This window comes from Onychostruthus taczanowskii, unplaced genomic scaffold (assembly GCF_017590055.1).
Source record: "Onychostruthus taczanowskii isolate IOZ18803 unplaced genomic scaffold, ASM1759005v1 scaffold74, whole genome shotgun sequence".
In the NCBI taxonomy this organism is placed as follows: Eukaryota; Metazoa; Chordata; class Aves; order Passeriformes; family Passeridae; genus Onychostruthus; species Onychostruthus taczanowskii.
Window position 1 is genome coordinate 3,803,665 of NW_024505229.1, and position 140,120 is coordinate 3,943,784.

At 50.3% G+C, this 140,120-nt stretch overlaps 6 protein-coding genes across 17 annotated transcripts in view; 3 read left to right on the plus strand and 3 right to left on the minus strand.

Annotated features, from left to right (window-relative positions):
- The first annotated feature begins 5,799 nt into the window (after positions 1-5,799).
- On the plus strand, positions 5,800-32,606 carry ADORA1 (adenosine A1 receptor). Of its 2 annotated transcripts, none has more exons than XM_041422666.1 (3): positions 5,800-6,217; positions 6,607-6,989; positions 31,638-32,606. In XM_041422666.1, exons 2-3 carry the CDS (start codon positions 6,649-6,651, stop codon positions 32,272-32,274), a joined length of 978 nt encoding a protein of 325 aa, XP_041278600.1. In that variant the 5' UTR covers positions 5,800-6,217; positions 6,607-6,648; the 3' UTR covers positions 32,275-32,606. The 2 variants fall into 2 exon arrangements, with proteins under 2 accessions (XP_041278600.1, XP_041278601.1); XM_041422667.1 differs by lacking the exon at positions 5,800-6,217 and adding an exon at positions 6,255-6,450.
- Positions 32,607-35,883: 3,277 nt separating this feature from the next.
- On the minus strand, positions 35,884-46,705 carry MYBPH (myosin binding protein H). Of its 2 annotated transcripts, none has more exons than XM_041422651.1 (11): positions 46,109-46,705; positions 45,754-45,888; positions 43,782-43,949; positions 41,489-41,577; positions 40,355-40,550; positions 39,883-40,022; positions 39,580-39,739; positions 38,695-38,831; positions 38,085-38,271; positions 36,410-36,452; positions 35,884-36,086 (listed from the first exon to the last, which is right to left on the minus strand). In XM_041422651.1, the coding sequence occupies exons 1-10, from the start codon at positions 46,470-46,472 to the stop codon at positions 36,442-36,444; spliced, it is 1,587 nt and encodes a 528-aa protein (XP_041278585.1). In that variant the 5' UTR covers positions 46,473-46,705; the 3' UTR covers positions 35,884-36,086; positions 36,410-36,441. The 2 variants fall into 2 exon arrangements, with proteins under 2 accessions (XP_041278585.1, XP_041278583.1); XM_041422649.1 differs by having other exon boundaries at positions 35,884-36,112.
- Positions 46,706-60,559: 13,854 nt separating this feature from the next.
- DENND2D (DENN domain containing 2D) lies at positions 60,560-73,459 on the plus strand. The gene is given in 14 exon segments (XM_041422648.1): positions 60,560-60,673; positions 60,675-60,759; positions 60,762-60,854; positions 63,862-64,046; positions 64,578-64,690; positions 64,821-64,890; positions 66,285-66,362; positions 66,453-66,593; positions 68,549-68,697; positions 68,831-69,008; positions 69,473-69,514; positions 70,144-70,234; positions 70,646-70,885; positions 72,163-73,459. Coding segments are annotated over 14 exon segments (1,641 nt in total). The 3' UTR covers positions 72,225-73,459.
- Positions 73,460-78,179: 4,720 nt separating this feature from the next.
- On the minus strand, positions 78,180-110,388 carry CEPT1 (choline/ethanolamine phosphotransferase 1). 5 transcript variants are annotated; one of them, XM_041422660.1, is made up of 10 exons: positions 109,786-110,248; positions 109,514-109,617; positions 108,461-108,861; positions 105,068-105,215; positions 103,860-104,001; positions 96,239-96,323; positions 82,820-82,951; positions 82,006-82,164; positions 80,690-80,815; positions 78,180-78,989 (listed from the first exon to the last, which is right to left on the minus strand). In XM_041422660.1, the coding sequence occupies exons 3-10, from the start codon at positions 108,797-108,799 to the stop codon at positions 78,870-78,872; spliced, it is 1,251 nt and encodes a 416-aa protein (XP_041278594.1). In that variant the 5' UTR covers positions 108,800-108,861; positions 109,514-109,617; positions 109,786-110,248; the 3' UTR covers positions 78,180-78,869. The 5 variants fall into 5 exon arrangements, with proteins under 5 accessions (XP_041278594.1, XP_041278595.1, XP_041278593.1 ...); XM_041422661.1 differs by lacking the exons at positions 96,239-96,323; positions 109,514-109,617; positions 109,786-110,248 and adding exons at positions 87,716-87,800; positions 110,335-110,388; XM_041422659.1 differs by lacking the exons at positions 109,514-109,617; positions 109,786-110,248 and adding an exon at positions 110,335-110,365.
- A 5-nt stretch (positions 110,389-110,393) lies between these two features.
- DRAM2 (DNA damage regulated autophagy modulator 2) lies at positions 110,394-127,732 on the plus strand. 2 transcript variants are annotated; one of them, XM_041422669.1, is made up of 9 exons: positions 110,394-110,458; positions 114,857-114,948; positions 118,330-118,487; positions 119,660-119,727; positions 120,274-120,413; positions 122,590-122,767; positions 126,060-126,142; positions 126,834-126,926; positions 127,412-127,732. In XM_041422669.1, exons 3-9 carry the CDS (start codon positions 118,357-118,359, stop codon positions 127,517-127,519), a joined length of 801 nt encoding a protein of 266 aa, XP_041278603.1. In that variant the 5' UTR covers positions 110,394-110,458; positions 114,857-114,948; positions 118,330-118,356; the 3' UTR covers positions 127,520-127,732. The 2 variants fall into 2 exon arrangements, with proteins under 2 accessions (XP_041278603.1, XP_041278602.1); XM_041422668.1 differs by having other exon boundaries at positions 110,396-110,466.
- An 8,688-nt stretch (positions 127,733-136,420) lies between these two features.
- Positions 136,421-140,120, minus strand: part of LRIF1 (ligand dependent nuclear receptor interacting factor 1) — an 11,543-nt gene continuing 7,843 nt past the window's right edge. For all 5 annotated transcript variants that reach the window (XM_041422642.1, XM_041422644.1, XM_041422643.1 and 2 more), the window contains 2 exons: positions 139,203-139,490; positions 136,421-137,983 (listed from right to left, as the gene is read on the minus strand). In XM_041422642.1, the coding sequence (XP_041278576.1) occupies positions 137,510-137,983; positions 139,203-139,490 (762 nt within the window). In that variant the 3' untranslated portion in view covers positions 136,421-137,509. The remainder of the gene's footprint in view (positions 137,984-139,202; positions 139,491-140,120) is intronic.

A 140,120-nucleotide genomic window follows, 5' to 3' on the forward strand; every position in this document is an offset into this window, starting at 1 on the left:
GGAGCCCCTTAGCCACCGGAGTTCACGCTGGTCCCTGCCCCTTCAAGAGCATTTATTTAGGGATGTGAAACTGGGAGCCCCAGTTGCCCTGGGGATGGGAAGGTCCCTTGTCCCCAGGAGGGGACCCTGGGCTTCTTTCCCAATTTCCCAGTTTTTTCCAGTGCCTGGGTACCTTTTAATCCCAGGGGATCCCTAGACGTGCAACATCCCAGCTCCCCCCTCCCCGTAATGTTTTGGGAAGGGTGAGCTGGTGTGGGTGTCATGGGCACACATCGGGAGGCTCCTTCCCTGCTCCTTCCCTGCTCCATCCCCACCTGCCCGACCTGCGTGGAGGAGACAGACATGGATGGCAAACACTGCTCCAGCCAAGGCTTTTCCTGGAAAGGGCTGCTTCTGAGATAAGGAGAGGAAATTTGGTGTTACCCCCTTCACAACGCCTGTCTGGGGTCTCTGCCTTTCAACCTGGTGCTTTTCCCAGCATTTCCCAGCAAGGGAGATGCGGTGCCTGCATTCCCCCCTGCCCCATCCTCTGCTCCCCCAGAGCTCGGGGAGAATCTGGGGGATGTCAGTCCCCCAAAACTGCAGCCGCCCAGCTGACACCCCTTGCCCTGGCAGCACTGATGGACCCCCCTTTTCCCTCCCCTCCAGCCCCGGAGCCGTTCGTACCGCTGTGGCAGCAGCTCCGGGGCACCACCGAGCGACCTCCCGGGCACAAATGCCTGCGGGGCTCCGCAGTGCGAGGCTGGGTGACCCCGGCCGTGCCCCCGGCTCCCCCAGGCCTGGCGAGGAGGGGCTGCACAGGCAGCAGAAGCCTCCGCGCCCCGCCGAGCCCATGCATTCCCAGCTCGTGGCCGGGACTTCTGGCCCCGCGTTCCCGGGGAAGGCGCCAGCTGTGGGAACGTCTCCCCGATCGTCCCGGCTGCTGGGACACTGCGGAATGTCACAGGTCCCGCTTGCTGGGACACTGCGGAATGTCACAGGTCCCGCTGCAGCGTCACCGAGCCGCACGAGCCGTTCCCCGGGGATCGGCCGGGACGCTGCTTTGGCCGGCGCTCGGACTGCTCCGGCGGTGTTTGTGCTGCTCTGGGACCGCGGGGGAAACGATTACAGAGGGAAGAAGAGAAGTGGAACAGGGCAGGAGGCGGATCCCCCGCGCTGATAAGAAATTGTCCACGTCTTCCATAGGAATCTGCAGGTTTAGGCGTGTGGGAAGGGTTTGAACAGCTTTTCCTACAACACGGAGAACCTACTCAGTGAATCGCTGTCCTGAATTAATTTCTGGATACAAAAGAATTCGCCTTAAATTGGTTGGAAGGCAATAATTTGGGCAGCAGCAGGGTGCAGGGCTCAGAGGCTGCAGGGGCTGGGTGGAAGAAGAGCTTTCCTCTTGGAGGGTGGTGAGATGGTTACAGTCTGTGAGAGCCTCAGTGGGGGGAAGAGCTCCGTTACCAAACCCGAGAGCTGTAAGTGACAGCTGGAAGCTAAAAGCAGGGAATTTAAAAATAGAAATATGGGACAAAATGCTAAAGTGAGAGATATGGGCTTAGGGAGCAGCAACCATGGTTTCTTTTTTGCCACCTCTCCCTCCTCACTCAGAGCCACCAACCCAGCTCAGCCCAGTCCTCCTTGGACATTTCCCACTGTGGCTGTCACCGCTTCATCCCGGTTTTCTCCTTCACCCCAAATCCTCATTTCCAACCACCCCTGTGGTGTCCCCAGTCCATCACAGGCCCAGGTCTGGCGGTGGCCCTGGGCTCTTCCAGCCACAACACACGCTCAGCTCTTCATCCCCTCCCCAATATTTCCCCAAAGATCAATCAGGAAATTATTTTACCATCTCTGAGATCCATCAAGGGAAGTGGTTCCCCTCATTCAGCCCTTGTAGCAAACCAGAACTCACATTTTTCCTTTTACATTTTTGTCCCTCACAGCCTTTTCTTTCCCCATCTTGAGCAGTCACTGTTTCACGCCAGTCTTTGCCCCAGAAGGATCTGTCATCACTGCTGGGTGTTCCAGAGCCCTCACAGCACCCAGCTGCCCCCTCCCTCCCCACAGCACCGTCCTGCCCTTCCACAGGCTACTGCAACTGAAACCAGAGGCCAAACAGCGCTGGGTTTGTTCCAGGGGTGGCCCTGGAGAGGGGGCAAAGGGTTTGAACCGTCCTCGAAACTGCTTGACAGGATTGGAAAGGTTTAACCCCTTCCTGCCCCACAGAGACAGCAGGAAGCGGTGGCAGGAATAGCTCCTGGCCCTCAGCCTGGCTCGATAACACTCCCGGGGCTCCCTGGGGAATAAAGTAACTCCGGTGTGGCGAGGAACAGGCAACAGTGTTGAGGCAAAGGGCCCGGATTGGGGTGTGGGGGCGGGCCTCGGGACAGACCTCTGCCCTACCCCACTGCCCTGCCAGGGACGGCGCTGCCAGAGCTCGCTGGGCTCCGATCCGTTTTCTCTGCCACGCAGTGATGTCTCAGCAGTTCCTCCCTGACAGGGCAGCACAAAAGCCTGGCAATATCCTGTTGTGCCAAGGCATCCGGCACAGTGACCCGTCTGCCTGTGGGCAGCATCTGGCTGGCACCTGGCAGGGATCCGAGTGGGGCCTGACCCATTTGGCTGCTGTGGGAATCTGCAGCATCATGGATGTGGCATGTCCCCAGGCTAGAGGGAACTGGCGCATCCTTATGCCAGCATGGGGCTGATGGATCACAGGCACTTTCGGGACTCAGTTTCTCCCTCGATGCACTGGTAGCACTGCCAGCCCCCTTCCCCACCTGCTCTGAGTGACCGGCACATCCTTATGCCAGCACGGGGCTGATGGATCACAGGCACTTCTCGGGACTCAGTTTCTCCCTCGGTGCACTGGTAGCACTGCCAGCCCCCTTCCCCACCTGCTCTGAGTGACCGGGGCGGGATGTGCTCAGTGGGAATGGGCAGTCCACAGGGAAACAGCCTTTCCTTTATCCACTCTCTGGGATTTGCCCATTTAAGTTACCTTCTGGGATATTTTCTGTGCTGTGTCATTGCTGCTGAGCATCTCCTGCCAAGTCCAGATAGGGATGCGCCACCCTGCAGAAGTCTGGGGCTCCTTGCTCCCCAGATGGCTTCCCAGGGCCGTGTGTCCCATTAAATGGGAGAGAAACTGAGCACAAGTCATAGACCAGCCGTGTCCTGAGTGAGGTCCCCAGGGCTCTGTGTCACTGGCACACACAGAATGGTGGCCCCAACAGTATAGGGTGACCATCACTCCAAAACATCTCAACACAGTGGAGGCCTTCTTGGAAAAGCTCCAGGGTTTCCCTTTGTTTGATGCTTCTCTTTGCCTTGTGCCATCCTGTGTGGACCCACCAGACCGTGGCACTCAGGGGATCACTCATCCTAATTAATGTCTCTCAGAGCCATCAGCCCTCCAAGTGCACATCCCTGTGCTGCTGGCACCAGTCACACTCCTAATTAACTTTCCTAGATAAGAGGCCCCTTTCCATGACCAGAAGTGCTGTGGGATGGTCACCATGATGGAAGAGGTGGAGAAATCCTCAACTTCTCCTGCCCTGATTGCCCAGAATGGCACCATGCAGCTGCTGTTTGTGCAGGTAAACTAAGGCAGGAGGGGGAAGCTCACACCCCTGAGAAAAGCTGAAGAAAGATGGGCAGAAATAACTCCCCATGCCCTGACTTGTCTCCCTGGGAAAGCATTTCTTGCCAGGCCCTGGGGGTTCAGTCAGGGTTTGGTCTCATGAACTGGCCCCAACACGCCACAGCCTCGGGTGCATCCCACTAGCACCAAGCCAGACATCAACCATCCCCTCCTGCCACGGCCACAGGCTGCTCCTGTCCCCAGCTCACAGGAGCTGGTGCAGGAAGCCACACCATGCCCCTTGTTTGTCCCACTTCATCCCACCCCTCCCTCTGTGCCACGGGTATTTATCTGTAGCAGCATCATCCAACACCTTGTGGTCTTCACAACCCATTGCAGGACGTTTTCTCCTTAAAACCCCCAGAAAGAGCCTGGCAGACCTGAATAACTTTTCCAGAAAATTATTTTTCATGGGTTTTTAAGGAATCCCTGACACTCTTCAGACACATCCCCAGCTTGGTGTCAGGAGAATGAACTGATGATCCCTCTCTATCAGGAATGGGCTCTGTATGAATTTGGTCATCCAACCCTTGCAGTCTTTGCCCATGCCCTGGGACACTTTGCTTGGGCTGGTGAGAGAGCTCAGAAACCCTCTGGCAGGTTCACAGCCAGCAGATAACATAACAGGGGGTGTTATGTTTGGCATAACATGGGGGGCTTTAGGGGTGCTGCTAAAATTGAGCATTCAAGGAAACAAATCCAGGGAGGGAGAACAAACTGCAAATCCACAAAGGAAAAGGAGTGGTTTTAATCTCTGTTTGGGCCATTTGCATACAATTAGGCCGGGCCCTGCCTGCGTTTGCTTCCGCATTGCACTCCCGTGAGGAACCTGCTGGTTTTCCTGCCCTGCTCCCAGCCAGAGGTTGATTGCAAGGACACTCCCCCTGGGAAGGTGGTGGGCGAGGGGTTTCGGGCTCTCTGGGAATGCCCTTTTCACTCTCAGTAGCCCATCCTGAGCACCCCCATCCCACCCCTACCTCTGGATTTATGCTCAGCCATAGGGGGCATCACTTTTCCCTGCAGTGGAGGAGGTGTGAGGAGATGCTGCAGGATGCCAACGCTCCATAAATAGTGCTGTTTACAGGAGCTTGTGAGACTCGGTTTATTTTTCTCTCTGCACAGCAAACAAATCATTCAGACCAATCTAAGCTCAGCTCGCCCTGCTGCTGGCACAGCCCAGTGCCCAGAGGTGGCACAATGCCACAGTTCCCAGACAGTCCTAGGAGGCTGGGACCCCCAGCTCTTTGCTGGCCACTTGCCCAAGGAGGAGAGCAGGCACCCCATGGGACAGCAGCTGATGGAAAATCAGCCCTGGATTGGGATGGTCCCACAGCTGATTCCATCCCTGCTGTGGGGTGTGCAGTCTCTGATGAAGAGAGGGATGAGGGGCAGCCCCAAGGGGCAGATCCAAGGGTTGGGACATCTCTCACAAAGCAGAGCAGAACAGGGAACAACTCCAGTCCCGGGTCTCTCTAAAGGAGGGAGAAAGGACTGGGAGAGGTGCAGATGGGGGTTGGGAGAGACCCCTTGCCCCATGTCTGAGGTCTATTCCTTGCAGCATTTGGATAAACCAGCCACACTCCTGGGAAGTGATTTATGTAAGATGAGCTTTGCAGGTGCCTGGCGCACATCCGGAGGTCCCTGGAGGGAGTGGGGGGTTCAACTCCATCAGTGAGATCGAGCCCGCAGACCCATTCTCGCTGTACTGCCTGGCTCGGAGAGGGGAACTGGAAGTTGACCATATTCCCCCAAACTTCTCCTAGAACCTTAAAGAGTGTCTGGTCCAGTCTCAGCAGCAGTTCGGGGCCGCCTTGTGTGGACAGACCCTTCCCCTGCCGCAGGGACACAGCCCCTCCCCAGCCCGGCGGGTGCAGTTCGGAGGATGCAGAGCGCTTTCGGGGTCTCGCTCCCCGCCCACCCCAGCAGTGATTTTGAGTGAGGCAGTGCCAGCCAGAGCCCAGGTGAGCACCAGAGCTTCTTGAGGCCGTTCGGGTCTGACTTGCGGTCCCGACGCCGTCCTGGAGCACAGCCCCGAGCGGCGCTGCCCGTGCCGGGGACGGGCCGGGCCGTCGCCCACCCCAGCTCAGGCTCTGCCTCCGCCCTTCCCCTCCCGTCCCGATCCTCTGCTCACACCCGACCTCAAAAACCGGTTTTGGCGTTAAATCCGGAGCCCGACTGGTGGCGGCAGCGTTGGGGCTGGGTCTGGCTCCGCTGCTCCCCCCGCTGCCGCCTCTCCCCGCTCCACCCGGTCCGGCCGCCTCCGCCCGGCCCCCTCGCACCCCCTCCCCCGGTCCTTCCCGGTGCCGGCGAGCCCCGAATCGGGTCAGTCGCTCTTTAAAGGCTGGAAGGCGGCACCATGTGATGCTTCGGCTCCGGCGGGGAGGGGGCAGCGCCTGCGGGAGCCGAGCGGTGTCGGGCACCGGGGACCGAGCGCAGCCCCGGCGGCCGCGGCCAGCCCGGTCCCCGGCGGCCGCAGGGTCCCCCCGGCCGCCCCCGGCATGAGCCCCGCCTTGCCCTGGGGGGAGACAGCGCTGGCTCTCTGGGGGTGAGAGCACCCCGAAACGAGCCCTGTGTTTGCAGGACAAGGTGAGAGGGGTCGGGGCCGGGCGGCGGCTGCCGGGACTCGGGACTCGGGTGACTGCAGGAAACAGCGGAGAGCAGGGAGGGGATCCAGCGAGGGGACAGAGGGAGCCCCGAAAGGCTCCGACAGAGGGCCCCGGGGCGGCCCGGGGGGCGGGGGGCTCTGCCGCTCTCCCAGGACTGACCGGCGGCTCCCGCTCCCTCTTCAGCGCCGGGAGCGGTCGCGCTGCGGGACGGAGGTGGGTGCAGGATGAGCTCGGGGGGCGGGGGGCCCGGAGCCCCGGCGGATGGCACAGACGGGAGAGGGGTTTTTCCCACCCCCTCGCACAGGCTCCATCCCGCTCGCAGCTCAGTCAGCGATGCCATTCTCTCACCGCCTCCCTGTGCGTTTGCAGGTGACCGAGGACCCCCACGGGAGCAGGGCGGACCGGAGCATCATGGCACACCCCATCTCAGCCTTCCAGGCTGCCTACATCTCCATCGAAGTGCTCATCGCTTTGGTGTCCGTGCCGGGCAATATCCTGGTCATCTGGGCTGTGAAGATGAACCAGGCACTGCGGGATGCCACCTTTTGCTTCATCGTCTCGCTGGCCGTGGCCGACGTAGCCGTGGGGGCTCTGGTCATCCCCCTGGCCATTATCATCAACATCGGACCCCAGACGGAGTTTTACACCTGCCTCATGGTGGCCTGTCCCGTCCTTATCCTCACAGAGAGCTCCATCCTGGCACTTCTGGCCATCGCCGTGGATCGGTACCTGCGGGTGAAGATCCCTGTCAGGTAGGAAAAGGCGTCAGAACCGGCTCTGCTGTGGATGTTATAAGGGAGTGAGGAAACCCCAAATTCTTGGAGAAACACTGGGAGAAAAGACTTTCCTCCACGCTGCCATCCCAGATACATCTGGCTGCAGCAGCAACCAGGGCAGGCTGGGCAGGGGGGTGTCCTGGAGCCTCCAGCAGCTTCTTTTGGGGGCTCAGGGGGTGCTGGGTGTGCAGGCAGAGATCACATTGTGGCAGCTAGCTGGCAGTGAGGGACAGCCACGGGATGCTCATGGCAAGGACAAAGTGTGTCCCCACACACAGGACAGTCCCAGCTGGGTGCTCCAGGAGGAAAGCAGATGACAGGTTTGCCTTTCACCCCAGCTTTTTCCTTGCCATGGCGAGCACAGGGTTGGCTTGCTATGGGACACAGATTTGGCAGTTTGAGGAACCAGAGATGACAGCCTGGCACATTTCATGGGGTAGCTTCACCCAGGACAGACCTCTGCTATGGGGTGCCCCACAAATAACTCCTTTCCCCGTTTTGCCCCTTCTGTATCTGTTGCCATTCCAAGCCCAGGGCAAGTGCCTCATGGCGTAAAGGAGAGGGACACTTTATTTGAGCACTTTATTCGAACTCTGCCGCTCCAGGAGGAGATAGTTAACCCTTTATGACCCACTCCCTTCCCACCGGGGCCGTGCTGGTTTGGGGAAGCATTTCTGGGGTGCCATGGTGGTACCGGGGGCTGTGAGTGGGACTAGAAGGGGACACGACACCTGATCCCAGTGTCCCCAAGCAGAGCCAGGCTCAGCCCCTCGCTGTGAGTGCCCCTCGCTCTGTGAGGATGCCTTTGCCAGGCTCTGCAAGGGTCTGGATGTGGGAGTATTGCTGGAAAACAGCCCAACCCAGCTGAGCATTCGTGTCACCCCATTACCCCTTAGCAGTAGAGGCAGTTTGCTGGAGGGGTCCCAGACCCTTCATCAGCACAAACACCCCAGAAAGGCACCAACCCCCTTGTGCTGGTTGTGTTCTACATCCCAGCAGGTGTAGAACCCTTCCTGGGGCAGGAATTGCCTTCCCATACAGGGAGACAGGGACAGAAGGCACCCCAGGAGTGTTGGGGATCACCTGACTGCTCTAGAGTGCTTGGTGTTCCCAGATCCATGGGATCAGGCCCGAGATTGTTCCTTTGGGCTTTTGCCGCAGCCACCACCAGCAGAGGTGGAGAGGAGAAGGAGTGTAAGACAGAGGAGGGGGCCCAGGATAAATCCACAATCCCTGCCCACCTCCTCCTTGCCACACATGATCTTCACAGACTGTTCCCGACTTCCTCCCTAGGTGTGATTTTCCCAATCCCTGTCTCCCAGCCCGCCGGTGTCACCAGAGTGATTCCCACCCTGTCACTGCTCTTGGAGCTTTTTTGGGCTTCGCACATCCCCTGCGTGTGGGGAAGGCTCTGGTGTGGGAGTTCTGCGGCTCCACAAGAGCAGCACAGCCTGTCAGGCATTTTCCTAACAAACCAGTCCATTTTTAACTCCTTGTCTGCCTCTGAGCATCAGATGGGCCTTTCAGGGGAGATTCCTGTCCTGATCCCAGGAGCTTTCCTGGAAGCAATATTAATATTAATATGATGCTGTACATAGTTTGGGTGGTTTTTTCTTATGCAATTTCCACCCTGAATTTTGTGATCCCATTGTGTCCCCAAGCACTCAGCAGCAGGAGATTTTCCTCTGTCTTTTCAAAGCCTATATTAATATTGAAAAGCTTTGTAACCTCATCAACGTAATAGATGCACTCAAGTATCTGAGAGGTCTTTCCCAGCCTTAGAGATCCTCCAACTTCATGAATTCCTGGCAGTTGGTACACGTGGAGATTTTAGGAGATGTAGTGCCCTGTATATAGCACAAAGGACAGGAAACACCGCTAAGGAATATTTCCTGAATCTGAAATGCCTCAGTTTCTCCCAGTCTGTTGCAGGATGCTAAGGATGAGAGTGACAGCATTTTTGCAGTGCTCATGGCTCTTGTGGTGTCGTTCCTGAGCATGACACTGAACCCAGTGATGGCAAAGTGGGTGATGAGCCTGGAGCACCTGGCAGGACTCAGGGCCCTGGGGAAACATGTGTGGCCACTGTGCTGGGAGAGCTCTGGGAGAGCTCCAAGCATCCCTGGAGGGCCACAGGCAATGATGGCAGCCAGACCTGAGCAGAGATTTGCAGGCAGGTGGGGAGGCACGTGGGGAATATCTGCCTCAGGCTCATCCCTAGGGCAGCCAGGACACTGAGCAGGGCAGCCCCTGCAGCACAGGCATGGACAGTGTGCTCACTGCAGCCCATTCCTGTGCCAACAAGATTCCTCAGATGAGCCTGGCACAGGGTGGATCCTCACCAGTGTGACCCACATGAGGCTGGGGGGGGATCTTGTGGGCATCCCCAACATTCCAGCCCTGCCCCCCACCCACAGGCAGCCCTGGTGCTGCTGAGGCTCAGGGAGAGGGAAATGCATTTCACAGAATCACAGAATCCCTGAAAGGTTTGTGTGTGAAGGGACCTTACCCTGCCACAGGCTGGAACACCTTCCACTGTCCCAGGTTGCTCCAAGCCCCTTCCAGCCTGGCCTTGGACTCCTTCAGGGATGGGGCAGCCACAGCTTCTCTGGGCAACCTGTGCCTTCCTCACAGGGAAGAATGGCAGGGAATGGGGAACATGGTGCATGGCAGCCTGGTTCCAGCTCCAGGCTCCCCATGGACACCCTGCCCTTGGGCTGCGAGTTTGGGAACTTGGTATCCCCAGGAGTGGATTTTTCCTGGAAAAAATGGTGCCCTGAGACATTTAGGATGTCTCTACATGGCAGTGGGAGATGCCAAAGCAGCATCCAATGCTGCATTGCTCCAGTGGCAACTTCCCATGGACACAGAAGCACAGAGGGATGTGGGCCACCCCTGCAAGGTGAAGGCAGATATTTTCAGATGAAGAGGGGTCTTGCTTGGATTTGAGTTGGCACCTCCTGTTCTTCCTTCTTCACCCAGCATGGTCAAGGGACTGGGATATCCCACCAAACCCTCTCCATTTGCTCCAACCCCTGGGTAAGATCCCTCCTGGCTGCTGGGCCCTGAGTGATGCTGCCTCCCCCACAAGCGGCCTTGCCTTGATTTTGGAGGGATGAAGGAGTATCGCTTGGGCTGAGCAGGCTAGAGCAGAGGGTCCCCCACTTCCCAGCCCCCACAGGAACAGCTGGAAACCACCTAAAATAGATTTGCTGGTGGAAAACTCCCCCTCCCCTCTCACATCCTTCCTCTCTGCCCGGCAGCCAGGCAGGACCCCCAGCCTGTGTCCCCCCCATCCGGGCACAGCGGGGTCCCTCAGCCCAGCCCAAACTTCCCTCTCACAGCCGTGCTTGGGGAACATGAAACGAGTTCAAAGGGAGGGGAAGCAGCCAGCTGGGGGTGTCTGGCAGGAACCGGCCCCTCAGCATCCCGGTGGAGTCAGGATGCTGGAGGAGATGGACCTGGAGGGATGTTTGGTGACATGCAGCTTCTTCAGCACCAGCCTCTGCTGCCTCAGGGGCCCTGTATCTGCTCTCAGACGTGTTTTGGACCTTTTGGAAAGGGCCATAGCAAAAGGAGTTGCTGTCCTTGGGATGTGCCAAACCACTCCTTGGCTGGGGATGCTGAACGTGTGGATGCAGCCCAAGCCTATCTTGGAATGTCCCTGGGGGTCCTCACTTTGTGACCTCGCCCCAAACACTTTGAAACGTGCCGGGAAGGGAAAATCTGCAGGAATCTGATGTTTGCAGGAGCCCTCGTGTTGGAGTCTCTCTGTCCGCAGGCAGGACCTCCACCCTCTGTGCCTGGGCCTAAGCACTGGGGTATCCTCCCAGCCCTGCCCTTCCCACCCTGCAGCATCCCAAGGAGCATCCCGCCAGGGAGAGCTGCCTTTGGTGTTGCTGAAGGTTTGAACTGCACACCTGTGAGGCTGCAGAGCCATGAAAGTTAGATCAGAATGGTTGGAACTCTCCAGGAAATGGGGGTCAGGAGGCTGGAGGGCAGCAGGAGGAGAGCCCAGGTAAAAGAAGCAGTGTCAGGGGGTGGCTCTGTAGACAGTGCTGGCCTTGTCTGGTGGTTCAAGAGTGCCCTGTCTGGAATGAGATAAACAGCTCAGGGATGGCAGGAACATCCCTCAGCCCTGGACTGCAGTGCCTGCAAGGCAGGAAGTGAGGGGGATGTGCAGGGGACCTGTGAGCTCCTGGATGGACATGGACAAGGAGGGGGAAGGGGGAAGCTTCTCCCCTGGACTCCCTGTTTTCCAGGCTCCTGCCTGAGCTCAGGCTCTTCCTGGGATTGTAGTGCTCTTTCCCCTTCTCTCCAGTCCTGCCAAGGGCCACAGGCATGGGGCCAGCTAGGACTAGGTCATGGTAGGCCTGGGAAGTCTTTTTGCCCTCAGCCAGCTGGGTGCTGGAGCAGGACACATCTGAGGTGGCTTTTCCCCATTCCAGGTGTCCCAGAGAAGCTGTGGTTGCACCATCCCTGGAAGTGTCCAAGGCCAGGTTGGACAGGGCTTGGAGCAGCCTGGGATAGTGAAAGGTGTCCCTGCCCATGAGTGGAATGAGGTGGACTTCTAAGTCTCTTCCAACCAAACCATTCCAAGACTCCTCCACCAAGAGTTCATGGAGGGGAGCGATGGGCACCCGCTGCCATGGGATGGGCGAGGAGGAGAACGTTGGGATGATTAGGTACAAATTCCCAGCTCCCAAAACATCTAAGGGCCCATGGGTCATCTTTCCAGCACTCTCAACACTTAGTGCCAGGAAACCTTCCTGTCCGGCCAGGCCGGAGAACAAGCCAAACCACAGCTCTTCCAAGGCCTGTTTTACATTTGGAGGAATTGCAAAAGCATCCAGGTGACTCGGAGCTCTCAGCCTGGAGCTCATCTATTTTCTTTTGACCTCCACTAGTCAGTGAAAAGATGCCATCCATCCATACAGGCCCAGTCCCTGAGAAAGCACATTTCCTTTCCAAGGAGAATACATTCATTTTCCCTAACCTGGAGGAATTTCAGGGACTGGTAGGTCTTTGCAGCCACCTCTTTTGTTTCTTCCCTCGCTGCCATCCTCAAGGTATATTTTTGGCAAGTAAGAGTGATCTGTGGAGACTTTAATTCTATGGAACGGGCAGTTCTGAACCAAGGATGGAGATTAAAATGCAGGAATTACAGTCCAGGGAGGTTTCTGCAGACTTGAGGCTGTTTCCAAGACACAGTTTCCAGCACACTGCACCAGCTCAGCATGTGGGTGCTACATCAGAGCCAGCATTTCCTACCAAGCTCTGCTCCAGCCAGATCCGGCTGCACGGATGAGCTGTGCCAGTGCAGCACCAGGAGATCAATTCCAGTATCACCAAAATCCCTAAGCCCTTGAGATAGGCAGGGATTTACCAGCAGGTTATGTTGGTTTGAGATCCTGCTAAAGACCTGTAAATACTCAGGTGAGCTGGTTTTCAGCCCTACTCTCTGACCCACAGAATAATTTTCAGCCATAACAGGCTAAGTCAGGGATCAAAGCCACGAGGGCTCTTTCCTCAGTGAGGGGATGTCTGGATTAGGCTCACTGAGAGCTCACACAGCTGCTGCAGCAGTGCCACGAGATCTTCGCTGGCAGACGCAAAATCAGGTCACTCCCAAAAGCTCCAGACACTGCCGTGCGGCTGCAGGAAGGCAAGTGGGGCTGCCTGCAGCATTCCCAGCTCCTGGAATGGCAGGAAAAATCCTGGGGCTTGGGGGTGTGCACTTGGGATGCAGTGAGGGGCTGAGTGTGGGATGCTCCATTCCCAGTAGAGGAGAGGGAGGGGGAGGAGAGCCCTGAATCCTGTGTGGGGATGCTCGGAGCCTGATATTCAGAGTTATTCACAAATTCTCTGAATTGAAAGGGCAAGAGGAAGTGAATGGCCTCAAAAGACCCTGTATGGGCTTCCCGAGCAGCAGGACCCTGTCCCCTCCCGGTCCTTGCGTGTCCCAGTAGGGTGAGGTGTGGTCCCTGTGCCGGGTAATCGCTCTGACCCCAGTAGAGTGTCACATCTGTCCCTTAACAGAGCTCACGTCTGCCAGGGCTGTGCTGCAGGGCCGTGAATGAAAACCTACTCCTTCCTGCTGCTGCGCCCCAAACCCCTGCTCTGGGAATGTTTTTATTGGGCTTTTTACCTATTTCTATTGTTTTTCAGGGTAAGGAATTGGCAATGTCTCACCAGTAAATTTGAGGGCATGTTCCCAGCAAGGGCACATCTGCCTGTGGGGAAACTGAGGCACTAAGCTGCACCATAGCTGACTCAGGGTGATCTCACAGGTGAGGGATGGAGGCTGGGAACAGGGAAGGTGTGGAAGCTGAGATTTGCTGGGACAACATGGCCTCTCTGTTCCTGCACTGGAGTCCTGCCATGATGGTGCCCAGGGCTCTGGAGCCAGGCTCCTCCAGGATCCAGTCCCAGCCCTGCTGATTGCTGCAGGAGTAATCCCATGAAATTAAATTGGTTCTCTTTCACAGCCCAGGGAGCACCACAGCATGGGTTTGTAGCCATTTGTAGTATTAAAATAGACTGAATGTGTCTTCAATGGGCCAGGTTGGCTCAGCTGTAGGACAGGACAAGGAGCAATGGGATCAAACTGAAAAAACAGAAATTTATGTTCAATACTGGGAAGGAATTCTTCCCTGTCAGGGTGATGAGGCCCTGGCACAGGCTGCCCAGAGCAGCTGTGGCTGCCCCATGCCTGGAAGTGTCCATGGCCAGGTTGGACAGGGCTTGGAGCAATCAGGGATAGTGGAAGGTGTCCCTGCCCATGGCAGGGGGTGGGATGGGATGAGCTTTAAGGTCTCTTCCCACCCAAAGCACTCTGGGATTCTGTGATTCTATGGCTCTCCATGAACTCGTCCTACAGGGAGCAGACACCAAGCCAGGTGGGGATGTGTGGATGGAACCTAGGAAGGCTCTGCTACCTCCATGACCATGGTTCAGGTGTGGTACCATCAATTCAAGAGGATCTACTCTGCCAAGCTGGGGGGACACAGCCGGACTGTGTTCCCTCATCCAATGGCAGCAGAGAGGGTCCATGAGGTCCCCATCAAGTGGAAGGTGAGGAGCACCCACATCCAAGATCACCCAAGCAAGGTGGGACAGACAGCAGGGCTCTCACTGGAGCTGAGAGATGCTCCTGTGTCCAGGGTACAGACCTGTGGATGAGCTGCAGGGCTCCAGAAGTGCCTGGGAACACCCAGACACGCTGTCACACTTCCAGGACACAGTTTTCCTTTCCTGGAGTGACTGGGCTGTGCCCCAGGGCACTGGCTTGGTGGAGGTGGCAGTGATGTCCCCCTGGGCTGCGAGTCTGAGGGCCCTGTACAGCTGCTGGCACGGAGACAAGGCAAACACCCCAGGAAGGAGGCTCTGCCAAAGCAAGAGCTGCTGATTCAGCTGCCCTGGCCCGCGCCAGCCCCGCCCGGCCCTGCAGGCTGGGTGCTGGGCTGAGTCAGGCCCAGCTCACCGTGCTCTGTGCTGAGCTGGCTCAGGGCATGCAGGAGCCCTTTGATGGGGTCCCAGGTCTTCCCCCACGCCCGAGATGTAGGAATGTGACTCCATCCAGGGGAGGTGCCATCATCACCTGACCTTTACCAAGCCAGTCCCACCTCTGGTCTTACCTTCACGTCAGCCAGAGCAGGTGGCAGAGCAGGAATAAGTGACTCACAGGGAGAAGCTCAGACACCACTCTGGGATGCAGGCTGGGGGTGCAGAGGGGCTCAGATGCTCCTCTTGGCCTGGAGCCTTTCCCCCTGACCGGCTCTGGGGTCTGGGCTGGTCTCCGTGCCCTTGCCCAGCCCTTGGCACAGGCATGTGGCCTTGTCTTGCTATTGTTGGATATGTCCCATGTGGCCACCAACAGCCAAAGCACCCTCAGCTCCTCTCACACCCCCAGGTCAATCACACCAGGGTTTTTTAGTCCATTTGTGGTGTCAGAATAAGTTTAACTGTGTCATAAAAGGGCCAGATTGGCTCTATTGGCCAGGAAGGGGATTTTGGCCATGAGATCAGGTGGGAGACATCTGGGACAAAGCTCAGCAGCCTCCACTTCCAAACTTGGATCTGGAGGGACCCCTGTGAGGCCAGACCCAGTGAAATCTCCTGTCTGGCACAGCTCAGAGCAGCTTGTACCCAACACCAGCGACTGTTAGCCATGGGGATCTGCTCTGAGGGGACCTGTCTGGGTGGCCTGGGACATGCAGATCCATGGGTCTCCAAGGCAGAACAGGCAGGGATGGACAAAGGATCAGGGATGGGGACAGTGGAGCTCCTGCATCCAAATGACTGTGCTTGAAATCAGCCTGACAGCAGGGAATGGCTCTTCCAAGGGGGCATAGTAGTGCATTGGCAGGTCTGTGTCCTGGGGTGGAGAGAAAGGTCACAGCAACACAAAGAAGGATGGAAAAAGGAAAATGTGTGGGAGGTACCACAGTGAAAGAACCTGGGAGGTGAGTTTCATTGTGACACACACTGGAGTCATTTCAGACTGGACAGGAACTGATGGGCTGGAAGAAAATCTCTGTCTGGAAGGACAGGGAAAAGCCCTGAAGGATCTTGCCCACAGGGGTGTGAGGAAAGCCCAGACACAGCTCAGGGAGAGTTGTGGTCTCTGCAAGACAGCAGGACATGAAGCATGGAGGAGACCACAGGAGCAAGAGACTCCTGGGAGGGATAGGGACAGCTTGAGAGGCTCATGCCCTTGGGGACAACAGTACTGTCTCAGCCTGGGGAAATGACAGCCAGCACAGCTGAGCTGAGCTGATAGGAACAGCATTAGATTATTTTTCACAGTGATCCTGCCAAAGCAGCAGGGTGGGCACAGCAGCAGAGCCCACCTCTGGGGCTGCCAGTGGGTTGGGAGGAGTGTCCCAAGGGAGTGTCCCTCCTTTTGGGACACCTCTCACCCAGGGTGACCCAAACTCTCAAGGCCATGGAATGGGAAAGGTGCTGTCCCAGAGGCTGCCTGGGCTCCTAGCAGGGAGTTCCTGCTCTGGAAGTGCAGCCACCCAGCTGCTGGGGCTGGCTCCTGCCTGGGGTGCCCAGTGGCAAGAAAGAACAATTGATGCTCTCTAAGGCAGGCACAAAAAGCCCACAGAGCCAGCGGGCTGGCTTGCAGAATAGCAATGAGCTGAGCACTCCCACAGCACCCCTGGCCCTGCATGGAGGTGCCATTCCCAAGGGTGGCTGGATGGGCAGGGCAGGTGGAAGGGGAGACATCACTGGTGTTGCCACCAGTGAGATAGGATGAAATAACCCTGAAAGATGAAATCCTCCTCCTCACAGAGTCCTGTGGGCTGGTGGGCAATGGGGACAAATAGGGGAGGAAGGCCCGCATTTGGTGATGTAGGGAGGTGCAGAGCAGGATCAGATACTGGAAAGATTTGGGGCATCTGGGTTTGCCCTTCTCTGCAGTTTGGGACCCAATGCCTCCCCTCTGCACCCTCACCCTCCCTCTCACTGCATTTCCCATTGTTCCCTCATCCCTTCCTTGCTTGGGCTGTGCCCCCCAGAACTGAGCAGGCAACTATGACCAGCAGCTGTCTCTGTCTTGGGTGGTTTGGTTGGGTTTTTTTCAGGTACCAAAGCCTCTGATCACAAAAAAGAGCTGGAGGAGGACAAGAGATTTCTTCCCCAGCCTCTTTCCTGCGTGTCCCTTGCCAGCTTCCCTCTGTGCTGTCCCTGGCACCAGCCCTGGTCCTCTTGCACACAGATCCCAGGTGCCAGCCCAGCAGGACTCTGGGGACACAGAAATGACATCCCCCGTCCCACCCCCTGCCTGGGATGGCAGTATCACCTCTCCATCACTCCTCTAAGGAAGGCACAGGTCAGGACATTGCTGCCACAACAGTTTATCTACCCTCTCCAGGCCATTTCTCTGCCTGCAACCAGAGATGGGGATGATTTTCTTTGGCTTCTTTCAAAGAAGGGAAGTGTCAGCTCCTGGCACCAGGGATGTTTTCTCATTCAGACTGGTCCATCTTGGCAGATCACAGCTCCCCTCTGCAACTCAGCCTCCCCATCTGTTCACACAGGGAGTGATGCTCTTTCTGACAACAGCAAGGGGCCGATGCTGAGAAATGCTGTCTCAGACGTGCCAGAATTACCACAGTCCTACAGATTAAATTATTCCTCTTTTTTTTTTTTTTCTGCTCTGGTAACAACACTCAGTGACTTCACCTGTGGAATACACAAATGAAACACTCATATCTCTCGGTGTGAAGGTTCCATTCTCCACTGAGTGCTCCCGACTGGGAGAGCCAAGGGCTCAGCCTGCCTCCAGATGGACCTGGCAAAGCCTGAGCAGAGCCAGCATGGGTGCAGCTCAGATGGGTGTAATTTCAGGGAGCTCATTCCCCACATTCAGCACTGCTGGGACACAGGTTCTTTATGGGCTCAATGAGGTTTTTCTGCTCTGAGGAGCTGAAAGTGCTCCAATAGCAGAAAACCTGGAATCCCAGAATCCAGGAGATGCTGTGGTCAAATTTTCTTGGGTTGAGGATGGAACAGTCACTGACACCCCTTTTGTCCAGGAGATCATGGAATCCTAGAATGGTTTGGATTGGAAGGGTCCTTAAAGATCATTCCACCCTCTGTGTGATCCATACATGAGGGGGTCTTGTGGGGATCTTCCACATTCCAGCTCTGCTCCCCACCCACAGGCAGCCCTGGCTCTGCTGAGTCTCAGGGAGAGGGAAATGCATTTCATAGAGTGCCAGAACCCAAGACACATTTGGGTGGGAAGGGACCTCAAAGCTCACCCAGTCCCCCCCCCTGCCATGACACCTTCCACTATCCCAGGCTGCTCCAAGTCCCATCCAGCCTCTGTCCTGGACACTTAGAGGCATGGGGCAGCCACAGCTTCTCTGGGCAACCTGTGTCAGGGCCTCCCCACCCTCACAGGGAAAAATTCTTTCCCAGTATCCAATCTAAACCTGCCCTCTGGCAGTAAAAAGCCATTCACCCTTCACCCCGCCATATCCTGTCCTTCCACCCCTTGTCCCAAGTCCCTCTTCAGTTCTCTTAGGGCCCCTTCAGGCACTGGAAGGGGCTCTGAGATCTCCCCAGAGCCTTCTCTTCTCTAGGTGAACACCTCCAGCTTTCCCAGCCTGGCCCCAGAGCAGAGGAGCTCCAGCCCTTGGAGCACATCCATGACCTCCATCCTGCCTGGTCCATGTGTCCCTCATCTCCGTGGCCTGAGCCAGCCAGGCTGCCTTGGCAGCCTCTGGCTGTGTCTGCCCATTGTTCCTTGCTGGAATTAAGACCAGAGTAATTAGGAACATGCACAGGCTGTAATTTAGGCCCAGCTGAGGCATTTCACTGCAATACCTGATCTTGGGTCTCAGATCTCTCCACCATCCTGATGGAAATGCTGAGCTGCTTCCTCCCAGGGAGCAAGGCCCCTCAGTTCTCTTCCAAGGAAATAAATAATCTTTTAATCTAAATGAGAAAACAGAGTGCAAATAAACTTCAGGTTTGCTTTGCATTTGCACTTTTTATTTGTTTTCCTGGTGACAGATTCTCAGAGGTGAGGGAACATTTAATTGTGGTGTTAAATGGAGCCTTCAGTTCCAAATTGGTATTTCATTTGACTGACTGAGATATGGATTCACTGTTCAGTCTCCTTCCAAGATAAACAACTCAATGGCTTTAGACACATGCCCTCTGATCATTACTTCTTCCATCTTCATGGTGTGTGGAGGGGGTAATTACACAGGTTTTGCTTAAACTTTGTGGGGAGTTGTGTTTGGACAGAAGTTGGAAGCCAACTATAGCCCAAATTGGTACCTCCAAAATGATTTCCACCAGTTGAAACTACAAATAACCAACTCATTAAAGAACCTTAAATGAATCCAGCTGCTTTTGCATTTGAAATTGATCTCTTAATCAGGGGAAATATGCATTGGACAGAAGGTGCTGGACTGGTTGTTTTGGGTTACTGTGTCCTCTGAGGTTTAGAAACAGTAGATCTCATCAGCACTGCTAATTCTCCTCTAGGCATTGGGTGGAGAAAACAACCTCCCTCGTTTTGGGAACCTCCAGCCAATTTTTCAGTCTTGAATGTCCTAATCTTCGAACTGGGTTAAGTGCAAGAAAGGAAATGTTCCCTTTGCAGTGACAAATTGTGCTATGAGGATCCTGATCCAATAACAAGTTGCAGCCTAAGGAAATGAGGAGTTTAGTTGTTGACTGCAAAATCAGGAGTCAGGTTAGCAAGAGAAGTGTAAAACTCAAGAAATTAAAAGGCAGCCAATACCAATCTCTTGTTCCAACTGTAATTTAGGATATCTCGTTTTTTATGATGCGTCCTTCTGCATTGGAGAGATAAAGACCCACCTCAGCCCTGCTCTGAGGCTTTCTTGGTGCTTCTTAATCAAGATTCTATCTCCAGTTTCCTGCCTCCCATGTATCTGGGGAGCAGATCTCAATGTCCTCTTGAATGCAAATACAACAACAACAGCAGCACCCAAGACCCCCCTCACTTCCCTTCTCCTTGGGGTCCCTGATGTGCTCCTACCTTTTAATGGCTTTTGATGCTTTCCAGACCCCCCTGGCTGGGGCTATCCCCTGGAGACCCAGCTGGCCTTTGCGTAGCAGTGTGGTGGTGACAGGCAGGGAAGGGTGGTGGCACCGGGCACTTCCTCGGCTGGCACCTCCCTCCCAGCACAGCTGTTTTCCCTCTGCAGCTCAGTGTTTTGTGGGATGGACTCAGAGCCACAGAGGCTTTGGGAGTCCAGTCATATCAGGTACTTTATATCTGCTGTCCCATTTCCTTTTCTCAGAGCCACATTTGTCGCATTTGGCATTTAAAGTGGGGTTTAGAGCTACTTTCTTTCTTTGTCCTCCCCTCTTTCCCCTCCCTTCTAAATGTTGAGGGCTGACTTTCAGAGGCCTCATTTCAAAGAGGTTCTTTTGCATAAAGAGCCAAAATATTCAGTGCATAGAAAAATCAAATGCAATACAAGCAATAATTAAAAACCCACTGCTTTTATCCAGCCAAGCCCTGGATTTGCACTGAAGATTTGCAAAAACCACCTTTCATCCCTTCTCCTTTGTGCTCAGGGAATACCTCACCCTCGCTTGTCCAATCACACAGATACTCTGCTGAATTGGGTCTGGACAATCAGCTCCTGGCTAATTGCTATGGCAGGGGCAGGGCTGTTGTGTGGCACCCCTGGAAGTGGCCAGGTCCACAGGGTGATGGCCCAGCATGGAAGGGAAGATGACCTGAGACTCCTGGCCAAGCAGGTTGATATCCTACCACAGCTCTGGGTGAGAAACCATCCAGCACTGTCAAAGAATCATGGAATGGTTTAGGTGGGAAGGGGCCAAAAAGCTCATGCTGTTCCATCCCCTGCCATGGGCAGGGTCACCTCCCCTAGACCAGGTTGCTCCAAGCCCCATCCAGCCTCACCAGAGAGATGCACATGGGGTTGAGTGGCTCCACCTGAAATTGTCTTCTGCTGGAGGTGGGGTTGCTCCCATAGCAGAGGGGGCTCATCCCTGTGGTGCAGTTGTGTGGGAGCCACACTCCAAGGCTCACACAACAAATCCCTATTTTTGACAAAAAGCTGTTCAGACACTGAAAATGTCCAGGAAATATATTGCACAGGAGCAGCACCAGAGACAAGTCCATGGTGCTCATCACACTGTCCAGCAGCTTTCACAACCTTACCCCCATCTCTTGGGGACCAAGCTGTCCTTCTCTGTGTGTCCTCATTCCCAAATTCCTGGGTCTATAAAAGAATCTCAGCTTCTGCTTCTTCTTCTTCTTTTTTTTTTTTTTTTTTAAAGCACCATTTCTCACACTTTGCTTTGCTCTAAATGTTGTTGCCTGAAAGCAGCAGCCAAAAGACAAGAACATCACATTTTTTTCAGAGAACATCACCAGCTCTGAGATTCTGCAGGTCGTTTCATGATTTTGCAGCCATTGCCAATAGTGTTAAATCACTTCCCTCCTACCTACCTCAGGGTCCTGGATGAAGAAGCCAGAAATTCAGGAAAATTCAGGGGTCCTGGAGGGCCCTGACCACACATGGTAGAGCTGGGAGGGAGCCCCAGAGCTGCCTGGGTGCAAAATTATGGCTCAGTGGGACTTGTGCCCCACTGACCAGGGCCATGGGGTGCACCCTCACACTGTCACACGGCAGCAGGAGGGTGATAGGGCCAGAGCAGGGTCACCCACTCAGCACCCTTGGAAGGACTTGGTGCTGCCCCTGGCACCAGGGGTCTCATGGATCTTTTTTTGGGCATGAAGGGTCTGTCTGGGATTGGAGGGTAGTGCTCACTCATAGACACAAACTCAATTGTCATTTCCCTCAGGCATTGGATGGCCTGGGCATCCCAGCTCCCTGCTTAACCTCCACAAACACATTTGGGATGAGGGGCTGAGCACGGGGTGAGTGGTCCTTGCTGAGAATCTGCTTGTGCAGTGACAGAGTCCACATCAGGGTGCAGCCTCAGGCTGAAAACCAAGCTCAGTTTGGAAACAAGATTTGTTTTCTGAGCAGAAAGTATTGGTATTTGCTGTTGGGGTGAGGGGTGCTGCTGGAGGATGTAGGAAAATCCTCTCTGAGCAGAGTGGGTGACTCGCACTCCTTCACCTTCCTTGGACAGCAGACGCATCTCCTCCACACCAGGGCAGGACCTGAAGGAAGGATGCTTCAGTGTGAGCTCTCTGTGCTTTCCATCCTCCCTCGCAGAGATTTTCAGCCATCCCGTGCTCCCCCTTCCCCTGCAGCACGTGGTCACGGTGGGAGCCGCTGGGATACCCCAGGGGAGCTGTCGGAGCTGGTCTGGCTGGGACCGCTGTGGTTACTCACCCCGCACCTCTGAGCTGAGGACAGCTGGGCAAGGGATCTGAAAGAAGCTCTGCAGTTACTGGAAGCCTGTGGTTTGTTCCCAAAGGCTGTGACTCACTGCCAGAGCCGGGGCAGTGCAGCGGCACAAACACCCAGAGGGAGGTGTGGATCCCAGCAAGGCCGGGAGCTGTCCCAGGAGGGGGTGTGGGGAGCTCAGCCAGCCTGGTGGGATGTTGTGGCTGCTCCCAGCTCCCAGGGACCAGGGGTGTGATAGGGTAAGTGTCCTTGGCTCTGCAGGAAAAGATGTAATCCTGTCACTGGAACCTGAAATATGGCAGGTTTAGCTCAGAACCAACTGGGCACTCTGGGGATGTGTGGGGGTATGGGGGAGCAGGGAAGCCTCCTGAGGCTCTGGGTGATGCCCACACAGGAGGTGCCAAGCTCAGGGTGGGCTGATCTCTGGGGTGTGCTGTGCTTGGAGTTTTGGTCCTACTGAGACTGGTGGTATCAGGGGAGTGGCAGAGTTGGGGGGATGTGGCTCTGTATTGATATGAGCACTGCTGGAGCTGGGGAGGTCCCCTTTTCCCACACCCCTGACCACCATCTGGATGGACATCCCCGATGGACCTTCCTTTTGGTACTGCCAGTCTGGGCTGAAGATAACCTGGCATGGCCAGGCTGCCCCATGGAGTCATCATTCCCACTTCCAACCATTTCAGCACATAAAGCTCTTTCCTACCTTATTTCCTCAGCTTCTTGTGGGGATGTTTGTGTCCCTTGGACTGATTTTGGATGTGCCCACATCCTTCTGCAGTCCTCAAGGATTCCAGGATGCCTCCAAGGTCCTGAGAGATGTGTCAGGGCAGGCTGGGCCCACATCAAGGCTGAACCCACACCAAGGCAGCAGCATTTCCCCAGTCACTGTTTGGAGCCCAGGACATCTACAAATGTTCCAGGTCTCTCCACAACCTTCTCTGACAAAGCTCAAAGCACAAAATCCCCTTTTTGTGCTGTTCTCTTGCCATTTGCTGGAACTGTGACCAGCTCCAGCTTCTCCCACCACTGAATGAAGCCCTCACCAAAGACCTGGGGACTCCACGTTTTGGTGTGTGGGGACCAGTCAATTTTGGCAGCATGAATTTGTTCTCCTTGCCCACATCCATTAGAGAATTACTGGATATTAGAGGTGATTGCAAACATCCAGAGATCTTGCTAGACGCTTTGCCCAGCCGGAGTTGTTTGTGCTTTGCAGGCACTTGTTGCAGAATGATTCCTACACCTTTTTGGGATGGTAAAACCAAACCCTGAACACAGACAGAGCAGGATGGTCAGCAGTGGGATGCACACATCCACCCTTTCCCATGCTTTTGGGGTTTCTCCTGGTGGCTTTGGGGGAGGTTTGCATCAAGAAGCCTCCTGGTGTGGAACCATCTCCTTGTGCTGCAGTGGAGGACACCCAAAGTGTTTTGGGAGCAGAGATCCTCAAAGGAGACACTTCTCATGCCCAGGTCCTCTCTGGGGAGGCAGGAGTGGCTGCAGCTCCAGTTCACCACATGTGGGCTGAGCTGCCAGTGTAGGAAGGTGCCAGCTGCTCCCAGAGCAGGCCAAGCAGGAAAGACATCATACAGTGAGAAAGTCCTTCCCTGTCTCTCAGTGGGGTGGTCCTAGCTGGGCCTGGGTGCCCTGCAGGGCTGAGTAACAGCCAAGAGTGCTCCAGTGACAGCCACGACCTCTGGAATCACAGCTCAGAGCACACAGGGACAGAGGTGTGGGTGGGAGGACACAGCAGTCATGGGGAACATCCATTCCTGGACTCCTTCTTGCCTTTGGACCTCTTACGCCCTCCTCTCCTTGCAGCACGTGGCCCAGGGAGCACCAGACGCCCATGGCCCCCTGGGCTGTGCCAGTGCCAGCTCCAGACTGGGGCAGCTGGAGGTAATGGGAGCAGGGTAGCCCTGACCTGGGCTCAGTGGTTGCCAGAGAGGTTCCAGGTGGAGGATTGGGATGCAGCCCCATTCCTGTGAGTGGTGGGCAAAAGGTGCCTGTTGCCTGTTGCCATTGGTGCCTCTCCTGCCCTGGGAACCCTCCAAAAGTGACACCTGTAGGAAAGTGATCGTTGTCCTCGTCCAGCTGTCCCTCACCCTGAGCAGACAGACATGGGTGAGGTACCAGGAAGAGATTTTCCTCCTCAACTCCTTTTAAATCAGGTCCCCAAGGCAGAGTCTGAGGCCAGGATTCCGTGTCCTGACCACCTGGCCTGTCCCCTCCCACCGTGTTTCCCACTCCCTCTTGTCCCAGGGATCTGCTGGCACTTCTTAGGTTTCTCCCACAGCTCAAATCTCTTGCAGACCAACCAGCCAGAGATGCTGGGAAGGTACACACACCAGCTCCTCCAGGTCCCTTTGGAGCCCTGGGAAGTGGCTCCACATCCCTAACAACTCCTCCACTGCTGGAGGTAGTGGCCGAGGAATGTGTGGTATTGGTTACAGGAAGAAAGCCAGAGCCTGATAAATCACGTCTCAATTCACTAAATTGGTTTTTATTAGAATCATACAAATTGGGCTGCTTTCGTGCTGCAGATCCCGAATTTGTATTTGTGACACTTCCCAATGAGCTGTTACAGGTTTCACACCATATCCTTGCCCACAGGGATACAGCTGGAAAACTCTCAGCTCTAAGCTGTGATCTTGACATGCTGTTTTCCCCCCCAGCAGCAAATGAGACAGGCTTCAAGGCCTCTAAGTGGTCTGTCTGTGTCTCTACAGAAGCTTTCCTGAGCTCTGCCGCCTCCACCCCATGCATCTTTCTGGGCAGAGCCATCCTGGCCCTGCTCGACCCCTGCCTGCTGCCTGTGTCCGCCCCCTGCCCGCTGCCCGCAGGCAAAGACAAATCCAAAGCCCCCCACCAGCTGTAACCGGAGGCTGGGGAACCAAAAGCAGCGAAAACCCTGGAAGAGGCCTGGGGGAGGAATCTATATGAAAAGAATTCTCAGAACTGCAAAGCAATCTGCGTGCCTGAGCCCGATCCAAGGGGGTGACTTCCCGGGAAGGGGAAACTGTGGCAGGGGTGACTTTCACGGCCCCTCGGCCAGGCAGAGCGGATCCAGAGCCCCCCTCGGCAGTCCCCACCGCAGGCACAACTTCAGAACAAAATGCGACCGCAGCTTGTTTGGAAGAGGATCAGGGCACAGAAACAGCAGCTCCCGTTTTGCAAAGCCTCCCCAGACTCTCATCTCCCGGACCCACTTGACTCCCAACTTCTTCAGAACACGACCCTTGACCCTCCAAATTCTCAGAACACAACGAAAATCCCCAGTGCTTTCCTGGGAAATCCGGGGGTGGATGATTCCAGGGAGGAATGGGAGGATGCCCGGTTGTGGCACCAGCGATGCAGGGAATCCCAGAAGAAACAGAGGACGCGAACGAAGCTGGAAGCGGATCTGATTGCCCCTTCCTGGGGATCTGGGTGCTGTCCACACTGCCTGGAGAAACCTCAGATATGCCAGGAGAAGGGAAGGAGCCCCGAAAAAAACCCAAGATCTCCCCGGAAGAGGACGAAGACCCAGCACCACTTGAAATTAAAGTCTCAGAACCAGGTGTTCTGTTTTGGTGTTCGAGAAAGTCTCTATTACAATCATTCTGTTTAAAACTCTCCATTAAAGTTCTGGAGACAGGCATTAGTTTGACCAACGTCTCTTCTTTTTTGAGAGAGACTAGTTTATAAATTCTCCAGCTTATCTGGTCCTAAAAATCAAAGGTAAAAGCAGTCTATATTTTGAGTATTTGCTTTTCCCCAGATTATTAGGTTTTTCAGTTCATGTTTTGAGATGTCTGAACATCCTTTATCCTGTAAAATTGTCTCAAGAGGTGAAAAATGTCCTATTCTGTTTTAGATAAATGATTTCCCATACCATTGCCCAGGAGCCCCTAAAGTTGCTACTTATTACTTACAAAGACATTGGCTACAGACAACGAAGGAGATGATCCGAAGGGGATGATCCATTTCTCCTGTTAACAGCCTGGGCCTCCGGCAACTGAATTGTCCATGATCTTCTTTTTTATTTTTCAAGTCTAACAATCTTCCTCACTGAGGAGCACCATTTATCGCCGGCCGGGGGCTATGTACAAATCACAAACGGGACAGGACTGCTAGGAACATGTCTTGAGCTGTTTTATTTTCCAGCATCACTCTCATTACATGGTTATGACAGTGGGAAGATGCCATCAGCTCACATCCCAGGCAGCAGACCAAGAACTTAATGTTACAACTTACTTTATTAAAGTTTTTTGACCAATCACACAAAGCAAAAGCACGTTGACAGTAGTTCTATCCAACCACTATAAGCACACGTACCTTTGGTTAAAACAATGCTTGCTTATTTCAAATACAATACCTGTTTGTAAGCCTTCAAACACAATGCACAGAACTGCATTATTAAGGTTAGAACTTCCTAACATCTCACTAGATAGACTTTTCTGTAGCTTAGGGATTATTCTAGACAAGCGTTAATACACAGACCATTGTTCTATTTGTCCTTACTTTTCTACTTTTTACATAATTTTTCTGCTAACTTATTTTATGGCTACTGCTTAGCTCTAATTGCAGTTCTGCTGTCTCTGATGCCTGCCTTTTGCAGCTTTCCCAAAACCCTCTAATTTTGTGAATTCCCACAACCAACCAGCCAGAGATGCTGGGAAGGGACACACACAGGGTCCTCCAGATCCCTTTGGAGGCCTGGGAAGAGGCTCTGTGGTAGGATAAAGGTGTCAGGCTGGAAATGCTGTGCTAATGGAGACTGCTGGGCTACTATGGTGCAGGACAGGGGCTCCAGCACCAACAAACACCAGTGTCCTTGCTGGATGTGCTCTTCTTGCTTGCCTGAAAGACCAGACCATTTTTTAATGCCTTTACTTGCCAGCTGGGTTTTGACAAGCAATCAGTCTGGGATTTGGGGATCAGGACAGCCCCCCATGTATCCTAAGGGGGTGCTGATAGGACCATTTCTCCATTCCAAGCATTTGTAGGAACAAGCTGTAATGTCCATCCAAATACCAGCTTTGACTAATATTGGTTGACCTCTATGCCTCCCAAGGCCACCACTCACATGGTGACACACCCACCTGTGGCCACAAACCCACATTTGCTACCATTCTGTGATTCTGTGAAGAAGGACCAACCTTTCACTTCCAGGACCATACTGACAAAGGCTCTACGATCAGAGTTCCTGCTGCAGCACTTCCCACTTTGTGTGATTACCCAGGGACCCCCTTGTCCCAGCCCTGAGCTGTGGCTGACCTCACCCTTGCAGAACCCAGACACCACTTTGCATTTCTCAGGCTCTCATTTTGGAGCAGCTTTGAACACCAACAATCTGAGTTTTCCCACCCAGCAGCCTCCGAGACACTGAAAGATCTGAAGGGAAGATATAGCCAGGAGAAAGGAGCAGGAATCCAAATCCTCTGAGACCAAAGCACTTTTGTCTAGAGACTTTCAATTAGATCAGGACATGGTCTGGCAGCTTTTTCTTGTTGTGTTCATCGTGCAGATGAGCTTCATGTCAGCTTGGCCTCCTTTCTCCCTGCCACGTAGGCTCCAGATTCTTTTCATTAGTGATGGTCTGTCTTCATTAGTGAATTAATTTCCCAGGAATTGCACTGCAATAAACTCTCCAGAGCAAAGACCAGCAAAGCTACATCTTGGCACTGGCTGGACAACAGCAAGTGTTTTGTGGACAGAAAAACTAATCACAGAACTGCTAAAAACCTTCACATTTTATTCAAACCAGGCCTAGAGCCTTTGAAGCTCTTTCAAACAAAACAAGAGATGTTTGGTGAGTGTTGTGTTTGGATTGACCTCTGGGTTGGGATATTTGAAATGAGCCCTCATCTCTTTCTTGGGGACAGACCCCAAGGCAAAGGTGAAATTAATGAAAGCAATGAAAGCTCTGTTCTCCAGGTGAATTCTCTGTTCTCCAGGTGAATGCTCTGTTCTCCAGGTGAATGCTCTGTTCTCCATGTCTTTCAGACATGCCCTAATATCTGAAATGGTCACAGAGCCTTTGGCCACCCACGGCTGGGCACCCCCAGAGCAGGGCCTGGGCTGAGCTGGGCTCCCTGGGCTGCAGCAGAGAGGGCTGCAGAGGTCTGGACACATCAAGATGTGGCAGAAGAAGTTGCATTTAGTCTGCAACTAGGGAACTGCATTTGGAATGAGGACCAAAGGGAAAGGAGGGTGGATGGTGTCTTCAGAATGATGGCCAGGGGGCCATTACAAAGTTCTGGAGGGACAGGACAAGGGGGAATGGCTTCCCACTGCTGGAAGTCAGGGTTAGATGGGATATTGGGAAGGAATTGCTCCCTCTGAGGGTGGTGAGACCCTGACACAAGTTGCCCAGAGCAGCTGTGGCTGCTCCATGGCTGGAAGTGTCCAAGGCCAGGCTGGACAGGGCTTGGAGCAATCTGGGCTAGTGGAAGGTGTCCCTGCCCATGGCAGGGGTGGAAGGAGATGGGATTTAAATCCCTTCCCTACCAAAGTATTCTAAGATCCTATGACCTTCATGAGAAGAAGGGCCTCAGTGTCTGCTCCATCCTCAGCCTCTCCTGGAGACAGCATCTTGCCCTGGAGAGCTGCTCCCTTTCTCCTTTTCATCTCTGTGCAGCCCCTGGGGACAATTTGTCAGCCTCCACCTCCACCCATCACCTATTCCCTTCCCCTGGGGAGCAAACAGCTCTGCCAATAATTGCCATTTTACCTCTTGGAGTTATCTTACAAACCCTCAAAAGCAATTTTGTTCCTGCCCATCCCATCTCATTATGAGTCTGGATGGTCATTGGGTCTTTCTCCTAGACTTTGTATCCAGGAGGGCTTGGGTCAATGCCCATCCCTGTGGGGAAGGGATGGTGGAAAAACCACCACTCCGGGAGAGCAAGGGGAACATCTACCAATTATAGTCAGGCTCAAACCCCCATGGGCAGAGGAAACAAACCCAAAGTGGATAAGGATGGCGGTGATGATTACCATGGATGTTTTAGTCACAGCTGTTAATAAAAATAACAGCAGTAATAAAATTGCAATGATGCTGGTAATTGCTCTGGTGCTGATGAGAATCATAAGATTATTTATTAACTATGAGCCATTATCAGCATTTTCTAGTGCTTCTGCCTCCCATACCATCCCAAACTCCAGCCCTATCATATTAATGCAAAATGAGACAAATGAGAAAATATTTTCTTTATGGCATAACCAAGAATAATGCTGGGAACATTATCCCTGTCCCTCTGCTAACTGTCCTCCCACCATGTGGCAGGGGATTGAGAATTAGGTAGGATCTTGCATTTCCACCCTTTACAGACTCACGGAATCAATTAGGTTGGAAAAGGCCTCTGAGGTCATCAATTCCAACCTGTAACCTATCCCCACCTTGTTATCCAGCCCAGAGCACTGAGGGCCACATCCAGGCATTCCTAGGACACCTCCAAGGAAAATAAAGTGTAAAAGGAATTGAAGTTGGGCTTGTGGCCTTTGGACCAGCTGGGACCCATGACAGCTCCATGAGAGCTCCAGTGGATGGATGGGCCTGGTGAGCTGGAGGGAGAGGGAACTTGGAGCAATTTTACAGCTTTTGCCATTCTTCATGTGGGGCTGATGGAGACAGTGGAAACAGGTCCCTGGGAGCACATTTCCTGCAGCTGCCTCTGCCCTTGGCTTGTTGCTTGAAGAAGAAAATGTGGCTGTTTTCTGTGGGTTTTTTGGTTCACCCACTTTTCTGTGACCATGTCACACACAGGCTGGAGGAGGATGTCACGGTTTCCCTTGGCTGCTTCTGCAGGTACAGCCTCAAGCTAAAGTGAAGGCAGGAGCAGGGAGAGCCAGGTCCTGTCCCAAACAGTGTCAGACCAGTCACTGCAGCAAGGGGTAAAGATGGATATGGACCATGGAGAGAGATGGGTGTGCAGTGAGGAAAGATGGACTCTGTGCCTGGGTGGTGGCTGCAAGCCCTGGGATTATGTTTGGGGACCGTGATGACACCGCTGCTCTTCAGCAGCTTTGCCTGTTGGGCATTGGCTCCCACACAGCTCTGCAGGTCAGGGAGTGCCCAGAGTGGGAGCATGTCCAGCAAAAGGCTGCAGAAACCCCCAGGAGTGAGCAGTGGGGCACAGCTTGCAGGGGTTGCAAAGAGGGAAGGAGCTGGGGCAGGGGGATGGTGCTGCTATTTCTGGTGTCACTCCCTGAGCTGTTCAAGCCTGGGAAGGTGGCAGTGGGGTGTCAGAGCTGGAGGGCACATCAGCCCCACCAAGGACCTGCAACCAGACATGGGGTGCAGGGGTCAGCACACAGCCCCATGGGAGCCTCTGGCATCCGTCTGCCACCCCCCGCTCCCTTGGACCCTCCTTGCCATTCCCTTCACTTGACCCCCAGTGTTGCTTCTTTCCCACCACCCCTTGCCCTCCCTGGGACCCAGTTCTCCCTGCCCTGAGCCTTTCTCAGGGTCTCCTGCCCTCTGTCCTCCCCACAAGGAATAAATCACCCTCCAAAGCCAGCCTTGGCTCTCAGCGGAAACAGCTGCCCACACTGTCACCTCTTTCCCACGGGACCTGGCTGCCACCAGGATGTGAAGCTTTTCCCAGAGCACAGGAGGTTCATTCAGGAAAGCTGTCAGGGACCAATGGCTCTGGAGACCCTCTGGACTCATAGGGCCTGATGTCCTCTCCTCCAGCCTGTGACACTCCAAGCACCCACCTTGATTTCTTGCCCATGAGAGGGGTCTTGAGAAGGGAGAGTGGGTTGGGTCCTTGGCTGTATAAAAAAGGCCCAAAATGATCAATTTCCTTCACAGGTAAAGGCTGCAGCCCTGCAATAGGGAGCTCTGAGCAGCAGGACTGGGAAACCAGGTTTGCCAGCCACCTCGACATGGTCCCCATGGTTGGGTTAACACCAGCAGCACTGAGAGACCCAGCAAACAGTCAGGAAAACACTCTTTATTCAATCCCCTTTGGTGGAAAGCAATAACTCTTGGGCTGAGAATCTTCTCAGCCTCCAAAGAAAAGCTTTCTGGAGAGCCAAGGGAAAAATCAATCCAGCAGACTGCACTTCCCGCTTGCAGAGCTCTGGAGAGATGAGCCCAGCCCTGGTGGCTCCCCAGGGGCATCAGAGAGGGAGCAGAGCCTAGCCAGAGCACAGCTCTCCTCCTCCTCCTCCTCCCGCCCCTGGCCTCAGCCCATCAAGAAAGAGGGTTTCGTCAACCCAAGCGCATTAGGAGAGGAACAGGCTGTGCCCAAAGCTTCCCCAGGGGTCCATTAGCACCAGCAGATCCTTCCTCCATCCCAGAACATCCCAGGGGATGCTTTTGCTGGTGATTTTCTCCCCAGGCACAGGGCAGTTGTCTGGGACAGTGAGCTGGTGGGGTTGGTGCATGCCAGGAGGAGAGGGCGACCTGCTGCTCTGGGTGCAGGTGCTTGGATGGGAGCTGGGCTCCAGAGCATATGAACTCCCTCCAAGTCATGAGGGTTGGACACTCAGGCACATTCCAGGTGCTAATGCATTCCCTGGCTTGGCATCATCCCCCGGAGCTCATGGATTGTATCTGGGGTCTGTGCCATCCCAGGACACAGACAGGAAAACCAGTTGTGAACACAATTTTCAGAACAGGCTGTTACCCACTTCCAGGGGAGGGAAGGAGGAACATCCTCCTATCTCAGCACGGGCACTGCCACCCCACCACTGCCACTCCACCTGGAGCTACACAACCCCCAAGCAGAGCATCCCACCCATGTCTAACTCCTTCCTGTGGCTGTTGTCTCTCCCACAGGTATAAGAGCATGGTGACACCACGGCGGGCAGCTGTGGCCATCGCCTGCTGTTGGATAGTCTCTTTTGTGGTGGGACTTACCCCCATGTTTGGGTGGAACAACCTCAACAAGATGCGAAGGACTCAGGAGCTGAACAGCAGCCACACGGAGTTTGTCATCACGTGCCAGTTTGAGACAGTCATCAGCATGGAGTACATGGTGTACTTCAACTTCTTTGTCTGGGTCCTGCCTCCCCTGCTGCTGATGCTGCTCATCTACCTGGAGGTCTTCAACCTCATCCGCAAACAGCTCAACAAGAAGGTGTCCTCCAGCTCCAATGACCCCCAGAAGTACTACGGCAAGGAGCTGAAGATCGCCAAGTCCTTGGCGCTGGTTCTTTTCCTGTTTGCACTCAGCTGGCTGCCTCTGCATGTCCTCAACTGCATCACCCTGTTCTGCCCGTCCTGCCAGACCCCGCACATCCTCACCTACATCGCCATCTTCCTCACCCACGGCAACTCGGCCATGAACCCCATCGTCTACGCCTTCCGCATCAAGAAGTTCCGGACAGCCTTCCTGCAGATCTGGAACCAGTACTTCTGCTGCAAAACCAACAAAAATGCCACCAGCACCACCACAGCTGAGACAGGCAACTAGGAACTGGGAGAGGGGACAGAGGGGCATCTGTGCCCAGCCAGTCCCCACCCGGACACTGTTCCTGCTGTCTCAGGAAGGGGCAGCAAGCACCCGATGGGTTCTGAGTTCAGCAGTCTCCTGCAGTCCCCACAGTCACCCCAGGGGGTTATTTATTCACAAGCATTGTACTGTTTGTATATTATAGCCTGCACTGTTCCTTTCTGGTTTAGGATTTTTTCTCCCTGATTGTTTTTGTTTTTCATTTTTTAAGCATTGCCAAGTATTTAAGGAGAAATTGTACAGACAAATGCGCAGTTTATCTTCCTGCAAATAAAGTCCAGTGATCCAAACCACACAGGAGGTGCCCTGCCATTGATGGAGACCCTCAGCTCCATGGTGTTGGTGGTGCTGGGGGCACCTCATGCTCTGGCCCCTTGTCCGTGGAGCCATGGGGGTACCCCTGCACTGGGACAAAGGGGTGCCCTGTGGGACTGAAGATGCCAAGAACCAGGAGAATCCAGGGCACTGGGATTTCTGAAGAAATTAAGTTTGAAACCCCTTTATTTCCCCTCTGCAACCAGGGAGAGGTGAACTGGGCTGAGACATGGGAAGAGATAGGAAAAGTCTTCCCATGGCATTGCCAGCACCCATAGGGTAGTAAACCCACTACCCTGGAGAGCAAAGGGTCAGTCTCCAGCTCTCAGTACTACCGGAGAGGTAGGCAGAGGTGGGTATTGGTGAAACTCTTGAGTATAATCCCAGAGAACTCTGCAGAAACTGCTTTTGCTCCCCTGATGGCTCCCCATGGGTCCCAGCAGCATCCACTACCCCTGCGAGCTGTACCCAAGGGAGTGCGTCCTCTCCACTTGTTTTCTCTCTCCCTTTACTCTGGTTTTGAGTCATTTTCCCTCCTTCCTCCTGGCTGTTTTCTGTGAAAAGCAGTAGCAAATCTCTCTCAGGCTGCTCATCTCACACCTCCCATGTTGTTCCCTCCCACCCTCTCTGTGCAGCCAAATTCTTTTGACCCAAACATTGTGGGTTAATGCAGCCACCTCCACAGCCCAGGAGGCAGAGAGGAACATGGACCCCTCTGGGAGCAAGTGGGGGACAGCTACAGGCCACCACGTGAGTGCTGATGCTGCCACAGGGCACTTTGCCATCACTAAAGTTCAGCTGTGGATAGATTTGAGGAGGGGTTGGCTGGAGATAGACTATCCTTCATCCAGCTCTGGTCCATCTGGATGCTGGAAGTGCCAGTCCCTCCTCCAGGGCTGAAGCAGTGGTGGAAAAATTTGAGTTGATTTGGATTCTTTTCTTATCAGCATTCCTTGTTCTCCAGGCTCCTGTGGCCCTGCCCTGCCCCAGCAGGGTCGTGCTCCTCAGAGGGGACGTCAGCAATGAGCAAAGTGACTGCAGCAAGTTCCCACAGAGACTGGGGGTGCAGAGAGGAGAAGGACCTTGGATGGCTGAGATTTATGGGTGATTTTTAGCAATGTTGGGAGTGTGCAGCACAGGCATTGGGGCAGCCAGGAGTCCCTTCTCCCACTGCTGCAGCCAGTTCTATTTAGCTCGGAGGGATGAGGAGGGCAGCAAGGAAGAGAGGAGATGAAAGGCTCAGCCACCCATATTTTGCAGGTGCCTTGATGTATTTCCAGGCTCCTGTCTCAGACAGCACTGGGAACAATGGGAGCAGAGCAGAAAAACAATGGCAAGGACAGGAGAAAATCCTTCCCTTAGTCCTCATCACAGTAGAGGGGTCCTGAACACCCTCCCAACCTTCCCATGGTGTAGATGGTGCTGTGCTGGTGCTGAGCCCTTGGGAGCAGCAATTCCCCACAGACTTCAGCCCACACCCCCCTCCCAGGCATCACCAGGTGCCCTGGGGCCAGCGCTGAACCTCTCACATGAGGCTTTGGCTCACCCCATATCAGCCCAACAGCTCCTCTGCCCAGTGCAGTGACTCCCATGCTCCCACTCTGCCATGTCCTGTGCCAGCTCTGGCCAGAGCCAGCATCTCCTGGAAAGAGCAGATGGAAGAGCCTCAGGTCTCATGGAGCACCAATATCAGTGGTACCTGAGGATGCTGCATCCCCAGGTTAGTGAGGACGAGAGAGGACCCCAGGCTGAGGCTGTTGTCCCCTGCCTCCGCAGCACCTTGCCTTCAGATTAGTGCTGCTGTTTGCCCAGCTCTGCCTTCCACTTGCATCTTATTCCTGCTGCTTTTCTGGAACTGACCCTTTGGCCTGATCCTTGCTAAGGTAACCAGGAACCTGGCAACTGGGCTGCTCATAAATTAAAGGGCATGTGGATGGTTTCTTCATTAAAAATAGCATAAAGTGGATTTTTCCACTCTGTGCTCTCCAGACCTGCCCCTCAGGGGGAGCCCTCACTAAAATTGGATGTTGTCACCCACCTCCATCCCCTGTGGGCTTACAAACACAGTCTGTGCTCTGTACGACTGAAATAAGGGCCTGGAAAGGGCACAGCATGCAGCATGACAGAGTCCTGCTGATCAGCTCGCAGCCTGCTTCCCGACCCTGTCCCTGAAGAATCCCACTGGCCAAGGCTACGTGCCCCAGTACCATGGACACCGAGGGAGACAGGACACCCCCAGCAGTGTCTAGGGCTGGGTATGAGCATGCTAGGGAAAGCAAGCTCTGCAGTTGTCAGCTGGGACTGCAACCTCTGCTCTGTGGCATTACCACCAGTTCCAACCACCTCAAAAATCCATCCTGACCAGCAGTGGGATAAAATTAATCCGACAATGCCCTCTGATGGTGGAAACAACCCTGGTGTGGCTGGTGCTGCACCATTACTGCGCCTCATGGGACCAGTAACACTCCCTGGACTTCATCTTGGGATGTAGGTGTCTGGGGACAGATGGGGACAAACCAGAGGGGCTGCAGGAGAGATGGTGCAGAGAGGGGCTTGATTAATCACAGGCACTGCCCAGCTTTGCTCTCTGTGGCACCAAGGGTGGGATGGGCTCCCATGTATGGATGCCAGGCTGGATTTGCATCTACACTGACAATTCCAGGGCCAGCCAGGACACAGGCAGGATGTGGGTCTGGCCCCATGACAGAGCTGCCACGCAGCTGGGAGAGCTCCTACCCTTGTGTCCCCAGCCCTCTGGGCTCTGGTAACACCCAGTGTCTGCCCCGAGCTGGCCCAGAGCTCAAGTGATAACTCACCCTGCACATGAGCCAGCAGCTCACAGGGATGAGCCCTCTCCTCTGGATAAAACATCAACATGTCCTGTACCCACTGTGGGGAGGTGACAGCTCCTGGCTGGATCATTGCCTCACTGGCGTGGATAAAAAAAACTGTGCTTCAATAAAGAAGCATTAAGGTGCTGCAACATTTATGTAGCATTTATTTTTCCCCAGCCAGAATCATTGCCCTGCTCCAGGAGGAGATCTTTCTGCATTCTCTTTCTCCTTGTTGGGCTCCTTCTGGTTCAGTAGTCTCCCTGTGTGTTTCATAAAGTTGGTCCTTCCTTTCCAAGCTCAAAACCCATCTCCTCTACCCTTGGTTGGGTGGGGTCCTGCATGACTCCAACAGCAGCCCTGGCACCCCTCCACATCTCCCCACCCAAGCCAACCCCACAATAAGCAGGACAGAGGCGTTTGGTGTCTTTTATTAGGACCAAAGCCCCTCAGCTGGGTTTGTTTTATTGTCACAGCTAATGACAGGTTCAGAGAGGGCCATGCCATGGCAGGCCGAGGTGCAGCCCCCAAAGCGCTGCCAGGGAGGGGCAGTGCAGCAGGCAGCAGAGACCATGGCCAGGGGCATCAGCACCTGCTCCGCCACCACCTGGCACCTGAAGGATCCACCTGGGAAAAGGAACAAGATCCGAGTCCTGCAAGGGCACCAAGAGAGCCCTGGTCAGGGATGGGTGGGAAACATGTCCCTGCCACAGCTCTAATGCAAGGCAAACCCAGTCACATTTACAGCCCTCCCTCCACCTCACCAAGGGATTGGTTTCCCTCGGGTTCATCATCCCACCCCACTCATGCATCTCCAGCCACAGGACAAGGAAGACCTGAGCTGGAACTCCATCAGCAGGTAACAAGGGCTAATCCAGGACACTCAGCCCACTCCAGCCCCCTGACGTGATCCACCTTCTCTCCATCCTGGTGCCCCAACCCAGACCTACCTTGCTCTTTTGTCTTGTCCTCCAATCTGTCCTCATTTGGGTACTGTAGGAGAGCACAGGAGACAAAAACACCTTTAACTCCCCTTGTGTTACTCCCCTTTTGTCTCCCAAAAGTGCTGTGTGCTCACCCCAATGTGCATCTGCACATCTCAACCCTGCACACCCCATCCCTGCACACACCTACCCCAAGCAATCCCACACTCCACCATCACTGCCTGCTCCTGGCCAGTGTCCCCCGAGGTCCCAGCCTGGGTGACTCCCAGGTGCTCTGTGTCCCCAGCACAATGCCCAGCTCATCCTCCTTGGCCAGTTGGGCAGATCCCCCAGTGTGGGCAGCAGGGGAAGGGGGATTCTTCCCCTCTGCTCCACACAGGTGAGACCCCACCTGCAGAGCTGCCTCCAGCCCTGGGACCCAACAGGAGCAGAAGGACCTGGATCTGCTGAGTGAGCTCAGAGCTGCTCTGAGGGCTGGAGCCCCTCTGCTCTGGAGCCAGGCTGGGAGAGGTGGGGGTGTTCATGTGGAGAAGGGAAGGCTCTGGGGGAGACCTCAGAGCCCCTTCCAGTGCCTAAAAGGGCTCCAGGAGAGCTGGAGAGGGACTTTGGACAAGGCATGGCATGACAGGACAAGGGGAATGGCTTCTCACTACCAGAGGGCAGGGTTAGATGGGGTATGGGGAAAGAATTGCTCCCTGTGAGGGTGGTGAGGCCCTGGCCCAGGTTACCCAGAGAAGCTGTGGCTGCCCCTGGATCCCTGGAAAAGTTCAAGGCCATGTTGGATGATTTGGACGGGGCTTGGAGCAATCTGGGATAGTGGAAGGTGTCCCTGCCCATGGCAGGGCATGGGACTGGGTGAACTTTAAGGTCCCATCCCACCCAGATCTTTGTTCTGTTGAGAGCCCCTGCACAGCTGCGCTGGGGATGTGCCTGTGGGGCACGGGACTGGGGCCAGCTGGGTCAGCACTGCTGCAGGGTCCAGCAGCAGCTCCCACAGAGCTGAGCACTGACCCTGTGCCATGCACCCAGTACCACACCAACAGCCCTGGAGCTTCCAGAGGGACTGGGGTGCTGGGGTCGCCAGACTGGAACCCTGCCTGTGTGGGAAGTGGGGCAGAGTGTGTCTGGGGGCAAGAGTGTGCTTGGAAGCCATGAGAGAGGAAATCTAAGTGTTTAAGGACACCTGGCCAGCACAGGAACACACAGAGGGCAGTGATTCCCCCATGGGCCGAGGAGGGGCTGTGGGGAGCGACACAGGGCAGGTCTGCTCTGGATGCTCTGCTGAGGCAGGGAAATGTGAGTGGGAAATGTGGGCAGGATGCCAAGACATAAATCAGAGCAGCCCAGATGCAGGGGAGGAGGTTCACACACATCCCCCATGCTTGGGACAGGAGCAGGGGCAGCCAGTGCTGGGCCAGGCATCCAGCAGCTCCTCTGGCTCTGCCACTCCTGATTTCCTCCCCTTTTTTTTCCCATGAATAAGGAAAGGTGATTTCAAGATGCTTCAAGACCATAAACCCAAGCAGCCCAAAGGTGCAGCTCCACAGGGCTGCCCAGTGTTCTTGTGATCCCTCACAACCAGGATCAACACAAAATGGGGACAAACCACAGCAGTGGGAAAGTGAGACCGGGAAAAGGCAGGCAAGGGTTCCTGCTCCTCCTTCCCGTGAGCCACTCTCACCTTTCACATCCAGTCTGCAGTCTACTGAGGCCTCCCCCAGGGGGTTCACAGCCTTGCAGGTGTAGACACCCCCATCAAAAGGGCCAGGCTTGCGGATTTCCAGGGAGCACACCCCCTGATCAATCAGTGCTATGTATTTGGGATCTTCCCGGATCTCCATCTGATTTTTCAACCAGATGATTTTGGGCTGAAAGTTTAAAGCAGGGAGAGAAATGAGAAATCTAATTGTCCCCAAAATGCAGCCACCTCTCTCTGCCTTTGCATTGGCCCTGCCTGAAGCTTGTGGCCATGGTGGGATTCACAGTCAGAAGTATTTTGAAGATCCAAATCTCCCACTTGTGGGCCCTAACCACTGCTCCACCCTTCCTCCCCCAGCACAGAGGAAAGAGGACATGGTTTAATTTAAGACCAGTCTCCCATCTCCATGCAGAAACACTTCAAATGTGCCCCAGTTTGACTCAGAGGGCAGCTTCAGCCCCTTAACCTCACCCAACCATAATCCAACAGCACCAACCACTTCCCAGATGGTCTCCCACCTCCAGCCACCTTGCAAAAATCCCCACTGGTCTCCCCAGGCCAAGGTTATACTGTCCATGGAGGAGCCACCGACCTGGGGGAAGCCCCGGACGGAGCAGAAGAGGTGAGTGCTGTAGCCCCGTGTAGTCGTTCGGTCTGTCAGGGGCTGCGTGAACTTTGGAGGCTCCATCATGTCCCGCTGGGGGATCTTCTCTGGCTGGTAAGTGGTTTCTAAGGAAATAATTAATTCTAGCTGAGGCAGACCTCAGGCTCCCAGGCTGACCAACACAGGAGTTCTGCACAAGGTACCCAAACCCACTTCTGTTCCCTCTTGTAAGAAGCCAGATGTCACCTGGCCTGATCCAAGGACCTGGCCCTCAGCTCAGAGCAGCCCTGTTTCCTCATCCAGTCATGACATGTAGTGCCCAGGCCCTGCAAGGAACAGGGGAGATGCCAGCCCCACTGTGACACATCCTGTGTGCAGCAGGTCAGACCCAGGCCAGGCACACTCTGAATCTCCCACTCCATCCCCAAATCTCATCCACAGAAATGAGATGGAGGGAAGCTCTGCAGATGGCAGAGACACTAGGTCACTGTGTGCTACCAGGGAGCAGGACAGAAATAGATGGAAGGAGAGCAGGGCTGGTTGGAGATTTGGCCCTGAGCTGTGGGCACAAAGCTAGGGCTGTTCTGACCCTTCCCAGCTCCTGCTTCCATCTCATCCCAGGGATGTCCATACCTTAGTTCCTCTCAGGGGGCTGAGCATGGCACAAGCTTTCCCCAGAGGAGAAATGATTTGCAGAAAGGGGGCAGGGGACCTCTGGACCTTGGGGGTGCTCAGCCTCACCCCTGCTGGTCTTCTCCTGGGGACCAGCCCAGCAGCATCAACACAACTCCAAGGAAGCCCCACTGGCCTATTGGTCAGGACCACGCTTGGATACCACCCTCCCCAGCCCCTCAGCCAGGGACATGTCCCCACTTGTCTTCTCGATGTAGGCCACCCCAGAGGCCACAGCAGCGCTGTCGCTGAGCCCACAGATGTTCTCGGAGAACACTCGGAAGGAGTAGGTGTTGCCAATGATGAGGTCGGAGATGGTGCAGCTGGTGCGGGTGCAGCGCTCCAGCACCGTGAACCATTTCTGGAAGGAGAAAAGGAGGAAAAAAGAGAGCAGTGAGGAAAGACAGGCTGTGACAAGGATGGAGAAGGTGTAGGGTGGGGCAGGGAGTGGAGCAGTCCCTCTTCCATCAGGGCATCACCAGCAGCAGGAGTGCCCAGGCTCACCCCACTCTTCTTGTCTGACTTCTGCACCCTGTAGCCCTTGATCTCAGAGTTCCCATTGTCCGCAGGGGGGGTCCACTCCAGGGCCACATTAAAGCCCCACACATCCACCAGCTTCAGGTTCTGGGGAGGGCCAGGTGGCTCTGCAAACACAAACACCCTCAGGGTGACATCCACTTTGCCCTCCCCACATTCTGTACCTTGACCATCCCTTGATCTTGCTTTTAATCTTTTCTCACCCTGGTGCAGCACACAAGGGATGAGAAGCTGTGAGGGGCAAGGCTGGCAGAAACTCTGCATCCCCAAACAGAGAAGTTCACATGCATGATCCTGTTGAGGATCTCAATGGAACAGGGACTCCAGAGTCCTTTGCCTTGTTGCTGTCACATCACATCCCACCCAGAACAAGACCTACCCAACCAAGGAGGAGAAATGAGCTCCAGAGTGATCCTGCAGGGTCCTGCCCTCAGCTTACCAACGACCTGAATGTCCAGGGTAGCCTTGTCCTCAGCTCCATTGATCTGCACGGTGAGCTCGTACTTGCCCGAGTCGCCGCGCTGGGCCTGGCGGATGTAGAAGATGGTGTCCCGAGCCGTGTTGCGGACGTTGATGCGGTTGGTGTCCAGGGGCTGCCCTGCCTTGGTCCAGCTCACCTCGGGCTGTGGCTTTCCCTGGAGCAAGAGGCAGGTCAGGAGCCACTCGGGCACATGGTCGCAGCAGGTCCTGCTGGGAAGGACGGCTGGCAGAGCCACCCTGCTGTGTCCAGGCAGCAGCAGCACTAGTGCCACCTCTCCCATCCAGCAGTCCCCGGGAAAGAAGGTACAGCTGATTCCTGTCAGACTCACTAATGGGAAGCCATTGGGCTCCAGGGATGAGGTGGGAACATGCTAGGTCTTCATGGAGCAAGCCCGAGTGTACTTGCCAGGGCACAGCTGTGCTCTCACAGGGCCCAGGTGCTGCGCCCAGGCTCCAGCTTAGCACCAGGGCTTGAACTCGGCATACAGGGAAAATTCATGTCTGGAGCATGGCCAGCACAGAGTCCAAACTGTCTGTGAGACATGACATGAACAAGCCCCTCAGCTCAGGGGCCTCTCACTCCCTGTGCTTGCCCAACATGTTCCAGAGCCAGCTGCCATGGTGGAGATGCTCTGGTGATGTCCCAGACATGATGAAAGAGATAGCTGAGGAGACAACCTCCAGCCTAGCCCATCAGTGTCAGCATTGATCCACCATCACAGCCCTGGGGCATCCCTCCTCCAAAGGCAGCTGGTCCCCTCTAGGGACCCCAATGTTGTGCTGTGGGGTCCCAAGGCATGTGGCCACATCCTGGCCAGGAGCACAAGCTGAACTGGACCTATTGGATGAGACAGCAGCAACAGTCCATGTCCTGATGGGTTTGGGGTTGTCCCACTGCAGCATCATCAGAAAAGATGTAGCAGGGGAAAAATGGGATCTGTGCCCGAAGAGGAGAGAGATTCCCAGCCCATCACCCACCCTTGGCTCATAAGACACAGTGACCAGGCCAAGTCAGAGCACAGTTGGACCCAAAAGCTAACCTGCAGGAGCCAATCTGGAGTGAAATGCCCAGTGGATTAAATTGCCCATGTACCTGAAAGGGGATCATGATGTTCACAGCATCCCCCACACGCCTGATGTAAGTCTCCCGCAGGTGCCGAGGCATGCGGATCTTCGGCAGCTCTAGGGATGGAATTCACATTCTGAGACAAGGAACTCCCCCTCCTCAGCTGCTGACCTTCCCCATACACACCCCTGCTTGGCCAGCAAGAAATCCACCTCAGCATAGCCACCTTCTCCCTCTCATCTCCTGGACAGCTCTGCTCCCCTGCAAGACTGCGCTGGCCTATCCTATTGAATGTACCCCAGAGTGTTAGCTGTCCCTGAGATCCCAAGTCACCATCCCAAGGGCAGCATTCTGATGGATCATTCACCCCTCTTCATTACTGCCCGGCCATGCAGACAGCCTGGCCTCAACCAGAAGAGCCACAACACAACTTATATTGTAACAAGGCAGGGGACAGCATCTCCCAGTTGGGAAATATTTCTCCCCCTGACTTTCTGGAGGCATACAGCCCAACTTTCAGCAAGGACAAGGCTTGACCTCCACCTTCCCTGTGCAGTCCAGGCCTCTGAAACACCAAGGAGGTGCCTGGTCATACCAAGTTGTGAAAGGCTAAGGCTCATGACAAAGGCAAACATCCCCAAGGAAACATAACAAAGACAAGCAAAATCCCCACTGGAAAATGCTCATGGAGCGTGTCCCCTTCCCAGGGCAGAACAGAAGCCGTACAACTCTGCTGGCTCAGTGATACCCAGGGATCCCTCTGGAGCCCCTCGTAAAGGAGCTGGGAGTCTCTGCCCAGGTTAAATGTGCACGAGCTTCACCCTGGGGAGGGGGCCCAGCCAGAATAAACCAGGCCTGAGCCAAACAGCTGTGAGGGCCCTCCCTGACAGCTGAGACTGTCCCTGCTCTGCTCGTGCTGAGATTTCTGCAGGGATCCATCCCCAGTGCTGCCACTTGGGCTCATCAGTCTCTCTCAGGCAGGGAAACCTGACCTCGGGGAGGAATGTTAATTCATGGATGTTTTCCCCAGCTCCCCAGTGCTTCTCTCAGAGGGACTGGGCTGGCCAAGGTCAGTGGCCCCAGTGACAAAGTGCCATGGTGGGAAGGCCTTTTTTCCTGCCTTTGCCCTGCAAAATGTGACTCCCATACTGATCCTCCATCTGGTTTCTCCTTGCCTCTCTCCACCTCCCAAGCCCACTCATCCCACCTGTTGTTAAGCTCCGCGCTGTCCGATTGCTGCTATTTAAAATACCCTGGGGTGCTATAAATGAACTGGTGAGATGTACAAAATGCAGGCCCAGAGAAAATGTAAAGGCCAGGAGGGAAGGGAAGGGAAGGGAAGGGAAGGGAAGGGAAGGGAAGGGAAGGAAAAAGATCTGGTAGATTAAGTTGTGTGGGGGTCTCTCAGCTTTTTGGGTTTTACACCTGTACATATGCCTGGGACAGAGCTCTGACAGCAGGTACAGGGTGTAGAAAGCACGAGCTGTGCCATCTCATGCCAGTCCCTCACACCCCAGTTTCCCCAGTTCTGTGAGGTTTGGTGGGATGGTTTTGAGATTAGAGGTGAACAGGCACAGCCACCACCCCAAAGCCAAATTCACCTCCTCCAAGCACACTGAGAAGATGGACCCTGCAGCACCCTTTCCATGGGCTGATAGTCTTCTCCAAGCCTTTTCCTATGAAAAGCTGGTGGTTCCTGGAATAACTTTTGTTATCATTGCTATTTTTAAGCAGCTGAAAAATCTGATGTGTTGAATAACAAGAAAACTTAAGCATTAATAATTCCTTCTAGAGGGAAAATTACTCTCTATTTGCTCTTTGCTGAGTGCAAACAGGCCCTGCCCTTCTGCATCAGCCTCTGCACATTGGCAGCACCCTGAGAGGAATGCGAGACTTGCTAAGCATGGGAGCAACTCATTCATTAGCGAGTTCAGCATGATTAAAGTTCCCATGCTCCAGACAACCAGCTCTTGACTTCCTTGAGCTAAATAAACAAAGCTGTCCAATGTGTGTGGACAGTGTGCCATGGCATATTCAGGATGTGACACCACCGAGGGGAGGAGACGTGCTCAGAGGGAGGTGGATTCTGAGCTCTTGCCACTAAATGGGAAAATGTGGCTCTGCCTTTTGAGTCCTTCACCCCCAAAATTTCAACATCAGCAAGATTGGAGAGGTCAGGAAACTTCTGCCAAGGGAATTGGACACAGTCACTGAGAATAACATCTGTCAAAGGCTGGATAGGACCCATGAGAGGCTGTTCATGCTGCAGGGATGGACAGAGATTTCACACAGGAATTCTGCCCTCAGGAGCAGTACTCACGGAGGATCTCCCTGATGAGCACTGGCTGCTCCAGCGTGGCCGGGACGCTGGTTCCGCTGGCACTGACAGCCACCACCCGCACATGGATCTTGTCCCCAGAGGTGAGGTTTGGGATTGTGTAGCGGGTGGAAAGAAAAGGCTCCTGGTTCACAGCTTTCCAGTCTGAACCTGCAACAGACCCAGCACAGGACTTTGGATGTGCCGTGAATAGACAGACACACCCTGAGCAGCAGGATCAAGGCCCAGAAGGTGAGACCCAGAGGCAAAGAATCCTTTCATTGGAAATGGGGAAGGATTTGGGGCACCAGCAGAAAAAGGAACTTTGGCGGGGAGGTTGGCCACCCCTGCCAAGGAGTGTGGGGTATGAAGTGCTGGCAGGAGCTCAGCACTGGAACACGAGGACATTTGCAAGCAAGAAAAGGCATCGGGCCAGTGAACACGTCCCTGCTGACCAGGTGCATTTCTGAAACGAAAGATCCTTGGAGCTCCCTGCCAGGCACTCTGCTCCTCTCACTGCCCCAGGACAACACTGGGGCTCACAATGGAAAAACCCCTCCACACTCAGCAAGGTCTGCTCAGGACCTGCCCCTGGCTGGATAGACCTCTCCAAGTGTTCTTCCTGCTTGTAAGGGATGTCTCAAACTCAACCAGAGCCCAGCCCTCCCCCAGACCCAGCTAACCTGGCTTTGCCATGTGCCAAACCTCTCAAGGTGTTTCTCACTTAGAAAATAAACTGTCCCATTCCCCCAGGGAGTGGGTGTCCCAGGTGGGCAATGGGAGTGACCCACATATGCCAGGGTGAGCCAAGCCCTCACGTGCACCTTCAGAACAAGAAGGTTTTCTTGTCAATGCCACTGGAGCAGGCAAATCCCACCAGATCCTCTTTCCCTTCAGCACTGGCATTGCTCGAATCAGCCCTCACTCAAATCTCACCATATTTTAGCCAACCAGAGTCCTATACCAGCCCAAATACAGCAGTCCTGTGGCCCCCGGGTGATGACAGAGGGACTGGAGTTCTCCTGTCCTCCAGCAAACCCAAACCAAGCCAGCAGAGCATCCAGGCTGGGCCCTTTGGGTGGCTGTCAGACACATCCCTCCAGGAATGGCTTCATCTTTCCTTGTCCCATGCACGGACCTCCTCATGCATCCCACCCAGCCATAGTGACCTCTCCACCCACTGCCCAACAATGGAAGCCTCAGCCAAGAATGTGTCCATCATGTGTGCCACAAGCTAAACAGCTGAGGATCAAGTTCCCTGAGGTCCATAGGCCACCTGGGTCTCCCAAACCACTCAGCCCAGCCTCCCCTTGCAGATCCCCCCAGCCACACAGAGCCTTCACTCTCATCCCAAAGCCCAGCAGGGCTTCAAGAGAGTACCCAAAACACAAATCTTATCCACTCACTTTGTTCCACCGCCCAGCAATACAACTGGAGATCCATGGACAATTGCTGGACAACTGCTGCCACCTCCCAGCCCACCTCCATCCACCACGGCCACCCTCCTTCCAGACATAATCAAGTCTGTTGATATATGCCCAGGGCCCTTCCCTTCCTCATCCTCCCATTTTATCCCCATTCCTTCCATGCTTCATTTTGGGCAAACATGGGAGGGTTGAACTTTTTCCTCCTGTTTTCTTGAAATACCATCCCAGCCCCGGGTCTCTGCAGCTCTGGAGTTCATCAGAGACCATCCCCAGAGGTTGTGTTGGTCTCTGCTCCCCTCTAGAGCTGGACATAGCAGTGACTCTAAACCTGCTCCAAGCCCCTGCTAAAGCCATCACTACTGTCTGAAGGCAATGGGATTCCCTGTTCCTTCATGGAAAAGAAATAACCATTAAAAATGGATCCATTTGGGAAAAAAAAGGGAATTGTTGCTGGGGGAAATGCACTGCTGGGTTCCACCCAGCTCCATCCCATCCCACAACCATGCACCATGTCTCCATGCTCATGAGGCAGGAAAGACCAAACCTACTTCCATCTTTGCAGATCTCCACCACATATCCATCCAGGCCTGCCCGGCCCATCTGCTCCGGGGCTTTCCAGGTCAGTATAAATGAGTTTTCACTCACTTCTTCCACAGCCAAGGACAAGGGGCAGCTGGGTGGCTCTGTAACAAACCCACAGTGGTGACAGCAGGGCTCGAGTACTGGGGCTCTTGGAGGGCAATCACTCAACCTCCAGGCCTGTCTTCAGTCCACCTAATCCCCAGCGCCATCCCACTGCAAAAATATCCTTGATGACTTCATCCCCCCCATCCCTTCTCCCTAGCACATGCTCCCTCCAAGCCTTGCTTATGTCCCCTCCCCACTCCAGTGTTCCCCACTCACCTTCCTTTGGTTTCTCCAGTTTAGGTTCAGGGGCTGGGGCTGGGGGTTCATCTGGGGGAGCTGAGGAACCTTCTGCAGGCACTGGAGTCGCTTCTGCTCCAGCTTCTGTGGGGATGGGAGCAGGTTCATCTGTGGGGGCTGGGGGCTGCTGTGGGGGATGCTCGGGGGCTGGGGTCTCTTCAGCAGCTGCTGCTGTGGCTGGTGCTGCTTCTTCCTTTGGGGCTGCTTTTTCCTTTGGGGCTGCTTCTTCTTTTGGGGCTGCTTCTTCCTTTGGGGCTGCTCCTTCCTTCGGGGCTGGCGCTGCCTTTTTCTTGGCTGCTGCTGGAGCCGGTTTTTTGGCTGGAGGTGCAGTTTTGCCGGTCATCGCTGCAAAGCGTAGGGGCTGGGCAAGCGGGTGTTCTGGGGTCTCTGCTCTGGGGTGTCTGCTCTGTTTTGAGGTTCCTGCTCCAGACAAAAGATCTCTCCTCTGGATCTGGGGTCTGGACTCTGAGGTTGGGGTCCTGGCTCAGCACCAGGTGTCTCCACTCTGGACCAATGATCTCTGCTCCAGGACGGCTGTGCTGGGAGGGGGGAACCAGGTCACTGAGCCAGAACAGGGGCTGGGTGACTTTTATAGGCTTTCACTGGCACTTGTCACCTCCCTGCAAACCAATCTGCCTGCGCAGGCGGGACTGCCAGGAATAGCCACCCGGGACCTGCACATTCAGCAGCCCCAGCTGCCCCCTCCTATGGGATGGCAGCACATGGGCCCAGCCCCCCCAGTGGCCCCCTTGGGCTCACTCAGGACTGGAAAGGCCAGGGCCAGGTCACCTTTCTCTGGGGACATGGCTCCTGTCCCCAGCACCAGCACCCCTCTGACTAAGGGCTTCCCCACCCCCACTGCCACCTCCTCAGCCACCCACTGCCTCCCAGTCCCCACAGTCTCTCCTTGCACCCCCCCATCCCCCTTGCCTTCCTTAGCCCCTGCATTAACATCAGACTGACTCCCCCCAGCCCTCCCGGTTAATCCTCCATCGACCCCCCTCCCCAACCCATCTGCTCCCCTCAGATCCTCCCACAGTCCCTGTAACCCCAGACCCCTCTGGTTCCTCTGTCCTTCTTCAGCCTCATCCCCAATCCCACTGGGCTGGAAGAGGTCGGAAGACAACCTTTTGAGTTACCTGGACCAACCCAGCTGCCCATACCCCTAACCCACATTTCTGGGGAAGATAAATCACTCACCAGCCTTTGTTCTGCTCAATCAACCATCCTTGTCCACAGAGACAAGGTGCATCATGTCACCCAGGAACTCATGACCAGCCACCCTGTTGTTGCCCCCAAACTCAGATTCACCCCCCAAATCCTCCCAGTGACCCAGGAAAGCCCCATTAAATTCTATGGGTCATAAACCACTCACCCTCTCCTTGCTCTTCTTCCCTTACTTGCCCTCATGATGTGCATGAGACATTACTAGAAGTGTCTCTGTATCCCTAACCTTCCTGCAATTAGAGTTGAGAGAGTGTTTTTCCCATTTCCAGCTAATTCCTTGTCTCCAGAGATGCTGCTCTGAAGTAGCCAAGCAAGCCTGGCTCTCCTGGGTGATGGTCCACGAGCTCACAGTTTGTGAGCTCACAGTTCTGTCCCCAGGAAACATCTCCAGACATGGACATCAGGGTCAAGAGGCATCTCCGAGACAGCCAAAGCATGAAGCATGTTGTCTGCCAGGGCCAGGTAATCCCAACTTTGCTAACAAGGGGCTGGTTTTCCAGGTGGGGGTAGCTGTGGTCACCCAGGAATGGGAGGGAGAGAAAGAAGAGCAAAACCCCATTGGCCAGGCTGGTCTTTAAATGCATGGTGACATCCCAAAAAAGAGCCTGAGGAGTGCACCTCAGCTGAAGCAGCATGACCCTCCTGCTCCAGGAGGGATATTTTTTGTCTCCTGGTTATTTGGCAGCAGCACAAAGCCAGGATACCCTGAGATAATGTTGGTGCCTCTGGGAGGGTCTGTTTGCCCCAAGCTATGTGATAACCCAGATGTTCCTTGATTATTTCCCCAGTGAGGAGGAATATGAGCAATAAAAATTCTGCATTACCCAAAATTCCCTTGGAATGCCTGAGGGATGAGATCCTTGGGGCAGGAGAGAGTGCCGCACAGACATTTCTGCTGCCTGCATGGGTGGGTACTGGCAGTTCCTTTTCTGCCCAGAACACCTTGGAGTGGCTCAAAATTGCCAAGTTGGTCATGAACCAGAAAATTCCCTGCAGCTGCTCTAGCCAGAGAGAGGACAAGTCCTGCAGCCCAGACGGCAAGGAAGGGCTGGAGAGGATCATCCATCCATCCTGCTCCAGCTGCCTTTGGCTCCTGGGGGCCAATTGGAGAAGCTCTGGTTTCTCCATACCTTGGCCCACCAGGATTTCATTGTGCCTTGGATGACCTTGGCCCCCTCCTTGACTCCTCTGCTTGACCCCCATGGGCCATGCCTTGATGGAGGTGGCCAGTTCCAGACTCCCACAAACATCTGCTCAGGCATCTTCCCTGTGTCTTTCTCAATCACCACATCTAATCTTAACAAAAAAACCCCACTTCACTCAAAACAAAACAAAACAAAACTTGTTTTGATTATATGTTAAGAGAAGCAATTTAAAGGGCTCAGAAAGAAAAATAAATCAACGCCAAAACTCCAGTTCATTGGGAAATGAGCACTCAGATTGCTCTGATTTCAATTTCGGGGAGTAGTGCAGCTGAAAATTAAATACTTTCCCCAGGAAAAATAAAAATATCAATGCAATCATTTCACTTGAAGTTCTCAATTTGAAAGAAACTTGGGTTTGTCAACCTGCTCCATGACGTTTGGATGCTTTTGCTCTGTTGACTCAGCGGGTGACTAATAGGTTATGAGCAGATGAATCAACATGGTTTATCACCCACTCTTATCTGGGCCACGTTACTAGAGTTTATTGGCATCTTGTTTATTCACATGTTGGGCAAGTGCTGGGTGTTGAACCAACCCCAGCAGGGAAACACTGAGGAGCTGCTGCTGTTGATGGCAAAGGCATCACAGGAGGTTCTCCCAATTCCAAGTAAAGGGTTTCCCACAGAGGCGGGAGTTGACCTTTCCTTACCCACCACGATGGCTTCGCTTGTGGATTCACAGTGAGGATGGAGAAACTGCAGCCAGGAGGTGATTTCATCTCAGGACAGGAATGGGCTGTCCCAGGCCCCAGTATTGGGTGAGGAAGCACAAATTAGTCTGGTGATGGAAATCAAAATCACATGGAGGGGGCTGTTCCTGCAGGTAGCTGGGAGGGTTGGATATTAAAATTTAGTGATAATTTAAATATCACCACATTTTTGCCTGAAACTCTAAGTATTTCAGGATTTAGCTGAAATACAGGTTATCCATGTTTTCCAGTGAGAAAAAATATTTTCCTACAAAAACTGGTATTTTTGGTTTTGACCCACATTTCCAGCCCACCGAGTCACTGATACATTTCCTTACTTATTTTCCGAGTGAGCATAGGTCTAAATATAGGAAATATCATTTATGCCAGGAAGTACCAGATCCTCCTCATGCCACTGTTATTCCAAATCCCCCTGATGATGCAGCACAGTGGTCAATCATTTTCCAGCTGTGTTTGTTTGACAGGACCCCACTGCAAAGAGGTGAATTTGTTCCCCCAAAACATCAGACTGGCCCATCCACCCAGACTCCCAATTCAGGAAAGCAGAGACCCTGCCAGCTGGAATGGGGGAAGCCTCGGGAACGCCTTCCCCACCATGACAGCTGATGTGTCGGTGCAGGGAGATAGAAAATGCCTCTGACAGCTGGGGCAAATCATGGAGGCTTCCAGAGATTAGGACCATCCCCTAAGCAGGGCTCCAGGATTAGACAGGAGGTGGTGAGACCTTCCCACTTGCACATCGTAAAGCAAAGAGAAGATACCAAAAGCCTGGAATAAACAAGGAGCTCATCAGGTGGGAAGGGTTCCCTGAAGCTGTCACATCGTCTGTGCTCATCCCCTCCTGTCCCTGTCCCCATGAACAGCTCTGGAGATCCTGGTGTGCTCTTTGCACCCCAGCAAGACTGTGAAAGCAGCAGGTGGATGTCACACCTGGGCCACCACAGGCTCTGGGCATGGTGTCATGGCACAGACACCGTGGGCACAGCCACGGGTTGTCCAGGGCAGAGGACAGAGTGCCAGGGATCAGTGTGGGTGTCAACAAGGAAAGCCATCCACAGCCTGTATCAGGGGATACCTGGGACTGACAGGGTCCCCACTGCCAACCCCAGTGAAGTAAATTCAAAGTCACCCAACAGGACAGAGAAGGAACCATGCCCACCTTCCTTCGGCCACATCCAACCCTGCACACATTGTGTGGACTGTGAGTCCATGGGAGACATCACAGAAGGTCAGGAAAATGCCCAAATCTCCTGAATTTCAGCAGAAAGAAGGTGTCCAAGGCCCTTCAGGGAGGCTATTGCTGGTGGTTACTGGAGCTGATTCCTGTGTGGGTTTGTGCCCTCCTTTCAACTGCTGTTCCTGCCTTTTCCTGTCCCCTTTCCAAGGTTAATTCAGATCTCCAGAAAACTAGGGAGCTCATCTGGAAGGCACACAGTGGTCAACCACAAATGGCAGCAGGTTGTTTAAGTAGGCAGGGTAGTGCCCTACCTGCCACCTCCCAAATCCCACATCCCTGCTCCTGGCTCCAGCTCTGACTCCCAGCAGCATTTCCAGCCTTGCTGTCACCATGATATTCACAGAGCACTGAGTCAAGCAGCCGGGGCCGGCAGCAGGTGGGCTGGGACCAGGCTAGATTTCCATTTGTCTGTCACACACAAGTGGACACTTACTTCATTCCAAAACAATGAATGCAGGCAGGGGCTCCAGTCCTGAAGGGGGACACGGCCCCAGTTCTCCTCCCAAAACCCCCCAGGAAAGGGCCTGTCTAGGTGTCACCCTGGGAAAATAATTTAAAGCAAGTATTGCTTTAAAATATCCTTGTCTGGTCCAGAAACATCAACCAGACAATAAAGAGACATTAACAGGAGCATCTCTCAGGTGCTGAGGGGCATTTCTTTCCTGGCGGACATCCCTTGGTGGGCACTGGTACAGGGTTCTAACAGCTCCAGAGTTATCCCGTGTCTGGGTGCAGCCCAGCTCACCCCAGCAGCACTCAACAGCACCAGTTTGATTCTCTGACTCTCCAGCAACCCTTTCTTCAGGGAAAATGTTGTTCAGCCCTGAGACAAGCTGCCCAGGGCAGTGGTGGAGTCCCCAGCCCTGGAAGGGTTCAAAAGCCATGTGGATGTGGCAGCTGAGGACATGGGTTAGTGGTGGCCTTGGAAGTGCTGGGTTAAGAGTTGGACTCAATGACCTTAAGGGTCTTTTCCAACCTAACTGATTGTCTAATTCCATGATCAGTCAGTGTTCACTCATCTCCTGGCCTCCCAACATCAGCTCACGGAGCAGCAGGGTGGGTGCCCAGACCTGCCCTCTCCCTGCTGGGATCAGGAGCTGCCAGATGCAGGCAGGGGATGAAAACACCCAGGACCAGCTTTTGGGCTGCTATTTTGGGGCTGTAATGGGATCATTCTCCAAGATGGATGAGGTAGAAAAATAGGAAAACCCATGCAGAGATGTCCTGATTTTGCCCTGTGACTTGCTGGGAGCTGAGCCAGGGAGCTCCGTGTTCCCTCCAGCCTGTGACAGCACTGCAGTGGAAAAACCATCAGAGAGGCATCAGCTGCTGCCCACAGCCAAAATGGTTTCCCCAGGACCACCTGTGGGGCCACCACAATTACAGTCACTGTAGGAGGGGACAGCACAGCCTGAGCAGGAGCTGCAGGGCAGGAGCTCCGGGGCAGTGTCCTGCAGCAGCTGCACCAGGGCCAGCTGGGCCTGAGCGTGCTGGGCCAGCAGGAACCCTCACGCACCTTGGCACCACAGCTGTCACCTGCAGTGTTCCAGGAGCAATGCCAGTCCTGGGGCACTGCTCTGCGTGGCGTGGGTTTTTTCCAGCCCTGCCCTACTTCTGGGGCTGCCAGCAGGAGCTCACCTAGCACAGAGAGCCCACAGGGACAAGGCTGTGTCAGCCTCGGCCTCTCCACTCTGCACAGAGTCACCTCTATCAAGGCTTGGGGACGGCAGCTGGAGATGCCAATAAGGCTCTGTCACCACCTGCCCTGGCTGGCCCTGCCCTGTGTCAGGGAGAAGCTGCAATTAGCAGCTCAGGTTTTCCTTCTTCATTAAAACTAGGAGCTCAGGAACGCCTGAATTGTTTCAAAGACCCTTTGCTAGTTTATTCTGAGCATTTGCACCCAGGGACCAGAGCCACACCAGCTGCTTCTCTCCCCTGACCAAGGAACTGAGAGGCTCTGCAGGTGAAAGGGGAGGGAACAGCTCAGCCCCAGGCTCCACCAGCACCAAGGGCGAATTTCAATATGGATTAGGACCAGCAGGGAACTCAGTGTTTGCTCTGCACAAGGACAGGCACCACTTCTCAGAGCCTGCTTTGCTCCTCTCCTCGCTTGCAGTCCCAGGCAGGACCAGGCACTGCCACTCCCCAGGAGGGTGTGCAGCCCTGCCCTAAGGACTTTGAGAGACTGAAATCCCTGCCAGGGTGCACCATGACATTGGCCAGTTACAGCCCAGAGTTAGACACTCATTTGACCTTCAGCATCCCCTTCACCAGGTCCCTGTTCCTCCATCAAGGACCTAAGGCCACCCTGAGTGCCTTCAAGGCCATTGCTCCTACCTAGTCCCTGCTGTAGGATTAACACTGGTGGTTTCACTTCCTCTTCCAGCTCTTCCCATATTTCCTCACATCCAACACCTTCCTTCCTTCCTTTACATGCTTTCACTGGCACCCTCATCTTCCCTGTGCTCTCCCCATCCCCTCCTCCCCCTGCTCCCTTCAACCCACTCCTGGTCCCTGCAGGACTCTGCCAAGCTCCATCCTGGAGCCTTCCTCTTCAGCTGAGAGCAGGTAGGACCAGCGGGATGTCCTGCAGCCAGATCTGCCCCAGCCCTGGGGAAACTGGCGGTACTGGGACCAGCCATGTTTCAGATGGAGCAATGATATCCCAAGGAAGTCCTTGAGGCAGTGTGGTGGTGGCCACAAGGGCTGCCTGCACCTTTCCATGTCCAGGGTGTTTGGGAAGGACTGTCCCTTCCCAGGATTCTTGGAAGAAAATGGGATCTGCTCCCTTGTTGGGACAGCATGTCCTGGCCCATCCCACAACCCTCTCTAACTCAAAGATCTTTATTTGAGAACTTTCCTACTGTTTCCCCCTTCCGGGAAAGTTTGCTGGGTTGGAGGGGCTATGAGAGGGTTTGGAGCATCCCCAAATCCCAGTGACTTCCACCAGGTCCCAGTAAACTGGGAATGCACACCAGTTTGGGTTGCCCAACAGGGCCCAGCTGCATCCTTTCCCTACTGCCACCAGGGAGCATCATGGGGACATTCAATCCAGCTGTCCCTGTGCTGGGTGCTGCCAAAATCCCCCAGCCAAGCTTTGGGAATGCCTGGTCCTTGGAGTCACTGGTGTGCCCAGAGCCAGCTGTGGCCCAGCCCTGTTCTAGATGCAGGGGCTTGCACCCAGAAGCTGCTCCCTGCCCTGTTCAGCACGCTGTGCTGAACATCCCTGGAGGAAGGATTTCCCCAAAACACCTCCAGAGCAGCTGGGCCAAGACATGGTGCTCAGAGAACAGTGGGGGGTTTATCTGTTGATCCAATAACCTGCAAAGAAACAGCCATGGAAGATGCTCCAATCTCATTCTCCTTGTCCATGAGCAAGTCAATGCCAAAAGGACACTTGGATATTTGCAAGGAAAGGCCAAAACCTCCAGCTGGACATGACCAAGGACAGTGAGAGCCAGGGATGAGGCTGGAGGTGGCTTTGGCTCTTACCCATCTCCTGGGGGTTAGGAGGTGACAGACATCCCAAAGGGATCCAGAGACAAGAGGAAGAGATGGGGGGTCTTCTGCCTCCCAAGGGCTGACTCTTAAGAAGGAGGAGAAATTCTCAGTCACACAAAATCTGAGAGCAGCCCTGGGAGAAGGGCTTGGAGTGTTGGTGCTCAATGAGCCCCAGCCGTGTGCACTGGGTCTGAGAATCCTCCCAAGCCAACTGGGCTGATCCCCCAGTGTGGGCAGCAGGGGAAGGGGAATTCTGCCCCTCTGCCCCACTGAGGTGAGACCCCACCTGCAGAGCTGCCTCCAGCCCTGGGGTTCCAGCACAGGAAGGACCTGGAGCTGCTGGAGAGAGCCCAAAGGAAGCCATGGAGATTCTCTGAGGCCTGAAGCCTCTCTGCTCTGGAGCCAGGCTGGGAGAGATGGGGGTGTTCAGCCTGGAGAAAAGAAGCCTAAGGGGCTCCAGGAGAACTGGAGAGGGACTTGGGACAAGGGTCTGGAGGGACAGGACAAGGGGAATGGCTTCCCACTGCCAAAGGGCAGGGATGGATGGGATATTGAGAAGGAACAGGGATTCCACCTGTGAGGGTGGGGACGCCCTTGCCCAGGCTGTCCAAAGAAGCTGTGGCTGCTCCATCCCTGGAAGTGTCCAAGGCCAGGTTCGATGGGGCTTGGAGGAACCTGGGCTGATGGAAGGTGTCCCTGCCCATGGCAGGGGGTGGGAATGGGATGAGCTTTGAGGTCCCTTCCAACGCAAACCAGTCTGGGATTCCGTGGCACAGTGAGCTGGATGCAAGGACACAGCCCTTGCCCTGTGACACAGATGACCTGCACAGGGAGCCCATCCTTTTTGAAGGCTGGAAATGCCCTGGGATCTCACTGGGCAGTGGTGGCTGGAGGCATCATTCCTGCCCAGCACCTGTAAAGCCCTTGGGATCTCTTGGGGTGCTCTAACGTTGCAGGAATGCCAAACGACGTGCAGGGCTGTCACCCGCCCCTGCTGGCACTGAAGGTGAGAAGCTGATTTATGTTCACAACCTGCAAAGCCCTGGGGAGGTGGACATGGTCAGGCTCGGAACAAGGGCTGGCTCTTTTCTGTCCCTGGCACTGAGACTTCAAAGTCAAGCATTAGGGCTCTCCAAAAGTTCACATCTTCCTGCAAGCCAGGCCATGACCCAGTCCGATCCCACCACCTGCACAAAATAAAACACCTTTGCTGCTCTTTCCTTTTTTAATGCTGCTTGTGACTGTGGTTAGCTCTTCTTGTGGGGTGCAGGAGAAGCTGTGCTGTCCTTTTGCACCCCAGCATGGCAACCAGGAGGGATGGGGGGGGACAAAGAGGGAGCTGCCAGGACCAGTTATCTGATCCCAGCAGCTCCAGTGTAAACTTAGCATGGCCTTTTGGAAAGTACTTGCTGTGGCAAAACACGCAGTAAATCTGAGTGCCAACAATATTTTGAGATTAGCAAATCTTAAGGCTCACTTTAGGGTCGTGGGTTGGAGCCCTGCCAGTGTAACTGGGGGGTCTTCCTCACCTCACACCCTCCAGCTCCCAGGGATTGCACCAAGCTGCAAATCCTTGCTTTTTGAAGAAGATGGGATAAAGTCCAGGGTCAGCAGTGGATATGGGGTCCTGCAATCCACACCTGTGAATTCTCACCCTTTGCTCCCAAGGAGCAGGACTGACCCTCTGATTTCTTTGTCTTTTCCTTTCCAGACTACCTTGGAAAATCCCCAATTTCCTCCCTTATTTTATCAAACAAACCCAGCTCCCACCAGCTGCCCCCGACCCTTTCCAGCAGCATCCTGTGTTCCCTGGGACAAGTCACTGTGACCTGCAGCACCATCACCCTCCTCCTCCCTCCCCAGTGTCCCCAGAGCCCCCAGCACCCCAACACTGGGCTTTCCCCAGTGCTTCAGGGTAAGAATGCCCAGGATTTAAAAGCCACCCAGGAGGTGGGACCCTGGTGCTTCCAGACATGCCACAAATTGTCCAAGCTCAGCTGAGGGCTCATGCAGCCTGTGAGACAAAAAGAAGGGAGAAGTCCTTGGAAGTGAGCAGGAAAAGGGGCATCAAGTACCTGGGAGCCCTAACCAGGTGCATTCCAATGGAAAAATCACCATAGGCTCTGCATCCTGCAGGAGATTGACCCTGAAACACCTTCCCAAGGACCAAATATCCTGGAGATGGCATTTTAACACAGGAAAAGTCACTGGGTCATCACAGGAGGTCCTAGGGAAATCCCAGGCTACACCTGAGAGTTCTGTGGCTCGATCCTTCCAGGCCATTTTGTAGTTTTGGATGCAGCTGTCTCTGTTGAGAATGCCACGGAGGGTCAATCCATAGCAGTATTCCATCAAAGTTCTGGAGGGATGTAGGACTGGAACCCCGATTGCTGCTGTTCTTCCATCCATGCTGTTTGAGTGAACACCCTGATTTATTTCAGGCTTAGAGATCCTGTCACTGAGTTCTCAAAAAGATTTGTGTTGGCCACAGGTCATTCCTGTTTGTATCAGGGAGAGCAGAAGAAGTTGCTTGTCAGAAGGACATTGTCAGTGTAGCTGAGCTCCCATTTCTTGTGGAAATATTACTGAATAAAAAGCTGCCAAGGTCAAGTGCAACAGGAACACAGGCTGATATTAAAAATAATGCTCCTGCTTATTGGCATTGTGGGACAGCTACCACCTGTGATGCTGTATGGAACTGTCCTCAGAGTGCAGGGAAAATAATTCAGCAAAAGCAGCGCAGAGCTGTGTCAGGGTAGGTCAGGCTGGATATCAGGAAAGGTTCTTCTCCCAGAGGGAAGGCACTGCCCAGGCTTCCCAGGGAATGGGCACAGCCCCGAGGCTGCCAGAGCTCCAGGAGTGTTTGGACAATGCCCTCAGACACCGGGTGGGATTGTTGGGGTGTCTGTGCAGGGCTGGGGCTGGACTGGATGGTCCCTGAGAGTGCCTCCAAACTCAGGGATTCCTGTGATTCTGTGATCTGTGGTTGCCCATGTGCCAACAGCAATGCCAGCCCAGCTGGAAGCCTGTAAGCTGAGATGTCTCCTGGCCAGAAAACAGCCTTGGAGCACTTGCCCTGCACTGTATTTGCAGAGGGACTGCAGCCCAGCATGAACCTTCCCTGCCCACCCAGCACTGTGCAAGCCCATCTGCCCATCACCACACCCATGAAATCCCAAAAGTGGATTGAAATATTTGGGGTTAAAACCATGAGATGCAAGGAAAAGTGGCCAGATTGTCTTTGTTTTCCAGTGCCTGAGAGCTTTGGAATCTCCACTGCAACTACCATGGAAAAATTGGGCCCAAATCTTTTTCCATGCAAAAATGGGCCATTTTGGGGTGTGTGACTTTGACATGGGGGTCTCTGCACCCCAGCAATTGGAACATGGAGGGCTTTGGGCGGATAAGGCATGTGCCTTACTAAGAAATTGTGATTTTGGTGTACCATGAGGACTGACATCTCTTTTCCTTGCCCAGTCTGGGTCTGCTTTGCTCCTGGTCATGGCTCAAAATGTCCCAGCTGAGCCCCCAGCAGATCCCTCTGCACCCAGAGGGAAGAGGAGCTGGCAGAGGATGTTCCATGGCTCCCTGTTTTGGGGTGCTAGAAGGGACCATGGAGCACAGAACTGGGCAGAGAGCTAAGCATCAGTGGCAGGAACAGTGCAAACAAGAGTGTGCTGAACCCACACATCCTCAGTCTGAGCACAAACATCCTGGGAGCCAGAAAACCAGGTAGAAAAGTCTCTCCATTGAAGGTCCCCCTCTCCCGGAGAGATTTCTTTGCTCTAATGCCGCCATCCAGTGGGAGAAACTCCCTGACATGGGAAAGGCTGGAAAAGAGGGCGTTGGGTCCCCACCATCCTCGGGCTGCCCTCGGTGGCCTCCCTGCCAGGGATGCTGCGGCTGCATCCCACCCTCCGTCTCTGTGCCCCGATCCCAGCCTGGGTGCAAAATGGAAACAGCTCACGGGGCACCCGAGCTCCTCCGGCAGCCAGCGAGGGGATGGGGAAGCAGGGAAGATGCACCGGCTCAGGCGAGGGCTGCAAGCCCAGAGAAGGAGGAGGAAGCTGAGGTGCAAGCAGGGTCCCAGCGATGAGGGCACCCCGGTCCCAGGGCGGCGCGGGGCACACTCCCAACGCTCCCCTCCCGCTCCCGCGGGATATTTGCAGTCTGAGCGCACCGTGCCTGCAGAAAGCCGAATTCCAGCGTGTTTTCAGCAGCACCAGGACTTCAAGGAAGGAAAAGCAGCCAAACACAAAACTCCTCGGGGTTGGTCAGGGAAGCGAAATGACTTTGGCAGCGGCCACAGAGCAGCGCGACGGCGAGCGGGGGAAGAGCGGTGGCCAGCGGCCCCAGGACCCCACAATGCGCCTGATTGTTGTCCCTATGGGCGGCCGGATTCCCGCAGAAAGGAGCTTTCAGTGGGAAAATTCAATAGTTCAACCTCTCTCAGCAACGCAAGGTTTGCCGGATTGTGCAATGGCACAAAGGGACAGTGTTTCCTCAGGAGCGGGAGGGTCTGTGGCTGGAACCGGCTTTTACTCCCGCACAGAAGCCGCCTGAGCGGAATCACGGCGTTATCGAGCCGGGATCGCAGTCAGAGACTTGCCTTAAAGGGAGAAAGCAGGGGAAAAAAAATCTGTTTATGGGTATAAAATCAAAGAATTTCGGGGGTTTTCTTCTGGCTGAAAGCAGCAGCTGTTTTCCTAAGGCGGCGCCAGTTTCCAGGAAGCAGGCGTATTCCTCCAAAATCGAGGGGAAACCCCCTAACTTTTTCTTTTCCCTTTGTGCCAAGAGGAAATTTGTCCTGGGAACAACCCCTCTGCACAAACAAACACACTGTCCTCTCCTCCGAGAAGCACAAATGCTTTCCCACCCACTCAAGATTAGACAGAAAAATTACTCCTGGACCAGCAATTCCTTGATATGCCTGATGAGGAGGCAGCATCCTGGTTGAATCAGAGGCACGTGTCCCGGTGGGGATGAAATTTAGAAGCATCCACCACCTCTGCAAGCTGGCAAAGGCCATTCCTGGCAGCTGCAAACCCCTCCTCAAGCTCCAGCCCACACTCGGGAAAGGGAGAGGAATGGGAGATGTTGCAAAATAAAAGAGAGGAGGACATTTGGTGTAGGGAATCGGCTCTACAGCTGCAAACGGCCTCACGCTGGCACTGGGGCTGAGAACTGTGCACAGCTCATCACACCTGGAGTCTGATAACTGGTAGCTGTGCCCAAGGTCCCTCTGTATGTTTAATTAGGATCATAAAAGATATTCCTTACTTCAACTTTCTGATCAGAAAATTGTTTGGTTTGGAATGGATCTTAGTTACTGCATAAGCACTACCCAAAAACAGCAGAGGAAATACTGGTGGACAGGCTGAGAATGGAAAAGGGGGATTTTTCTTTTAAAGATATCATTGTTTTTTAAGGGACTTTCCCTGTTGGTGTGTGCAGAGCAGTGAAACCACCCGGCAAAGTCGAGCAGCTCCACAGTGTCCCGGCATGCCCAAGACAGGGAAACCCCCGGATCGCAGCAGCAGGACACTGCTCTTCCTTCCTGCAACGAAGGCGGATGGCAACCGGCCTCCAGCCCCAGACCTGGATGAAGCACCTCTCAGTACCTCTGGGAAGGAGGATAAATCTCTGACCGGTGAAGAAACGCCAGCCCGAGGTAAAGCACATCCCAGCCAGCGTGCAGAGCTCACAGCCCACGGCAGGGGAATAAAGCACGGTGGAGTCACCAGAGCGGGTGATGGGCTGACTCTGCACCACGGCACAGAGCGAGAGACACCAAAGCATCTGTACCCTGGAGGGACGGGTCAGCGTCGTCTGCAACCCCGCAGAGGCTGCACGGGGCACTGGTCCTGGCACTGGTGGGGTCTCGGGGAAAAAAGGACTTGGCGGAGGCTGGGAGGCTGAAGCAAGGTTTGGACAACTTTGTAGCACTGGGGAATGAGTGTTCTGTCCCCTGTGATGCAGGGCAAACCTTGTTCCAAGTGTCCATGCCTCGATTCCCACCCTGTGCCCAGTCACGCCCTGTGCCCCAGCCTAGGCCGGATCCCCACTAGGATGCCCAGCCCCGTTTGGGGGGATGCTCAGCTCCCTCTGTGTCGGGTGCTCCGGGTGTCCCCATGCCCATTCTCCTGGATGTCCCATGTCTGGCTCCTGCTGGCATCCTTATAACTTGGGGTGTTCCCAGCTCCCCCATTCCCGCTGCCTCCACGACCATCGTGCCCGCTCAGACTCAGATCCCAGTGCTCCCTGTACCCCCGTGCCCGGTGCTCCTGCTCTTCTGCAACCAGGTCTTCCTGCCTCCCCCTGCTCCCAGGACCCCCGCATCCAGGTTCCGCCCAGGACCTCCGTGCCAGGTGCTCCAGACTCCTCCCCAGTGCTCCCAAGGACTCCCATTCCCAGTTCTTCCCTTACCCCCATATCCTCTACTCCTGGATCCCCCATCCCCAGTTCCTCCCTTATCCCCATGTCCTGTACTCCCGGATCCCTCATCCCCAGTTCCTCCTGGCATCCTCGGCTCCCTGCTTCCCTCATTCCCGATGCTCCCGGGCCCCCCATGCCCGTTTCTCCCGGTTTCCTGGGCTACCCCGTGCCCCAGTGCCCCTCTCCCCGGACGAGTCCCCCGTGCCCGGCCGGTGCCAGGTGTTGCCCGGTTCCCCGCTCCTCCTCCTCTCCGCCCCGTGCCGTCCCTCCTCCCCCGGGAAAGCGAAAGCGCGGCGGGCGGAAGCCGAGCCCTCCCCGCCGGGCCGGGGCCGCACCGGGACCGCGCCGGGGCCACCATGGCTTCCATCGGCAACTTCTTGCGACGGAGCCTGCGGCGCGCCGGCCGCCGAGGTGAGGGGCGGGAGGGGCTCCGGGAGGTGCCGGTGCCGGTGTCAGTTTCGGTGTTTGGACAGGTCCATCCCCGGTGCCGCGGCGGAGCGGGGGCGTTCCCGGGCAGCGCAGCGCGACTGCGCCCGGTGCAACCGGCGGCAGCGGCTCGGTCCCTCCAGCCCTGCCCGTTCGCACCCCACCACAGGGAGCCCAGCCCGAGCCGGCTGCCCCGGGACTCACCACATCTCTTGCTCCCTTCTCGGGTGTTCGGCCCATCCCGAGAGCTGCACTCCCTCTCCAGGGAGCCCACCCCTTCCCAACTGAGCCCACCCCAGCCGCAGGCGCGGCCCCGCAGATCCCGCACATCCCCGCTGGACAAGGCATCGCAGGGCATGCCGGCGCCTGGCATCTGGGACACGCGTGGGGGTATCCATGGGGGTACCCACGAGGGGGACGGTGCCCCTCAGGACAGGTGGGTGTTGCAGAGCCTTCAGAAGGCGCTGCAGAAATTGGTCGTTTGGGGTTTGTGATCTTTTCCGAGATACTGAAAGGATCATCAGAGTTTTCTGGCTGCCGTATCTCAAGGCAGAACAAAGCAGGTTGTAGCAATCTATGGGCTGGGGGGGCTTACTGCGCTCCCCTCCCCGTCTGTTTTGTGCTGGCTCTGGCTCCCGCATGAGCTCGATGTTGCCCGAGGTTTGATGAAGCCAAAGCCATTTCCTCTCCGCTGGGGCAGGTGGGCAGCTGGGCGGCACGGGAAGCCGAGCTCCCCCGCAAACCAGGTCGGGAAACCTTGTCACACCAGAGGTCGGGAGTTTTCCGGGAAGAAAGAAACCGGTTGTGCCACAGGCGGAGCGGAGCTGAGCGCAGCCCTCGGCGATAAGAAAAGCCCGCGGCAGCCTTTGCCCTCTCCGTGCCCGGTGGATGGAAGGGTGAAGATCCACGTCACCACCAGCCACTTTCCATCCGGGAGTTGTGAGAGACCCCTGGCCTCCTTCCCTTCCTCGCAGGGGATGCTCTCACCCACTGCGGGGGGGCTGGGGGTGCTCCCCGAATTTTCCTGACACGGACTATGGGAGAGTCATTGGCTCTTGAGACCCTGGTTATGTTCCCGGGAGAAGAGGCACTGCGAACCCTGCCGGTTTGGGGCAGCGCTGGGATCTCTGATGCCACATTCAGCCTGCCTCACAGTTCACTCCATACATCCCTGGAGCTCATCTTCCAGCCCTGGGATGGGAGTTCTGGTCTTGGAGGGATTTAGGCTCTGCCAGTGAGGGCTTTGCAGCCAGACCTGGCACTGCTGAGGGATCCACACTTCCACGTGTGAGAGGCAGAGCTGTAGCTTGGCAAGGCCAGGATCTCCAGAGCAGCAGGTTTGGCTTGTTTGCTTGTAAACCCCATGGACAAAATGCAAATGCAGTCCTTGCTGCAGAGCAGATCTGTTGTTCTCTGAAATGCATAATGGGACTGGATAGGCAGGATTTAACTGCACTTTCATCTTGCCCTGGTGATGGGAAAACAGCCAATGCCGGTGTCCAGCGTGGCTGGGGGACACCAGCAGCCCTCCCACGACACAGCCTTCTTCCCTGGGGTCCCCCCAACAACAACCCCCTGCCTGGGTCAGAGGTGGGAGCAGACCAAAGCTGTTGCTGGAGCATCCCAAGGAAGAGCAGGAGAAGCAATGACATCTTGTCACCTTTTTCCTGGCCTGGAGCACCTCACTGGGCAGGTCCAGGATGATCCCCAATGAGGATAAGCCAGAGGTATCTTCAGCCAGCTCTCAGCCTTCACCTGCCACAAAGGGTCCTCTTTGGGATGAATTTTGCCTTGCCAAAGAGGAAGGACTTTGTATGTGGAAGTGGGGCAGCCCCAGGATGCACAAAGGTGTGGCTTTGAGCATCCCCCCACTCCAAGCTGGGAAAGGAATTTCTGCTGCCTGGGAAGGAACATTCTGTGATGGGACCATGAGTGTCACCTCCTCCTATGAGCCTTCTGTTCCCACCAGCTCCCAGTGACCTGGAACAAAGGCTGGAGAGGTGTTTCCAGACTAAAGGAGGTAGCTCTGGAGCTGGAGGGACATGTGGGCAGGGTGTCCACCAGCACCGCTTTTGGAGTAGGATGCCATACATGGAGAAGGATAATGGGAATAGCTGATCACAGCCATGCCTTGCCCTAACCAGCCACAACTAGAAGAGCCCAGGGACAAACTCTGGGGTCTGGGGACAAACTGCAAGAGCCAGTAATCTCATCCAGCCACATATTTATTTTCCTTGCCATTCCTAAAAGAGCAGCTCAATTTTTCTGCTCCAGCTCCCCACCATAATCAGAGATGGGACACTTTCAAGAACAAGGTATAAAGGGATACAGAAATGGCCTCTGGGAGAGGGAAGAGCTGTGGCATGGCCTGGCTGCAGTCTCTGTCTGGCATTTAACTCCTTTCCAGTCCTTGGGTCTCACTGTCCCACTGTGGTCTTCCCAGGGCCCTTGGAGATGCTGGATGGGGCTCTTTCCCCTCCTATTCCTGGTTGTTCAGGGTGTGACTGCTGATGCTTCCCAGCTGCCCTCCCCAACCAGCCCAACAAGAACTGGGGTGTAATCTCCAGGAACTGCTTTGCTTTGGTTTAGGGAAAACCCTCGAGTAGCTCATTTGCAATCAGCAGTTCCCAGGACACCTGGCAGGGTTGGGATTCATCTGACTGGAGCTTTAGGAGGTGCTCAAACAAGATCTGGGCTGGTTTGTTGCTGTTTACTTCTCCTAAGAGGATACAATTAACTGCTATAAACGCAGTCACGCACCTCCCTGCAGATGTTTAATGCAGAGCCCATCTGCTCTCCACATTCCATGTGTCCACTTTGCTCTGGGCATCCTTCTGCCCTCACTGGGCTGGGGCAAAGGAAGGCTGGGGGTGTCAGGGCACCAGGACCTGGTTCCCTTCAGCCAGTTCACATGTAACTCTGCAACTCCGCCCTTGCCCTCAGACCTTTCATTGACTCTGATCAGATTTTTTTGGGATCTTTTTGGCTTCAGAAGGAAAAGATGGGGCCTCTGCTGCAGAAAACACCCCCCCACGGGTACCACAGGGGAAGCAGGGAGAGCGAAGCTCAGTCTTCTACTCTGCTGGGCAGTTCTTCTTTGAGTACCTGGTGGTGGTGTCACTGAAGAAGATGCCAGATGGACGTTATGAACCCAAGATAACCTACCAATTCCCAAAGGTATTTAGTCCTGTGTTTTTGATAAGATTAGTTTTCCACATTTAGAGGAGAAAGGGATGTTATTCCTTCCCCATCATTAAAGCTATGGAAGGAGAAAGGTGCCCCATGCTCTTGAGTCACAGTCCCAGACCCCAGGGCTTTGCCTGCCCTGGGTTGGGGTTGCTGGGACCATCTGTCCCTCCCCATGATCCCAGCCAAGGGCCACAAACCTCAGGAGGAAACTCCAGGGGCTGTCCCTGGCCTCCTGACCCAAAAAGGGAGACCACAGTGGGGAAATCACATCTCAGGGAGGTGGCACAGGAAGAGATCGCAGTTTGCAGAGGGTCCCTCTGCTTTGCTTCACTGTCCATGGGGTGAAAGTCAAAATTCGGATTTTTGAGAGGTGCTTGTCCAGACATGTGTAGGCTCCTTCTGCATCATGCAGAGCCAGGAGTTGCTTTGGGACAGACCTCATTCTACTGAATCCCACCCCATTCCTGGTGACAATGGGGACCCTCCATCTCCCTGACTCTTGGCATCGCTTCCATCCAGCGCGAGAACTTGCTGAAGGGCCAGAAGGAGGAGGAGGAACGTCTCCTTCAAGCCATCCCCCTCTTCTGCTTCCCCGACGGCAACAACTGGGCACCTATCACTGAGTTCACCAGGTACCTGCCTCACTGCAGGGTCTGGGCTGGGGTCCCCACTCCTGTTGGACTCCTGAGGGCTGGAAGGACCAGCCCAGCCCAGCCCAGTCCATCCCAGCTCATCCCAGCCCCTTGTTTTCTCTCCTTGCAGCGAAACCTTTTCTTTTGTCCTGACAAATGTGGATGGCAGCAGGAAGATTGGCTACTGCAGGCGGCTGCTGGTGAGCCCTCCCCACCCCACACCCACCGGGGGTGTCACCCCCTCCCCACAGAGGGACATGTCACCTCCTGCCAGGCCCAGAGTTCAGCTCGTGGGGGCGTGCCTCAGAAAGCCACCGGCCCGGCCGCAGTGATGACGAGCAGCAAGAGGGTACCCAAAGGGGGTTTTTAAAGCTCTCTGCTGAGGCACAACTCAGATGTTGGATGGAGGAAACAATGAGTGTTCACAAAGCCTGTGGATGTGGCACATGGGGATACGGTTTAGGGGGTGAATGTCGTGGTGCTGGACTACTCTTGGACTTGGAGATCTTGGGGGGCTTTTCCAAACTTAACAGTTCTATGATTCCCCCCTGGCTTCCCTGGCTCCTTTCCCATGTCTGCAGTAGTCAGGATGGCTGCAAATCCCACTTGGGATCAGGATGGGAATGTCAGTGCAGCCATCCAGGTACCAAGGAGCTAGGAGCCCTCAGCCCCATCCCCAAAAACTGCATCTGAGCAGTGGCTGTTTCTCAACTCATGGGTTTGACCAGCTCAGGGGCGCTGAGATGCAATGGTCTTCCCTGGCTGCTGCTTTAAACAGGGACATAAATCCAGGAGGAAATCCCTGTGCCACAGCCTGGGCAACAGCTGGATCCACCACCCCTTCATCCTGGTGAACCTCCCCATTTCGGCATCCAGGCATGAGCTCAGGCTGTTGGAACTGGATGTCTGGAGGGATGAAAAGAGCAAACAGGATAGTCCAGTTGGAAAGGGAAAAAAAGCCAAAGAACTCATGCCAATGGCCCTGTTGTAGCTGGAGTCAGGATTAACCCCAAGGATGGTGGGGCAGGGTGTCTTGGAGAATGTGTGCCTGGGTGAGAGGAGAGTTTGCAAATATGCCAAAGGACTTTGCACCAAAATAATTAACAGCTCAAATCACCTTCTCTGGGCACCCTCTGCTTTTCCAACATCAGCTGCATCATTGGCCTTGGCCCTAGCTTTGAAAATCTCCCAGGGAGGTGGAGGGCTGAAAAGAGCAAACAGACCCAGGATAGTCCAATTGGAAAGGGAAAAAAGGCCAAAGAACTCATCCCAATGGCCCTGTTGTAGCTGGAGTCAGGATTAACCCCAAGGATGGTGGGGCAGGGTGTCTTGGAGAATGTGTGCCTGGGTGAGAGGAGAGTTTGCAAATATGCCAAAGGACTTTGCACCAAAATAATTAACAGCTCAAATCACCTTCTCTGGGCACCCTCTGCTTTTCCAACATCAGCTGCATCATTGGCCTTGGCCCTAGCTTTGAAAATCTCCCAGTGAGTGACTGGGAATTTGAGGGGAGCAAGTGAGGATCCCTTTGGAGAGTGCGGGGCTGGTGCAGGGGGCTGGGAGATGCTCAAATCCTTTCCCCACACTCTTCCAGCCATCTGGGCGTGGTGTCCGACTCCCTGAGGTTTTCTGCATCATCAGCTGCCTGGGCTGCTTTGGGCTCTTCTCCAAGGTAGGGACATGGTGGCTCTGGCCCAGTGGTGGCCCTGGCAACTGCTCCTTTATCTGCTGGGGATTCCCAACTCTTATCTTTCTCACCCAGATCCTGGACGAGGTGGAGAAGAGGCGCCAGATCTCCATGGCAGTGATCTACCCCTTCATGCAGGGCCTTCGGGAATCACCCTTCCCAGCTCCAGGGAAAACTGTCACCATCAAAAGCTTCATCCCCGAGTCGGGCACAGAGGTTGGTGGGGGACCCGGGGCACCTCCTGGTTGACATCTGGGAGCATCCTCCACCCCTGCAGCACCCAGGGATGCTGACCATAGCAGGGCAGGGTGGGTCAGGCTGCCAGGGGCCTCATTGCTCGGGAATATGGGTGTTATCTCTCTCCTGATCCAGGAGGAGAGCAGTGAGGATGAGGATGGAGCCCATCCCCAGGGCATGCTGCTCCATTTTTGAAACCTCTGCAGCTCCTCCAGCCTGAAGCTGGAACTGGCTGCACAAAAACCTCTCCATACGCTGTGTTGGGACTTGCCCTGCCCTGATGCCAGAGCAGGATGTTGTGCCAGGGGCTGGAAGTAGGATGCTGTGCCAGGGCCCAGGAGGGGCCTGTTGTGCCAGGGGCTGGGAGCTGCTCCTGAGCTAGTGTCTGCTCCTCTGGCAGGCTGGGGAGCACAGTGGTGCAAGGGCTGTTCTGGGCTGCAAATTTCTTGCCAGAAGAGGTGGTCAGGCACTGGCAGCGCCTGTCCAGCACCGTGGTGGAATCACCATCCCTAGAAGTGTTCAAAACACATGTGAATGTGGCACTTGGGGATGGGGGTTTGTGGTGAACATGGAGTTCATGATCTTAGAGGGCTTTTCCAGCCCTGATGATTCCATGATTGCATCATTATATTCTTCTCCATACCACTATACTCAACTCCCAGTCTTGATTCCTGCCTGGTTTAGCCCCCCAGGCAGGTGCAGGTGTGTGACAAGCCCAGTCTTTTCATGTAGAGAAAAGATCTGATCTAGGCATGGATGAGATGATCTCACTGCGCCCACACACAGCCCAGACTCGCACAGGCATAGCTTTTTAATTTGCTTTTTCTTTCGCTTGTGGTAAAGCCAAACTGGAAAAATAGGTAAGATCCACTCTGGCACTGGGAAAAATATCCTCAATGCTGAGCATCCCGTGGATGTGCCAGGGGTGGCCTGAAAGCAGGATCCGTGCTCTCTAGAGCAATTTATCAGCTGGTGATCTAAGCAATTTCTTAATCCAGGGAGCTTGTGCAAGACTTTGCAGGTTGCTCAATGCTCTCTCCCAGGGCCATGGTTGGAAGCACAGCCTGGGGTGCCAGAGGGAGGAGGAATGAGGATGTTCTTCAAAAGAGCTGCACTCTGGGGCTCTGGGAAGGGTCTGGAGCAAGGAGATCACTGAGACCAGGAAAGGAGGGGAAATAAATCCTGGGTACTGCATGGGCTGAGATGGGCATGAGGCAGGATTTGTGCTGGAAAGGGTCTATGGAGCCCAGCCAAGCCTGATGCTGCTGGCTGGGAAAATGCTGCTTTGGTGGAAAAGCACATGGAGAAGGGGATTTTCTTCCTGAAGGATGGGGGGAAGGGCCAGGACTGTGTCCTGAGCTTCATGGTCCTGTTAACCCTTCAGTACTCGCCATGTCTGCCTGCCATGGGGATTGATGGAATTGGGAGACTTGTGGGCAAATGAAGCTGAGTAGCCAGCCCGCCTGCAAATATCTGTTAGATCCCTCACTTTTTCATCTTAGCCAGGAATTGCCAGGCTGACCCTGCCAGAGAGACATTAGAGGAAGGTTTTGTGGCATTTGTAGGAGTCATGCCCTCCCCACTCCTCCCTTTCCTGGCAGCTCACAGCTGACCTCTCAGACACTGAGATGGGACATGTCCCTGCCACCCCTGCCAGGGACTTGGGAGCACTAGAGAAAAGAGGCATTTGGGTTAAAAATCCAGTGCCCAAATAAGGAGCCCCACAGTGCACATCACTGATGGCTTCCCTGAGCTGCACAGGCTGAATCTCCTGGCAGGGTGAAATGGGGTTTGTCCCTTGTACATGGACACAGTACAGATGCTGCAAACGCTGGGTCATTAATTGCTTCCAAATCACCTTCTCAGGAAGCCAGGGCAGGACAGGGGGAGTGTTGCCCCTCCTAAGCTGGGGTTCCATGGCTCTTTCTTGGCAGCTCATCGAGCTCACACGGCCTGTGGATGCCCACCTGGAGCATGTGGAGTTCCAGGCTCTGCTCCAGCGTCTCAGCCCTCACCTCATCCTGCACATTTTCGCCTCTGCCATGTTGGAGCGACGGCTCATTTTCCTGGCTGAGGAGCTGAGGTGAGTCCTGATCTCTTTATTATAAAAATGCCCATAAAAAGTGCCCTTGAAGTGGCACAGGACACAGCAGAGCTTGAGGTGGGCTGTTCCCTCCTCCCCGCCATGGTATCACCGCTGGCTGCCTGTCCCACAGTGTCCTGTCTCAGTGCATCCACGCCGTGGCTGCTCTCCTGTACCCCTTCAGCTGGGCTCACACCTACATCCCCGTGGTCCCCGAGTGCCTGCTGGACACTGTGTGCTGCCCCACACCCTTCATGGTTGGCATCCAGATGCGGCACCTGGAGCGGGTCCTGGAGCAGCCAATGGAGGAGGTATTTCATCCGGAGGGGAGGGCAGCAGGATGGAGCCATCAGTGAATCCGTGTCCCCAGGTTTGGCTTGGCCCTGGGGCCAGAGGCTCTGATTGTGCCCTTTTCCTACCCAGGGAGGCTGGAAATTAGGGTGTCCTCCATGTCCCCTCCTGCTGGCACCTGGGGTGTTACCTCCACATTCCCCTGTGAGCTGCCCTGCCCCTGTGCTCCAGGAGCTGCTGTTGGGCTCATCTGTCTCGAAGCAGAGGAAAGCTGTGTGGGGACAAGCCACCAAACCTGCAGCAAAAATTGTCCTTGTGGGAAATGCCCTGGTCCCCCTGTCCAGGTCCCTCCTGCAGAGAGGGGCTGATCCCTCTCCTGCCACCCTCATGGGCTGGTGACATACCAGTCCCATCCCAAAATGGGTGGGAGGAAGCCCAGGTGCTTTGGCAGGGCTAAACCTGCTCACTCTCTGCTCTCTTTCAGGCTCTGATAGTTGATCTCTGTGAAGGGAAGATCATCCGGGCGGTAGGTCCTCCCTGTGTGGATGTGGGGCTGGGGGTGGCCTGGATAACCCCAGGAAGGGCCTTTTCTCCTTTGGTGTCAGCTACCTGGCAGCTTCCACATTTTTAAATGGCTTCAAACTGCCAGAGGGCAGGGTTAGATGGGATTTTGGGAAGGAATTCTTCCCTGTGAGGGTGGTAAAGCCCTCGCCCAGATTGCCCATGGAAGCTGTGGCTGCCCCTGGATCCCTGAAAGTGTCCAAGGCTAAGCTGGATAGAGCTTGGAGCAACGTAGTCTAGTGGAAAATGTCCCTGCCCATGGCAGGGGGTGGAATGGGATGAGCTTTAAGGTTCTTTCTAACCCAAACCCATCTGGGATTTTGTGGTTCTATGATTTTGGGGGCAGAGCCATCCTCAGTGGCACCAGCCTAGGGGGCACATCCCGTGTGGGGATGTGTGTCTACAGCCACTGCTTCTGGCTTTTGAGCCAGAACAGCAGGGTCTGTGCACTGGATATCCCACACCCACATCTCTGCAGGACATTGTGATGATGATTAATTAATGAGCTTTGAAAGCCCCACTGATGGGCTGCACCAGCCCATGGCCCCCTGAGCTGGATTCTGTCCAGTGCTTCACAGCCCTGTTGCCTTCCAGGTGGGGGATGAGGAGCAGATCCTGCCTGGAAAGCTGCAGAACGAGATGCTGATATCTCTGAACAGGCACAACAACAACAACAACGTGCACAGTAAGGATGTCTTGATGGTAAAAGAGCCCTGATCTGCCCTCTCCACAGCTAGAGACTTCAGCCAAGGGATTTTCCTAAAGTCACCTGGTGTGGGATGTTTCTCCCCATTTGCAGGGGTAATCCCCTGGGTTTTCCTCTGTCCTTTGAAACACGAGAGCAGGAACAGATAATTCTGATGGAAAAATGGATTTTTACTAATATTTAGAACATTAAGATGCTGCCATCGGAAAGCAACACCCTGGAAAGGCAGGGTTCCCTCGGCAAAATTAGTCTGATCCTTGATTAGGAGCAGAGGAAGGCTCTAAGCAAGTAACTCCTTGGGATGCACACACAGACCAGGTTAAAATAAGCCCATCCTGTCTGTGTTCAGAGGTCTCATCCCCACCTCTCGTGCTCCGTGTCCCCTTCCAGCCTCGGAGCAGGTGAACGCCCTGGTGTCAGAAGCCTTCGTGCACTTCTTTGTGCGGCTGGTCGGGCACTACGGCTCCCACATCAAGTGGGGCAGGAGCGGCTCCGGCAGCTTCCAGGAACGAGCCTTCTGCAAGGCCATCGCCTCCAAGAGCTGCCGCAGATTGGTGAAAAAGTTCGTGAAGACAAACATGTTTTCCCTATTTATTGAGGAAGCGGAGAAGAGCAGGATCCCACAGGAAGGTAATGGTCCCATTTCTGGTCCCCTCCCCTGGCGGGTGGGCTCTGTGGAACCCTGGCCTGGTTGGTTTAGGGGCAGAGATGCCTCGTGCCTGGTGAGGGATGGGATGCAGCCCGAGCTGGGGGTGCTCAGGGCACTGAGCAGATCCTGTTTGCTCTCAATGGCCTCATTTCTCCATACATGTCAAGCAACAAAAAAAAATTTTAAAAATCCTCATTTGTGACTCCCCATCCCTGGAAGTGTCTAAGCCCACTTTGGATGGGGCTTGGAGCAAACTGATCTAGTGGAAGGTGTCTCTGCCCAGGGCAGAGTTTGGAACTGGATTAGCTTTAAGGTCCGTTCCAACTCGATCCAGCATGGGATTCTGGACTCTATAATTCATTTTAGATCTTGTCACTCGCCTGGAGCTGGGGCTGGCTCACTGGGAGCTCTGTGTAGAGGCAAACAAGCGGCAGCAGCACAAACATTTGGCTTGGGCACAGCAGCAACTGCCAGAGCCTGACTCAGCTCAGCCCCTAACTCCCTGGCAGCAGAGCTGGTCCTTTCCTCTTCCCGGGGATTTGCAGGGCTGAGCCTTCTCCCAGCCTGGGACACAGACAAATGGGCAGTGCAAGTGGAGGAAACCACACAAAAACTGTATGTCTGGATGGAGACATCCTGGGCTGGGGTCTGCCACCCCACCTGGGGCACTCCTGCTGGCACTGCCTCAGGAGCTGCTTCTCTGCCCTTTTATGTGAGACCTTATAGGGCAAACTTGGGGAGAAAGAGAGGGATGACACAATCCCTGTTTTCTTATTGTATTCCCAGTCTACATCACCATTCTTGCGTTTTGCTAGGTCTATTGCTTTTTCCCTTCCTTGCTGGTGGGAAACACAAAACTGAACAGGAGTGAACACATGGGTTAAAACCTCTGGCTAACCCAGCATAATAAAGCCTATTTTGGGTGAGAGGAATGGGTGGCGTTGTAACCACCCCCATTTCATAGACTTATAGAATCCCAAAATTCCAAAAATTTGGGTTGGAGGGACCTTTAAAGAACATCTCGTTCCACCTCCTGCCATGGGGCAGGGACACCTTCCACAATCCCAGGTTGCTCCAAGCCCCATCCAACCTGCCTTGGACACTTCATTTCCGTATTTCCCCGCATCCTCTGTGGGTGCAGGTGTCCATAACCCAGGAGTGTTTGGGACGCAAACACTTCCCAGAATTCAGGCGGGGCAGCCCTGTATCCCCCATTCCAAACACCAGCACCTCACCCATGACCTTTTTTCCTCCACAGCATATTTCCAGCAGAAAATAATAGAGTACCATGAACAGAAGAAGCACAGAAGGGACTCCTGAAGTCCAGCGTGGGAGAAGGGGAGCAGGACTGGGATTCACACATCCCTGCCAGCAGCACCATACTGGACTCTGTTCCTGCCCACCTGGGACTCCTGAGCTGCCTGAGCAGCACTGAGCAGCATTTCTTTCTCAGGGCATCATTGCACTGGAAAACTCTTTGCACAGAACTAGCACCAGGATGGGATTTCTTTCCCGATCATGGTGGCTCCAGGGACAGACTGTGACTCCCAGTGCTTGGCCCTGCACAGTTTTTGTCCCCCCAACACCTCACACAGACAGAGGGCAGCCAGGGCTGGCTGCAGGACAACAAGGGATTAGAGTAATTATTAGAAGGGAGAAAAAAAAGGGATGAGTAGGAAATAGTGTTACTTCTCATTCAAACAAACCAGGGGTTTGCAAATAAGGAACATCCCATTGCACAGTTCCTGAGGTTTTGTTATTAACAACTGGTTTATACTGTTTACTAAGCCATTGTTGAACACCAGCAGGAGCAGGTGGGGGGTTCTTAGTGGTTTCCTCTCAGCTGCTGCATCACTGGTGCCACATAGAGCCAAGTTTGGCTTTCCAAGGAAACAAAAATACTCATTTCCAGCAGGTTATTTATTTGTGCTGGAGCAAACTGTGAAGGCCACATGGCTGTGGGGTGTCAAGGGGAAACAGCCGATCAACAGCTTCAGGGAGGGAGGAAGGATTTGTTCCATCCCAGAGTGGAACGTGTCACCATCCTCCTTGGGTCTGGTCTTGGTGCCAACTTCTCTTAAAACCTCGCAATTCCTCTCTGAAATGTGAGGCCAGCAGCAGATTAAAGCTAAATGACAGTTCTCCTTTCTGAATACACTCACCCAGAAAATAAATATTGCAGCAGGGAGGCTGGGCTGGGGCTGCAGATCTGACTGGTCCCATCCACAGAAACCCAGCCCAGGTACTTCTCCCAGCAAAGGCTGGAAATGAAGGCAGAGTTTCGTTCTTCTTCTCTCTGGGATGTTACAGCCAGGCTGTCACATCACTTGGTACCCACCAGGCATCAAAATATCAAAAATATCCTGGAATCATGGAATCTCAGACTGTTTTGGGATGGAAGGGATGTTCATGATCACTCGGTTCCACGCCCTGCCATGAGCACACCTTCCACACTTTCCACTGTCCCAGGCTACTCCAAGCCCCATCCAACCTGGCCTTGGACACTTCCAGGAATCCAGGGACAGCCACAGCTGCTCTGGGCAACCTGTGCCAGGGCCTGCTCACCCTCACAGGGAACAATTTCTCCCCAATATCCCATCTAACCCTGCCCTCTGCCTCCACCCTTGTCCTGTCACTCCAGGCCCTTGTCCACAGTCTCTCTCTGTCCTTCTTGTGGTTCCTTCAGGTACTGAAAACACACAGTTAGGTCACCTCAAGGTTCTCTTCTCCAGACTGAACAACACCAATTCTCAGCCTCTCCTCACAGCACAGCTGCTTCATCCCTCTGACCACCTTGATCCTCCTCCCCTGGTTCCAAATCCAGTTTAACACAACTTCTGCAGTGCTACTGGAAGCCCCAGTGGGGGACTTTGTACAAGAACTGAAATCCACCAGGCTGCCAGTTGGCTTTTACTCTCAGAGCTGGGCAACATCCACCCAAATAAGAGAGATAAAGGATATTTGTGTTTGAACCCTTTGTCCAGTCAGGCACAAATGTGACAGAAACATGGCTGGACATAGGGCACAAACAGCAGTGAAAATCTCCAGCCCTGCTGAAAGAAAATTGTCAATTTTTTGTTCAGCCTCCTCATGTGTTTGGAGGGGGAACAGGAATTATTTGTTAGGAAAAATGGGGATTTTTTTGCAGTGGGGGTTTCTTCTCTGGCTCCACAAGTTCCCCCTCATGAGTAGAGAGAGCACAGGGTTAACTACAGGAAATTAAAGGTTAGTGGTATTTTTTGGGGCGGGGGGGTGGGGGAGGGATTTATCATATTTTTCATACTTCAACTGACAGCAGAAAATGGTGTGGAAAATCAAGGGCACATATCATAAACAATCCCTTTGGAATCAGCCACTTGCCTAGCCTTCTGCTTGTTCATTATGTTGTAAGGAGATGTCAAACCTTTTGGTTGTGAAGCCAAACACCATCTCATTGAGAAACTGGGAAGTGGTCGTCGTTTTGGGAGTAGTTCTTTTGGAAACAATTACAAATCACCCAAGGGGCTGGACTATGTGATTGCTTCATTCCTCGTGGAGAAAAAACTGACAGAAATTCCTCAACTGCTGAAAACAGATACACAAAAATGCATTCTTAAATCAAAAAATATATAAGTTTTCAAATGCAGTCAGTGCTCCAGCTGCTGGGCTAGGGTGAACTTCAGCTTCAGAAGGGCAGGAGCTGCCTTGGAATGATCAAGTCCCAGAATGGTTTGAGTTGGAAGAGATGTTAATGATCGCCCAGTCCCACCCCCTGCCATGGCAGGGACATCTTCCACCATCCCAGTTGCTCCAAGCCCATCCAACCTGGCCTTGAACACTGCCAGGGATCCGAGGCCAGCCACAGCTTGTCTGGGCAACCTGTGCTAGGGCCTGCCCAACCTCACAGAGAGGAGTTTCATCCTAACATGCCATCTAAAAATCTCCTATTTTAGTTTAAATCCATTCCTCCTTGTTATATCACTGTTTCCTTGTGTAAAAAGTCACTCTCCTTTTTTTACGGGTATTTGTTGAATTCTGGCTTTAATACCCTCCCTTTAATGCCCAAAGGGTGAACAGACTGTTTGCTGGGGACACACTGGAAGGCTCAGCTAGGGCTGCTGGGAGCAGGGACACTGGGGCTGGGTCACATTGCAGCACATCAGCATAACCCACAGTGTATTTTTAAATCCTTCTTCCTGCTCGAGATTTGCCCAACACTTGATCCAAGCCTACAACAGTAAATAAAACAGCGCCAAGAAATGTTTCCCTGAACTGGAAAGAGCTCATCTATTCTGCTAAAGTGTTAACATAGTTCCCAGCAGAGCACTGGCCAACTCACACCACCCAAATAACTTGGGGCCCGGCCGGCAGGCAGCTCAGCCCCCGCTGCTGATTTGGGACTCACTCCCTGCTATGCAGCTGCTCTGGGGAAGATAATTTCATGCTCTGGCATGTGTCACCCTCTGCCAGTGGCCTCAGTGCCAGCAAACAGTCCTGGGAGGGTTCACCCTACTGGAGCCAGCACAGGGCTGACAGCCCAGTGCTTCCCACTGCTCCAGGGCAGGAACAGCCCCTGCTCCCACCTGGCCATAACCTCTGAACTGCTGTAGTCCTCACCCTCTGGAAATGATTAAATTCTGCTGCAGCTCCGTTCTACACTCACAGCTAGGTCACAGCAGCACTGGAGGTACCTGGGGCAAGCTGGGTAGGATGGGAAGAGGAAAACAGTGCTTTGAAACAAAGCTGGTGCTTTGATGACACAGAAAGAGGCCCTGAGGTGTCCTGACCTGCCCCTTTCCTGTGTTAAACCCCCTATCAGAGCAAGAGAACTCCTTCAGCAGTTTTTACAGAGCCAACACAACACCCAGTGGAAATTTCCAGCTTCTCTTTACAAACTGAGAGGAAGACCTGCAGAGCAGAACTGTATTGTTTTAGCAGGGCGTGCTCTCAGGTGCTGCTGCTGCAGAAGTTCTCCCTCCTGTCTTCTCGACACAACAGAAAGTGAAAGGGCCCCATCATGAGATCAGGCTGAGCCCACAACTCCCCTGTCCTCAATCTAAACCCCACACACACATCTAAGGTGACCCATGGCCACAAACAAGGCAGGTGGAAAGGTCGTTATTCCATTATCTGCCACCATACCCAGAGCCACAGCAGCACTTCAGAGGGCTTGGATTGCCAGCAGTGACTGTTCCCTGATAACACTGAAACTACCTCAGCAGAGAAATGGAATTATTTCTTGGCTGGAGGCACCCAAACTTCCATGGAGTGAAAAGCTCAGAAAAAAAAAAGTGTCCTATTGCATTTCCTGAACAGCAACAGGCTTTAGCTTTGCACACGGAAGTCAGGTCCTGCACAGCCCTTTAAAGGCTTTTGTTCTTCTCCAGTCTCAAATATTAGTAACAAATTATTTGGAGTGACCTAATCTTAAAGCCCTGAGGACAGAGCAGGAATCTCCTTGTTTACATGGGTAAGTGGGCACAGAGGTGTTTGGTCAAAGGTTGGACTTGGTGAACCACCAGACTGATTCTGATTTGAGGAAACCACTCACACTCCAGGGAGGGACTTTCCAAGCAACAGTTCTGCACCCACTTTATGCTGATGAAAGGAAACACATGATTTGTGCAGGGCATGTTCAAACCCTTCCACTCTCTTCCCTTGCAGACTTACCTGCTGCCCTTGAAGGACAGTAGCAGAGGCCACATTGTCCAGATCAACCCTGTCCCCAGCTCACTGCTGTTAAAACTCAGTGAGTTCCCTGAATTCCACTTATATCTAAAAATGCCATTCTAGAGCTGTCATCTCATGCATGGAGATGCTCCTGGCATCAAGGTACTCAGAGCAGAGCTCCAAGACACTTGGGAGCTGCCCCAGGTGTATCAGGATGCAGGAATCAATCCAAGGTACTCAGTGCAGAGCTCCAGGACACTTGAGAGCTGCCCCAGGTGTATCAGGATGCAGGAATCAATCCCCCTCTCTGGCTCCAGCCTGGCAGGGACCCTGACAGGACCCCCAGCACAGGGCCAGGTCCCCAAAGAACTCTCAGCTGCTCTTGCCATAAAACTGCTGCTCACAAGATTCAAAGTGGGAGTGCAAGGGTGGAGTGGGAAAACCTTACAGGAGTCTCCTCCTCATCCCAAGCATGTTCCTGATTCCCCCAGTGCCCCCAGGCTGACACATGACCTCCACCTCACTTGCTGACACGGTGCCACCCCGTGGGAAGGAACCAAGGCTCTTCCAAGCACAGAAGCCACAAGACTGGGCACTTCCCTGTGCCAAGGCTGAGCCGAAGGACTTGGCACATCTGCTCCACCCGCTAGCACAGCCCAGCAGGGCCAGCCTGGTCTCTCCCCACAAACACTGCAACCACTAAACCAGAGCCACCTTCCTGCATGCCCCCTGCAGTCCTGTCCCTGCCAGGACACAAGCAAGCTCAATCTCTCAGTCCACATCAACCAGACACTGAGCACTGCACAGGGAGAGGGCACAAGGGTTTCAAACTTCTCCAAGCCCTGCAGGAATTGAGTTTTCTCTCCACTTCCTGAGCACATTTTCTAATCACTGGGGTATCACAGGAAATCCATGTCAGCGCTTCCAGGAGCTGAGGGAAATTTTGATTTATTCCTACTGAGGTGTGAGGTTTTTTGGTTTTTGGGTTTTTTTTCTGACCATGAGGTGTGTTTAATTCCTTCACAGCCATGTCATTGTCCGCAGGCACTGCCTTGGCCTGGGCTCCCAGCACACAGGATTTCCTTCCCACCTTCAGAGATGCTCCATGGTTCGAGGGCTGGGATCCCAGCATTCCAGCTCTGTTCCCAGCAGCTTCCCCACAGCCAAGGCACATCCTGCTCCAAGTCACTCCCTGCTCAGTACTTCAGCCCCTTTGCTCAGAGCTGAAGTTCCCCTCAGTGCCAGGGCCTGTGGCACCACGTGAACTTCATTAACATGCAATTAAACTCTTCATTAATCTTAGTGTCCCTCATGCAGTTCACAACAGTTAAAATTGCATGAAAATAATGACAGAAAAAAGAAACCCAAACTTACTGCACTATATAGCAAGCAAAGCTCTCAGAGATCTTGGAATGACATGATCCACATAAAAGCACTGGAGAACTACTCTCTAAACCACAGGCAGGTTTGTCATTCACAAGCCTAAGCACAAAAGAGCAACACATACATCTCAAGACAACTGTTGCTCTCAGAATTCTTGTTTATTAAGAGCAGAAATGAAATCTTGCTGAAGTTTTATACATAAAAAAGTAAACAGTAAAATTTTTTTTCTTATAGTCTTTTCCACTGAAGAAAATTGAGAAATAAGTTGTCTTTTTAGATAATGTTTATTTAAAAAAATAAAATTAATTGACAAAGATACCACACTATTTTGCATGCCGGGCACCCCTTGGCTCGCAGGACCCTGTTCAGCATGAAACCGCTTTGTCAGCAATGCACGAGCAAAAACCACCCCAGCCTGGCTCCCACCTGGCAGCTGCTGCAGCCACACAACTTAGTGAGATATCTCTGGGTTTTTACCAGCTCAAGTCTTTAGTAAATAAATTCCAAGTGGACACTAAACAAGTATTTCACTAAGAGATGATGAAATATTAAAATTAAAAGCAAGTCAGATTGCAGCTGTAATTATACTACATTAGAAACTTCAGTTGGTGGGGATCCATTCACCATAGAGAGATTAATTTGTAATCAAGGTAATTACAAAGACAGAGCATTTCCCTCCTGCATGCTTTCCCGGGCTTGGAACCAACAGAGTTGACTACATGGAAAGTTGACTAGGGTGTACTTGGAATTCACTCTCTCAGGCAGGAGACTAGTTAAGGAGTGTTACTGATAACAAAGAAGAAAAGTTATACAACATTGATTATTATAAATTACTTTGTTCTTATCTGCTTTTAGCCTTAGTCTCCTACAAGTCTTCATCCATTCCTGTAGAAACCCAACTCCTTCTCCAATCCCCTGTGGCAGCTCCCATCCCTAGTGGTGGTTCGAGTGCGTGGGGCAGCCCTTGATGCGGAACACGTGGATGTGCAGGTGGGCAGCGATCTGGTTGCACACACTGACACAGTATCGGAGCAGGTCAAACAGGGACAGGATCTGCACAGGAAAAAATCATCCACAGTTACACCCACATGTTCTTCGTGTGCCACACAGGGTGGAACAGCCCTCCATAACCATAGCACTGCGCTCCATTGAGCTGAATCTCCAACTCTGGGAATAACCACGGAATCCCAGACTGGCTTGGGATGGAAGAGACCTTAAAGCTCATTCAGTCCCACCCCTTGCCATGGGCAGAGACACCTTCCACTACACCAGGTTGCTCCAAGCTCTGTCCAACCTGGCCTTGGACACTTCCAGGGATGGGGCATCACACCCTAAAGAGTTTCTTGGAATTGTGGGCTTTCTTCCACCTAAGACAAGACAGACTCTTAATTCTACAAGCAGAAAGTGGAGAAGACTTACAGCAGCTACAGAGATACTGTGAAATGCCCCATTAACTCTGAATGGTGATAACCACACACACAACATCTTTTCCCATCACATCAACACAATTTTACTGAAAGGTTAACACTGTTCCTGTACATTAAACTTGTGCATTTGTTAAGCCCAGATAAGTTGAATTTAGGATGTTTATCCAGATGGGTGCTGCAGTCATGGCAGACATTCCAGAGCTTAAGCCACAGCCAGAGCAACCTGACATTGCCCATCACAGGGACCCTGCTAATGATGCAGCAACACTCATCTGCAAAATACTCTAATATAAGCTTTGAATATCTGCTACAGTGCTTTGAAATTTTAAACTATCACAGTCATCAAGTTTGGAAATGATCTTCAAGACCACTGAGTCCCACCATCACCCCAGAGCCACCATAATCACCCCTAACCCATGTCACCAGGTGCCACATTCAGACACCTCTTGAACACTTCCAGGTATGGTGACACCATCACTGCCCTGGGCAATTTATTCCAATGCCTGATTATTTCTTTCAGCACTTTTTTTTTTTCCAAATATCCAACCTCAACTTCCCTGGCCCAGCTTGAAGCTGTTTCCTCTCGTCCCTGCCCTTGTGCCCTGGCAGCAGAGCCTGACCTCCCCTGGCTGAACCCTCCTGTCAGGGAGTTGTGCAGAGCCAGAACTTTCCTCCAGGCTGAGCCCCTACAGCTCCCTCATCTGCTCCTGGTGCTCCAGCCCCTTCCCCAGCTCTGCTCCCTTCCCTGGACACGCTCCAGCCCCTCAGTGTCTCTTGTCAGGAGGAGCCCAGAGCTGTCCCCAGGACTGGAGCTACCCCAGCAGTGCCAGCACAGGGAACCACGCTGGGCCTTCTGGACACACCACAGCTGTGACAGCCCAGGTGCTGTTGCCTACGGGTGTTCATGTCCAGTCACTGTCACCAGAACTACCAGATCCTTTCCCAGCTTTCCAGCCACTCTTCTCCCAGCCTGATGCATTTCATGGGGGTGTTATGACCCAAGGACAGGACCTGGCACTTGGCCTGGCTGACCCTCCCACAGCTGGCCTCAGCCATGGATCCAGCCTGTCCAGATTCCTCCAGAAGATCTACATCCCACCCAACCTGGTGTCCTCTGCAAACTGACTGGGAGAGCCTCAATCCCCTCACCCAGACCATCCCTAAAGACAGTTCCCAGGACTGTCCTAACACCAAACCAGGGACACTGTGACCCTGCTCAGCTCTGCACCAGCTTCAAACCCACCCCCCCTCCAGGAGATACAGCTGGGCACAGCCAACACAATGAATTAGTGGCAAAGCTAATTAATAAAATGAGCTTGGACTCACCAGGGCAATCCAGAGGACAATATACTCATCAATAAAGCTGTTAAAATACTGGTCAAGGAACAGCAATGCTGGGCCTATGAATGCTGTGTCATACAGATACATCTCACTCTTGGTCATGTGGGCAACCTGCAGTAAAATAAAAAAAAAAAAAGAAGTTTAAGAAATAAACATATGCCAGCCAAAGCAAAGTGATTTCAGAACACGCAAAGCCAAAACCATACAGTTCAAGCCCATTATTGCAAAATACCAAATACTCAAGTGGCAGCAACAATATTGTTTGAACCATGGTGCTCCACAGCTACAGAAATGCAAGGTTTGCAGAGAGGCATCTTTTATTAGAACAGAGAATGTAGCACAGGAAAAAAACTAACAAGTTTTCCAGCTCACCTCTTCCTCCTCCCAGAAACCAAACAATGAAATGGAAGCAGACTGGTAGCTTTTAAAGTTGAGCCTGGAAACAAAAACTCACAGCTGCTAGAGCTTGAAAAGTCAAGGACACTTGATGTTCCACTCTCTCCACCTCTTTTTCTCCCATTCCATAAGGATCATTACCTCTTTCTGGTTACAATTTGATAAACATTTCTGGTGTTCAGGTGTGCCCTTCTCACCTCCCTACGTGCACAGAACCCATCCCACACTCCATCCTCACTGCACAGCACAGCTGGGATGGAATTGAGCACCAAAGTGGGCCTGGTAAGAAAGAAATTCTTTTTCCACTGTGAGCTTAAACTTTTCCTCCACCATGAATTTAAACTCTTTCACTGTGATTTAAGTCCAGCACTGACCTAGCTCACAGTAGCCCAACAGAGGCTTGCAGAACTGGGATGGCCTTTAAAGCAGGATCTGTTTAACCCTCATTCACTGACACCTCTGTCCTTGTATAAACCTGTTAATTATTTTAACCCCTATTTCCCTCCAATTCTTCAAGTTAAACCCTCAGGAAGTGCTCCAAACCTCAGCAGCTCCATCACCTCCCATCCTTCTGCCAAACCTTCCTTCCCTTTGTGTCTGAGGGGGATTCCAGCCCAACTCTTCACACATGCACAAATACATTGCAAATGTGTGAATTAACAGCTGGGGAAGGGAGAGAAATGGCACTGAGCTGTCTGGTGCTGCCTGTGCAACCATCAACTCCACGTTTCCACTGCCCTTCCAAACAGAAGACTCTGCTGCACCTCCAGGCTACTTAAAGCAAAGCATGAGTATCTCTTCAGTGCATAAACAAGTGCAAGTTACTCAGTGGAATAACTAGAGAGCTCCATAATCTACAAAAAGTTCTCCTGCAACAAGACTCAGAAAGGTTCTGGCACACTCACCACCAGTTTATTTGTGATTTTGGCAGACACAAAGCCAAAAGTCAGGATGTAGAGGCAGGGGTGCCTCTCAAAGAGCTGCACAGCAGATTTCTTGTAGATCATTGCAGCCAAGGCGATCACTGAGCCAATATGGAGAAAAGGTGAGAGGACACTTGTTCCCTGTGGTGAGATTAAAGCATGAGGTTAATAAATGTGCACATTGCAAAGAAACCTCAAGGAGCCCCTCATGTGATGTTAAATGAGGGGTTAAAAATAAAATCACATTAGAAACACCTTTCTGAATGCTGGTGGTAAAAGGAACAAAAAGTAGTGAAACTTGAGCACGCAGCAGCTGAGAATGTGGTGGAAACTTTCTGATGCTGGGGAAAAAAAATCAGATTTTAGGCAGCAAGAACACTGCAACAGAAGGTGCTTGTGCAGACACCTCTACTCATTCTTTTACATTGGTAATATAAATAATATAGACCTTTCAGAAGGATCAAACCCAGAATCTTGTTGAAAAATTTCTTTCTGAATGGATTTTTGCAGAGGATTTTTCTATGAACTCTTAAGTGAGGGGTGTATTTGTATAACTCTGTTTATCTCATTAATTCAAAAACAAGTATCAAAGTACAATGAGTACTTTTAATCAAAAATTTTAAAACTTTGGCTCCTAAATCTTACTATTCTTACACACATAATATTAACTTGTTTTTCCTAAGTCAGCAAGAAGCTGAAGGAAAAATATTTTCCATGAAGGAGGGATTATGTTAAATAGAAACTGTGGCTGAAGAGCCTCTGTGCTGAGGAGGAACTGGCAGCCCAAGGTACTCACTGCTATAGTGGATCCATTTTTGCCAACTCCACCCGTGAAGATCACACCAAAGTAATTTGTACAGGAGAATATGGTTCCTGCCACAGTACAAAGAGCTGGGAATATTTTCACCTGAATATTCAGTATTGGAATCTTAATGGAAGAGAGACAAGAAGTTAAAATATGTACAAACTCAAATTTGGGTTAGTATTTCAGGTGCACTCAAACACTCCACTTTTCAACACATTTGCTCTTCTCTCTCTGCTATACAAAGATTGACATTTCTACAGAGAAAAATTTATTTTCCAAAAGCTTCCATGAAGCTTCCCAAAAAGCCAGACTCATGTTCAGTTACAAGAGAAAAGACACCAAAAGCAGAGAAATCCAAGAACTTGCTCTAAATCATCCCAGGGGAGAGAATCATTACCTTTCCTGAAGCTGCAGTCAAGATCAAATTGGGCAGAAGAAGAGCCACTTGGGGATGGTCAGATAAACCCTTTCAAGTATTGGATCCAATCTTTTGTGCAAGGCAAGGCAAGCAAAGAGATCAGACAAGTCAGATCAGAGTCAGTGACCCAGGAGAGGAAGGATGAGGTTGCTAAAGAAGGGGAGAACAAGCACGGGCAGTTTCGAAAGTTTCCTTCGTTTTTTAACAGTCATGTTTCAAGCAGAACAGGAAAAACTAGAAATGAAGAATAGTCCAAAGTAAACCACAGGAAACATATTATGGGAGCAAATGTTTAGAGATAACTACCCAAAACTTTCCAACTGTATCTATTCAACTACTAAAAGCTCTTTATTCAGCAACTGAAGTCATGGCACTCAACTGAATAAATGCTTGGCTCCCCAATGAGTCCAGCCAGGAACAGAAGGCCAAAGGAGGTCAAGTTGCTTCTATTTTTCTTTAATTCCACTCTCAGAGTAGCTTTCAGCAGGTAAATAATGGAATATTATGAGTTGGAAGGGACCCATCAGGAGCATCCAGTCCAACCCCTGCTCCTCCACAGACAGCCCAATAATCCAACCCTGTGCCTGAGAGCTTTGTCCAAACCCTACTAGAGCTTGAAGATAGTTCTGGAAGATCCTAAGTTTTCTATTCCATTCAACAAGTGAATCTCTTCATCTTTCCAGGGCACAATTAAGAGGCAGAGGAGCTTTAACCCTTCATGTCTTGTTCAGCCCACTCCCCAAACCCCGCCCAGTTTCATAACACTCAAATATATTTCTCCCTTGCTAAGGCTACCCTGCTAAGGCAAAGCAAAAAAAAAAAAAAAAAAAAAAAGGCATTTCCTACAAGATTGTAGAGATAAAATAAAGACAAGTAAAGAAAAGGCTTGAATTGCCAGACTGGAGCACTACTTGTAATCATCCATTAATGTCAAGAGGCTCAGGACTCCTCAAGCTCATCTAAAAGCAGGTACCTGCGCTGGCCTCTGCCTCAGAACTTTGGTATTTAAAGAACGGGGGCAGGATTGACTTTTACAAGCAAAAGGAAATAGTAGCAAACTCCACTACAGGAGTCAAAAGACATTAAGGTTGACATTTCCCCAAGGCAAAGGCAATTGGCTGGGAAAAACACCCCGTGAACTCCCAGCTACCACTAGAACACTGGAGAAGGATGCTCAGGGAAGGATAAGATAAGGCCACACTGTTTTAACACCCAGTTTGACCAGTTCTGGGTTCTTAACACCCTCCTTTTGGCCTCCAGAGCAGCTGCATCAGCAGTGCAAAACATGTCTGAATAAAAAAATATTGAGAAAGAGCCACATACAGAAATTTGGCAGGGGAAAGTCAGGAGTGCATTAAGAAATCAGCACCTGCTGAAATTCTCTGTGCACAAAAGGGGATCAACAAAGCCAAAAGTGGGAAGTAGCAAAATCAAGCAAATATCAGATTACTTTTATTTTTTACCTCTGACTGGAGGGAGAGAAGGAAATGCTCCTGAAAAGTGGCATCGCAGCCCCTGAATTTTAACTCAGAGGACACTGGAAGACAGCTGCAAGGCTTCCCTGTCTGGTATTCCATGTATCACTATAGTCCCTGCAATTATTCTGCCCTTCCTGGTGATTCCAGGGGCTTCATCCAAAGCCACATGCAGGCAAAACTTCCCAAAACCATGTCAGCAGTGCAGGGAAGCACCACCAGTCACATCTTTCACAGGCATACGATGTTCTCTTTTCAACCCTCTGAGACTGATCACAGATGGAATTGCCCAGAGAGCTGCAGAATCCAGGTAAACCCTGGAAAAGAAGCATTCCAGGTTGGACAGGGCCTGGAGCAACCTGGTCTAGTGGAAGGTGTCTCTGACCATGGCAAGTGGTGGGACTGAATGAGCTTTAAGGTTCATTCCAAACCAAACCATTCCATGATTCCAGATTTTGTTTGGGAAGAGCCCAGGCATGACAATAACCAAGTGGCAGTAGGCAACAGATGGAGTCGGGAGCGGCTGCCAGAGCCGGCATTAAAGCAAGACTGGAATATTTTGCCAGAAAACTACTGCCAGGATTCCAGAGTACATTTCATCAGTTTTGTACAGAAGGAATAGGGATTGATGAGGAAGTAGGCCAGAGCAGAGCCTAGCTAAGGGCTCATGGAAGCAGCAGGGAGGGAGCACATAAGAGTCCTGCTTCCTCCAGGAACTCCTCCTGTCACCAATCCCACAAATCCCACAGCCAGCTGGGCAACTCGGACCCTGGAGTCCTTCTCACAGGGCTGGATCCCAGCTGGAGTTTGGAGCTGTCCAGATATATTGCAGTCATATCTGCCCAATGAACAACTTCCAGAGGGCTGAATTCCAGCTTCATATTCCCAAAGTGTTTGTGCTTTTTCATATTCCAGGCCCTATGGGAGAAAACTCCAGCAATTGTAGCATTTTTCTTGCTTCAAGCAGGAAAATCAACTCCAAATATACAATCTATTAACAAGTTACCCTAAGCTCCCTTGCTTTACTTGCATGTCCCAAATGATCCAAGCTGAGCCATACTCAGCATCCCACAGGAATTACCCAGCTCGAGGAGCACGGGGAGCAGCATTTAACAGGCTTTGAAGAGAATTTACACTGTGGAAAGGAGGGAGTCAGGACGGGCACACACAGTTACACGGACTAAAAGAAAGGTAATGAAAGCTACAATTTCCAAAATTCACAACTCTGCATTTTGCCTGTTCAGAGTGTTTTGCTTTTCCCATGAAAAGTGGAATGTTTGAGTACACAACCACATCTACTCCATATTTCTCCCAAACAGAAGCAAACAGAAAATACCAAACCACCAATTTTGCAGTCACATCAAGTATTAAAGGATTAGAGAGGGCTGGGTGAGAAGGGGTTGTGTGATTTATTTTGCTCTGCAAGCAGTAAGCTACATTTATCTCTAAATGAACACAAAATCACACTCATTGAATTAAACAGGATTGTCATGGGAGACCTGATTAATGCTGTTCTCTGGAGAAATGCTCTGTTACACCAACCAAAACAGTTAAATATTTTTGGGAGCTGCCTTAGCAAATGCTGCTGCAACCCAGAACTTCTGATAGATTTCAAGATTTTGCTGAAAAGAGTTATTTTAAAGGCCATTTTAGAGTTATTTAAGCTATTTAATAACAAGAGCTCCATTTCTAAGCTCACACAAACATTACTGAATTGTGCCAGAGGTTGCTGTAGCAGCATTTTGTACCCCCCCCCTTTTTTTTTTTTTAAAGGAAACTGAGAACAGGAATTGAGAAATTCTCTTGATAACACAAAATATTAAATTATAGCTGCATGGGGATGTTGGCCACACTAATATTTCTGGAAAATTTGGCACCAATAAGGTGACATGTAGCCTAATTTTTATTTTGTAATCAGACCTACCCACCCCCATTCCGTATATATGGTATTTACTTTGCAGTTTATAGAATTAATTAAAGGCTTTAGGGTTTTAAGCCTGAAAGCATAAGCAGCAAAATTAGGATAGCCACGATTAGCTCATTTGGGATCCTCTCCACATACTGTGGGTTCATTGCTTCCATTACATAGAGCACATTAGAAATTCATCCATTTGGGGTGAAGATTTTCAGGGACTTTTGACCATCTCTTGGTGTTATTGAAATCAAGATTTCTTTCTCCTTAAGAACTGGATTTACCAAATACAGAGAGAAGATCAATAACCAGGAAGGAAAACTAGGAAAACCTTTCCGGAAATCAGTGCTTTGGATTTTATTTCCAGTAAACTTATATATTTTAAATTTATGTATGCACACACATGCTTTTCTGTGGACAATGCCATTTTGATAGCTCAATGTGGCTTCAGTAATATTTCCTATTGTATTCCCATTATTATAATTATCATTATTATTAAACTGTCAGCTGATACGGCCTGGTGAGCCTATATCAACATATCTACAACATATATACATAATTACATATATAGACATAGATATAAATAAGAGATCTGCAGCCAGGCTATGCCAGCAGCTCATTTAATCAGGATCATCTTTTTTAAAAGGAAAAACCTGACAAGTGGGGGTTGTCCCCTTACACAAATCAAAAGTCATCAGCCACATTCAGGCCAAATTATCTGGTGATGGCTCCCAACTGCTCTCTGAGAGTTTCCCCAAATCCTCCTCCCAGTTTAATATTCCTCCACTGTTTGCTGCATGAAATTCATTTAGGTTTTGGCCAGGATTTCACCAAAGGTTTAAATCCATGTTTGATAGCTGTTTACCTGCAGGCACAGGGTATAAAATAACCTTGTTTTAATGACTCTGCTACAGACAGAGTCCACAGTTACTTCCATGAGATCGGAATTCAAAAATCTGTTTCCATTTATAAGAAAAAGTGAAACCTTCCTGCAGAAGTGAAACTGTCTCAAGATGTGCAGGAGTCCTTCAGTGACCACAGGATTATTACAAAGGATAAAATAAGAACACGAGCAAAATTACCAGAGATTGCCAAAAAGGTGGTCCTCCAATCACTGCCAGTAAATGCATGATTATTATGAAGATTTGTACTTCAGTCACATCAATTCTGATTAGGTATAAAAAGCCAAAAAAAAAAAGCAAAATTATTCAAAGCAATTTCAAGTCAGTTATTCGCAAGCTCAGCGGCACAACTCTGTCATGCACAGTATAAAGGCTGAGGAAAAGAGGAAAAACTTGCAAATAATTTAGAAGGCTAAAATGTATTTCGTTTTATTGTTCAAATTAAAAGCAAAGTTGTACTATTATTTTGTTTTACTTCACAGTGCAATAACAGAAATCCATTTTATCAGCCAGAAACATTGGAACTCGTCACTGCCCAGTGGCAGCTGCAGAAATAAACATTCTGTTTTAACCTTGTCCACCAAAAAAAAAAGAATTTAGTACAGATGATAAAATTCTAAAAATTTACTTTAAATCCCTATTATATTCCCTACCCTATCTTAATATGAATATTCTCTGAATAGCATCAAGCTTTGAAAAGAAACACAAATCCCTAAAGGGTTAATGGAAATAGTGCAGTAGCAGCAAGAAGAGAAACCACTTCTGGTTCCAGCAGAGCCAGGATGTGCTGCAGGAAGAAAGGGAGAAAACAGGGAATTTATAGTTTTGTTTTAAGGAGCATGTAAAAGTCTTGGAGGTAGAAAGAGGGGGAAACGGGTCTACAAAGAATGCCAGAAATAGGAGTATATAAAAATACAAGTGAAATGAAGAGGATGGACTTGCTGGTGTGATATATATATATATGGGGTGTATATACAGTATATATGTTATAAATAGGCATACACATTCTATACACCTAAATATATGCATACAGATGTATGTTACATATAACTTACATGCTATAGCCACATAACAGTATCTTGCCCTGAAGTGCTACATCAAAAATAATCCTTCAAGTCAGTTTGAAACATTTCTGGCTTATCCATATTTCCAATTAGATAGTTCTACCTAAAAGACTCCAAATCCCTTCCTGCACACACAGGCTTTGCTGTGACAAAACCCTGCTGATATCACCTGCACAGGGAAGAAGCATTATGGGGTAGGCTTTCCTCTGTCTACCTTAGATGAGCTACAAGACCATGGAATTGATTTTAGTATCAGCTCAGTGTTTCTCCTTAGACTTTGTTTCAGTTTGGGAGTAGAACCTCTCATTTGAGGATCTCCAGTCTGGTCAGCAGCAGAGCCACATGCACAAGGGATAATTCCACGGCTGCACCTAAATCCAATGACAGACATCCCCCGTGGCAGGGGTTGGAATGAGAGGAGTTTTAAGGTCCTCCCCACCCCAATCCATTCCATGATTCTTTGCTTTGCCAATTTGCTTTCCACTACACAAACCTGGAGATGGAACATCCAGGAAATAACCTTCTGAGCCCTCCTATATTCAATTTGCTCAATAACAATCCTGCAAGGCAATCACAACTGGCTGAGGAAAAAACTGACTTTGACTGAGGAAAGAATGTTCTAAAATATCTCTGTTTTCAGTCCTGATACAAACAAATGGAACCACAGAAGTACCTTGCAAGAAAAAAAATAAAAATGCTCAGCTGAGATACACAAACCAACTGATTTAATGCAAATTGCTTCCTCCCAGCCCTTGGAGTCAGCATGGAAATGTGTTCTCAGTGTGTCCAGCCAAAGAAGGATTGGAGCAGTTCCATTCCAGGAGCGAAGGAATGCATTTTAGCCCATTTCACTACTTCTGTCAATCTCCTAAAGAACAGAAAGAAACCTAGAAAGTTCACAGAAACAGTGACTAATAAGTCATGGAGGTAACTCCAATTTACAGCTTTCCTCGGACAGGAAACCAGGTTTCTTTTGGCAGCAGAAATCTTATGCACAATAAAATAATGTCATGTATGGAAACCCAAGTTATTCTGCCAGACAAACCTTTGCACAAGACTGGGAGCCCAACAAATACATGTGCCTGGATTGAGGTTAGGGAAACACAGCCATGGCACAACATTTACTCCCCTGCCCAGGACTCTACCCTTCCAACAAACAGAAACAGCATCAGGCAGCCAAGCATATTTGTTAAAAACTTGCCCCTGACTTAGAGTAAGAATCTCCTACTGTAGAACAAATACGATTATTAACTACAGTTCCACCTTAATATTCTGTATTTTTAATACCAAATGGCTCCTTAAAAGAGAAGACAAAAGCATTAAGACCTATTGAGAAACTAAACACCAAACTAGCACCTAAAGAAAGCATAAATTCCTATCCCAAGGAGGAAAAAGGCCTGGGAACATCCCATGCTCATTGAAACCACTGTCAGATGACTTAAAATGATAAGCTTGATATCAGTAAAGCACATGCCTGATGTTGGAATTATTCAGTGAATTTTTTTGCAGGATGTCAAGTGGCCTCTGGATAGAAATCTAAGAACCCAGAAATCCACAGGCAGCTCCTCAAAGCTGAACCACAAAAGGGAACAACATCTGGAAGCACAAAGTGTGAAAGGGGCACACTGTTCCTCTCTGGGTTTAACTTGAATTCAAGATAACTGCAACCACAGCATGAACCAGATACATCTATGATGCTGCTACTTGGAGCAGTCATCCCAAATTCCTGAAAATCTGACCACTTTCTTCTCCCAAAAACACCTGCTCAGCCCCACTTTCTCTCCCATGCCAACACCATCGCCTGCCATCAGTAGGGTCAGGAGACTGGCTTGGCTAAAACAATCCAACCAAAAAAGAAGAAATTCCTGTCCCAATTCCCAGCCCATCAGCTTTCCTGGTGTTTTTTTTTTTGTGACCTTGGGAATGCTGGGAGCCCTGAGGAGAGGTCAGGGAAATACAACATTGCTCAGCCCCTGGAAGCCACACAATCCAACAATGAGCCAGTGAGACTTGGCAGCCCCAGAGAGTGGAGGAATAAATGGGAATGACAGACAAGGGGATTGCTACCAGCCTTCATAAAAGTCCTAAACAGCCCCTAAAATGAAAAAGAAGAGAAAGAATGCCATTATAAACCAAAGCAACAATGGTTTTGTCAAGACAGATGTGAGCAAAGCAATATCCACACTGCCTAGAAAACATTAACACATCAGGTGATCCAGAGGACATTCTTACACCTAAATGATTAACTTCAATTTATGCATTGTATCCAGGTAAAAAGACCTAGCAATCAAAAAAATCCATAAATTGCCTAGGTCACCATAATTCTTCTAAACTCTGGTAGAGCTGGGAAATACCAAATAAATGGGAAGGCAAAAGCAGGGCAGCAGGAAAGCACTTGCACCACTTGGAGGGATGTTGGAACCCAGGGCACAGGGAGTATTTCTCTGTCTGTCCTGAAACATCCTGCTCCTCAGGAGAACACTGCTTTTAACCTTTGTCATGGAGAAAGCTTCCAAGCCTTCGGGATTAATTGGAATCTATGAGTGTGTGAAATAGATAGTAGTAAAGTTTATCACAGAGTGAAAACCTTAAGAGTTTTGTGGTTTTAGTATGGAGGTAGATAGGAGACAAGATAGAAGATTTTGGGCATTGTCTGATCTCCTTCTTGTTCTTCATCTACTCCATTCTCTACAGTGTCGGGAGCACAGAGTGATTGGTTAAAAAGAACCACAACGCAGATGTTGCATAGACAGAAAAATAATTAGTTATTGGTAGAAAGGTAGAAATAAAGTACATTCTAAGAGTTAATCAGACAAAATAGCTTTAAAAGACCTTGAATCTGTGTGTCTTGTGACTTTTGGTGCCTTCTCTTTGTACGCTAAGTCTGAGATGTAGATGGCACACAGAACTTCCGATAAGAGAAAAATAAACAATAACCTGAAGACCAAAAACCCAAGAGTCCCATCCGTCTCTCATTCCTAGCACCGAACTTTTTAGGGGTCTCCCCATCAGGGGGACCCATGAGGGAGGTTTCTACAGAGGGAGACTGACCAATGCCTTTCTTTTTGAGAGAAAATACATCCAACTTGCCTTAGTGGATGGGGAATTTATTCACAAAGCAGGGTGATAATGTTCCTGCTTAGATAGGACATCATTAGTACTATATTTTATTCTACATCAAGTTCCATTGTATATTCAAGTGTCTCTCCCATGGTACACATAAGGGAAAACACAATTTTGGAGCAATGGATCATATATCAAATTATAGTAAAAAAATAAGGGGAAAAAGCAGAAAATAGGGAAAGGCCTTTGTTCCTGCAGACTGCCTCATTTAATTACTATAATCCCATTTAATTACATATAAGCAGGTACCACACACAGAGCTGTAAGAAAGCAAAACCATTTCAAAGCAAGAAGGGAATCAGCCAGTTCAAAGATTCTATTTTCAACTTGTGTTTGTATTTATTTACTCATTTAAATACTACAGTGGAAATCCTAAGAAAAAAACAAATGGGAAGAGCAAGCAGCATGAATTCTGCAAGAGGTTCTTAAAGCCTCTGAACTGGGATATTTTTATTATGTGGGTTATTTTCAGGCATCACTGGAGCCACACTTCCCCACAACCTGACAGCTTTGCTGCCTGATGTTTCCTGACAACTGAGTCATGTCAGCAGTGCCCAGACACTGACACTGTGTGCATTGTGTGGAAGATCATTAAGCCCCACAAAATGAAAAAAATAAAACAAACCCTTTTCCCAAGACATTCCCACACAACAACAGATGGACGGAAAGTTATTGTACAAGTTCAGTGGACACAAAGAATCAAGTTCCAAAAATCTCTTCTTCAAATAAACCAGGGGCTTTTTCATCTTCTACAAAATAAACAGAAGACCCTGTATTGAGGTTTAAGATCGGCAGGAACATCCAGACGAAGAACAAGAACAAAGAGCTGATGCTGACAGCAGAGCAAAGAGCCCAGACTCAATATGTGACAAACTAAAATGCCCAGACAGAACATCCAGTGGCAAGGTTGGCACTCACAATAATGCTGAGAAGTACTGATTCTGCAGCAAAGAGATGCTAGGGAAGAATAATAACCAGCAGCACTGTAGAAGGCAGGGACAGGGCCAGGCAATGTCAGCACTGCACTGGGGGTGACCACAGCCTGAAAACCAGAACACCCAAGGATTTACCTCAAATGAAGTCAGAGAAGCATAAAAGTTGTGAGTTTCTAAATGCATATTTCAACCCTTACTCCCTATCCGCCTAAATTCACAAGACAGGAGAGTTCCTGCAGTTTCCAGGGGCAGCTGCAATTCTGTGGTGACACTGCCATCCGTGGACTCCCCTGCACACACTGCAGTGTTTTCCTCTATTGATCCTCCTTTCCCTGTTGTGACAAACTGAAATGCAGATTATCTGCCTGTCTTCAAACTTGTACAGTCTTTCCACACAAGAAGATCCAGAGAACCCCAGCATGGTTTAAGTTAGAAGGAACCTCAAAGCTCATCCCATTCCACCCCCTGCCATGGGCAGGGACACCTTCCACAGCATCCCAGGGTGCTCCAAGCTCTGTCCAACCTGGCCTCAGACTTAAGGGATGGAGCAGCCACAACCTCTCTGGGCAACCTGGGCCAGAGCCTTGCCACCCTCATAGGGAGGAATTCCTTCCCACTATCCCATCTATCCTTGCTCTCTGGCACTGGGAAGCCATTCTGCCTTGTCCTGGCACTCCATCCCTTGTCCAAAGTCCCTTTCCAGCTCTTCAGGCACAAGAATAGGCTCTAAGGTCCCCCTGGAATCTTCCCTTTTACAGGTTGAACATCCCCAGCTCTCCCATCCTTTCCTCATACAAGGTTTCCATCCCTCTAATCACTTCTGTGACCAAATATCGTCAGGAATTATTATTTTAACATTTTGTTTTCTATAAAATGCTGAGCAGCCTCCAGACTGAACCATCCTCAAGACCCTTATTTGCAATTCCTCTATATCGTTGTGCTAAACTGTATTAATACAACCCAATTCTGGTCTTTGAAAAATCACCAAGACAAAATGTTCCAAACCAAAGTCACATTCCATCAGTACAAGAACTGCTGGGTGACACTGCAGAACTGCAAGAAGCGGGAAGCAGAGCTGAAACTCTGGCACTTCAAGGGTGAATGTGGGAAATAACAGAGTAAACCTATTTTGATTCCCAAAATATTTTTATTTTCAGCTTTTTAAGCCTTCAGGTTCTTCTAAATAATTTCCCATTGGCTACAGGGATAAGTAAACTTCATTAACAATTTAAGACATTTTCCCCTCCTTGGTGAACATAAAACTTTCCTGCCCAGCAAGTACAAAGTTTAGCTGTGCTGCAAGAATTTGAAGCTACTCACTTCATACTGTCCTAGCTCCTGTATAATTCAAGACAAGGTTATATTATTATATTTTCTCAGTACAAATGTTTGTCACATGAAACAGCCAGAGTATGAATACACATTTTCTGTAGCTTACCCATCTGAGATGTGCAATACTGACCTAAAAATATGTTTTGCCTGAGTGTGTAAATGTCATTGATGCTTGGTGTGTCTGAGTAAACCACTTGGAAGCAGCAGCATCTTTAGCTATGAGTTAAGACTAAAAGTAAAGATGCCAGAAGGCATCTGAAATTACTCATGCAAGAATTTAAATAGATTTAAAAGTCTATCCTGTAACTCAGTGCCTAAAACTGGGTTAAAAGAAGTGTGTGAGGAGACCTGTCACAGGCAACACCTGGGGTTCTGTCTCAGGAGCCAGTTACAAGAGCCTGAGGGACAAGAAAAGGGGGAAGTGCTTTCCCAGTTCCCGAGGGCAGGGACAGATGAGACATTGGGAAGAAGTTCCTCCTTGTGCAGGCGGTGAGGCTCTGGCCCAGGCTGCCCAGAGAAGCTGTGGCTGCCCCATGCCTGGAAGTGTCCAAGGCCATGCTGGACACTGGGGCTTGGAGCAACCTGGGCAAGTGGAAGGTGTCCCCACCCGTGGCAGGGGGTGGGATGGGATGAGCTTTAAGGTCCCTCTAAACCAAACCATCATGGGATTCTGTGAAAATGCCCCACCTGGCCCCTGACACCCTACTCCCCAGCTGGCTGTAGAATCAGTATCACCAGTATCTCCTGGAATGGCAAAGGCCTCCTTTGCTGGGGGGGCTGCAGGTGGACATCTTTGGCAGCTCCAGGTCCTCTGCACCTGCCCTTCCTCTCTCTTCCACTCCATGGCAAATTGTCCTACTCCAGTTCAAACAATTTCCTTTCATCACCCTATCTGAGTTATTTCCACCACACAACCATCACACCAGGGAGTGATTTCAGAACTCTGAGTGTTTCAGAACTATGTGATTTTATCATTTTTTCCGCCCTAAGTGGCTCCTTGGTCAGTTGATATTACAGGCTAAAATCTTGATTTAAGCTCTTCCTTCCTTTGCATTACTGCTTGCTAAATTACTATTTCCTGACACTATTTCCAGCCTTTCATAGATTATGAACAAATTATTTTAAAAATTAAGTCACTCATGTCACCTGACTCCCTTTAGAACCACCCAGCTCCCAAGGTCAGCTGGAGACACATCAGGATTTACCAGATTGCTGATGGTGCTGCATCTAAAGCAGAGCCAGTAACTCATCTTCCTAAATAACCTCCCGAAAGCAGAGATTTTGCTGAGTTGCTACATGAAAAAACAAAAGATCTACTTGAAAATAATTAGCATCAACACAGGTTTAACAAAGGCTATGCAAACCAATCATCAAAAAAACCCCTCACTTTTCTTTAACATCTGATGCAGTTCTAAGAAAGCGATCAAAAAGCTGTTCTTATATCGTGAAATACTTCAAGGAAAAGTCCAGGCTAAAAATTCATCAACAATAATCATAATCTATGATATATTTCAAGGAATCCAATTCATTCACTTTTAATGGTAACATTTTATTGGGAGGGAACCTCACCCACATACAATGTATCAGCAAAAAAAAAAAAAAAAAAAAAAAGAGGTGAAATAAGGAAGAGAAAGTCCTTTTTAAGACAAGCAAACTAGAGGGGAGAAGGACTTATTTAGTACAGACATATGGAAAAGTATTTTAAAAATAAAGACAAGCTGGAAAGGAAGTTACTTCTTCATGAAGCTACAGGCACAGGGATCAAGCTGCACAGCTTAAACCAAACATTTTTAACCAGACTTTTTAAGTTATTACACAAGACACAGCTCCCTGAAAGAGCCAAGAAATTCTCCTTTTTTTGGTGGAAAGGTATTGAAATGGTAGCAACAAAATAAGCTTTTTTAAAAAAAGTAGTTCCAACAACATTATTCTACACCCATACTTAGAGACGATTCCACAGCCCCGCTTGGCTTTTAGGTGAAGCCAAAACTGTGATGAAAAGAAAAGTTTGATTTAAACTTTTGTTGAACAGGCAGGTTTTGCTTTGGTTTCAAATAAAATGAGATGCTTTCAAAAAATTTGTTTCCAGTTAAATCAAATTTTTCCTACTCATTCAAATATTTTTCCTCCTTGTGTTAAATATGAAAACACCTTGTGTCAAATAGAAAAAGAAGCTGCTTTCCACAGAGCAGTGCATGACAAAGGCGCTGCCCTGCGCAGTCCATGGCGCTGCCAAGCAAAGGCTTTACCGTGTAATTCCAGAACGAGGGCCCCAGCGTTCCCGTGAGGAGCTGGATGGCTACTGTGCAGAGCATGGACTCTGTCACATCAAATCTACATGTGAGGGAGAGAAACAGTTCAGAACACTGTCCTGAGCACTCCTCTGAAGGGGAACCTTTAAACATCTTCAGTCAGCCTAAAGGATAAATCCAGGGTCGGGATGATTCAAAGGGCGATTCAGGGTAGGGATTAACAACCACAAAACCCAGGAGTACTAAGGAATTAACAAAACCATTCTAACCCACATAGTATTTTACACATTTAAATCTTCATTCAGAACTTCTGCAATTTACAGTTTTACCGTATGACTCCAACACATGAGAAAAAACAATCATTCGGTGTGTGCATGAGGGAATAAATGAAATTCCTTGGTCTGAGCCATGGTGAATAAAACCCATAAACAAGCACAATCCAGGACTCTCATCTCCCAACCTCATGCTCGTGTCTGCAAACAACACTGAATATATGAATTCTTTAGCTGAAGATGCTCCTGCATGTTTCAGTGGAACAGAAATGCAGACTGTATTTCAGTTTGACACCTCTGAAGGAAAGGAAGAAGTTTCATCTCCCTTCTTATGCAGCTTTTTGGCAAATAATGCTCCAAGAAGTGAGCTCTGGACCCCTGCTCAGGGGTAATCACACTCCATTCTGTATCTATTTATTTCTCACCCCTGACAGAAAGAGATGAAAAAATATACCAGAGCCAACAGAGCCACAGAAACCACCCTTTCTCCTAATACAGTGCCATAAATCTGCATTTTAGCCTAACAAAAGATTTTTAAATGGGATCAAATTTAAAAAAATCAAACCATCTAGTTTAAAAAGAAAATAACTCAGCAGCAGGCTCAGTCAGAATACAGCTCCTGTTTATGGCTGTGCTTATCAGAGTGTGCTGGAACAGACACCCACCATGCCAAGGGATTTAAAATGGGCAGCACAGAAAGGTCATCGTGGCCCCACTGCAGGGCTCAGGTGCAGTGATGATATGCAGACACCAGGCCTGAGGAGAGGGGCCGCTGAAGGTCAGCCTGATAAGCATTTTCAGTTTAATTAGCACAGCACATAACACAGTAAATAGCTGGGAGAGGCAATAGTTGGTATTTTAGGGACTACAACAAGAGAAAGCCCCATGCCCAAACCCCACAGCTACTTTGGTGCTTCACAACAGCTGCAGTTTCTATTCCTTTTTTCCTATGTTATTTTAGGTGATATTTGTAATTCAGAAACGAATCCACCTTTTAAACATCATCTGGGAAGTTTAAGAAGGGGCATTGACCTTGGCATGTGCTTCACTCCACAGAGATGCTGGCACTGACAATCCCTGTGCCTGCTCTGCTGGGAACCCTGTCAGGCTCCTGAGTCTGGAGCCAATTAACACACAGGGGATTAGTGCTGCATCCAGAATATTCCCTTGTCAGTGCTAATTTATTGAGTGTATTCCGTGGGCAATTCTTAAAAGGCCATGTTTGACTAAGCAAATCATTACACAATTCAAGAGCCACCACTGGCTCAGGGCTCAGAGACAGCTGCAGTCAGTCCCTTCCTTGTGCTAACAGGGAACCCAAACTGAATTCAAATAGAGAGATGCCCTGAGAAAACAGGAAACAGACACTTACACTGGAGATGGCCCTGAAATCAAGTCAATCACTAGCAACACAGCTCATCTAATACAGCTTTTTAAGGCTGTGTGAAACTACAGTGGAGGCTTATGCACCATCCTCCTCTTCCCCTCCCAACACACAAAACTACATGAAGAAGTCCCAAATCACAGCAGACAAGAAAAACACTCCTGCCTCAACAGAAAACAGAAGTTATGGAGATGGAAAACTTACAGGGATCCATCTACCAGTTAATGCTCTGGTCTGGAAAATGATGATTCTTCCATCTGTCTTGTCCATATCTACTGAGTGTGCAAGTGGGATTACTAAGGCTGAGCAATGAACTGGGAATCTGAGCAGGAGACAAAGGACTGTTTTCTTAAGGGAACCACAGCAGCAAGAAAAGAATGTTCAACATCAAAACACAAGAGAAAGAAAGACTGAGAGTCACATGCTAAAAGCGCAAACACTTTGTTGATTAGAGTTTTATCCTAACTCATTCCAATCCAGCAGTTTCACTTGGATGCTATGAAATACAATAGTATGAATAAAGCAAACTGTACAGAAAAAATGAGAACAAGAATTAGAATTATTTCCAGCACCAGGAAATTCATGTTAAGGGAAAAATAATATTAAAAATTAAGGGGAAAATAATTAAAAATAAGCCCCCTTCCTTGTTATTACACTCATTCAGTATGTAAATTTTTCCTTCTGCTGCTCACAGAGGTACACAGAAGTTGCACAGGTCAGGCAACAGCCATATGTTTGTTATGTTCACAGAACAGTGAGAACTCCAAGGATATATCAGAACAACAAGGAGCAGCATCTCCACACGTGACCAATGGGATGTTTCAGACCAACAGCATCTGAAAATGCTGTTGGAAGGACCTGTGGGAGGGAAGAGGAGGAGGATGTGGAAACCACCCCCACCTTCTCCACGAGCCCTCATCAGCTGCACAGGTTTCTGTGACGCTGCCAGTGTGACTTGAGGGAGCAGGAGGTGCAGGTTACCAAACTTCACACCCACCACAAAGACACTTCAACACATCCTGCTTGCAAGTACAGAGAACCCAACACCTCCTGACATCAACAGTGGCTCTACTTGGCCTCAGACTCTCTCTGTAAATATCCTTGGTGTAAATGCTCTCCAAGAAGAGTTGGAAAGTTTTAAGCTCTACAATCATGGGAATGATTGCCTTATCTCAGAGTGGAGATCCTGAGGCTGTTCCCAGGAGCAAGAACTCAATGTGCTAAAGTCTGACTTGGAAGGTTTCCATCCCTGTATTTCAGTATTTGGTGTGTGTTGTCTATGCAAGATAGAACATCAACTCCTCCTCTGCTGAGGCTGAAGAAACAGGTTGGCTTAGCTTTCTCAAATCCACCATTTCCTCACCTCTTCTTTGGACCTTAGTGGCAGCAGTGGTGATAGGACTCAGGTGAACAACCTATTATCCCACAGGCTCTTGGGCCTGGATGGCTGCTCCAGAGTCACTGAAAAGGAATGTTTCCCCAAATCCTCCAACTCTCATCAAGAAAGGCTGTTTTGTTCAGCAGCCTGAATTATTTTGCTTTCTCTGGGGATTATTATTCAAATGGCAGTGTAACCATTTTTAACTTTTCAGTTCTAGGAAAGGTGGTAAAAACTGATTCTTTCTCTCCTATTTATGATATTCCTTTGTGAAGTCTCCTTGAAAACTAATTTCTATCTCATTATGTCCATATTTACATACATACATACACAGCTATAATGCCTACCATCACCAACTTATGGTATTTTCACTAAAAAAAGGTTGTAATAAACCAGATAATGCAGTAACTTGTAGGAGAAATGCTGGAGACCATGGTACAACAGCCCCCTCATGTCTCTGGATGGACCCTTGAGCATTCAGCGCCCATTGGGTTTTTTCAATATGATTCAGCACCTCCAGCACTTCCATCATGAGCAAATGCACCAGGACTTTACCTGAGCAGTTTGTGTCTCTCAAGAGAACACCCAGGTTGGACAAGGGGGAATGACTTCCCACTGCCAAAGGGCAGGGTTAGATGGGATACTGAGAAGGAATTCTTCCCTGCGAGGGTGGTGAGGCCCTGGCACAGGTTGCCCAGAGCAGCTGTGGCTGTCCCATCTCTGGAAGTGTCCAAGGCCAGACTGAACAGGGCTTAGAGCAATCTGGGATAGTGGAAGGTGTCCCTGCTCATAGCAGGGGGTGGAACTGGATGAGTTTAATGTCCTTTCCCACTCAAACCAATTCCATGGTTCTGTGATTCTGAGCTGTGCTGCAGAATCCAGCTCTGACAGGGATAGATAGCCCCTGCATGTGGGACAGCCCCTGCAGTCAGGCTGTGCTCTGACCTTGAGCAGCTGGAACATCCTGAGCCTCCACACATGTGCTTCTCCTCCTGCACTTCCTGCAGGGACCAGGACCACTACTGAATCCAAGTGGGATAACCCCGGATTGGGGAAGAACCAGGTGTTCACACCTGGGCTCCAGATAACATCAGGAAAATCCTTTCAGGATTTGTGCACCGTACTCCCTAATGATCTGTTTTCCACAGCATGTTCGTGAAGTACCTCACATCTGCTTCCACAAGGACACGTGGAAGTCCATCGCAGCCTGCCAGTTTGATTTTTGGGATATGCAGGAAAAAATTCTCTGTTTCCAAAGCAGAGGTGCCCCAGTGACAGCACAGCTGCCCCAATACATGACTCAGCTCATCCTGGGCTGCAGCACAGCAAATCCACAACCCAGACAAACCAGTTCCTGTGCTGGAAACCAGGTCAGGAGAACCAAGTCATTATTTGGGCTGCTTCAATACTAAGTGTCTCTCTGCCATTCAAAATCACCTTTCTTTTTTTCAAATATGCTGAGTATTCCTGATCTTCCATAAGATCATTCTCAGGTTAGGTGTTTTAAGTAAAACACTTCTGCATCTAACTCTATCCCTGCTGTTCCCTGCTGCCTTTGCACTGCTGATATTGTTACAGTGACTTTCCTGGAGCTTGCCCCACTTGCCTTGAGACACTTCCTGCTTCCTCCTGGGGAATTTTTAAGCAATACTGACCTCTAGCTATTTGAGCTGTTCGATCAACACCAACTGCTTTTTGAAGAGTGCAGTGGTTGCCAGGATCTAATGGAATTATGTGATCATTTGAAGATGGAGACAGATCACAGAACTTTCCTGACTCAACTGATTATTCTAAATCACGGAGTAGCACAGGGACACCCCCACAGCTGTCAGGGAGAAGACAAAGAACACACACAGCTGATGGATTCAAGTAATTGTGCACAGCTGAACAAAGTTTTCCTCTTCCACCTGCAGGATCTGTAGGAATCTTGCAAACAGACCCCACTTCCTCCTCCCAATGGGGAACTGATCCTGCCCTGCAATCTGACAGGCCCTGCACAGCTTCAGGACCTTGCCAAGGTTGGTGCAGTGACACCAGAATGAATCATGGAATTGTTAAGGTTGGAAAAGCCCTCCAGGATCAACAAGCCCAGCCTGACTGATCCCCACCTTGTCACCAGCCCCAAGCCTTACTTCCAGTTGTTCCTTGGGCAGGGATGGGGACTCCAGACCTCCCTAGGCAGCCCCTTCCTAGGAAGAAATTCCTCCTGATGTCCAACCTGACCCTTCCCTGGTGCAGCTTGAGGCTGTTTCCTCTTGCCCTGTCCTTTATTCCCAGAGAGCAGAGCCTGATCCCGTCCAGGCTGCCCCCTCCTGTCAGGGAGTTGTGCAGAGCCAGAAGGTTCCCCCTGAGCCTCCTCTGCACCAGGCTGAGCCCTCCCAGCTCCCTCAGCTGCTCCTGGAGCTGCAGTCCCTTCCTCATACACAAACCACATACTGTTCCACAAGCGCCCACTTTCTTTGACAAACTAATTTCCCTGTTTTTTTAAGATGGACTTTTCCAGCAAGACAGGCTGATTCTATAACTCAACATTTTAGGCCTGTCTGGAAGGAAAGAAATACAATCTCTCCCTTTAGCACCCTCTGCTCTTCTCCAAGCCATTTCATTATCGAGCTCTCTCAGTACTGAAATACAATTTCTTGGACATGTCACAACTACAGTAAGTGATAACCAGCTGTCTACTCTTTCCTGCTGCTTTGGAATTAAGGCAAGTCAAAACCACCGTCACATTCCCTAAAACATCACTACTACACCCTCTCTCTGAGGATTTTTTGAGAGTCACAACATGGGATACAGACAGGAAAAAGCTCCTGTGCACAAGGATCTTTTTGGCTCCTTTCAACAGCTGTCTCTGATCCCACTTATTCAGGATAAAGGATACCTAAGTCTGTGCATTGCAGTGAATCTGAAAGGGTTGACAAAATACCTTTTTTCAGTTTTAGATTAGTGAAACAAAAGCTTCATTTAAAAAGCGTCAAACAGTGAGAATCTGTTAACTGGATAAACAGTCTCGTGGTTTATGCATTAAAATGAACATCAGTTTATGACAGTCTATTAACCTTGTGACAGAGGGCAAAAGAAGGAACAAATATGTTTACTACACAGTGCTGTGTTATCTAAATTAATGATACACACATTTAGGTGCTTATTGCCTTGTCTGAATTAGCTACATATTAATGGTCACCACATTCTTACACTATTATAAGGCCAGGCAGAAAAATCAAATTTGCTGAAAAATGCCTCCAAAATACAGACTCCTCATAAAGGAATGTCCCAGTCAACACCAGCACTGACCCAAACACTTCTCTGCAGCACAGCAGCAGTTTGGGGAGGTTGATACTTCTGTCTGTAAAGTCAAGCACATGTCAAGGTCAGGCTTTTGTGTTCTTTGATCAATAGACAGAAATCTTTGATTATCAGGGCCCTGTAAAGTTTGAAGGGAGCTAAAAGCATTCAGACTTCTGGTACAACATGAAAGTGAGACTTCTAAAACAGGAAACTATTTGAGCCACATGTCTTATTTTAAAGATTTAAGTACCAGAATGGGATGTTTCAGTCAATATGCTTTACTGTAGTCAGAGTTGGAACAGAAGTCTAGATTTTCTTTTCTTCCTCTAATAGACATTTAAAACTGATCCAACGTCTTAAATTTTTGAGAAAAACCACAGAAGTTTATCAAGAGCATCTGCATTATTGAAACAGTATCCTGCCAATAAAAGCTGTCATATATAAGAGACCCACAGTTGTACTGTTTTAGCAGTATCTGGGTACCTATAGACTAGTAATTATAGATCATAAATAACAGTCCATTAGACATCTGTAATTGTTCTAGAATTGTTTCAAAATCTCACAAACTAAAGGCAAATTTCAGTTTCCAGATTAAAAAAAAAAATTCTCCAGTGTATTTATTTGAAGTGTGTTTGTTTACTCTGGAATGCGAACACAGAATCCATTCTCAACACAGAATACATTTATTTCCTCATTAAGCTTAGAGAATCCCACAGCTCACCAAGCCCCTGCCTTGCACCTCCCACCCAGCCTCATCCAGCAGGAAACAGGATTTCTGATCCTGACCTTCTTGGCATGGCAATTTTGGTTCAATTTATTGACAGAACCATGATCTGCATTAACCAAAAGGGATTCCGAACTTTAAATTGGAGTCACAACGGCAATTAATACAGTATATTTTAAGGGTTATGGTTAATATTAACAAATAACTGCACATCACAATCAAGCAGTATCAAGATAGAGTTTAACGAATGCTAAAGCCAGACTGCCACCATCTGACCAAAGCATTTCCAAAGTCTTAGGATAAAACAGCAGGTACTTTCCATTACTTATTTAGCTTTATATCACAACAAAAGCTCTAATTAACTAACAGGCCAGAATTATATTTTTACCACTCCTAACACAGGCTAAGGGACATTCACTACTAATTACAGATCCAACACCTGCCAGAAGCTCTAAGCGTGTCACTATGGATAAAAACAATTTGCTACTGCTCTGAGGCACTGCACTATGGCCACACAAGGTGCAATTCAGGAGAACAGGGTGCCTTTCCCTTTTTCTCAGCCAGGTACTTACATGCCAAAGCGCAGCGTCCCCGAGACGTACGTCTGCCAGTGTGCGCAGTAAAACATGAATGTCCCAGCAAAACAACAAAAGAACATCCAGTCAGGGTTGGTGCCCAGCTGCACAGCAATACAAGTTCCCAAAACCACAAAGACTGCAGGAGAAAATCAGTCACAGAGTGAAAAGGGTGGATGTGTGCAAGCATCCTCACCAGAAGCAAAGCTAACAACAGGGCCCAGAGGAGGGACAGTGGGAAGGTTATCCTGCCATGGTTATTTCACAGACATAAGAGATTAACACTTCCACTTAAAAATACACAGGCTGCACAACATAGATTTCAACCCATATAAGTTATTAGAAGCCATCAATATTAAGGGTTTCTAAGTCTCCTACATTTTTATTCCCTGTGATGCCTGATGTCATTAAGGGACTTGAGTAATTTCTGCAGATGCAGCCTGCAGCAAGTTTTGGGGTTTTCTCCTGCATTTGCCAGACATTTTTCCCTGTCTTCTGACTTTTTCTGATGGCATCAAGAAAATCGAAGGTCTGGATACATTCAGGATGAGTAACATATCTAAGCTTTCCCATCCACCCTTTCCATATACAACTCTGATAAAGAATTCATAAACTTTAAAGCCTAAAACCTTTAGAATTTAAGGAATCCAAAACACCCGAGCAGGAGTTGGACTCAGTCTTGTGGGACCCTTCCAACTCAAGATATTCTGTGATTTTACAATTTTTTTTGCAATGGGGTTAAACTTCAGGCTGGCTCAATGAACTCCACATCCAGGAACTGACCTAGACAATTCAAATCTTAAACTCTGACTTGTAGAGGAGTCCCACTGCTTAGGCTTAGACCTGTCTTGGTACCACTCTGTATCAAGTCAATATGAAATAATACAGCAGAGTATTATGACAATTTCTTACAGAAAATATTTTAGAACCAAGACTCTGCTAAAACATCATAGAGAAGTGCTGGCTCAGGTTGAATTAGTCACATGCTTAGTTTTGTTTTTTCAATGTGATACAAGAGAAGACATTCAGCTGATCCAGAGCACTGTTCTATGGAAAGAAAGGTGACTTTCTTGACTGAAATTGATACATTCAACATTATCAGTTGTCCTTTCCTCAGTAAAGAAGCTTTTTTATTGTACTGCAGATTTGATCCCTGAAACAGAGTAATTTAATCCTCCTACTTCAATTAAAAATGACAACAATACCTGTGGACAATGAATCACAGCCATGATCAAAAAGCTCTCCTAACGGAGTGCTGCTGTTTGTCCTTCTTGCTTGTTTTCCATCTATAGCATCCAGGGACTGGTAGATGAAAAGGCCACAAGCACAAGCAATGTATGCCCAGGGAGGTGCCTAAGAGAGAAAGGCAATCACAGTAAGGTTTAAAACAGATAAAATTCTCTTCAAAAAAGAGAAAGCCTGCAGCTGTCCCACAGCCTGACAAAACAATTTTCCTTTTGCACATACAGCTCCTCACTCAGGGACCTTTCAGCAGCTGGTCCTTGCAAGGACAGACAGAATGGGTTGTTACATATGGAATGTAAATAACCAGTGACAGATTAATAGCTACAGCCCCTGCTCTGAAGTAGGAAGCTGCACTGTACAGCTGGAAAAATTGTAATACTACATTTGCAAAGCAGTGCACAGCAAAGTCCTTGTTAAATACATGCAAGTTTTTGCATTGATTTCAGAAACTTGGGAACTTTTAGCCCCCAACTTTGTCACAAACACTTCACCAGTGTTCATGTTCACCAGCCCTTCACCAGTCCAGAGCTGTGTCACTGCCAGTGCCCAGACTTTGAGTCCAAGAACACTTCTGGAGCTCTGCAGCACAGCCCCTCCACCACCAAGTGTCCCCTCCAGTACGAGGCACCAGCAGCTTTGCCAAATCTACATTAAGAACCCTTAATGGTCACATCCATGAAAAGGATTTCTACTCTGACAGAAACATAAACAATGCCAAAGCCCTGCTGGAGCAAAGACTACTATCCAAGCTTTTTTTATGCTTTTTGAAGCATAAACCATTAAGAACAGAAAAGCCAGGGAGTTGCCATTACTCCATTCTGTTTACACATCCATAAATCAGATATTATTGGCGATTTTGCCATCTTCACCTTTGACACACTTTATAGAAGTGAGCATTTACGAGCAGCTTTATTTTACAGACCACACCAAGAAAAACCAAATACAGTTTAATCAAGCTGACCTGCCTCTCATAAAGCCCTGACGTCCAGCTGGTTTTGGCTAACACAACCATGACTAATTTGTGGCACATCAACTTAAATATATTTCCTTCTACAACTTGCATTGCTCCTGCCATTTACCAAAACAGCTTGTTCTGCCCCGAAAGCTGCCGCTGTGATGTGCTTTCAGTACTGTCTGCACAAACAGCACAAGGTGAGAAAAGTGGAATGTGCCACCCAAGAGCAGAGCACCACATTTAGCCGAGGCTCTGATGCCACACAACTCCCTCATTTTTATCCCTCATGTACAGATTTTATCTGCCACAGTTAAGCTAAATTGCATCACCCTGAAGGTTTCTCTATAAACTTAAAAATCAAATCTGCTGGCTCTCCTTTCTTAAAAGCTCCTTTCATGAGCAGTGTAGGTGTTTCCACTTACACCTATTTATATCCAAGTAAGATTTCATAGCTCTCTCCTTATCCAGGTAATTTTTCCTTTTTATTTTTTAAACTCAGGTACCATTCCATCAGTCAGCACTTTTCCAGCTGGGTCCTCCCAGCTAAGCAGGAAGTATTTGCATCTCCTTTACTCTCTGGCTGCACAAGGCCCTGAGTGACAGCTCTGCCCCGGCTGCACCTTTCAGCAACAGGAAGGGAGGAGTCACTCTTGAAAAAAGGCAGAACTAAGGCTGAGCTACAAGGAAAAGAAAATTTACATCAGAAATCAACAGTGGTTTGGGGGGAGGAGGAGAAATTCTGCTCCTGGAGTTTCAGAGCCCCATTTTCTTCCCCACACAGTTCCGTGACGGTTAAAAAGCACCTCCCTGGTCATGCTGTGCCATGTGGCAAATCAGATCAGGCCAAAAGCTGCCTCAGCACTAAGTTGTTTTTCAGTTCAAGTGAGGAGAAAAATCTCATTCACCTCACACAAAGTACTTCTCAAACTATTAAACACCAAACAGTGCTTTCATACAGCAGCCTTCAGCTAACACTGAATTTCTCACGCTCAGAGTGCAGCTTCCAGAAGTTTAGTTACCAATCAAGATACAACTGTTCTCCAGATTCTAAATTCTGCTCCAGTTTAGTGACCCAAACCAGCTCTGGGTTCCTGAGAACTGAAGTCTCTCTATCAGACCAGATTTCAGAGTCTGAGCCCCCACGTAACCCTGCCCAGAAGTAAACACAAGTTAAACCAACACACACCACAATGCCACAGCCTGGAAAAGCAAGGAGCTGCTCCAAGTATTCCCTGCTCAAACTGAATAGTCACTGTTTATTTTACACCTGCCAAATTCCACAGATTATTGTGAAACAATCTATTTCAACAGATTTCTAGGAGAGGCAAACATCCCTTTCCCATTTCATACGTGGAGCAGGGATGCAGTGCTGACTGTGCCAACCTATGTGAGATTTTGGAGACTGGTGGGGAACAAACTGTGTCCTGCTGGATACCCAACCTCAGCTGGGAGACTTGGTTAGGAAGGAGTTCAGATGTTTTAAAAGCTGGAACTCTTGAGACATTCCCAGCCATTTGGTGTGTAACACATTTCTATACCAAATAACTCCCTTTCTCAGTGCACACACATAAAAGCAGCTTTTAAGATTCAACATTCAAGTGAAAACTCTTCCAGTGCACAAAAATGAGTCTTCAAGTGCCTTATGAGGTAATTGGTGATAGAGGGAAGTTGAAATGCCTCAAAGACTTTTGTACCCCTGAAATCAGGTTGAAAAAGTTCTGCTCAGGGCAGGTAAGCTTTTAGAGCATTCAGAACAAAGAATAAAACCACTGACTTTTATATGGCTTTCTCACAGCACAGCCACAGCTCAGGAACACAACTGCACCACGCTGTGCCAAAGTCCTGACTGAGCTGCCAGGACACAGAACCTGTGGGGCCCAGGAGGGTGTCCCTGTGGCTCACTAAGCTGGGATTGCTCACACCAGCTTTGATATCTTAAGTGGCCCTACTCTAGAGCTCAGTGCCCTGGCTCTGGTGCAGCCCCAGCATGTCCAACCCACCCAGCTCGTGTGGCAACTCTGATCCCAGAGCTGAGGGGAGTCACCCTGTTCTGGTCACAGAGAGTAAACAGGTACCAACTCCTCCTGCCACGCAGGCCAGGCAGCTGCAGAGCCACTGCTCCAACTCCTGGCAGGGCTGAGCAGCAGATCCCTCATGGCTGCTTTGGTGTCAGATCCTACTCCATATGGGTGTGTTGGCCCCAGGAACTGCTGTCTCACTCCAGCATCCACACATGATCTCTCTGCATGCCAGCATCACAGAGAGGCACAAGCATTTACAGAGAACAGGTTACAAGGACGAGGACCGCAGGCTGAACAGCAAGAACCAGCTCGCCCCAAAGCAACAACCCAGCCAAAACCACTGACAGTAACCAAAGTGCCAGGAGTCCATAACTCACCTGTTCTGTAGCTGTTGGGCAGTAACATACTAATAGCAGAGTTGTAAATATATTTATTAACAGTCCGATGATGGTGATCAGGTTGGGGGCAATCCAGGCTGGAACTCTTCCAACTAACCATTCCCAGTAGCCCTGCATGAGGGGCTCAAGCAGGGACCGTCCGGCGCTCTGGTACTTGTGCTCCTCTAACCGTTTGAGCTGGTGCTTGGACAGGGGCGGCGTGGGCAGCTGCAGCAGCTTGCTGAGCACGCAGGCAGCGCTGGGGCCGTGGCCACAGCCCGCGGGGCCCTCCAGGTGCGACTCCCCACATCGCCGCTTGACGCTCCGGTGCCCACTCATGGGTTGGGTGGCCTAGGAATTGTCTTGGGCAGGCAGCAGCTGGGCTGGAGAACCATAAGATCCTGCAAAACACAAAGGGGCAAGACACACCTGAGCACACAAAGGAGATTTCAGGATATCAAAAGTTCCCAGCTGCTGCCCTGAAGAGCATTTCATTTGCCATCAGCAAAGCAAGAAAATTTCACAGGACTACGCCTTTGAAAGAGAAAGTTATTTGGAGAATTGCTGATGGAACAACAAGAAACAAGCGCTCCAAATGCAGCAGTAAAACCCTGCAGCCAGCAGCAGCAGAAACTCCCAAGCCCAGCAGTGAGTTGTGTTACAGACTGGGGCACAGCCAGACCCCTCACACCTCTCCCAGGAGAGCAGGTGACACCATTCAGGTTATCAACTGACAGCACCAAAAACTACTAATACTGAAAAGTCTTAAGTTAAATTGGTTTGGAGCAGATTTATCTCTGCAGTGATGCTGGACAACCACTTAAAAACAGTTATGCACAATTTTTTTTCAGATTTCTGTTCCTTATTTCAGTTTTGGTATAGCTTTTTTCCTCTCTAAATTTAACCCAGCTCATTGTCTGTTCAACTTTCAAGATATACAAGAAAACATGCAGGAGCTGGAGAGCTTTAGCTGGCCACAGACAGCATGAAGCAGCTGTAAAAAGAAAATACAGGGTCAGGAACAACTTTTCCAGCACAAACAAGAACCCTCACAATGTTCCATCTCCCTTGAAAGCAGGTAACCAGACATGTAACTCTCCACAGGAAGCAGAGACGCAGCAGAGAAAGGAGACTCAAAATAAGAGTTTGCTGTTTATCTGTAGGAGACAACCATGAAAAAAAAAATAAGAAAACCCAGTTGAAGTCCAGGAAATAAAGCACAGAAAGGAAGAAGACAAGAGAGCTTTAAAGCCATCTGCACTGCACGGGTAGAGAAAACTGTGCAAATCAAAGGTCATCACTGGCCTAAGAACAAGTGATCTGACCTCCACTCTCCACACCCTCAGCAAGGCAAATTCCAGCAGTGAAAAGCCACCTCAGGCAGCCCCGTCAGAGGGAGGAGAAGAGAAAGTGGCAGGGCCTTCGCCGTGTTCGACAAGCTCGGGAGGAAGCAGAGCTGCACCTCTCCAATCGCCAGGCGACCAGAATTAGTCACCGCGGAGGTCCCTGTGGGCGTTCCCCTGACTGACCAGAAAAATTATTCCCAGTACATTAAGCTGAGCTTTTCCCTCATCCTGAGGGGATGAGCCGGGGAAAAACAGCCCAGGAACGCGTCGTTCTCCAAAACACACGCCCGGCCCGGCTGCCGCGGGACTCCCACCGGGCCTGGCAAACACCCGGCCGGGGAGGGGCCCAGGGCAGCCCTGGCCCCGCCGGCAGTTCGCCCCCGCCCACGGTGCAGCCCCGGGTCCCCCCGGACCCCGGCTCAGCCCGGCCCGGGCCCGGCCCGGCCCGGCCCCACCTCGGGCGCCCTCAGGACCGCGCCCGGCCGGGGCCCCGCGCAGCCCCCGCCGCCGGGGCACCCCCAGCGCTACCTCCGCTCCCGCACCGGGCGGCGCTTCTTTTACGCCCCTTTTGCGACGGCCGGAAAGGAGGCGGTGGCAGCGCGCGCCGGGGGCGGGGCCGGGGCAGTGCGAGGACGGCGCGGGAGCGGCTGAGGTGAAGGGGTGGGTGCGGGGGGAACCCAAACACCGAACCCGCGTCGCTCTCACCCCTGTCACCCCCCCAGAGAACCCACAACCTCCCCTTCACCCTCCCAGCCACCTTTGTCACCCCCCAGCGACCATACCCCGGTCTCCCTATCACTCCTCTTAGCGACCGCCCGGTGTTCCTGTCACTCCCTGCTACCCCCTCCGAGATCCTCTGTCACCCCCTCAGGGACCCCCCTTCATCCCCCTCAGTGACCTTCCGATGTCCCTGTCACCGCGTCAGAGACTCCCTTGGAAACCCCTTGTCAATCCCTCAGGGATCCCCCATCCTCAGTGAGGCCATGGTCTCTCTGTCAGCCCCCATCGCTGCCTCAGTGATCCCCCAGTGTTCCCTGACCCCCTCCATGTAACTCCCACCCTACTCTGTGCCCCTCGCCCCACTGCAGCCCCCACCGGGTGCACTGCCCTTCTGGACCCCCAGAAACCTCAGCTGTCCTTTCTCCCTCTCCTGATAAATCCCCCTCATCCCCTTTGTGCCCCCCTGTCAGCCCCAGTGACCCCCACCGCCGTTCCTGCTGCCCAGTGACCCCCCCGCCACATCCCCAGTGAATCCCCATCACTTCCAGCAACTCCTCTGCCCTGAGAAGCCCACTGAGCCCCTCTGCCTCTTCATCTCTCTGCCTTCAGCCTCCCCTTTCTCCCCTTCATTCTCTTTTCCTCCTTTCTCAAACCTCTCTCCATCCTGGTTCCTTTTCCCTTTCCTCTCTGATTGCCCCCAGCGCCCCCACTCCCCATGTGACCTTGCAGTGACTCCAATCCCAGCTGTCCCCTGGGAGTCTCCCGGTGGCTCTGCTCCGAGGACTCAGGTGTTTTTAGCTGAAACTGTGGTCAAGCCAGTGGGATTGGCCAGTGCCGTTGGTTCATCCCTGACACAGAGCTCCTGGATCAGCCAGAGCACCCAGCCGCTGTCACAGTGTGCTGGGTGTCCCAAGCAGGCTTGGGGACATCCTGTGCCAGGGTCCTGGGCCTGGCATTGTTTGGGTTGGCTCTAGGCCGTGCTGTGTCTTCCCAGCCAGGGAACAGGAGCAGGGCCAGAACATGGAGACCCCCTGGAAGCTGCCCTCCAGGACTGAAAGATTTCCTGGCAACTTTTTTGGTGTCTGTACTGAGAAAACTCTCAAAATGAGTCACCTGTCATTACCCTGCAGCACGAACAGCAGAGGTAACACATTTCCTACTTCCTGACGTCAGTGCTTTGAGGATCAGTGACCTTTCCCTGTGGTTTATCAGTAGGACCTAACCTGTGTTCAGACACAGCCCCATCCAGCCTCTGTTTGTTTAGGAAGGCACAGACAAATTCCTCTGTCCTTCCCTCAGTGCTGTCCACTGGACAATTTGCTGGAGACAAAAGGAAGTGTCCCTAGGTAGTGCTTTATCTCTGCCTATTTGGCTGCAGAGCAGGGAAGAGGCAGGTTGACAACCCAGGGATCATCAGTAATCCAGGAATTTCCCTTTTCCCCATGTAATTCAACCATCTTTGCAGCTTTGTCATTCCAGGTAACATGGACTTCCTGCCCTTATGGTCTTGCCCACCTTTCATTTTCCTTTGGAGATTCTATTCCACGTGCTCCAGCCTGGGTAGGGTGTGGCAGCATTCTTGCACTGGGAGAAACACTTCCGAGAGGGTTAAAATCTCCTTTGCTTTTGAAACACTTTCTTCACTTGCTCTTGATATTGGAAACAATCTGTGACACTCAAACTGGAGCTTAAAAAAAAAAAACCCTTAGAACTTTAAAGTGCCTGAAGATCAGGATAGACGTTTAAGAAAATCAGTTGTATGGAAAATTGAGGGTGGCCATTGTTGTTGTATAATCTGCTTGCAAAGGAGCTTATGTGAAAACAAGGAGTTTGAGTGTGTGTTTTCCTTCTCCCTGTTGAAAACAATGGGATAGGACGAGGTGTTAATAATAATTTATCTCAGGACCTCAGCATCTGACACATGGTAATTCCTTTCTGCCTCCTGGTGTTTGGAGGTGCCTCGTTCTGTGCCCAGACAGAGCCTGGGAGTTGGCAGGGATGCAGGGCAGCTGCACAGCAGGAAGTTGGGACAGCCTGGAGTACACTGTGCCCTGACTGTGCCCAGGGATTTGCAGAGTGAAGCCTGTGTTGGAGATGTACAGTCTGCCCCCAGAACAGTGGGAGAACTGACTTGATTCCTCTGTAAAATATTAAATGAGGAAAGAGATAGAGGGAGAAAAGAACTCAGGGTAGATCTTGACTGACATAAGAGAATTTAAAGGATAAATTTATAAAACTGTAGTGTAAGGAGAGTTCATGAGGGGGTTTCTGCTGGGGAAGGCAAGAGGGATAGAGCCCAACTGGTGCCATCAGGATGATCCTCCTGGGGGGCTGCAGATTCCTCCTGAGGGACAGCTCTGACCTCTGCTCTCTGTGACCAGGGACAGGACCCAAGGAAATGGCTGGAGCTGTGTCAGGGGAGATTTAGGCTGGATATCAGGGAAAGGTTCTTCCCCCAGAGGGTGCTGGCACTGTCCAGGCTCCCCAGGGAATGGGCACAGCCCCAAGGCTGCCAGAGCTACAGGAGAGTTTGGACAGCACTGCCAGGGGTGCCCAGGGTGGGATTGTTGGGGTGTCTGTGCAGGGCGGGTTGATGATGATCAGGTCTGGATGATGCCTGTGGGTCCCTTCCAGCTCAGAAGATTCCATGATTCCAGCAGCCTGCACATACACTCTCAGTAAGAAGCTGTGCCTCAGCAGTGCTCTGTGGTGTGACTGAAGGTGCTCTTTGTGCCAGACCACAGGAAAATGTTGATAAGTCATGTGCAGAGCTGAGCTCTGGGCTCAGTGACAGCTCAGGGTAGAGAGATTCCCAGTCCTAACAGTGAGAGCTTCTCTGCCGCCCAGCTTGCTTTGGAGCAGACAGTGCTGATGAGCTGCCTGTGTGGACACATTTATTTTGTAGTAAGGGCAGCATGGAGGGAGAAGTTGGGAATAGCTGTTCTGCTTTACTAAGCTTGTCCTAGCCCAGGTAAATCAGTCTGCACAGGCACGTAAATACCGTCAGCAGGTAGAGAATCTGCATTGTCTGTGAGCTTCATCCCCACAGAGCTTCAGCCCCTCTGCATCCCCAAGGCAGCACCTCAAACCTGTGGGAGGAGAAGTCAGGAGTTATGGAATGTCTGATTAAATGGACAGGCAGGATCCATGGCTGAGGCAAGCAGTGGGAGAGTCAACAAGACCAATGCTGTGTTCTGCCCTTGGGTCACAACAATCCCATGGAATGCTCCAAGCTGGGAAAGGAGTGGCTGGAAAGCTGGGAAATGATCTGGTAGTTCTGGTGACAGTGACTGGACATGAACACCCGTAGGCAACAGCACCTGGGCTGTCACAGCTGTGGTGTGTCCAGAAGGCCCAGCGTGGTTCCCTGTGCTGGCACTGCTGGGGTAGCTCCAGTCCTGGGGACAGCTCTGGGCCCCTCCTGGCAAGAGAGAACTGAGGGGCTGGAGCATGTCCAGGGAAGGGAGCAGAGCTGGGGAAGGGACTGGAGCACCAGGAGCAGCTGGGAGAGCAGCTGGGGGACTCAGCTCAGAGAAGTGGAGGCTCAGGGGGAGCCTTTTGGCTCTGCACATCTCCCTGACAGGAGAGGTTCAGCCAGGGGAGGTCAACCTCTGCTGCTGGGAAACAAGGGCCTGAACAAGAGGAAACGGCTTCAAGCTGTACCAGGGGAATTTGAGGTTGGATATTGGGAAAAATTTCTGTCTGGAATGTGTTGTCCAGCACTGGCACAGGCTGTCTAAGGCAGAGGTGGAGTCACCATCCCTGGAGGGATTTAAAAGCTGTGGATGTGTTGCCTGAGGATTTAGTTTAGTGGCGGCCTTGGCAGTGCCAGAGGAACAGTTAGACTTGATGATCTTAAAGGCCTTTTCCAGCTTAAATGGTCCTGTGATACTCAGGTTCCTCCAGCCCCCTGCCAGCCATGTATTTAGCATTGCACCAGCAGGACATGGGGATGTGTGTCCACAATGAAATGGGAAGTCTCCATGTTCTGTTCCCTTTCTTAGGTGAAAGCTGTAGTCTTAGGCATGGGTTTTAATTGCATTCACTTCATCTCTTGAAAGCTCTTCAATTCAAGTTAAATGGTTGTGTAGAACACTCCTAAAATCAAAGAGCCTTAAACACCTGTTTTTCTTCATTTCTACCTCCCCACCACACACAAGCTTCACTCCATAAACTACTTGGAATGCAGGAAAAACACCATGGGGCAAGCCAACAGTCTAATCTGTGTCCAGTCAGCAGCAGTGACTAACAGAAGGTGCTAAGAAGAATAAACATGGCAAGGGGTACAGAAGAAGAACTCACATCTTGCTCATTTTCCTTTATATCTCAGAGTCAGAAAAATGAAGCGAATGTGGAGCTTCAGCAAAAAAATGACCTTGGATTCCCCTTAAGTGACATGTCCTCTGATGCCCTTTTTCTCAGGTATGTGGAATGTGGTTGGTTGGTTCATTGGTTGGTTGGGTTTGTTTGCAGGGGAAAGTATGTTAGCTCAGAAATAAAATTAAGGCACTATGAATATTTAAATGTGAAATGAAAAGTATATTCAGACTGACTGGTTGGAGCTGACAATTACATACCCAGGAACATAACATTTATAACAGAGAACATCATGCAAAATCCGCATTTCTCTTTCAAATTCCCAATTTACTCACACTAGAGATGGGATTGTGGGGTTAGAGTCATTACTGCTTGCAGTCTTAAAATCATGATCAGATGGCAAACTTTATATTTAGCTTAAAAATGGGCAAGAGATCAGGCAACTTGAGTTCTGTCAATCTGTTCTTATTCACTGCATATCCTGTTAAACACCTTTACCTGTCACCAGCTAGCTTTCTCACAAGCAGCTGAACCTTCACCTCTACAAGGCTGTAGTTGTCCATTCTATGCAAGGGCTGTGAGGGTTGACCAGCTCTGATCTCTTGCAAGATTCACCCACTTTTGTTTCAACTTTTTTCTCGCCATGAGACTTTCTAGTCTTGGTGCTTCCTCTTTCTTCCTTTTCTCTTCCTCCTTTCTTTCAGCCTCTCCAACCCAGGCCATGCCCTTCTAAAATCTCTCAATACTTCCTTCTAATTTCTTTCAACATTATTTTGCTTTTTTCATATACAGATCTTTGCCTGGATGCCTCTGGGTGTGCACTCTCCATTATTGCTCTTTACCTTTGTTCTTTTTCATCTTCCATTTACAGTCTCCAGTTTTAACTATGTTGAAACACTTTTTCTCCTCTTCTCTCCAGTGAACATCAGGAAACACTTTTTCCCTGTGAGGGTGACTGGCACTGGTTATCCCAGTCTCCCCAGAAAGGCTGTGATATCTCCAATCTTGGGGTGAAATCCTGCACTACTGGCTCTGATGGCCCTGCTTGAGCAGGGGGATGGCCCAGGTGATTTCCAGGGCTCCTTCCCCACCTCAGCCATTCTGGGAGGCTGAAATAGCTCTGGTTGTGTTTGAAGCTAGTAGTAAATTACTTTGCTTTTGCAGCAAGAGTAGGGAGGAGTCACAGTTCTCTCTGTGTGAGCTCACTAGGGTGGTCCTTCATCTTGGTTTGGAAAGACAGGTGTCTGCTAAGGAAGGCAGAAGCCTCCCCTCAATGGAAAATGTAAACCCCCTCTCTCCAAATTATTATAATTTTTGAAATTAAGAGGTCTGTCAGGCAAAGATATGGGAGCAGGAATAACAGTTCTTTATTAGGAAAGAAAATAAAATTAACAATGCAGTAATACAAAACAACACTGAAAGACTCAGAACGGGACCTGATACCCTGGTGGTCAGGGTGTTGGTACCAGTCCAATTGAAATTGTGGCTGCAGTCCTCCTGGAGTGGCAGGTGTGGTTCTGTTGAAGCAGGGATCCTGTAGAAGGGTATAGTCTTCCTCTTAAGACCCAGTGGTGGTGTAGATGGGCCTGGTCTTCTCCTGGGAATCCAGTGGAAAAGGCAGCTGCTCCTCTGGGAATCCAATGGGAAAAGGCTGCTGTGGTCTTTGAGATTCTATCCAGGTAGGAATGCTTGGCTCCTCCCTCTGGGCAGAGCATCTCCCAATGGGATGATGTAAGTTTATCAGTCATGCTGTGGCACTCAATGGCCCATTAGCAGGAAATACCTCCTGGAGGGAGGATTGGTTGTGGCAGAGATAAAGAAAACTGCCCAATTAACAGAAGATAACTGCCCCAGGAGATAGGAATAGAATACACCCCCCATTTCCAACCTAAGACACCCTTCTTGCTCTTAGAGAGCTGGCTTGAGACACAGATTTGCTGTCAGGCTGGGATTTAGGGAACTGAACAGTGTGACTACAGAGTCATAATTTCACTGCACTGCATGTGGATCTTTTCCTCTCACCTGTAAAACAGCAACTGCTGTGAGCAACCCTTGAGTGTGAGGGCTGTGGTTGGTAGCAGTGAACTCAGATGGCTGAGAGGTCGTGAAGCCAGGCTGGATGGAGCTCAGCAACCTGCCCTAGTGAAAGGTGCCCCCTGCCCTGTTAATATTGTATTGTTTTTACTGATATTACAGTCCATGGGAAAGTTCTGATTCAATCTCCACAAAAGAATTGCGTCTGTGTTCTCAAACCTCCATAGGTGATATCTTCCAGAAGTTAACCTCACAGCATAGAATAAATGGGTGATTTAAACAGTACTGCAGTTTTGATTTCCTCCAAAACATGTTTTTAACATTTTCACTGACATTTCATCCTAAACATTAATAAATTTAAAAAACAAACTAATTTTTAAAAATTGTTGCTGAATGGCAAAGTCATTTTCTATCCCACTCTGTGAAGTACCTCAGTACAGTCTTCTCCTTGACAATACACAAATCTAGACAGGATGGGAGGAAGAGATGTGGAGAAATTGAGCTGTTTGCTCAACATTAACACAGTGAGCCCAGGAAACCCCCCAGTGCTTTGAGAGAGCCCATCAGGACATTATGGAGGGACAACAAAATGAGACTGTGAAGCAAAGAGGACTCAGACTAGAAAATAAAACCTATGTGTGTGCAACTAATGGCAGGTTTAGATGGGATATTCCTCCCTGTGAGGGAGGTGAGGCCCTAGCACAGGTTGCCCAGAGCAGCTGTGGCTGTCCCATCCTTGGAAGTGTCCAAGGCCTGGTTGGACAGAGCTTGGAGCCCCCTGGGATGATGAAAGGTGTCCCTGCCCATGGCAGGGTGGAACAAGATTGGGTTTAAAGTCTCTTCCAGCCCTGGGACTCTATAACAGATGTCGAGTCACAGAGTCTGACAGGGAATAATTGAGGGCAGGTATTAAAGTAATTTTGGGTAATTTCCTCCACATCTACCCAGCTAAGTGTTAATAGAAGCTGGAGGCTCCAGCACAGCCACCATCAGTTGCAGTGTCAGTGCAGGGACATATTCTCTGTCAGGTCACTCTACTGACCTGGTGTTGTGACACAAGACTGAGAAGAAAATGGAGTCACTTACTCACAGTGACCCACTTGACCCTTTTCTGGCAGCAAAAAATCGAAGCCACATAGTAAAATGACAGTACTGGTTTCTAATGATACTCTAAGAATTTCAGAATTAACATTTCTAGATTTAATTCTGCTGATTTATGATTTCTTCTGTGAAGTCAGTGTTCACTTTGGGTTTGCAGGAGAGGACTGAGAGATATAACAAACTGCTGTATAGCAAAATTTCAAAGTCCTCGTTGTAAAATCCTAGATAACCTTTGGGAATCTCAGTAAACCTTTGAGAACTCTCAGTAAACTCTTGAGAACTCAGTAAATTTGAGAATCTCAGTAAGTGTTTGAGAACTCTTAGTAAACCTTTGCATTTGGTTCTTCACAGTGTCTGGAGGCAGAAGTCAGCCCTGAAATGTGGTGGTTCCAGCAAGGCCTCTCGTTCCTGCCCGTGGTGCTGGTTGTGTGGTCAGCAGCATCATTTGTGTTTTCCTACATTACTGCAATTGTCCTGCACCACGTTGACCCGTTGGTGCCCTACATCAGGTCAGTGATGTCCACCCTGTGGCAGAGCACTGAAATGACCCCACAGCTGTGAATTCTTACCAACTCCAGACTTAAATAGCAGTTCTTTTTTTACCCAACAGCTCCTGTACTAAAGTTACTCTTTATAGCCATTATATGTATAGTTATAGGTGATATTAAACTGATAGAGGGGAAATTCAGGTTGAATGTTAGGAAGAAATTCCTTCCCTGTGAGGGTGGTGAATCCTGGCACAAGTTGCCCAGAGATACAGTTGCTGCCCCACGCCTGGAAGTGTCCAAGGCCAGGTTGGACAGGGCTTGGAGCAACCTGGGATAGTGGAAGGTGTTCCTGGTTGGAATGAGGTAGTTGAGATGAGCTTTAAGGTCCTTCCCAACCCAACCCATTCTGGGATTTGTGTGTTATTCTATATAAAGGTGTCTGGTTTTGTGCAAAACTCTAAGCTTTGGCTCTGTGAACATACCCTTAAAATGATGATAAACTGGGGGTGCCTCACCACATCCCTGCTAACAGTGAAGCCACTTGCTGCCAGGTTTGTTGCACCAGAAGATCCGTACTGAAATCTACAGTGCCAACTTTATTCTGTCAAGGCTGATATGTATATAACAGCTTTGCTCTTTCAGTTTTCCATGTTCTTCATTTTTTCAGTTTTAATCCTTTTTATTCACATTTTATGGCATCAAGATCAATATGAAAGTAACAGTTACTCTGAGCATGATCATTCCCTGCTCCAAGGCAAGCTTGTCTTTACCATGGTGATTTCTACAGCTCTAAAACCAGCACAGCATAGTTTGAGTAATGAAAAATTCAGTGAAAATCATCTGGAGACACTTTTTATATATATAAAACAGCTTTGCTCTTTCAGTTTTCCATGTCTTCATTTTTTCACTTTTAATCCTTTTTATTCACCTTTTATGGCATCAAGATCAATATGAAAGTAACAGTTACTCTGAGCATGATCATTCCCTGCTCCAAGGCAAGCTTGTCTTTACCATGGTGATTTCTACAGCTCTAAAACCAGCACAGCATAGTTTGAGTAATGAAAAATTCAGTGAAAATCATCTGGAGACACTTTTTTACATGTCCTTTGTAGACTGAAATAAGTAAAGTTGTGTTGGAAGTATTTTTAATATAAATAATATAGGATATGTATCACTCCATTTATCTTTTCCAGCGATACAGGGACAATACCACCTGAAAGATGTTTATTTGGGATCATGTTAAATGTTTCAACCTTCTTGGGTGAGTACAGAAAACTGTCCTTGGTGAGCTGCAGGCAATTCTGGAATGCAACAGCTTTAAAAAAGTTCATTTCCTTCTCCAGATCATTAAACAGCCCAGAATTCTTACTCAAAAACGAAATACTGAGCAATAAATCTCACTTCTCTTAAGCAATTAAAAGTGTGTGTCAGGGATGTTGTCCACGAATTGCCAGTATGGCAGTTGCAGATTCCAGAAGGACAAAAAATGCATTCAAAAAAACAGAGAAGTAAAAGCAATAAAAATGCAAATTCAAGGCAGTCACCTTACCTGTGCTACAGCAATGGAAGGAGGGAAAACAACCTAATATGGTTTTTAAATGAAATAGATCAGAAAAATCTATTAATTTAACTTGTTTGCCATTATATTATTTCAATTTTCAATCCAGCCTTTCAGCTTTCCTATTTCACTGTGCCCTAAAAAAATTCTTGTATTTTAAAAGTTTCCTCTGGCACTCAGCATCTTCCCAGGTAAACAAGGACACTGCTCCCCAGCAGGAATCTTACTGCCTGTGGCTGTCTTTGGCAGGGGTGGCCACCATGTACGTCCGGTACAAACAAGTGTCTGCCCTGAGCCCAGAAAAACCCAGGATCCTGAGGCTGAATAAGCTGGGCCTCACGCTGGGATGGATGAGCTGCTTTGGACTCTGCATTATTGCAAATTTCCAGGTTTGTGCACCACCTGCACTGCTCTGTCCCTGCCAGAGCTGTGTCTGTTCTGAGATATCTGATGTCATACCTGATAAACAGCGGATTTACAGAAAGCAACTTTCCGTGGCAAACTGCTTTTTTGTGACATTCTCTACAGAGCACAGTTAAAAAATATAAGGTTTGACTTTTAATTTGTTAGTTATTCCTTATTTGCTTTGGGACTTGTGAGCAGCTGTTCATGACATTTCAAAACATTCATAACCACCAAGCATTGCAGAAGCCACATTTGGATCTCCTTCCGGGCAGGCTGAAAGCCTGAGATCCACATTGAAAGCCCACAACTGTGGCTCAGGAGAATCAGGTATCAAATAGTATAAAAGGTATCAAAAACTTGTTGCAGCTAGAAGTAAAGCAAACAAAACCATCCAACCCCACAAGCCCAGCTCTGGAAAACCTGCCCTGTTGGGCAGATTCTCCTTCACACCTTCTCAAATTCTTGAAAATTCTGCAACATTAATTCTTCTGATTTTCTCCATCCCAGGTCTCTTTTTTTTTTCACCCCAATACTTTCCACTCCAAAAAACCCACATCTGATATTCTCACCTATCACACCATGAGCAACTCCCCATTGTTGGCTTCATTTGCCAGGTGATTGTATATTTGCCAGCCTTATTACATTAATTACCTGATGTATTTTGGGGCTCTGTTGTGGTGCCTGTAGCCACCACAGGCTGCAGTGTCACCTCAGGCTCCTGCTGGATTAGGGACAGGGAAAACGAAAGAGGAAAAACTCTTTGGAACCTTCACCTTTTCCCCAGCCCAGCTCCTCAAGTGCTGCAGCATCTCCTGTCTTAGAAACCTCAGCACTCTCATTCTAGGCATTTTTTCTTCTGGAGGCCTCAGTCTATTTATTGTTTTCTAGAGCCCTCAGAGGTCCCAGCCTCCCATTCCACATCCACCAAGAAAAATCCTCCAGGCTCTGCTCAACTCCATGATTTCCCTCTACTGCCATCAGAAAATAAAGGGTTTTTCTACTTTATTTGTATTTCCCAACAGTCAAAACCCAAGAGGTACATGTTAATTTGGTAACAGTTTGTGTATTTTTTAATCTTGAGCAAAAAAAAAAGTTGGAAGTAATGCACTTGCATATTTGCCTGAAATCCACTGGTGATTGAAGACCCCGAAGTGTGAAAATAGAGAATTTCTCTCTGCTGACACCTCTTTGCACAGTACATGTTTTTGGAGCACACATCTTTGCAACCTGCTTATTTCTTAAATATATATTCTTACTGTAGATGCAGCACTTAAAATTTGTTTGTGCACAGAAAATGCACAAGGAAAAGCTTAATCTTAAGAGTTACTCAGTAAGATACACACAGAACCTCATGTTTTAGGGCAGGAAACATCTGCATGATTGGAGTGCAGGAGGCTGCCAGGCCTTGCCTTCTGCCACAGGTCAGATGACACTTTTTGTTCCCTGTCTCTGGCTCATATGCTAAGCTGGTGATGAGAGTAAAGGGGTGAGCACACCTGGGTTTTCACACACATATATTTTAATAATAAATTTTAGTTGGATTGGATTTTTTTTAATATCTTCTGGTTTTAGTTATTTTTTTTATTTGACACTTGGTTCTCCTGGTGGTGTTTTTTAAGTATTGCTGCTTGATTGAGCCTTGTTTCCTCAGAGTATTCCAAGATACTAATTTGACAAACAATCTTTATTCAAACCAGAGTTCATTCAGAGAAATGCAAAACCTCATTATTTTTAATCCAAAATTGGGTGCTAGAATCGTGTTGTGTCTGTCCTGTAGTACATAATCTTTCACAGATGCATAGATGCACATGTTCCTGGGGTAGAAATGTTGTCACTCCTGCCCACCTGCAGGGATTCTCTCACCCAGTTCCTGTGATACTGTCCATTTATGAAAAGAGCTCTCACAAATTCCTGTACTGAAGGTACAGCTGTCACCTGTAACTTCACCACAAGAACTTAACAAAAGCAGAAATTCCAGAGGCTGGCAGGTTGTGGCTTCCAGACATCTTCCAATGCTGCTTCCAAAAAAATTCTCCTGAGGACAGACACAGTCCATAACTGCTTAGCTCAGAATGGGAGAAGGTCACTGAGGGGTGGATGCCAGAGGTTTACATAAGAAAATGAAACCAGGTTTTCACAGGCAGCACTTTCTTTCCCTAGAAATGCGTCCTGTACTACATCCATGTGCTGGGAGCCTGCCTGACCTTCGGGGTGGGGTCCATTTACATGCTGGTTCAGACCATCCTGTCCTACCTGATGCAGCCAGAACTTCACAGCAAAGACATCTTCTGGGCCCGCCTGGCCGTGTTCCTGTGGAGCTGTTCCAGCATCTTGAGCAGTATCCTTTGCCTGGGTAGTGGCACCAAAACCCAGCAGTCTCCACAGGATTTACACCTGCTTGAACCAAACCACCACCATGTGCCACAAGAGGCCTGTCATCCTTGATTGTACACCCTGTAGTTTGCCCCGTTCTGTATTCCAGCCTGGGAATTTCAAGGAAAATGGTTAATCCCTTTAATACTTTTAATATTCCCCACTGGATATTAAAAAAAAAAAAAAGGTATGAGGGACAGTTACTACCCTTTCTCCTCCCCTTTCCTACTGCACACCAGAGACTGAAAATAGGAAAAATAAGAGTTTATCCCCAAGAGGCCTAAGTTAAGAAATACGATGCCAAAGCAAAGTGTGCTTAAGGGATGGCTGGTTTCAATGGGGGAAAAAAAACAAGTGAGAAATAAAAGTGTGTTCCTGAGGACAAAAATGGTGCAGAGTGATAGAGTTGGATATAACTGAGAAAGAAACCCAAAATGTAGCACAAGAGGAAAACAGACCATGTGCCAGCTGGCTCTGGAAGAGGGAGACAAGTCTGGAGCACATTTCAAGGGTGAGTCAGGGAGGGACTTAGACCTCTGATCTCCTCCCTGCCCATCCTACAGTTCAAAAGACAAGATATTTCTGACTGGCATTCCCTACCACCTTCCCTCAGCATGAGTCCATCACTCCCTTTAGCTCTGAATTCTAAGTGCTGGAAGCAGCTGTGCAGTTTAGAGAAAGAGAGAAACACAGAATGGTTTGTGTTGAAGGGACCTTCTAGTGCTGCCCTCTCTCAGTGGGAATCCATTCCCATTTAGCCATATATTTATATAACAAATGTGGGCAAACTCGCTCAGAAATAGAGGCCTTTTCCTTTCCCAAATTATTGAAACAGTCAGGAAACTGCACCAGAACAGTTCTCCTGCTCACCATAATGAACTTAGAAATTGGATTTAAAAATTAAACTCAGTTTTTGTGTCAAAAAGGACAACAACACCAAACTTCCTGAATTCCAGAGACACAAGTTACAAAACCCATTGCTTAAACACTGTCCCATCTGCAGCTGTATCCAGGCCACTGATTTAATCCCCACCAATCCCACGTATTTCCAGGCTGGCAGCCAGTACCAACACTAAACCACATGTCTCATATCTCCAAGATTGGAGCATCTCACTGGGCTCCCATCCCTGCTGCTCCAGGATTATAGAATCTGTAGCAGTCAGAGGAGCAGGGACAGTGGGGCACAGGCTTGTTATCCATCATGAAGGATCTTCACCTGCTGAGGGGTCTTGGCAGACAGCAAGGAAATAATCTGAGAAACTTGGAGAATGTGTTGTATTTAGCAGAAATTTTTGCTATTAGCAAACAAGATTTTCAGCTTTGGATAGGGAGGACCCAAACGGGTGAAACTAAAATATATTCTATGAACAATATGATCTGCTACAAGTTATGTTCCTCTTACAGATGCCAAAAGCCCACAAACTTCAGATTTGTAGAGGTTTTTGTGCCAGTATAGTCTAACCAAAATTATAGGGAAGTTGTAGAAGTAATGATGCTTACATATATAACAATGAAAGAGGAAGGAAAGGGAAATTGTTGTTCTAAATTAACAGATCATAATGTAATAAGGGAAAGATGGGGAAAGGGAGAAGTCTGTGACCTGGGATTAAATGGTTGTAACAGGTACTGGAAGACAGAAGGAGCTGTATTTTGTGTCAGCTCTGGGGTCACAGCAGTGCCCATCCCCTGTGCTGGCACTGCTGGGGTAGCTCCAGTCCTGGGGACAGCTCTGGGCCCCTCCTGGCAAGAGAGAACTGAGGGGCTGGAGCGTGTCCAGGGAAGGGAGCAGAGCTGGGGAAGGGTCTGGAGCACCAGGAGCAGCTGGGAGAGCAGCCGGGGGACTCAGCTCAGAGAAGTGGAGGCTCAGGGGGAGCCTTTTGGCTCTGCACAACACCCTGACAGGAGGGTTCAGCCAGGATGGGGTTGTGCTCTGCTGCTGGGGAGCAAGGGCCAGGACAAGAGGAAACGGCCTCAGTTCAGTTGGATATTAGGGAAAATTTCTTCCTAGAAAGGGCGGTCAGGCACTGGCACAGATGCTCAGGGCAGTGATGGAGTCACCATCCCTGAAGAGATTTAAAAGGCATGTGGATGTGGCACTTGGGGACATGGGTTTATGGTGGCCTTGGCCTTGGGGAGCAATTGGACTCAACCTCAGAGGTCTTTTCCAACCCAAACAATTCTCTGAATCTATGAAAATACTCCTGGTCCTGTGGTGGAATGTAACAAGCAGAACTGCCAGCACAGAGCAAGGCAGTTGATGACCCACTGTAATGGGGGGCAGGGGAGGGAATGGGAACCAGTTGCTTTTGTATCACAACGATTAAATTCTTCCCACTGCAGCAGGAACTCAGGCAGATAACAAACAGCTCCTATGGCTGCCCAGTTCAATTAAGCAGAAAATTGGGTGTCTGTGGTCCAAGCAGTAACCAGAGCTCCTAAACCACTCACACCCATTTTTAAATAAGCTTTGGAAGTCTGGATTCTTAAGGCTATGTTTGTGCTTGTTCACCACCAAAATTAATTTTTCACACCAGGAGGCTCTTCATGTTTAATCTCATTAACCACTGAAGAATTTAATATCTTAATCCTATGAAAATCAGGTTGTCTGTAAATTAATGATCTGAGTTTCATTTGTTGTGTAGCAGAAGCACTTTTTTTGGGTACCTTCCCTCTGTAAGGTGTTGAAGAATTGACATCAAATACTCCAGAAAGATTCAGGTCTTGGATTAAATAGGGGATCATTGTCACATGGGGTGAAATCCAAAGCACTTGTCAAACCTTGACTAAGAGGGAAACAGAAAAGCCAAAAGTCCTCTTTGCAGCAGGTGATACAGAATTCCAACCTGTGGCCCACTGCAAGAATGCAAGGTAGTTGAGACATTGACAAGCCATCAGAGGAAGAGATCTAGACTCTTATTAGGGTGGAAAATATCAGTAAAATTAAATTAAAATGCTCAGCAAGTGTGCACATCTGATCATAGCTTAAGTACTTCCATGAGAGTGCTGCCTTTGATCAGAGGAATAATGAGAGGCAGCACACAGAGAACGGAAATAATGGATTTAGGTTCAAATTAACCTTTTCACATGACAATAACCAGTGGGTTGGGACAAGCTACAGGTTGAAGGGCACAATGTGAACAGTCCATGGCACCATTACTGCTCCTCAGGCTGAGATCCCATAGCCTCAGCTCAACACAGTCTGCAAGTTCCATGTTCCTCATTCTTGGCCTTGAATCTTCCTTAACCTCTTCCCTCAGTGTTTGTGTCCTCAGTTGTGTTGTACAGTGGCTTGTATGGACAGAACCTGGTGCAGAAGCTGCACTGGAACCCCCAGGAAAGAGTAAGTGAGTGGGTGGGAAATGGAGTCCAAATCCAGCTGGATTTGGAGGGACAGGTGGGAGCTTCCTGCAGTTCACGACACAGCCTGGGGTGAGAGAGGAGAGAGCTGTGCCAGCCGAACCAGCCAGCAGCTCCTTGGAATTGTGGGATCCCAGACTGGGGTGGATTGGGAAGGACCTTAAAGCTCATCCAGTTCCACCCTCTGCCATGGGTGGGGACACCTCCCACCAGCCCAGGTTGCTCCAAGCTCCAACCTGGCCTTGGACTTCCAGAGATGGGGCAGCCACAGCTGCTCTGGGCAACCTGTGCCAGTATTTGTTGAAGTTCTGATTGCACAGAACTGTTGGATCTTCAAGTGTAACTCTGAATTAATCCCTCCTGCATCTTGAGGAGGGCCTTGAACCTTCCTGCTCTTTGTTAGTTGAGCTCTGGATTGAACCTTCAGGTTTTGAAGGTGTGTATTAAATTCCCAGTAGGCATCATCCAAGTTGGAGCAGGTGTTTTCCTGGTCATTCTCATTCTTCAGCACTTCATTCTTGGAGATTTCAGATACAATAAGGGATTTTGGTCTCCAGTGGGAATAGTTCTGGATGTAGGATCTCACATGGGATGTCACAAGTCACAAGCCATCCTTGTGCCACTGCAGGTTCCAGAGCAGTTTTCACATGGATTTTTTCCCCTCTGTAACACAGGGCTACACCCCCCACATCATCAGCACTGTCTCCGAGTGGTCGCTGGCATTCTCCTTCCTCAGCTTCTTCCTCACCTACATCCGTGACTTCCAGGTAAAATGAAGTCAACATTCTCTGTTTCTGAATAGCCCAGTGTGGTGCTGCAGGGCAGCCTTAGATTTTATGGGATCATGGAATTGTTTTGGTTGGAGAAGACCTTTAAGGTAATGGAGACCAGCCATTAACCTGGCATGGATCAGTCACCAGGGCTGGAGACTCATGAGCAGCTCTAAATGACCCCCGTAGAGTCTGGCCCTGCTGTGTTACCAGAGCTCCAGCATCAGCCTGGCTTTCCCTAGCCTTGACTGGCCCTGACTGGCTTCACTTCCAGACCTGTTACAGCCACAGGGGGCTTTTCCTCCAGGACAAGGCAAATGATGGAGCCAGTCCAGAGCACAGCTAGGAGCCAGGCATATGGTTCTGAGCTGATCTCTTGGTGTTTACAAAAATCTTTGGTGTTTCCTCTGGCCACTGAACTTCCCAGTGCCAAGGCAGTGAGGTAGCCACTCACAGGGACCTCCTTTGCTTTCCCTCCACAGAAAATCTCCCTGCGAGCCGTGGTCAGCCTGCAGGGCCAGACCCTGCATGAGAGCCCAGGGAGCTTCAGGGCAGAGGAGCAGGCACTGCTCATAGCAGGGAGCATCTGATGGATGGAGAGAACTCAGGAATTTAATAGCAATAACAGCTGTTATTTCTAAACATTTATATTAAAAAAAGTATGAAGTGATTGTCTTGTCAAGTCTTATACTTGACATCAAGGGCTTTGCACAGCTTTGCAAATGTTACCAGTACTGTGAATGAGTCTGTGACATTTCTACTTTTCCCAATGTCATGAAGGAATAAATGAAGGTTGTTAATGAGTTGTGTCTCCTCGTCTCTTCCTCTACACCCAGTTTGACCTCCTTCACCCTCCTCTCTCCAGTCTCCTCAGGCCAAATCCTTTTGGATGGCAGAGCCTCCAGCCTCACCTCTGCTCCCCTTGGGCCCAGGGGGCTGATCCATGCTCTGTAGTTTGGGCCAGATGGGATGGACCCCAAAGCCACCCCATCCTTTGAGCAGCCCATAGGGAAAACCTCTCCACACCACACCCTGCTCTGGAGGTCAAGAGGCAGCTGAGCAGCTCCCTCCTGCTGGAAGGGCAGCCCTGTGTCGGCTCTGGAGAGGAGTGACAGGGAGCAGCAGGAACCACACAGCCATGGAATCCCAGAAGGGTTTGGCTCAGAAAGGACCTTAAAGCCCATCCCATTCCATTCCATCCCCTGCCATGTGCAAGGACCCCTTCCACTAGACCAGCTTGTTCCAGGCCCTGTCCAACCTGGCCTTCCTTTCCTCCCTCTCCGTGGAGTTGTTGGAGCTGACAGGCAGGTTGACCCAGGAATTCTCATGCCAAGTGTCCCTGTCACACTGGTGGAAGAGTTGGCCAAGGCAGCCCATGTCCTGTTCCCTCCCAAGCCAAGAGCTGTCCCTTAAACACCCCAGAGTGCAAGCCTTGTCCTCATGTTCTCGACATCCCTGGTGCTCCCAGGTTGGAGAGCCTCCAACCTAAGCCAGCTGCTCCTTCCTCCAGCTGCTTCCAACCTAAGCCAGCTGCTCCTTCCTCCAGCTGCTTCCAACCTAAGCCAGCTGCTCCTTCCTCCAGCTGCTTCCAGCAGCTCCCAGAGTGCAGACAGTACTTATCCCAACCCTGTGGAGTATCTGTGTGCTCCAGAGGCTGAGCTCCACAAGCCTCTTAAGTGCCAGACACACCAGCTGCTTCCAGGGTCAATCCATAGGGACAACCTCCCACACTCATGCCCAGGCCAAGCCAGAATCCTTAAAAACGAGTATCTCAAATTCTACCAAAGTACAGCAGATTGAGGGGATATTTGATTGTGCACAAACCTACCAAGTACATTCACAGCTGCCTCTGAGCCCTGCTTGGCAGGAATAGCTCAGTTCCCTTCCCAAGTTACTGCTCAAGACTTGTACATGAGCTCCAGCACATTTCCTCCCACACCAGAATTCCTTACTTTGGCATCTTCCCTTCCTGAAGGAGCAGACAAAGCACCTGGAGAAAAATTAATCTAAGCTGGAGGCCTCCTGGAAACCCCAACTTTCCCTGAGTAGCTTCTTTCTTCCAGATTTAAATGGGATGTCTCCATCCCTGTTACTGTACCTCCAGCCTGGTTCAGCCAGAGTTCAGACAATTCACAGAGTGGAAACAACATTTGGGGCCGGAAGATGCCGTACTACTGAAGGCAGTGGGGTGAGAGGACAGGTGGATATGATTCACATGGAGTCACAGAGAACCCTGGGCTCAAGGCCTAGGAAGGTTTCTCAAGTATTGTATTTTACCTGCGGATGAATCCTTAGGGATCCCAGCCACCCTAGAGAGCTGCACACTTGGCCACACACTTCCTAAGCAGGGAATAGGTAAAGCCCAGTTCCTGATTAACTGCTCCAATGTAGAAAATGTGATGTTTCAGCTGAGATAATCCTTTGCTTCCCCCAAGGCTCATTAGACAAATGGTTTAAGCAAGAGATGGTGCCAACAGTGATGGGATCCCTGTGGAGGAGGGAGAGAGCTCTTTGCCTAATACGATGGGAGAAGAAAAAACCCCAATTGATGCATTCATGTAGCTCTCAAAGAGGCTCTAGAAAACATCTGCCTCCTCACAGGGCTTTCCTCACCTCCCCTTCACTGCTTTCTCCATGGATCCCTGTGAAACATGTAGAGGTTGATCCTGACAACAGACATCCCAGAAGCAATTCCTGCCCTAGAGAGCAGGAATTTCTCTGTAACTTAATGTCACTGTGATGAGCCAGCCAGGGCAGACTGAGGTTTTGGTTGGACAACAGGAAAAATTTCTTTCCACAAAAGGGTTGTCCAGCCCTGGCACAGCTGCCCATGACAGTGGTAGAATCACCAGTCTTGGAGGGATTTTAAAAAAACATGTGCATGTGGCACTTGGGGGACATGATTAATGGTGGCCTTGGCTGTCGTGGGGAAAATTTGACTCCATGATCTCAGAGGGCTTTTTCAACCTCAAAGATTATGATTTTACTGCCCAAACCAGTACATTCCTGGGTTTACAGTTAAACCCCCCAAACCTCCCTCACTGCTCCCCTATCAGCCCAGCACCACGTGCTGGAATCCCTGCTCAGCTGCAGATCCATGGAAATTCAGCCTCAGAGCATCCAACAAGCTCTGTTTAACAACCTCCTCAATGCCAGGAAAACCCTTTTCCTGCTGTCTCACCTTTTGCCAAGAGACAGATGAGCAGCGACCAGGAGCAGTTCCCTGCTCCCAGCTGCTCCAGAGTTACACACCCACAGTGAATCCCTGCCTTTTTCCCCTTCTCTGCAGTCCTGCCAGCACAGTCATGATCCAGGGTCTAGGTTGGGTCCCACCTCCCATAGAATCATCATGGTTGAAAAAGACCTTCAAGATCATCCATCCAAGTCCATCCCATACTGCCACTGTAGCCCCATAACACCTAAATCACGTCACCCAGCGAGATCCAGACACCCTTTAAAGAACTCCCGGGATGGTGCCTCTACCAGCTCCCTGGGCAGCCCCTTCCAGTGCCTGACCAGCCAAGCACTGAACAGACTGATAGGGTCCATTAATACACCTGAATTGCCCTGATCAGGCCCCTGGGACCTCCTCACACACTCATGGCCCATGAGCTCCACATCAGCCCAAGCCTGAGCATCCAGCCCTGGCCGGGGCTGCTGTGGGTGCCCCTGGCTCAGCTCTGCCCCAGGATTTATTTTGTGGACAGTCCTCAGATCTCGATTAATAGAATCCCAAGATGGTTTGGGTAGGAAGGGACATTAAAGATCATCTCATTCCACCACTGTGTCATGGACAGGGCACCTTTCACTATCCCAAGTTGCTCTAAGCCCTGTCCAACCTGACCATGGACACTTCCAGTGATGGAGCAGCCACAGCTTCTCTGGGCAGTCTGGGCCAGGGCCTGCCCACCCTCACAGGGAAGAATTCCTTCCCAATATCCCATCTCACCCTGCCCTCTGGCAGTGAAAAGCCATTCCTCCTTGTCCTGTCCCTCATGCCTTGTCCAAAGTCCCTCTCCAGCTCTCCTGGAGTCCCTTTAGGCAGTGGAACACTCTGAGGTCTCACTGGAACCTTCTCTTCCCCTGGAGTGTCTCTCTCCAGGCTAAACATTCCCAGCTCTCCCAGCCTGGCTCCAGAGCAGAGGGACTCCAGCTGTCTGAGCATCTCCATGGCCTCCTCTGAACTTGCTCCAGTAGCTCCAGGTCCTTCTGCTGCTGTTGGGTCCCAGGGCTGGAGGCAGCTCTGCAGGTGGGGTCTCACCTGAGTGAGGCAGAGGGGCAGAATTCCCCTTCACCTGCTGCCCACACTGGGGGATCAGCCGAGGGCTTCGGGGGTTTCTGGGCTGAGGCATATTCAGGTCTCACCCACCGACACCCCCAGGTCATTCTCTCAGGCCTGCTCCGTCTGCTCACTGCCAGCCTGGATCTATCCCAGGGTCACCCTGACCCAGCAGCAGCACCTGGAACTTGGCCTTATCAAACTTCTTGAGTTTCCCATGGGCCACTTCTGAGCTTGTCCAGGTCCCTCTCAACGACTCTCTCCCCTCAGCTCAGTGTCACCTACAAACCTGCTCAGGGTATCCTAGATCCTTTCATTTGTCATTAATGAAGATATTACATAATGCTGGTCCCAGTACGGACTCATGAGGGACACCACTGTCATTAATGTCCACTGGGACTCTGAGCCATTTACCACAACCGCCTGGATGTGGCCATACAACCAATTCCTTATCCACCTGACAGTCCACCCATTAAATCCACCTCTATAATGTAGAGAAGGATACTGGGGGAGAACCATCTCAAATGGTTACAGAAGTCTAGATAAATGACATTTGTCAGTTTTCCCTCATCACTGATGGAGTCACTCCTGTTGAACTTCTCATCCACCAACACCCCCAGATCTTTCTCTTCAGGGCTGCTCCATTTATCCCCCAGCCTGGAGTTGTGCTGGGGGTCACCCCAACCCAGGGGCAGGATCTTGTCCTTGGCCTTGTTGAACTTCATGAGGCTCACACAATCCCACCTCTCCAGCCCATCCAGGTCCCTCTGGATGCCCCATCCCTTTCCTCCAGTGTGTGACATCACCACACATCTCACTGTCAGCATTGTACTGAGGGGCTTCAATCCCACTTGCCCATGTCACTGACAAAGACAGCACTGGTCCCATCACTGACCCTTGGGGCACCACTTGTCACTGGTTTCCACTCAGACATACTTGTCTACAGCTGCAGCCCACAATCCTTTGAGTGCCACCATCCAGCCAATTCCTTATCCAGTGAGTGTTCCACCCATCAAATCCATGTCTCTCCTGTTTTGAGACAAGGCTGTCCTGCAGGACAGTGTCAAATGCTTTGCACAGTCCAGGCAGATGGTATCAGTCGCTGTGCCCTCACCTATCAGCACTGTCGCCTTGTCATACAAGGTCACCAAATTTGTCAGGCACAATTTGTCTTCAGAGAAGCCATGTTGGTTGTCACCAGTCACCTTTTATTTTCGGTGTGCCTTAGCATAGTTTCCAGAAGGATCTTCTCCATGATCTTGCCAGACACCAGTGTGACTGATTGGCCTGTAGTGTACTGCATCTGCCTTATTTCTCTTTTGAAAAATGGGGTCAAATTTCCCATTTTCCAGTCAGTGGAACTTCACTGAACTGCCACAACTTTTCAAATGTGATGGAGAGTGGCTTAGAAACTTCCTCTGCCAGTTTTCCCAGGATCCATAGATGTATCTCATCAGGTTTCACAGACCTGTGCACCTTCATATTCCTTAAATACTCCTTTACTGGAGTATTTAAGATACCGCAGTAGAAGACACTATCTTCTCAAGCCCAGAGAAAGGAACAGAACTGGTGAAGAATATGGAGCATAAGTCCTCTTAGGAATGGATGAGAGAGCTGGGAGGCTCAGCCTGGAGAAAAGGAGACTCAGGGGAGACCTGCTGGCTCTCCACAACTCCCTAACAGGAGGAGGCAGCCAGGGGAGGTCAGGCTCTGCTCCCAGGGAACCAGGGACAGGACACAAGGAAACGGCATCAAGTTGTACCAGGAAAAGTCTCAGGTTGGACTTCAGGAGGAATTTCTTCCTGGAAGGGGTGGTCAGGCATTGAAGGGTCTTCCCAGGGAGATGATGCAGTTGCCATCCCTGGAAGTGTCGAAGGAATGCCTGAACGTGGCATTCAGTGCTCTGGGCCGAGTGGCAAGGCAGGTATCGGTCACAGATTGGACTAGATGACACAGGTTTGACTTGATGACTTTGGAGGGCTTTTCCAACCTTAAAGGTTCTGGAACTACGTGGTTCTCCTAGTGTGGATGGTTCTTCCTTCTCCCAGTCCCTGCCTTTGCCCCTGCAATTCTGGCGGTGTGACTGGGTCACTTCCCAGTGAAGACTGGGGCACAAACACTGAGAACCTCAGACTTCTCCATGTCCTGGGAAAACAGGTGACCCATTTCCTTTTGGAAAGGACATTTTCCCCAGTCTTCCTTTTATCACCAATGTTCCTTTTCTGTTACCCTTGATGTCCCTGGCCAGACTTAACTCTACCAGGGCTTCAGGTTTCCTAACCTGATCCCTAACCTAACCTCAGACAATCCCTCTGTATTCCTCCTAGGCTGCCTGTCTTTGCTTCCACACTCTTTGAGTTTGTCCAGGAGCTCCTTGTTCACCCTTACAGGCCTCCTGGAGTTTTTGTCCAAATTCCTCATGCTTGAGATGCGTCACTCCTGAGCTTGGAGATGATCTTTAAATATGAACAAGCTCTCTTGGGCCCCTCTTCCCTCCAGGGCTTTATCCCATGACACTCAACCAAGCAGATCCCTGAAGAGGCATCCTGAATCCCAGGACTCACTGTGCCCTCCTTGTTGCCCTGAGGATCCTGAATCCACCATTCCATGTTCACTCAGCCCAGGCTGTCCCTGAGCTTCTCATTCTCTACCAAGTCATCCTTGTTGGTGAGCACAAGGTCCAGCACAGCTCCTCTCCTTGCTGGCTCCTCCCTCACTTGGAGGAGTTTATCCTCGACGCATTCCAGAACCTCCTGGATTAATTATGCTCTGCTGTGTTGTGAACGTGACACTGCTATTGTCTGTCCAGAGACAACTCATCATCTGATGGATGTACAGCCCCCTTCCCCAGGTGGCTTCCTGGGCTGCACCTGGCATTGTCCAAATCTGGATCAGCGCTGGGTTTGGCTACCTCAGGTTTATGGTCGGACTTGATGATCTTGAGGGCTTTTTCCAATCGAAATGATCCAATGATTCTATGTCTAGGAGAGACCTCTGTAAAGGTCTCTCACATAGAAATTCTGGGGCTGTGGTGGGTCTCCAGTACAGGAGACAGGCACAGGGACAGTTCTGGCCAGGGACTCCAAGGTGCCAGTTTTGGCTGTTGGCAACTTGCCCAGCACCATCTTCACTTCCTGATCTGTTCTGTCCAGCACTCACTGCCACTTCTGCTCTTTGGACTGAAATTCCTAAAAGGTCTTCCACTGATTCTTGCCAGGAATTTGCTTGAAGTTGTAATTCATATCCTAAATCCATTGATTTTGTAGTACTTAGCACAACAATTCTGGTAACACCTTCCTGCCAGCATGGGCTGAACTCAGGGATGGCCACCAGTCTCCTTCACTCCTGGGGTGACAGCCAGCATTGCCAGAACTCTTGTTCTTCTCACAGACTCTTCATAAATCGCAGGAGTTCAAGGATGAACAGGGCAGCAAAATCCAGTCCGTGCTGCAGATGGTGAGTCTGGATGAGGAGCAGGTCCAGCAGCCTCCTTGTCTGTCAGAAGCCCCTTTGCTCCTCTTGGCGCAACTTTCCCCCATCAGCACATCAAGAGGCTTCTCTTGGCTCTCAGTGATCCCTGCAACCTTGCACTAGTGCTGTTCCAAGGAAGATGTCTCTCTTCCATACTTGGTTTCTGAACTGCACCAGGTATTTTCCATCACTATACTGGACATAGCCCATACATCTTCTTCCATCAAATCCTGGTCACATTTCTTCAAAATTTTGCAATGAGGATTCTTCTCCAAACTTTGAGTACTTCATTGTGTCTACAAAAAACTCAGGCAAATGGACTACTTTGCTAGGGTAAAAGAGGTTCTGGGATGAAGAAGATGGTGCATTGTAGAATGTCAATGCTGGAAACCTCAAGTGAAATGAGAGGATAAGAGAACTCGACTTCATTAATTATTTTTGAGATCATTGGAAAATAAAGGAAAGACATTTGTTAGAGAACAGTAAGTGAGCAAAGCCTGTTGGAAGAGTATCTACCAGGTGACTGCAGCACCAGACACATGACACAAGGCTGCCTCCATCTCCTTCCCAAGTCCCATTTCAGGTGGGATGGAGCCGACGTCCTTCACAGTAGCTCCACATCACGCCGTGTTTGGGGTTTTGAGGAGACTGCTGATCACGTACCCGTGTTTTGAGGAGAGTTCCCACGACATCCAGATGTTTTCCTTCTCTTGCTGTGCACCCCCTAGCAGGCTTGGGATGGACAGGAATTTGGGGATGGACAAGAAACTGGGAAGAGACACAGCCTGGACAGTCTTCCCAGACTGATCAAAGGGATATTCCATACCACAGGAGGCCATGGTCAGCAAATAAAAGCTTTATGAAAGCAGGAGGATGGAAGGACATTTCTGGTCAAAGCATTTGTCTTCCAAGTAAATACAGTGCACACAGAGACCTCAGAAATGGCTGATTTTCTGCCTGCTGACAGGACGTGGTGACTGAATTCCTGATTTTACTTTTTGTGCAAGCGGCTTTTGCTTGACCTGTTAAACTCCTTTATCTCCACCCACAATTCCATTCTTCCATTTTCCCACATCCCGCAGGAAGGGAGTGAGTGGAGGTGGGTGTCTGGGAGTTGACCAAAGTCAGTTCTGTCCCAAAACACCCATTCCATACACAGTGAGCCCATGGATACCACACTACCATCCTGACTTGCTTGTTCCACCACACTTCCCTCCTATCAAGTAATCTCAATCACTGCAGAATTCATTTCCATTATTCACTTTCCCTCCTCACCCATCACTGTGCATCTGGTCCATCACCTTGGTCTAGCTTAAGCTCTCCCCATCCCTGGAAGTGTTGCAGGCCAGGTTGGACAGCGCTTGGAGCAACCTGGGATAGTGGAAGGTGTTGCTGCCCATGGCAGGGGGTAGAATGACATGAGCTTTAAGATCCCTTACACCCCAAACCATTCTCTGATTCTAAGATTCTTCAGAGCAGGAACTTCTCTTGCCTCTCCAAACCATTGGAATTTTTCCCACTGTGAAAACTTAAATAAATAAGGAATATGGGACTCAGCTCTCCAAGAAACATCCATCTCCACCAAAACCCTACAGGTAAACTGGGCATCCATGGGATAATAAATGAAAACCCTGCAGATGAAAATTTGATTAAAATTAAACAAAATAAGAATAAAAATGAAAGTAAGGACAGTAAAAAAAAAAAAAAAAAGCCTTCAGTGAACACAAATCTGCAACAGAGCTCTGTCAGGACTGGTGATATTTAAAATAAATATAAACAGACAGGAGTAAAGCAGTAACAAACTCTGCTGGCAAAAAAGTTATTATTTGGTGAAAGAGAAAACTGAAAAACTGCAAAAGGAACTGCAATGATCAAAGATATGGACAACAGAAGACAAGGAAAGGTGTCCCTACACATACAACAGAGCGTGGTGGGGAAATACACACAAAGTTCTACAAAACTTAGGATGTGAAGACAGTCTGAGGGCACATCCCCTCCTACAAGGCAGACTAAGATACCATAACTGAAGGTGGCAAGAGACATGTTCAAACAACATATTAAAAGACACTCATTGAGGATTGTTAAAGGTATCACTGATGGATAAAGAAGTCTTTTAGCTTCAAGGAATTATTATTAACAGAACTCTGTTTTAAAAAAAATACATCCCACTCTTCCAAAACAACCCCACAACCAAATTTCCACATTGCACATCTGGCCATGGCCTTATAAAGGCTCACAATAATGACAGAGAGAGCCATGAATCCAAGCAACTGTGACAGGGCTCCTCCTACCTATGTCTTCACATCTGCAAGAGGTTTTATATAATTATCTGCACTGTTACTGTCTAAAGTCTAATTCCCAGATTATTTAAATAGCATTTATTAACCACTGACTGTTGACCTCTTCTAAAAATTAACAGTTCTCAGGAATACATCAAAGTTCTCATGCACATGAGAAAAACAAAACAAAACAGTATCTACAACTAGGGTTTGCAATTTGCATTGGGGTTCTAAGAGCCAGGCCATGGCATTCGAAAGGGGAAAGTTTATTTGCTGAGACTAATACAGAACCCCCTCAATTAAAAATATGGGGAATATGCTGGTAAAAATGCCCTTTGTCTGTGCTCTTGGATCATGTCCTACAAGTAGAATTTGATAGTCAAGTCTCTTACTTCTGGCATTTAACAAAAACCTACGGTTCTGTAAATACACACATACTTAAACTTCATCTAGTTCTTCCATCTATCAGAAATATTCATTTAAGCAAAAGATTTCCTATTGAAATCACTGAAGAGGTGATGCACGAGGTTGGGGTCCCCAGGGCACGGGTCTCAGCTCTGCTGCATTTCCCGTTGCCGGCGCAATTCCTCCAGTGCCGCGTTCTGCTGCCGCAGGGCCTGCTTCAGTCGCTTGATTTTTTCATCCCGTATTGTTTCATCCAGGTCTGGGGGAGCCACAGGGAAAGCATCATCTCGGAAAGAACCTTCCAGAATGGAAGTATCCTCTTCAGAAGTCACTAAAACTGAAATCCCTGGGTGGGTAATGTCACTGTACTGGGGGAATGCGTCCTGCTCCAAGTCCCTCTCTTGGGACACTCCAACGAAGCCAGTGGGAACACTTGGCTTTGGTGAGGCTGATGCAGGTGAAACACTCCTTTTAAGTGCACTGGAACTTGAGCTGGTGATTTCTAAACTGGGACTTGTGGATGATTTGATCGAAGTTCTCCTCCTCTTGCCACTGTCTGACAAAGGTGAGGATTTTATTTTCCTTTTCCTAATCAAATCCTCTTCTAGATCCACAATTGTCTGCAGAGTTAGAAACAGACAAAATTCACTTGTTAAACTCAGTATCAGTTACATTATAACACCAAGTCCTCTAAGCACAAACTACAAGTTATTTGTTGCAAGTTTTTAAAAAATTATTGCCTGGAAGAAGTTTCTTTCAGCAAAGGACTAAACATATTTTTGTGTTTGATGTTTTTCTAGCAAAGATTCCCAGTTAATAATTCCAGACACTGAATTCCTTCCTTAGTCAATGCTGCATATCTGCCTTTCCTGGTCACATCCATCATCTCCTGTGGCTGTTGAAGTTAATACTACTGCAAGACAAAAACTTTCTAATTCAATAGGAAAATTCAGTGTAAAAGAATTATTCATGTCTACATTTCCAAAACCTCAATCTGAGGAGTAATGTCCATTATCAGACTAAATTCCTCATAGACGTTTTATTATTTGAATCATGGAATCACATCCCGGTTTGAGTTGGAAGAGACCTTAAATCCCATTCCATTCCACCCCCTGCCATGGGCAAGGACACCTTCCATGAGACCAGGTCACTCTAAGCTCCATCCAGCCTGGTCTTGCACACTTCTAAGGGATGGGTTAATGCTAATGTTAAGAGCAGCCATGGATCTGCTCAATTATTAGCACAAAATTAGTAAACCTGAGAAAGTCTTTGATTGAGTTGAGTAGAATCACACAGACGAAAATGTAGCTGAACGGAAATACTTAAGATGGATAAAATCTTTTCCATGCATTAACATGGAAGTTCTTCCTTCCAGAAGTACCCAACCAATGACGAAGTTTGTAACACTTGTAATTCTAAAGATTGGACAGATCCTCAAGTACATTTCTTTTAATTTCAAGTAAACCCATTCCTCTGCCTGTACCCACTGCACTGCTAGACAAACATAACCATCTGCAGAGGCTTAAGTATAAATAGGATCCTGAGGTCAGGTCCCCATTCCAACAAGGACCATCACCGTAGTAGTAGGGACAGTCTTCTCAAAAGCATTTGTTGTTCAAGTTTCCTCCAGCAAAACCCAAAATTGAGAATAAAAATTCCTAGAGGGTGCTTGAGTCATACAGAAATCTCAAGTTCTAGGAACAATTCTCATAAAGATCCCAACAACTCCTGACTCTCCTGGTGAATCCAGAGGTGGGAGGCTCCAAACACCCTCAGCTCTGTATTGACTAAACATACGCTGTTTTCTAGATGTGTTTAGCACTGAAAAATCCCAGGTACCTTTTCTTTAACACATTCCTGATGATGACTCATTACTTCCACATCCAATGAGGATGAACTGCAAGACTCATTTTTCCTTTCCAAGCTGTCATTGGAACAAACCCTTTCTTCTGTATTCTCACAGAAGGCCCTTAATGGTACTCTTGCAAGGTAAACTCTCTCCTCCTTAAAGAGGCCAAATTTTTTCCTTAATTCCAAATATTGTTTCCAGTGGTGCTCTTGGTGTGGGTGCTCTTGGTGTTTCATTTGAATAACCTTTCCCGGTGAATCCATCTTTACACATTGGATCTGAAATACAGAAACAGTGAGAGAGCCATAAATCACTCTCTCCCTATGTACATCTATAAATAGATAACATATATTAATATACAAAAATTAGGTACTACAAAGACAGGCGAGCATTTATTTTGTCTGCCATTCTCCAAGAGCTGCATTTAACACAGGTAACATGTGACATAGATAATCCAATTTTGATAAATTATATGCAAATTATCATAGGTCTAACACTCATTAATTAACATCCCAAGTACATTGTGGAACATCCTGAAAATGTCCAGGCCAACCAGAAACCACAGAAATAAAAGATGCAACATAAGAATCACTTGTCCTACTCTTTCAAAGTACCAAAGAAAGAGGAGGGAAGAGCAGGTAGTGTCTTTACTTTGCAATCCAGGGCTTTGCAAATTTAGGGACAAGAACACCACATTTGCTGAGCTATTTCTCACCAAGGTTAAAGCAAATGCTGAGACTCAGCATGACATAGCACTGAAGAAAATAAATGGTATTTCAACCATTTTTCAGGTGACAAAAAGAAAACAACCTAGGTATTACAGTCTGTTGCAACAATTAAATGTCTAAAATTTGCAAAAATACACTCAGCTGACATTTCTGTTCTTCCTGGACAACATAAACGAATTT

What these genes read in the sequence shown, in the direction of transcription:
- MYBPH (XM_041422651.1), bottom strand. Translation starts at nt 46,472, where the DNA reads ATGACCGGCAAAACTGCACCTCCAGCCAAAAAACCGGCTCCAGCAGCA. An exon ending in AGTCAGACAAGAAGAGTGGG is followed by an intron (nt 39,740 to 39,882) that starts GTGAGCCTGGGC and finishes TTCTCCTTCCAG; the next exon opens with AAATGGTTCACGGTGCTGGA. An exon ending in CCGTCCGGGGCTTCCCCCAG is followed by an intron (nt 38,272 to 38,694) that starts GTCGGTGGCTCC and finishes TTAAACTTTCAG; the next exon opens with CCCAAAATCATCTGGTTGAA.
- DRAM2 (XM_041422669.1), top strand. Translation starts at nt 118,357, where the DNA reads ATGTGGTGGTTCCAGCAAGGCCTCTCGTTCCTGCCCGTGGTGCTGGTT. An exon ending in AAATGTTTCAACCTTCTTGG is followed by an intron (nt 119,728 to 120,273) that starts GTGAGTACAGAA and finishes TGTCTTTGGCAG; the next exon opens with GGGTGGCCACCATGTACGTC. An exon ending in CCTACATCCGTGACTTCCAG is followed by an intron (nt 126,927 to 127,411) that starts GTAAAATGAAGT and finishes TTCCCTCCACAG; the next exon opens with AAAATCTCCCTGCGAGCCGT.
- CEPT1 (XM_041422661.1), bottom strand. Translation starts at nt 108,799, where the DNA reads ATGAGTGGGCACCGGAGCGTCAAGCGGCGATGTGGGGAGTCGCACCTG. An exon ending in CACCTTTTTGGCAATCTCTG is followed by an intron (nt 82,952 to 87,715) that starts GTAATTTTGCTC and finishes TCTTCCATTAAG; the next exon opens with ATTCCAATACTGAATATTCA. An exon ending in AAATCACAAATAAACTGGTG is followed by an intron (nt 80,816 to 82,005) that starts GTGAGTGTGCCA and finishes ATTTTACTGCAG; the next exon opens with GTTGCCCACATGACCAAGAG.
- ADORA1 (XM_041422666.1), top strand. Translation starts at nt 6,649, where the DNA reads ATGGCACACCCCATCTCAGCCTTCCAGGCTGCCTACATCTCCATCGAA. An exon ending in CGGGTGAAGATCCCTGTCAG is followed by an intron (nt 6,990 to 31,637) that starts GTAGGAAAAGGC and finishes TCTCTCCCACAG; the next exon opens with GTATAAGAGCATGGTGACAC.